Source organism: Ascaphus truei, chromosome 9, assembly GCF_040206685.1.
Source record: "Ascaphus truei isolate aAscTru1 chromosome 9, aAscTru1.hap1, whole genome shotgun sequence".
Taxonomy (NCBI): Eukaryota; Metazoa; Chordata; class Amphibia; order Anura; family Ascaphidae; genus Ascaphus; species Ascaphus truei.
Window position 1 is genome coordinate 14,214,935 of NC_134491.1, and position 144,179 is coordinate 14,359,113.

Genomic DNA, 144,179 nt, shown 5'->3' on the forward strand with positions numbered 1-144,179 from the left:
TTCAGGAATTGATCGGTGCGGTGAGAGCCAAACCATGCAGAAGTGAGAGCTGCCGATACCTGCTGCATGCAGAGCCGAGCGATCCCTGCAGAATCATGCTCCGACATGCATGCTCCTATTATAACGGACAATGCACCAAACCTGCAGCTCATGCAAAAACAGCCATGAGCAGCTCCGCTTAGGGCAGAGGTCGGCACCCTGCGGCACTTTCAGCACCTACATGCGGCTCTCCTCCTGTCCTGTGTTGTCGCTCCCCAGATGCAGCTTCTCTCCCTCACTGGGTTGCCGGTAGCTGCAGGAGGGCTATCTATCTATTTCTATCTCTATCTATTTCTATCTCTATCTATTTCTATCTCTATCTATTTCTCTGTCTATCTATTTCTCTATCTCTCTTTCTCTATCTCTCTTTCTCTATCTCTATCTATGTATCTCTATGTATCTCTCTCGCTATCTGTCTCGCTATCTCTATCTCTCTCTTTATCTCTCTCTCTAATCTCCGAGAAGCGGCACTCGAGTTTGGCGGTGGGCTTGTAATCCAACATCTCGTGCTGCTTCTTCTCCACGGCTCTCAGCTCCGGCAGATCATTACTAATGGCATGCGCTCCTGCTGGCGTCTTCCGCGTAAGGACCTCCAGTATGCCTGCAGAGACGCACACTTAAAGGTGGCAAAGCAGCCCGTTGCCATCTCGCTATCGCTCTCTCTCTCGCTATCTCCCTCGCTATCTCTCTCTTCAGTGGTGGCCTCCAGATCCGACTGCTGCTTCTCCTCCTCCACGGCTCTCAGCTCAATGCCGTCAGGGCTTTTACTCTGCAAGGGGGGCAAAGCAGGGCATTGAAAGGATATACAGGTGCTCGCTATCTGTCGCTTCATTATCCGTCACGTCATAATGCATTCCGCAGAACGCATTATGCAATGTCGGAACGGATAATTCGACCCCCGCGGATTAACATTGGATTCGCAAGCCGACGTTTTGCGGAACGGTTTCCGACGGATAACAGAGGACCCTGTGTCAAGACGGCCTGTAGCCGAGGTCAGGGAACAGTCCACACGTGTAGTTTCAGGATAATGAAAAATGTTCAATGGCTTTATTTCTCCACAGTAACATAACATGCGGTTACACTGTCCCTTTAACAAAATAAATCATGCTCCATAATGGGAGAAAAACTGACTAACACAGCAGACCTATCTAGCAGGCTGGCTGGCTAAACCATAACCAAACCTTCAGAGTCTTTTAAGCAGTTATGAAAACAAATGAAACAAATCTTACTTTGGCTGCAGTAAGTAGTGTGTTGTATCCTTCTGGCTAGCAGCACATCTATCCATGTGCTCTTGTCTGAGAGAGCCAGCTACTGCTGGTAACAAGATCCTTTTCTACCTTTCTGGCTCTCAGGTGTCAGCTTACTTCCTGACTACCTAAGTTCCACCTGAGTTAACCCTTATGAGTGCTGGATGAAGCACTCAGACATATGTCTCCCAGGCGTAACTGATAGGAGTTGACTTCACTCTGTCACATACCTCCCCTGTTTGTGTGTGGCTAGTGTCCCACACGGCTGAAGCCCGACCCTCCACTCCTTCCCTTGACAAAAAATCAGCATTTCCATGGTCCTTTCCAGGTCTATGCTGAATATCAAACGAGAAGGGTTGGAGGGCAATATACCACCTGGTCAACCTTGGATTTGTGTCCTTCATGGTGTTTAACCACTTCAAGGGCGCATGGTCAGTGAGCAGGGTGAAGTGTACTCCGGCGACATAATGTCTCAAGGCCTCAATTGCCCATTTTACAGCGAGGCACTCCTTCTCAATAACGGAATACCTCACTTCCCTTGGGAACAGCTTCCGGCTGATGAACAGTATGGGGTGTTCAAAACCATCAAATTGCTGAGACAGCACTGCTCCCAGTCCTACCTCTGAGGCATCCGTCTGGATGATGAAGGGCTCTTTAAAATCTGGGCTCCGAAGAGCGGGGCCCTCTGACAGGCACTTTTTTAGCATGTCAAAGGCGTCTTGGCACTCCCAAGACCATTTAACTTGGGTTGGGGCACTCTTTTTTGTCAGATCTGTTAGGGGTGCAGAAATTTCCGAAAAATTGGGGATAAACCGCCGGTAATACCCTGCTATCCCCAAAAGGGAGCGGACCTGTGTCTTTGTCTGTGGGGTGGGGACTTCCTTTATGGCGGCCACCTTGCTAGCTAGTGGCCTTACTATCCCTCCCCCAACGGCATAGCCCAAGTACTTTGTAGTGGATTTACCCAGGGCACATTTTTTTGGATTTGCAGTGAGCCCTGCTTCTCTTAAGGACATTAGGACTGCCCTTAACCTTTTTATATGAGACTGCCAGTGTTTGCTATAGATGACAATGTCATCCAAGTAGGCCGCGGCATATGCCCTATGGGGTCGAAGTACCTTGTCCATTAACCTTTGGAACGTGGCTGGAGCCCCATGTAACCCAAATGGCATAGTGACGAATTGGTATAAACCGAGAGGGGTGGCGAAGGCAGTTTTGCATTTGGATTCTTCCGCTAGAGGTATCTGCCAATATCCTTTCGTGAGATCTAGGGTGGAGATATACTCTGCTTTACCAAGCGAATCAAGCAATTCATCCACCCTAGGCATTGGATATGCATCAAATCTGGATACAGCATTTACCTTTCGCAGATCTACGCAAAACCTCACCTTCCCATCTGGTTTAGGGACCAACACGATAGGGCTACACCATTCGCTGTGGGACTCCTCAATCACGCCCAATTCCAACATGTCTATTATCTCCCTCTCTACCAGGTCTTTTCGGCCCTCTGGCAATCTATAGGGACGGGACCGTACTTTTACGCCAGGTTCTGTCTCAATCCTATGGGACACTAAATCAGTCTGCCCTGGCAGCTCAGAAAAAACATCTGAGAACTGGTTACATACATCAAGTAGGTCTGACCTTTGTTCCGTTTTTAACTGCTCTCCCATGGGAACCTGATGGTCAGTGTACGTACTACCCTTTGGAAGCTTTGGACCCAAATCCATCTCTCCTTCCCGAGGGTGAATGAACAGCGATCTCATCGTTTTCCAGGGTTTCAGGAGGTTCACGTGGTAGATTTGTTTACCCTTCCTGGACCCTGATTGAGAGATCTCATAGTTCACCTCCCCGGTGCGGCGGAGAACTTGGAAAGGACCCTGCCACTTCGCAAGGAGTTTACTCTCTGATGTCGGTAGTAGTAGCATCACTTGGTCCCCAGGTTGGAAGACCCTCAAGCGAGCATTTTGGTTGTACTGCCTCTCTTGACGTTCTTGAGCAGATTTGAGGTTTTCTTTTGCAAACCGACCTATCATGTCTAGGCGGTTTCTAAGGTCTATGACATACTGAAGGGTATTCTTGGAGGGGGAGGGCTCCTCCTCCCAGGATTCCTTCAGTAGGTCGAGAATACCCCGAGGTTGGCGTCCATATAGGAGCTCAAACGGGGAGAAGCCTGTGGATGATTTGGGAACTTCTCGTACCGCAAACAACAGGAAAGGGAGAAGTTCATGCCAAGCTCGCTTTTCAGTGTCCACAAACTTCCTAAGCATAGATTTTAAAGTACGGTTAAACCTCTCTAACAATCCATCAGTCTGAGGATGGTAGACCGAGGTCCGGACGGATTTTACCTCCAATAACTTCAGGACATCCTGCATTAACTTTGCCATGAAATTTGTTCCCTGGTCAGTTAACATTACTTGGGGAAGTCCTACCCTAGAAAACAGTTCTAACAGCCTGTGCGCAACCTGTTTAGCAGTGGCTGATCTCAGAGGGAAGGCCTCAGGATATCTGGTGGCATAATCTACAACAACGAGTATAAATTTATGTCCCTTCGCAGAGGGTTCTAAAGGTCCGACCAGATCTACCCCAATTCTCTCGAATGGGACGGCTACCAAGGGCAGAGGAACCAAGGGAACCGGCTTCTGTCCTTTTTGGCTAGTTAACTGGCATTCAGGACATGTCTCACATAGTTTCATGATGTCACCATGTATGCCTGGCCAGTAAAACCGGGACGAGATGCGGTCCGTGGTCTTATCTCTGCCCAAATGACCACCCCATGGGAGAGTATGGGCTAGGGTGAACACTGTTTTAATCAACCCTTTAGGGACTAGCATCTGTCGAATGACCTCCCCTGTTTGTGTAACCTTATTCACACGATATAGTATGTCATTCAACAGTTCAAAATGTGGATACACTTTTACACCTTGTTCATCTATTATCTTGTTGTTGACCTGTACCACCTTCTCATATTGTCTAGCCAGAGCTGGGTCCTCCCTCTGCCTCTGACGGAAGTCAGGAAGATCCAGGGCTGGCAACACTCCCGTATCTATCTGTTCCCCACCCTGGTCATCCCCGGCCATGACCTGCAGTCCTTTGGGCTGACTAATGTTATCAAAAGTCCCAGCCTTTCTTAACCAGTCCTCTTTTTCCACACGTCTCTGTTTACGTGTCTTTGGGACATGGTGTCTACGGGGGAAAATCTCTGGGGAAAAAGGGAACAATTCTCCGGGCTTCTCCGATACCAGAGAAGTAGGCTCTGTAGGAGTAGGGGCCAACAATGTTTCGAGGTAGGGCCAGTTTCGGCCAAGTAGAATAGGAGCAGATAGCCAGGGAGCAACTCCCACTAGTAGGCTAGCCTCTTTATCCTGGATACGTAGTAGAACGTTTGCCGTCGGGTATCTCTTTGTATCCCCATGGATACACTCGATATTCCAAGGAGAGTCATAAGATAGTCTATTGCTTGGAATTAGGCCCTCTAGGATCAGGGTTTTTCCAGAGCCCGAGTCCAGCATGGCGTTTACTTTTGTCCCCTCCAGAGATGCTGGGACTAACCACGGATTGTGGTCCCCTCGGAGACAAGCTGTGGCAGTGGTTCTGCCATATGAACAGTCCATCTCCTCATCTCCTGAGTCCGCAAACTCGGCCGTCCGCGGAAGCTCTCAACGGGGCTCGGTGTTTGGACCTCTCCGCTGTTGGATGGGGTCCTCCCTTCTGGTTGGTGGGGTTATCCTCTCCACCGGGTGGGTGACAGGAGTCCAGGTTCTCGGGGAATACTGTGGGTGGCGGCCTCCCTTGAGTGATCCAGTGGCCTCGGACCCAGGATGGGCGTCTCTGCGGGAGTTTGTACCAGGAACCCTCCGAGATGGGAAAGGGTCTTCCGATCGGGTTGACTGGATCTTCCGATCGGGTTGACTGGATCTCCCGAGCTGGCGGGTTGTAGACCCCTCGATTGTCTGCTCTCCTGCCTCTAGCATCACCGGAAGCAACTGGTGTTTGCACCGGCCGTTCCCAGCTATCCTGTTGGGTGTCGTCGCCCAGGAAGTTTTCCACCAAGCGGACCGCTGAATCCAGTTTTTCCGGTTGTATCCACCTGGTAAATAAGTCTACTAAGCGGTGGGCTACGACCCGGGGTCTGTCTCTGTTTGTATATTTGACTGTCCGGAACCGCTGTCGGTAGGTCTCTGGAGTGAGGCCTAGGCGATCCAGAATAGCAGCCTTTAGTTGCTGATAGTCCATGGCCTCGTCTGCTGGAAGAGCCTGGTAGGCTGCCTGAGCTTCCCCTATGAGGAGTGGAGCCAGAGTCGTTACCCAGCGATCAACTGTCCAGCCGTGGGCCGTGGCTACCCTTTCAAAAGTGAGGAGAAATGCCTCTGGGTCTTCGTTTGGCTTCATTTTAGGCAGCATCACCAGTGGGTTATTTGGAATCCCTGGTCTGCCTGGGGTTGGGCCTTCGACCAGCAGTTGGAGTAGATTTTCCTCTCGCCGGGCCTGTTGCTCATCTTGCTGGGCTTGTCGCTCAGCTTGCTGGGCTTGTCGCTCAGCTTTCTGGGCTTGGTGTTCTGCTTGCTTGGCCCGCCATTGTATTTGCTGGGCCTGTTGCTCAGCTTGTTTCTCTGCTAGCTGGAGCTGTTGCTCAAGGAACTGAGAAAAAAATGTCTCCATTTTTTTTTTCTTCTGTGTGGCCCTTCAGATACAGGGGCCGTCCGACTTCTGAAACCACTTGTGGCAGGACGGCCTGTAGCCGAGGTCAGGGAACAGTCCACACGTGTAGTTTCAGGATAATGAAAAATGTTCAATGGCTTTATTTCTCCACAGTAACATAACATGCGGGTACACTGTCCCTTTAACAAAATAAATTCTGCTCCAGTAAGTAGTGTGTTGTATCCTTCTGGCTAGCAGCACATCTATCCATGTGCTCTTGTCTGAGAGAGCCAGCTACTGCTGGTAACAAGATCCTTTTCTACCTTTCTGGCTCTCAGGTGTCAGCTTACTTCCTGACTACCTAAGTTCCACCTGAGTTAACCCTTATGCGTGCTGGATGAAGCACTCAGACATATGTCTCCCAGGCGTAACTGATAGGAGTTGACTTCACTCTGTCACAGACCCCCTGTACATATCTCTCTCTCTCTCTATGAACAGCGGGTTTAAAAATCATGCTTCTATCCGCTATGAATCCCATACAAAAGCAACTCCTGCAATCCCTGCACCATTGTTCTACATTCTCCCCGAACAATGTTCCCTCGGGCAAAGCGTGACAATGAAAGATGGAGATGACGCTGAAAAATGATTTCAGGAATTGATCGGTGCGGTGAGAGCCAAACCATGCAGAAGTGAGAGCTGCCGATACCTGCTGCATGCAGAGCCGAGCGATCCCTGCAGAATCATGCTGCGACATGCATGCTCCTATTATAACGGACAATGCACCAAACCTGCAGCTCATGCAAAAACAGCCATGAGCAGCACATCTTAGGGCAGGGGTCGGCAACCTGCGGCACTTCAGCACCTACATGCGGCTCTCCTCCTGTCCTGTGTTGTCGCTCCCCAGGTGCAGCTTCTCTCCCTCACTGGGTTGCCGGTAGCTGCAGGAGGGCTATCTATCTCTATCAATCTCTATCTCTATTTATATATCTATCTGTAGCTCTATCTATCTCTCTCTCTCTATCTATCGCTCAAATAATAATGTAACAGTAAGGTCAATCAAGTGTGGAGCTCTCCCTCGTTTCCTTACACAATCCCCCTGATGGCTGAACGAGAAGCACGTTTGGTCCTCAATGGTCCTTTTCTCTGGGCTGATCTCAGAGGTTCAGGTCCTCTACTCCTGTCCTGGGTTGTCACTCCCCAGCTGCAGGTAGGGGGAATAAGTGGGATAGGGGAGGTGTGGGTAGGGAGGGAATAGAAGCGGGTGGAGGGGATAGGGGAAGGGGGGATAGGGCAGATAGGGGAGGCCGACCTTAACGTTCACACCTATTCTAGGATGATGTTTTGATCATACTGCACCAGCCGTGCAGATGAGAGATCTTCTTGGTTTCGCTAAATAGCCAGATTCTATGAATCTATGTTTCTGGTCCCAGTTCTGTCCGCGTTGGTCTAACCTCATCAAAGGAGAACGCACTTATATCTATCAGAGCCAAATTGTGGCCCTCTCTACCCCGGGGATATCTGTCTGTGCCAACCAGGGCGACTAGATCTTTAGAAAATTTGCGCCAGTGTCATTAACTAAACTCGTCAATTTTTCCATCTGGCATATATACCAAATCTTATGCCGAATTTTTGTGATTGAGGGAATTGTGCTCTGTTTCCATATTGCTGCGATCTCCCCTCTCACCGCTATAGCAAAGTGCACTATAAGTTTGTTCGTGCTTTTGGACAGACCCTCCACTGGTCTATTCAGTAAGAATAGCCAGGGGTCTAGCGGAATTTGGATGCCAAGGATCCGTATAAGCTAATCTCATATATCGTTCCAAATCCGGGCTACGTGGGGGCAGGACCACAGCATATGTAACAAATCTGCCTGCTCTCCGCATTGCTTGGGGCACAATGGGGAGTAACCTGGCAGGAATTTAGATAGTTTTAGCGGGGTGAGGTACCACCTCTTTAGAACCTTATATGCGTTCTCCTTTAATGTCGTACATATGGAACTCTTTGCCGTGGCTCCCACTATTTTTGACCAGGTCTCTATGTCTAGATTCTCTCCTAGACCCGTTTCCCACTGCAACATGTAGTGTAATTTTTCCGTAACTTCGGGGCCAGATCCGATCACTTCTCTGTACATCTGCGATGTAAGGGCCTTAGTGTTTGTCCCATTCTGACATAGCTTTTCAAAATTGGTCAAATTAGATTTTGGGTTTAACTTCTGATAAAATGCTCTGATCTGGAGATACTCATAAAAGTCAGTTTGGGGTACAGTTTGGTCGGCTCTAATTTGTTCAAATGTTTGGATGCCACTACGACCCTCCAGATCTTTGAGTCTGCCAATTCCTTTCTGTTTCCAGTTAGCAAAGTCAGCGCTATTTAAACCTGGAGCAAACAACAGGTTGCCCCAAAGTGGGGTCATCAGCGAATTCTTGGATGTCAATGAGCACCTGAATTTTGTTGCATCCCAGATAGAGAAGGAGTTCGTCACTGAGGAGAGCGGCAACGTGGCATTCTTTCTTGCCATTTTGGGTAGCCAGATTAGGTTGCTTAATTTCAATGGGGAGCAAGCTTCTTTTTTTCTTGACAACTTTAAGGAGCAGGTCCGCTTAGGGCAGGGGTCGTCACCCTGCTGCTCTTTCGGCACCTACATGCGTCTCTACTCCTGTCCTGGGTTGTCGCTCCCCAGCTGCAGCTTCTCTCCCTCACTGGGTTGCCGGTAGCTGCAGGAGGGCTATCTATCTCTATCTATTTCTATCTCTATCTATTTCTATCTCTATCTTTCTTTCTCTATCTCTCTCTATCCCTTTTTATCTCTCTATCTATGTATCTCTATCTATCTCTCTATCGCTATCTCTGTCGCTATCTCTCTCGCTATCTCTATCTCTCTTTATCTCTCTCTAATATCCGAGAAGCGGCACTCGAGTTTGGCGGTGGGCTTGTCATCCAGCATCTCCTGCTGCTTCTTCTCCACGGCTCTCAGCTCCGGCAGATCATTACTAATGGCCTGCACTCATGTGGCGTCTTCCATGTAAGGACCTCCAGCATGCCTGCAGAGACGCACACTTAAAGGTGGCAAAGCAGCCCGTCGCCATCTCGCTATCGCTCTCTCTCTCGCTATCTCCCTCGCTATCTCTCTCGCTATCTCTCTCTTCAGTGGTGGCCTCCAGATCCGACTGCTGCTTCTCCTCCTCCACGGCTCTCAGCTCAGTGCCGTCAGGGCTTTTACTCTGCAAGGGGGGCAAAGCAGGGCATTAAAAGGATATACAGGTGCTCGCTATCTGTCGCTTCATTATCCGTCACGCCATAATGCATTCCGCAGAACGCATTATGCAATGTCGGAACGGATTATTCGACCCCCGCAAATTAACATTGGATTCGCAAGCCGCCGTTTTGCGGAACGGTTTCCGACGGATAACAGAGGACCCCCTGTACATATCTCTCACTCTCTCTCTATGAACATCGGGTTTAACAATCATGCTTCTATCCGCTATGAATCCCATACAAAAGCAACTCCTGCAATCCCTGCACCATTGTTCTACATTCTTCCCGAACAATGTTCCCTCGGGCAAAGCGTGACAATGAAAGATGGTGATGACGCTGAAAAATGATTTCAGGAATTGATCGGTGCGGTGAGAGCCAAACCATGCAGAAGTGAGAGCTGCCGATACCTGCTGCATGCAGAGCCGAGCGATCCCTGCAGAATCATGCTGCGACATGCATGCTCCTATTATAACTGACAATGCACCAAACCTGCAGCTTATGCAAAAACAGCCATGAGCAGCTCCGCTTAGGGCAGGGGTCGGCAACCTGCGGCTCTTTCAGGAACCTACATGCGGCTCTCCTCCTGTCCGGTGTTGTCGCTCCCCAGGTGCAGCTTCTCTCCCTCACTGGGTTGCCGGTAGCTGCAGGAGGGCTATCTATCTCTATCTCTATCAATCTCTATCTCTATTTATATATCTATTTGTAGCTCTATCTATCTCTCTCTATCTATCTCTCAAATAATAATGTAACTGTAAGGTCAATCAAGTGTGGAGCTCTCCCTCGTTTCCTTACACAATCCCCCTGATGGCTGAACGAGAAGCACGTTTGGTCCTCAATGGTTCTTTTCTCTGGGCTGAGCTCAGAGGTTCAGGTCCTCTACTCCTGTCCTGGGTTGTCACTCTCCAGCTGCAGGTAGGGGGAATAAGTGGGATAGGGTAGGTGTGGGTAGGGAGGGAATAGAAGCGGGTGGGGGGGATAGGGGAGGGGGGGATAGGGTAGGTAGGGGAGGCCGCCTTAAAGTCCACACCTATTCTAGGATGATGTTTTGATCATACTGCACCAGCCGTGCAGATGAGAGATCTTCTTGGTTTCGCTGCATAGCCAGATTCTATGAATCTATGTTTCTGGTCCCAGTTCTGTCCGCGTTGGTCTAACCTCATCAAAGGAGAACGCACTTATGTCTATCAGAGCCAAATTGTGGCCCTCTCTACCCCGGGGATATCTGTCTGTGCCAACCAGGGCGACCAGATCTTTAGAAAATTTGCGCCAGTGTCATTAACTAAACTCGTCAATTTTTCCATCTGGCATATATACCAAATCTTATGCCGAATTTTTGTGATTGAGGGAATTGTGCTCTGTTTCCATATTGCTGCGATCTCCCCTCTCACCGCTATAGCAAAGTGCGCTATAAGTTTGTTCGTGCTTTTGGACAGACCCTCCACTGGTCTATTCAGTAAGAATAGCCAGGGGTCTAGCGGAATTTGGATGCCAAGGATCCGTATAAACCAATCTCGTATATCGTTCCAAATCCGGGCTACGTGGGGGCAGGACCACAGCATATGTAACAAATCTGCCTGCTCTCCGCATTGCTTGGGGCACAATGGGGAGTAACCTGGCAGGAATTTAGATAGTTTTAGCGGGGTGAGGTACCACCTCTTTAGAACCTTATATGCGTTCTCCTTTAATGTCGTACATATGGAACTCTTTGCCGTGGCTCCCACTATTTTTGACCAGGTCTCTATGTCTAGATTCTCTCCTAGACCCGTTTCCCACTGCAACATGTAGTGTAATTTTTCCGTAACTTCGGGGCCAGATCCGATCACTTCTCTGTACATCTGCGATGTAAGTGCCTTAGTGTTTGTCCCATTCTGACAGAGCTTTTCAAAATTGGTCAAATTAGATTTTGGGTTTAACTTCTGATAAAATGCTCTGATCTGGAGATACTCATAAAAGTCAGTTTGGGGTACAGTTTGGTCGGCTCTAATTTGTTCAAATGTTTGGATGCCACTACGACCCTCCAGATCTTTGAGTCTGCCAATTCCTTTCTGTTTCCAGTTAGCAAAGTCAGCGCTATTTAAACCTGGAGCAAACAACAGGTTGCCCCAAAGTGGGGTCATCAGCGAATTCTTGGATGTCAATGAGCACCTGAATTTTGTTGCATCCCAGATAGAGAAGGAGTTCGTCACTGAGGAGAGCGGCAACGTGGCATTCTTTCTTGCCATTTTGGGTAGCCAGATTAGGTTGTTTAATTCCAATGGGGAGCAAGCTTCTTTTTTTCTTGACAACTTTGAGGAGCAGCTCCGCTTAGGGCAGGGGTCGTCACCCTGCTGCTTTTTCGGCACCTACATGCGGCTCTACTCCTGTCCTGGGTTGTCGCTCCCCAGCTGCAGCTTCTCTCCCTCACTGGGTTGCCGGTAGCTGCAGGAGGGCTATCTATCTCTATCTCTATCTATTTCTATCTCTATCGATCTCTATCTATCTCTATCTATTTCTATCTCTATCTTTCTATCTCTCTATCTCTCTCTTTCTCTATCTCTCTCTATCTCTTTTTATCTCTCTATCTATGTATCTCTATCTATCTCTCTATCTCTATCGCTATCTCTCTCGCTATCTCTATCTCTCTTTATCGCTCTCTCTAATCTCCGAGAAGTGGCACCCGAGTTTGGCGGTGGGCTTGTCATCCAGCATCTCCTGCTGCTTCTTCTCCACGGCTCTCAGCTCCGGCAGATCATTACTAATGGCCTGCGCTCCTGCTGGCGTCTTCCACGTCCTCCAGTATGCCTGCAAAGACGCACACTTAAAGGTGGCAAAGCAGCCCGTCGCCATCTCGCTATCGCTCTCTCTCTCGCTATCTCCCTCGCTTTTTCTCTCGCTATCTCTCTCTTCAGTGGTGGACTCCAGATCCGACTGCTGCTTCTCCTCCTCCACGGCTCTCAGCTCAATGCCATCAGGGCTTTTACTCTGCAAGGGGGGCAAAGCAGGGCATTAAAAGGATATACAGGTGCTCGCTATCCGTCGCTTCATTATCCGTCGCGTCACAATGCATTCCGCAGAACGCATTATGCAATGTCGGAACGGATTATTCGACCCCCGCGGATTAACATTGGATTCGCAAGCCGACGTTTTGCGGAACGGTTTCCGACGGATAACAGAGGACCCCCTGTACATATCTCTCTCTCTATGAACATCGGGTTTAACAATCATGCTTCTATCCGCTATGAATCCCATACAAAAGCAACTCCTGCAATCCCTGCACCATTGTTCTACATTCTCCCCGAACAATGTTCCCTCGGGCAAAGCGTGACAATGAAAGATGGAGATGACGCTGAAAAATGATTTCAGGAATTGATCGGTGCGGTGAGAGCCAAACCATGCAGAAGTGAGAGCTGCCGATACCTGATGCATGCAGAGCCGAGCGATCCCTGCAGAATCATGCTCCGACATGCATGCTCCTATTATAACGGACAATGCACCAAACCTGCAGCTCATGCAAAAACAGCCATGAGCAGCTCCGCTTAGGGCAGAGGTCGGCACCCTGCGGCACTTTCAGCACCTACATGCGGCTCTCCTCCTGTCCTGTGTTGTCGCTCCCCAGATGCAGCTTCTCTCCCTCACTGGGTTGCCGGTAGCTGCAGGAGGGCTATCTATCTATTTCTATCTCTATCTATTTCTATCTCTATCTATTTCTCTGTCTATCTATTTCTCTATCTCTCTTTCTCTATCTCTCTTTCTCTATCTCTTTTTATCTCTATCTCTATCTATGTATCTCTATGTATCTCTCTCGCTATCTGTCTCGCTATCTCTATCTCTCTCTTTATCTCTCTCTCTAATCTCCGAGAAGCGGCACTCGAGTTTGGCGGTGGGCTTGTAATCCAACATCTCGTGCTGCTTCTTCTCCACGGCTCTCAGCTCCGGCAGATCATTACTAATGGCATGCGCTCCTGCTGGCGTCTTCCGCGTAAGGACCTCCAGTATGCCTGCAGAGACGCACACTTAAAGGTGGCAAAGCAGCCCGTTGCCATCTCGCTATCGCTCTCTCTCTCGCTATCTCCCTCGCTATCTCTCTCTTCAGTGGTGGCCTCCAGATCCGACTGCTGCTTCTCCTCCTCCACGGCTCTCAGCTCAATGCCGTCAGGGCTTTTACTCTGCAAGGGGGGCAAAGCAGGGCATTGAAAGGATATACAGGTGCTCGCTATCTGTCGCTTCATTATCCGTCACGTCATAATGCATTCCGCAGAACGCATTATGCAATGTCGGAACGGATAATTCGACCCCCGCGGATTAACATTGGATTCGCAAGCCGACGTTTTGCAGAACGGTTTCCGACGGATAACAGAGGACCCTGTGTCAAGACGGCCTGTAGCCGAGGTCAGGGAACAGTCCACACGTGTAGTTTCAGGATAATGAAAAATGTTCAATGGCTTTATTTCTCCACAGTAACATAACATGCGGTTACACTGTCCCTTTAACAAAATAAATCATGCTCCATGATGGGAGAAAAACTGACTAACACAGCAGACCTATCTAGCAGGCTGGCTGGCTAAACCATAACCAAACCTTCAGAGTCTTTTAAGCAGTTATGAAAACAAATGAAACAAATCTTACTTTGGCTGCAGTAAGTAGTGTGTTGTATCCTTCTGGCTAGCAGCACATCTATCCATGTGCTCATGTCAAAGGCATCTTGGCACTCCCAAGACCATTTAACTTGGGTTGGGGCACTCTTTTTTGTCAGATCTGTTAGGGGTGCAGAAATTTCCGAAAAATTGGGGATAAACCGCCGGTAATACCCTGCTATCCCCAAAAGGGAGCGGACCTGTGTCTTTGTCTGTGGGGTGGGGACTTCCTTTATGGCGGCCACCTTGCTAGCTAGTGGCCTTACTATCCCTCCCCCAACGGCATAGCCCAAGTACTTTGTAGTGGATTTACCCAGGGCACATTTTTTTGGATTTGCAGTGAGCCCTGCTTCTCTTAAGGACATTAGGACTGCCCTTAACCTTTTTATATGAGACTGCCAGTGTTTGCTATAGATGACAATGTCATCCAAGTAGGCCGCGGCATATGCCCTATGGGGTCGTAGTACCTTGTCCATTAACCTTTGGAACGTGGCTGGAGCCCCATGTAACCCAAATGGCATAGTGACGAATTGGTATAAACCGAGAGGGGTGGCGAAGGCAGTTTTGCATTTGGATTCTTCCGCTAGAGGTATCTGCCAATATCCTTTCGTGAGATCTAGGGTGGAGATATACTCTGCTTTACCAAGCGAATCAAGCAATTCATCCACCCATGGCATTGGATATGCATCAAATCTGGATACAGCATTTACCTTTCGCAGATCTACGCAAAACCTCACCTTCCCATCTGGTTTAGGGACCAACAAGATAGGGCTACACCATTCGCTGTGGGACTCCTCAATCACGCCCAATTCCAACATGTCTATTATCTCCCTCTCTACCAGGTCTTTTCGGCCCTCTGGCAATCTATAGGGACGGGACCGTACTTTTACGCCAGGTTCTGTCTCAATCCTATGGGACACTAAATCAGTCTGCCCTGGCAGCTCAGAAAAAACATCTGAGAACTGGTTACATACATCAAGTAGGTCTGACCTTTGTTCCGTTTTTAACTGCTCTCCCATGGGAACCTGATGGTCAGTGTACGTACTACCCTTTGGAAGCTTTGGACCCAAATCCATCTCTCCTTCCCGAGGGTGAATGAACAGCGATCTCATCGTTTTCCAGGGTTTCAGGAGGTTCACGTGGTAGATTTGTTTACCCTTCCTGGACCCTGATTGAGAGATCTCATAGTTCACCTCCCCGGTGCGGCGGAGAACTTGGAAAGGACCCTGCCACTTCGCAAGGAGTTTACTCTCTGATGTCGTTAGTAGTAGCATCACTTGGTCCCCAGGTTGGAAGACCCTCAAGCGAGCATTTTGGTTGTACTGCCTCTCTTGACGTTCTTGAGCAGATTTGAGGTTTTCTTTTGCAAACCGACCTATCATGTCTAGGCGGTTTCTAAGGTCTATGACATACTGAAGGGTATTCTTGGAGGGGGAGGGCTCCTCCTCCCAGGATTCCTTCAGTAGGTCGAGAATACCCCGAGGTTGGCGTCCATATAGGAGCTCAAACGGGGAGAAGCCTGTGGATGATTTGGGAACTTCTCGTACCGCAAACAACAGGAAAGGGAGAAGTTCATGCCAAGCTCGCTTTTCAGTGTCCACAAACTTCCTAAGCATAGATTTTAAAGTACGGTTAAACCTCTCTAACAATCCATCAGTCTGAGGATGGTAGACCGAGGTCCGGACGGATTTTACCTCCAATAACTTCAGGACATCCTGCATTAACTTTGCCATGAAATTTGTTCCCTGGTCAGTTAACATTACTTGGGGAAGTCCTACCCTAGAAAACAGTTCTAACAGCCTGTGCGCAACCTGTTTAGCAGTGGCTGATCTCAGAGGGAAGGCCTCAGGATATCTGGTGGCATAATCTACAACAACGAGTATAAATTTATGTCCCTTCGCAGAGGGTTCTAAAGGTCCGACCAGATCTACCCCAATTCTCTCGAATGGGACGGCTACCAAGGGCAGAGGAACCAAGGGAACCGGCTTCTGTCCTTTTTGGCTAGTTAACTGGCATTCAGGACATGTCTCACATAGTTTCATGATGTCACCATGTATGCCTGGCCAGTAAAACCGGGACGAGATGCGGTCCGTGGTCTTATCTCTGCCCAAATGACCACCCCATGGGAGAGTATGGGCTAGGGTGAACACTGTTTTAATCAACCCTTTAGGGACTAGCATCTGTCGAATGACCTCCCCTGTTTGTGTAACCTTATTCACACGATATAGTATGTCATTCAACAGTTCAAAATGTGGATACACTTTTACACCTTGTTCATCTATTATCTTGTTGTTGACCTGTACCACCTTCTCATATTGTCTAGCCAGAGCTGGGTCCTCCCTCTGCCTCTGACGGAAGTCAGGAAGATCCAGGGCTGGCAACACTCCCGTATCTATCTGTTCCCCACCCTGGTCATCCCCGGCCATGACCTGCAGTCCTTTGGGCTGACTAATGTTATCAAAAGTCCCAGCCTTTCTTAACCAGTCCTCTTTTTCCACACGTCTCTGTTTACGTGTCTTTGGGACATGGTGTCTACGGGGGAAAATCTCTGGGGAAAAAGGGAACAATTCTCCGGGCTTCTCCGATACCAGAGAAGTAGGCTCTGTAGGAGTAGGGGCCAACAATGTTTCGAGGTAGGGCCAGTTTCGGCCAAGTAGAATAGGAGCAGATAGCCAGGGAGCAACTCCCACTAGTAGGCTAGCCTCTTTATCCTGGATACGTAGTAGAACGTTTGCCGTCGGGTATCTCTATGTATCCCCATGGATACACTCGATATTCCAAGGAGAGTCATAAGATAGTCTATTGCTTGGAATTAGGCCCTCTAGGATCAGGGTTTTTCCAGAGCCCGAGTCCAGCATGGCGTTTACTTTTGTCCCCTCCAGAGATGCTGGGACTAACCACGGATTGTGGTCCCCTCGGAGACAAGCTGTGGCAGTGGTTCTGCCATATGAACAGTCCATCTCCTCATCTCCTGAGTCCGCAAACTCGGCCGTCCGCGGAAGCTCTCAACGGGGCTCGGTGTTTGGACCTCTCCGCTGTTGGATGGGGTCCTCCCTTCTGGTTGGTGGGGTTATCCTCTCCACCGGGTGGGTGACAGGAGTCCAGGTTCTCGGGGAATACTGTGGGTGGCGGCCTCCCTTGAGTGATCCAGTGGCCTCGGACCCAGGATGGGCGTCTCTGCGGGAGTTTGTACCAGGAACCCTCCGAGATGGGAAAGGGTCTTCCGATCGGGTTGACTGGATCTTCCGATCGGGTTGACTGGATCTCCCGAGCTGGCGGGTTGTAGACCCCTCGATTGTCTGCTCTCCTGCCTCTAGCATCACCGGAAGCAACTGGTGTTTGCACCGGCCGTTCCCAGCTATCCTGTTGGGTGTCGTCGCCCAGGAAGTTTTCCACCAAGCGGACCGCTGAATCCAGTTTTTCCGGTTGTATCCACCTGGTACATAAGTCTACTAAGCGGTGGGCTACGACCCGGGGTCTGTCTCTGTTTGTATATTTGACTGTCCGGAACCGCTGTCGGTAGGTCTCTGGAGTGAGGCCTAGGCGATCCAGAATAGCAGCCTTTAGTTGCTGATAGTCCATGGCCTCGTCTGCTGGAAGAGCCTGGTAGGCTGCCTGAGCTTCCCCTATGAGGAGTGGAGCCAGAGTCGTTACCCAGCGATCAACTGTCCAGCCGTGGACCGTGGCTACCCTTTCAAAAGTGAGGAGAAATGCCTCTGGGTCTTCGTTTGGCTTCATTTTAGGCAGCATCACCAGTGGGTTATTTGGAATCCCTGGTCTGCCTGGGGTTGGGCCTTCGACCAGCAGTTGGAGTAGATTTTCCTCTCGCCGGGCCTGTTGCTCATCTTGCTGGGCTTGTCGCTCAGCTTGCTGGGCTTGTCGCTCAGCTTTCTGGGCTTGGTGTTCTGCTTGCTTGGCCCGCCATTGTATTTGCTGGGCCTGTTGCTCAGCTTGTTTCTCTGCTAGCTGGAGCTGTTGCTCAAGGAACTGAGAAAAAAATGTCTCCATTTTTTTTTTCTTCTGTGTGGCCCTTCAGATACAGGGGCCGTCCGACTTCTGAAACCACTTGTGGCAGGACGGCCTGTAGCCGAGGTCAGGGAACAGTCCACACGTGTAGTTTCAGGATAATGAAAAATGTTCAATGGCTTTATTTCTCCACAGTAACATAACATGCGGGTACACTGTCCCTTTAACAAAATAAATTCTGCTCCAGTAAGTAGTGTGTTGTATCCTTCTGGCTAGCAGCACATCTATCCATGTGCTCTTGTCTGAGAGAGCCAGCTACTGCTGGTAACAAGATCCTTTTCTACCTTTCTGGCTCTCAGGTGTCAGCTTACTTCCTGACTACCTAAGTTCCACCTGAGTTAACCCTTATGAGTGCTGGATGAAGCACTCAGACATATGTCTCCCAGGCGTAACTGATAGGAGTTGACTTCACTCTGTCACAGACCCCCTGTACATATCTCTCTCTCTCTCTATGAACAGCGGGTTTAAAAATCATGCTTCTATCCGCTATGAATCCCATACAAAAGCAACTCCTGCAATCCCTGCACCATTGTTCTACATTCTCCCCGAACAATGTTCCCTCGGGCAAAGCATGACAATGAAAGATGGAGATGACGCTGAAAAATGATTTCAGGAATTGATCGGTGCGGTGAGAGCCAAACCATGCAGAAGTGAGAGCTGCCGATACCTGCTGCATGCAGAGCCGAGCGATCCCTGCAGAATCATGCTGCGACATGCATGCTCCTATTATAACGGACAATGCACCAAACCTGCAGCTCATGCAAAAACAGCCATGAGCAGCACATCTTAGGGCAGGGGTCGGCAACCTGCGGCACTTCAGCACCTACATGCGGCTCTCCTCCTGTCCTGTGTTGTCGCTCCCCAGGTGCAGCTTCTCTCCCTCACTGGGTTGCCGGTAGCTGCAGGAGGGCTATCTATCTCTATCAATCTCTATCTCTATTTATATATCTATCTGTAGCTCTATCTATCTCTCTCTCTCTATCTATCGCTCAAATAATAATGTAACAGTAAGGTCAATCAAGTGTGGAGCTCTCCCTCGTTTCCTTACACAATCCCCCTGATGGCTGAACGAGAAGCACGTTTGGTCCTCAATGGTCCTTTTCTCTGGGCTGATCTCAGAGGTTCAGGTCCTCTACTCCTGTCCTGGGTTGTCACTCCCCAGCTGCAGGTAGGGGGAATAAGTGGGATAGGGGAGGTGTGGGTAGGGAGGGAATAGAAGCGGGTGGAGGGGATAGGGGAAGGGGGGATAGGGCAGATAGGGGAGGCCGACCTTAACGTTCACACCTATTCTAGGATGATGTTTTGATCATACTGCACCAGCCGTGCAGATGAGAGATCTTCTTGGTTTCGCTAAATAGCCAGATTCTATGAATCTATGTTTCTGGTCCCAGTTCTGTCCGCGTTGGTCTAACCTCATCAAAGGAGAACGCACTTATATCTATCAGAGCCAAATTGTGGCCCTCTCTACCCCGGGGATATCTGTCTGTGCCAACCAGGGCGACTAGATCTTTAGAAAATTTGTGCCAGTGTCATTAACTAAACTCGTCAATTTTTCCATCTGGCATATATACCAAATCTTATGCCGAATTTTTGTGATTGAGGGAATTGTGCTCTGTTTCCATATTGCTGCGATCTCCCCTCTCACCGCTATAGCAAAGTGCGCTATAAGTTTGTTCGTGCTTTTGGACAGACCCTCCACTGGTCTATTCAGTAAGAATAGCCAGGGGTCTAGCGGAATTTGGATGCCAAGGATCCGTATAAACCAATCTCGTATATCGTTCCAAATCCGGGCTACGTGGGGGCAGGACCACAGCATATGTAACAAATCTGCCTGCTCTCCGCATTGCTTGGGGCACAATGGGGAGTAACCTGGCAGGAATTTAGATAGTTTTAGCGTGGTGAGGTACCACCTCTTTAGAACCTTATATGCGTTCTCCTTTAATGTCGTACATATGGAACTCTTTGCCGTGGCTCCCACTATTTTTGACCAGGTCTCTATGTCTAGATTCTCTCCTAGACCCGTTTCCCACTGCAACATGTAGTGTAATTTTTCCGTAACTTCGGGGCCAGATCCGATCACTTCTCTGTACATCTGCGATGTAAGTGCCTTAGTGTTTGTCCCATTCTGACATAGCTTTTCAAAATTGGTCAAATTAGATTTTGGGTTTAACTTCTGATAAAATGCTCTGATCTGGAGATACTCATAAAAGTCAGTTTTGGGGTACAGTTTGGTCGGCTCTAATTTGTTCAAATGTTTGGATGCCACTACGACCCTCCAGATCTTTGAGTCTGCCAATTCCTTTCTGTTTCCAGTTAGCAAAGTCAGCGCTATTTAAACCTGGAGCAAACAACAGGTTGCCCCAAAGTGGGGTCATCAGCGAATTCTTGGATGTCAATGAGCACCTGAATTTTGTTGCATCCCAGATAGAGAAGGAGTTCGTCACTGAGGAGAGCGGCAACGTGGCATTCTTTCTTGCCATTTTGGGTAGCCAGATTAGGTTGCTTAATTTCAATGGGGAGCAAGCTTCTTTTTTTCTTGACAACTTTAAGGAGCAGGTCCGCTTAGGGCAGGGGTCGTCACCCTGCTGCTCTTTCGGCACCTACATGCGTCTCTACTCCTGTCCTGGGTTGTCGCTCCCCAGCTGCAGCTTCTCTCCCTCACTGGGTTGCCGGTAGCTGCAGGAGGGCTATCTATCTCTATCTATTTCTATCTCTATCTTTCTTTCTCTATCTCTCTCTATCCCTTTTTATCTCTCTATCTATGTATCTCTATCTATCTCTCTATCGCTATCTCTGTCGCTATCTCTCTCGCTATCTCTATCTCTCTTTATCTCTCTCTAATATCCGAGAAGTGGCACTCGAGTTTGGCGGTGGGCTTGTCATCCAGCATCTCCTGCTGCTTCTTCTCCACGGCTCTCAGCTCCGGCAGATCATTACTAATGGCCTGCACTCATGTGGCGTCTTCCATGTAAGGACCTCCAGCATGCCTGCAGAGACGCACACTTAAAGGTGGCAAAGCAGCCCGTCGCCATCTCGCTATCGCTCTCTCACTCGCTATCTCCCTCGCTATCTCTCTCGCAATCTCTCTCTTCAGTGGTGGCCTCCAGATCCGACTGCTGCTTCTCCTCCTCCACGGCTCTCAGCTCAGTGCCGTCAGGGCTTTTACTCTGCAAGGGGGGCAAAGCAGGGCATTAAAAGGATATACAGGTGCTTGCTATCTGTCGCTTCATTATCCGTCACGCCATAATGCATTCCGCAGAACGCATTATGCAATGTCGGAACGGATTATTCGACCCCCGCAAATTAACATTGGATTCGCAAGCCGCCGTTTTGCGGAACGGTTTCCGACGGATAACAGAGGACCCCCTGTACATATCTCTCACTCTCTCTCTATGAACATCGGGTTTAACAATCATGCTTCTATCCGCTATGAATCCCATACAAAAGCAACTCCTGCAATCCCTGCACCATTGTTCTACATTCTCCCCGAACAATGTTCCCTCGGGCAAAGCGTGACAATGAAAGATGGAGATGACGCTGAAAAATGATTTCAGGAATTGATCGGTGCGGTGAGAGCCAAACCATGCAGAAGTGAGAGCTGCCGATACCTGCTGCATGCAGAGCCGAGCGATCCCTGCAGAATCATGCTGCGACATGCATGCTCCTATTATAACTGACAATGCACCAAACCTGCAGCTCATGCAAAAACAGCCATGAGCAGCTCCGCTTAGGGCAGGGGTCGGCAACCTGCGGCTCTTTCAGGAACCTACATGCGGCTCTCCTCCTGTCCGGTGTTGTCGCTCCCCAGGTGCAGCTTCTCTCCCTCACTGGGTTGCCGGTAGCTGCAGGAGGGCTATCTATCTCTATCTCTATCAATCTCTATCTCTATTTATATATCTATCTGTAGCTCTATCTATCTACAGTATCTCTATCTATCTCTCAAATAATAATGTAACTGTAAGGTCAATCAAGTGTGGAGCTCTCCCTCGTTTCCTTACACAATCCCCCTGATGGCTGAACGAGAAGCACGTTTGGTCCTCAATGGTGCTTTTCTCTGGGCTGAGCTCAGAGGTTCAGGTCCTCTACTCCTGTCCTGGGTTGTCACTCTCCAGCTGCAGGTAGGGGGAATAAGTGGGATAGGGTAGGTGTGGGTAGGGAGGGAATAGAAGCGGGTGGGGGGGATAGGGGAGGGGGGGATAGGGTAGGTAGGGGAGGCCGCCTTAAAGTCCACACCTATTCTAGGATGATGTTTTGATCATACTGCACCAGCCGTGCAGATGAGAGATCTTCTTGGTTTCGCTGCATAGCCAGATTCTATGAATCTATGTTTCTGGTCCCAGTTCTGTCCGCGTTGGTCTAACCTCATCAAAGGAGAACGCACTTATGTCTATCAGAGCCAAATTGTGGCCCTCTCTACCCCGGGGATATCTGTCTGTGCCAACCAGGGCGACCAGATCTTTAGAAAATTTGCGCCAGTGTCATTAACTAAACTCGTCAATTTTTCCATCTGGCATATATACCAAATCTTATGCCGAATTTTTGTGATTGAGGGAATTGTGCTCTGTTTCCATATTGCTGCGATCGCTTAGGGCAGGGGTCGGCACCCTGCTGCTCTTTCGGCACCTACATGCGGCTCTACTCCTGTCCTGGGTTGTCGCTCCCCAGCTGCAGCTTCTCTCCCTCACTGGGTTGCCGGTAGCTGCAGGAAGGCTTTCTATCTCTATCTATCTCTATCTATTTCTATATCTATTTCTCTATCTATCTCTCTTTCTCTATCTCTCTCTCTCTATCTCTCTCTATCTCTTTTTATCTCTCTATCTCTATCTATGTATCTCTATCTCTCTATCTCTCTCGCTATCTCTATCAGCGGCACTCGAGTTTGGCGGTGGGCTTGTAATCCAGCATCTCCTGCTGCTTCTTCTCCACGGCTCTCAGCTCCGGCAGATCATTACTAATGGTCTGCGCTCCTGCTGGCGTCTTCCGCGTAAGGACCTCCAGCATGCCTGCAGAGACGCACACTTAAAGGTGGCAAAGCAGCCCGTCGCCATCTCGCTATCGCTCTCTCTCTCGCTATCTCCCTCGCTATCTCTCTCTTCAGTGGTGGCCTCCAGATCCGACTGCTGCTTCTCCTCCTCCACGGCTCTCAGCTCAATGCCGTCAGGGCTTTTACTCTGCAAGGGGGGCAAAGCAGGGCATTAAAAGGATATACAGGTGCTCGCTATCTGTCGCTTCATTATCCGTCACGCCATAATGCATTCCGCAGAACGCATTATGCAATGTCGGAACGGATTATTCGACCCCCGCGGATTAACATTGGATTCGCAAGCCGCCGTTTTGCGGAACGGTTTCTGACGGATAACAGAGGACCCCCTGTACATATCTCTCTCTCTATGAACATCGGGTTTAACAATCATGCTTCTATCCGCTATGAATCCCATACAAAAGCAACTCCTGCAATCCCTGCACCATTGTTCTACATTCTCCCCGAACAATGTTCCCTCGGGCAAAGCATGACAATGAAAGATGGAGATGATGCTGAAAAATGATTTCAGGAATTGATCGGTGCGGTGAGAGCCAAACCATGCAGAAGTGAGAGCTGCCGATACCTGCTGCATGCAGAGCCGAGCGATCCCTGCAGAATTATGCTGCGACATGCATGCTCCTATTATAACGGACAATGCACCAAACCTGCAGCTCATGCAAAAACAGCCTAGTTTCTAGAACAGCGAATGCGTCTGTGACAGGGTGAATGAACGCCACCAGTCATATACTTGGCAAACCTATGTTTAGGCTTGCAGTGCAGCAGTGACAAGGTTAAGTTTCAGTTGAGAAGGGCTGCTTAATTAGTCTGACCCCAGCTGCATAATCAAGGTGTTTTAAAACCCCCAGGCTGTACACACATGCAAGCTAGCTGGTCAGGAGACAGGACTGAAATACTGAAGAGATTACTGCTATAAGGTCTGTTTTTCAAAGTACATGTGTGATGAGCTGTCTGTGTCATGCATGCTGAAGAGAAGCTGCCTTGTTTTCTATGCTGAAGAGAAGCTCATTTGTTTTTGTCTGCTGAAGAGTAGCTATTTTGTTTTTGTATGCTGAAGAGAAGCCATTTTGTTTTTGTGTGCTGTATATTTTTAAGGCTCAATAAAGAAGCCTTATCAAGAGAACCCACGTGTGTGGTTGCATGTACCCTGCACCCTTTTTTCTTGACAACTTTAAAGGAGCAACTCCGCTTAGGGCAGGGGTTGACACCCTGCGGCTCTTTCGGCAATTACATGCGGCTCTCCTCCTGTCCTTGGTTGTCGCTCCCCAGATGCAGTTTCTCTCCCTCACTGGGTTGCCGGTAGCTGCAGGAGGGCTATCTGTCTTTATCTCCTTACACAATCCCCCTGACGGCTGAACGAGAAGCATGTTTGGTCCTCAATGGTCCTTTTCGCTGATCTCAGAGGTTCAGGTCCTCTACTCCTGTCCTGGGTTGTCACTCCCCAGCTGCAGCTTCTCTCCCTCACTGAGTTGCTGGTAGCTGAAGGAGGGCCCGGTCGTCTCTGTTCGGGCCTCTTGTTGCCTCCGGTCATCTCCCCAGCTGCTGGCATGATCCTTGCACTGTCCCACGCCGGGCCTCTCTGACTCCGGCGTGCACCGGAAGTGTGCGCAGCAACTTCCGGCACGCTGACGTCACAGAGCGGCCCGGAGAGAGGCGGGCCCAATGTAAGTAAGTAAGCATCTGTCTTATACTGTATGTATATCTGTGTATACTGTGTGCTCATTTGCATGTCATTTCCCAGAATCCCTTGCTGCAGGTGAAGCACTGTATGCTGGGCGATAATGCTGAAAAGCAGGGTTGCAGACCTGTCTCAGACGTGAATGAGCACACACTAATATTTTCATTTGCTATATGCTTTACTGTGGAGGGTTTTTTGTCACTTTTTTTACCCACCATGACCTAACTAAGTGTGGTGGATACTTATCCAAGCTTCAAATTGCAAAGCCAGTATAACCAGCCTCACATTGATGAGACCCAAAAGGTCGAATCAGCTGTCTGTGGGTAGGTTTACTGGCTCTGCATCTTAACCCAAGCTGTGTTGAAAAGCTGTGCAATGCAGCATAAGTTTATAGGGGTCCATATCAAAATGGATTTGAAGCAAAAGGTGGCACTGGGTGCTCATTTGCATGCCACTGCAGCGAAGGATTCTAGGAAATGACATACAAATGAGCACACCATGTCACCTTTTGCCTGAAGTCCATTTTTCATGGAACCCTTATAAGCTAATGCTCGCTGTTAACACAGCTAGTCTGTGAGTGGTTTCTCTGGCTTTCCATCTGATTCCCATGCTGTGCTTAAAAGCTGTGTTAACGTCTCTGTATTTCCTGCCCAGGGGTTTCCTCATCGCCAACCGTCTTTTCAACACTTGTCAGCACTACCGCTCTCTCCCTCCTTCCTTTCCGCGCTTCTTTCTTCATCTGCGTTGGATACCTGGGTAGCCACCTGCGCGCTGTTCTCCTGTTCCAGGGCTTCCTCTCCTCCTCCATCTCCCTGTACCTGGTAAGACAGATATTATTTTAACATTACTGTCCAACCATTATTATATTGGGGATTAAAAATGAACTAGGTAGATAGCACCCCCTTTGAACCCCCCAAAGTTGAGACTCCTCGTGGCTGTATAGTGCAGCAGCAGGGAACCGCAGCTGATCGCCGTGCGAATACAGTGGGAGCGATGAGTGAGTAAGCTCTGCGCATGCACGTCTGTCAGTGGTGCCCAGGGGGTACTATCTACCAAGTTATAGTGTGGCATTAGTGACCCATTCATAAATATGGTCTGCCACTGTTAATACCTCACCGATTTATTTATGGTACAAGTATACTTTACAGTACAGTGTGTACTAGCAGCACCTACCTTAAGTCACCTGGGAATTATTCTAACAACGTTCCCTCCTGGCTATTACCTGATCTGTGAACACTACCTGTTCAGGCAGTACCACGCTGCCAGATTTAACTCACAAGGTACGAGCTCACACTTTTGCTCTCACCGCGTCAGTGCCTGATGCCAGATTCTACACGGACTATCCCAAAAGACCTTACATTGTTTTTGCTCGTGCCTTTCTCTGTCATGATACTTGCACTACTCAGTCATTAGGATACGGACTCCTTACTGATTATAGTTTTCCGTCCACACAAGCTATTTTACACACACGATTAATACCCCAGGGCGGCGAGGGCCCCCGATGGTCCCGACGGGTGTCTCAGGCCCCACAGTGCACCCCAGGGGGTTCCCATGGGTGTCTGGGGGCCTCCGGGTGGTCCCCGCTAGGCTCTATTGGCCTCCAGGTGGTACCCGCGGCTGTCGGGGGGCTCCAATGGGGTCCACAGGTGGTCCCCACGGGTGTCTGGGGGCCCACGGGTGGTTCTCACGGTATTCTGCGGGTCAACGGGGCCCCCACAGCTGTGGAACTCCCGGTTCTTCCCCGCAGGTGTCCCCGTGGGTCCACAGGTGGTACCTGTGGGCATCCGGGGGTCCTCGGGTGGTACCCGTGGGCATCCGGGGGTCCTCAGGTGGTCTCCATGGGTCCCAGCTGCCCTGCGTCTACTACAGCCAATCAGAATGGGGATTTAGTTCCCACGATCTGATTGGCTCAAGTACCATGTGATGGCGGCCATCCTGCTTTTGATGACGTCATGTTAATGGGAAAGGAATCACAGCCATTCTGATATGCTGGCTTAATTTCCTTTACATGCCGTCACCAAAAAAAAGAAAGAAAAAAAAGAAAATCACATGGTTTTCACTGGCCAATCAGAGCCGTGGGAACCATTTGATGAAAATGTGACGTCATAGGCCTATAAAAGCCTATGTCGCCTCATTTTAGACCAAAAAGCCGAGGAGAACCTCCTCCTCCAATAGGACAAGGACGTGCCTGCCGAAGATACAGATAAAGAAGAAGATACAGATGAAGACCCAAGAAAGTGACAAATTGGATTACAAATTTACAGAAGAAGAAAAAGAAATAAAAAAAAAACTTGGTTTTTTTTTTTAACCTGGTTCCTGTTCGTGGATTGGTTTGTGGATTGGTTCGTGGGTATACGGTGTCCCCAGGATTCAGAGGGTGAATACATCTAAAAGGTAAGTAAAAAAATTGAATATATGTTATTTTTCTTTTACAGGTTTTTGTATATACATGCAGGGACAATCAATGGTTGTTTGTGCAAGTGCTTGTTTTTATGTATTTTAAATGTATTTTGCTTGTTTGTTTAGAAATGTTTGTGCAATTTAATTTTTATTTAGTAAGATGTATTTTTTAGTGGTGTTTTAAATAGTTTATTTCAGGGGGGGTGCTTGCTTTGTAATAGTGGCTTCTTTTTGGTAGTTAGATTTCGGCTGATGGTGGATACTTTGAGCTTTCATTTATTTCATAATGGTTTGGTTTCTGTGTTTTGAATTGTGAATTCAAAACACAATTCTGACTTATAGCATCTTATGCCTTCTATATCCCACCATCATTAGCTGGTTAACTGGGACATTACAATTATATATACTAGATGACATAGATGCTTGATATTTCTGATTTAATTTATTTTTAACTCACGTTACACCATTCTTTGGTAATATATGTTTTAAGTCAATTTATTAAAAGTTACTTTTTATACTTAGTGGTGTGCAGTTTAGTGAATTCTTTTAGGGGCACAATCACTTTGTGTTTCCCTTCCCCCCCTTTTCTGATTCACTTGTCAGTTCACAGTTTGCACCCACAATTCGATTACCTGATTTATTATTATACAACTACACAATTAGTATGGTTTTGTGATCACTCCCTATCCCTTTCCTGTTGTCTCTCATGCAACAGATTCAATGCATATGTTTTGAAGCGACGTCGCCGGCACTATAAGCGCAGCCTAACTCGGGAAGCAGGGGGTCCCCGGGCTGAAATCAAAGCGGTTCAGCTCAGGAGACCCTCTGGTCCCACACAAATCAAATCAAATCAAATCAGCTTTATTGGCATGACGAAAGAACATTTCAGTATTGCCAAAGCGTGAATAGTAAGGGGTGGGGGACAATAATTACACGAATACTAGGGGGTAGGGTATAATGATTGCAGGGTATATGGGTAACAGTTTCGCACAGGGGTGTGGGGGTTAGTGGACGTCTCTCAGCTTGTGGCAGGTGCTGATATAGTGTGCAGCCAGTTCTGCTGTGGTTTCATCTTCTCCCAGGAGGATCGCTATTTTTTGGTTCTCCTCTATATTATTAAAGTTCTGGATAACAGCAGTTAGTTTCTCTAGGTGGGCACTCCTCACTTCGGAGTATTGTGTGCAATGCAACAGGAAGTGCGTTTCATCTTCTGCCTCTCCTAGCTCACATCTTTGGCACAGTCTCATCTCCTGGGGCTTCCAGTTCTGTCTGTGTCTGCCTGTTTCTATTTCTAGGCTGTGGGCACTTATTCTGTACTGGCCCAGGGTCTGTCTCTGTTTTGGGTCTTTTACCTTCAGTAGGTAGGGTGCCAGAGTGTATTCTCTCTGCAGGCTGTGGTAGGTTTCCAGCTTCTTTGAGCGCTGGATATCATTTTCCCACCTTGTCACATACTGCTTCTTCATTTCGTTGGAGATTGAGTTGATTTCTTTTTTCGGCAGGTTGTTAATCTGTGTGGGGTTTTGTCCTGGGAGTGAGAGGACAAGTTGTTTGATGGCACAGGGTTTAGTGAGGAGGTCCTGGCTTTGCATTGCTCTGTAGCAGTAAGACTGTGGTTGGCTCCTGTTTAGGTGAGCCCAGAATGTCAGTGCTCTCTTCTGTACAGTGAGCAGTAGAGGAAAGCGGCCCAGCTCAGCCCGGCATGCATTGTTTGATGTACTCCTGTGTACTTGGAGAAGGTGTTTGCAGAATTCCAGATGCAGTATTTCTGTTGGACTGGTATCCCATTTTGTGGAGTCTGGGTATGTTACAGGGCCCCACACCTTGCTGCCATACAGAAGGATGGGTGTGATGATGCTGTTGAATATTTTCATCCAGATTCTTATTGGTGGTTTGAGGTGGTACATCAGTTTCCTTATTGCGTAGAATGCTCTGCGGGCCTTCTCCTTCAGTGTATTTATGGCCAGGTTGAATTTCCCTGATGAGCTGATTGTTAGACCAAGGTATGTGTAGCTCGTTGTCTGTTCCAGTGCATTATCGTCCAGTGTGAATTGAGATATGGTTGGATGTTTTTTAGATTTTTTCTGGAATACCATTATTCTGGTTTTTTCTAGGTTCACAGAGAGTGCCCAGGTCTGGCTGAATTTTTCTAGTATTGCCAGTTTCTGTTGGAGGCCTTGTTCTGTTGGAGACAGCAGACACTAATATCAACAATTACATTCAAGCAGCTTCATTACAGTAGCAGATAGCCGCTATTGTAATTCATTTTAACATTGTTTACATTTGCGTTTTATTCTTAGTGTAGATGTGCTGGGGGTCTCCGGAGCAGAAGCGATTTGGTTTTAGGTCCGGGGACCCCCTGCTTCCCGAGATACAGGCCCCGTTATGGGGTGCCAGTATCCCTCTGCTTTGTTTACATCCCATGGTCACGTGATCGGGACATCTCCATGCATAGGAGATACCGGCACCCCATAACTTGTTTATTTATTTTACCAGGAAGTAATACATTGAGAGTTACCTCTCGTTTTCAAGTATATCCTGGGCACAGAGTTAAGACAAATAATACATGGTTACAAATACAGTTACATAAATGAACAGGGTATACATTATATACAAGACATTGCGTGCACAGTTAAAGAAAATATATATTATGGGCGTATGAAACAGTTACAGACCAGGTTAAAATGTGAGACAGCCTTAGATTTGAAAGAACTTAAACTGGTGGACTGTATCTCAGGAAGCAGGTGCTCCGGAGACCCCCTGCACATCTACACTAAAGAATACAATTTAAATGTAAAAATATTTTTATTTCCGGCGAGATTTTCGCAGAGAGAGGCGGATCTCTCTGCAGCAGATAGATCTCGCCGGGGGAGCCCTTTTCGGAGGGCACATCGTCTCGCTGCCGGCATCTCGCCATGTTTGGAAATGTTGCTCTCACTGGTATTCGGGCCTTTTTGCATACCGTGAGAGCAACTCGGCAAAAACATGGCGAGTTCAAAACCCTACCGATAATTTTTTCCGGCGCTCACTGCATGAGGCCCTAAATTGTGTAAGGTAGTAGAATTAGAGCAGGATGTCATTTCTCTACAGAAGGACTTGGAAAGACTGGAAACGTGGGCAGGTAAACGGCAGGTGAGGTTTAATACAGATAGATGTAAGGTTATGCATTTGGGAAACAAGAATGAAGAGGGGATTTACATATTAAATGGGGATAAATTAGGGGAATCCTTGATGGAGAAGGATTTAGGAGTGCTTGTAGACAGCAGGCTTAGCAATAGTGCCCAAAGTCATGCAGTAGCTGCAAAGGCAAACAAGATCTTATCTTGCAATAAACGGGCAATGCATGGAAGGGAAGTAAACATAATTAAGCCCCTTTATAAATCATTAGTAAGACCACACCTTGAATGTGGAGTACAATTTTATGCGCCAGTCCTTCAAAATTCTATTTGTTTACATTAAAAAAACAGGCATCTAAGGCCGCGCTTATAGTGCCGGTGACGGCGACGTTGCCCGAAAACAAATACAAAAACAGGGAGAAGGAGTGGCTCAGTGAGTAAAGACATTGATTGACACTGAGATTGTTGCAGGGGAGCCTGGTTCAATTCCCGGTGTCGGCTCTTTGTGACCTTGGGCAAGTCACTTTATCTCCCTGTGCCTCAGGCACCAACAAATAGATTGTAAGCTCCACGCGACCTGTGCCTGCAAAATGTCTCTGTAAAGCGCTGCGTATAACTAGCAGCGCTATACAAGATCATGCTATTATTATTACATTGCCGCCGCCAAGTGCACGCGACGGCGACAAGCAACGGAGCGACGTCGCCATCGCGAAAACCTGAAGCCGGCAAAATTTGATTTTTCTAGGGCCGTTGCGTCACGTGACGGCCCTTGAACAAATCATATTGCCGGAATCCCGTGACCCGGCCGCCCGGCGAAACATAAATTTCGCCGGTGGCGACGGGAGACGTCACCCGCCGTGTCGCCATCGCCAACGACGGCACTATAGGCATGGAGTACAAATGTAGGCGCCAGTCCATCGAAATTCGATTTGTTTACATTAAAAAAAACAGGCATCTAAGAGACATGTTAAAAAAAAGGAACAGTACAAGGAGCTTTCAAAAGACCTATTCATCCCACGGGCAGTACAAAAAACACAGGGTCATCCCTTAAGGTTGTAGGAAAGGAGATTTAACCAGCAACAAAGGAAAGGGTTCTTTACAGTAAGGGCAGTTACAATGTGGAATTCATTATCCATGGAGACTGTGATGGCAGATACAATAGATATGTTAAAAAAAAAAGTTGGACATCTTTTTAGAAAGGAAAGGTATACAGGGATATACCAAATAAGTAAACATGGGAAGGATGTTGATCCAGGAAGTAATCAGCCCTAATTTGTCGCTATGCATCATCCCGACTCTTGCCTTCTGCTCAAGGATGTCTTCTCTCTATCCACTTTGTATCTGAAGCCCTCTTCTGCCTTAAACCTTTCTCACTGACTGCCCCACACCTCTGGAATACCCTTCCCTTCAATACCTGACTAGCCCCCTCTCTATCCACCTTTAAGACCCATCTTAAAACACACTTGCTTAAAGAAGCACGAGAATAGCTCCGTGGCTAATTCTATACACCTGATACATAAAGCTTGGCCCCTTGCAGACGCACTGACCAGAATGCCCTCCTGCTGTCTGTACATGTTTCCTACCTAACATTTAGATTGTAAGCTCTTCGGAGCAGGGATTCCTCTTCCTAAATGTACATCTTTATGTCTGAAGCACCTATTCCCATGATCTGTTATTTGTATTTGTTATTTATATGATTGTCACGTGTATTACCACTGTGAAGCGCTATGTATATTACTGGTGCTATATAAATAAAGACATACATACATATATACAAACATACATACATTAACGCAATGGGACTCAGCCTGCGCTCCTGCTGGCGTCTTACGCGTAAGGACCTCCAGCATGCCTGCAGACACGCACACTTCAAGATGGCAAAGCAGCGCGTCGCCATTTCCAGACACTGAGCGATGGCTTTGTGCGCGCTAACCCACGCAGTGCCAAAGTGGTGTTAAAGCAATTTTGTGTAGCCCCCTTTCCCCCCTTGTCTAGGGTGACCACGTGTGATGCTATTACCTGAGTGGCAAACAGGAGGCCTGATCCTCCTCCATTGGCAGCCTGGGGTGTGTGTAATGAATATACTAACAGCGCCTCCACCTGGGAAGGATCCTCACACAGTGGGATAGCCCCTCCCAAGACAATACAGTCAGTAATTGCAAACACAAGGATATATGTAACAGTATTTACTGAACAGTAACTTATAACAACAACTATGCAACATAACATAACCCTACATCACAGTATAATGAGCACCCCACCCAGTACCACCAGTGAGTGTCCCAAATTTACTTTGGGTGCTAGGCACCAACACCCTGCTGTCCCTTTCCCAGTGTCCAGCCCACCCAAAAGTGTAAGGAGTAGCACTCTCCCGTGAACTGTTGGTGCACTTGTTGAGGTACCTGCCGAGTACTCCAGTACTCGGTGCGGCCGACTTAGAAATGAGGATCCATCTGATCCAGCGACGTGGCCCTCAGCGATGGTGTCCGCCTCTGTGTTTGGTGGACTCCGGTAGGAGGGTCTCACCTTTAAGAGTCTTTGTTAACACCGCAGTGGTCTGGGCCGAGACCACAGACCGCGATCACCACACGGCGTCTTCCTTGTGTCCCTGACACTATAGTAAAATGGGTAAGCTTCCCTACCTAAGGTGCCTTCCCTGCAGCATTCACCCGCTTCACGTGATTGGGACCTATATTGGACCTAAGGGGAGTTTCTAGCCTAGACTGAGTGCCACTGACACTCAGACCGTCCCTTCCCCTTGTCTGCCCTGACTCCAACTCAATAACTGTCTCCTCACTAACTAACTCCTGACTAACTGCCTCACTCACTGCCTTAACTGTCAGAATCTCTCAGCTCTATTGGTTGCCTGGCAACATGTGGACTGCAGCCCCTGAGGCTGTTGGAACTTGCAGTTCCCTTGCTGCTATACTCCTATGGAAAGGTTAGGGGACCAGGGGGACCCAGGCTATACTCTCCCCCTGGTGAAAACCCTAACGACCCTGCTTGGGAACATTGTAACATATAACGAAACACACAAGATATATAATAAAAATGCATTGCACTCTGTACATTCTTACTACACACTATACTGTATACACAATCAACTCTACATGAGGTTATACATCTGAGTAAACATCACAATAATAGAGTGTATCTTAGCCCCAGACCATTGCTGAGCTTCATAGTGGGGTGCTCCAATTGTGTCATAGATTACCCGAGTTGGAGGGTACCTAATTCTTTGGCTTCGGCGAAGCTCTTGTTCCACTCCATCTGGGGAGTCATGTATATAGTCCTGAGGCTCAGCCTCTCCCATTGAGGGTATAAATGTCCCTGAATGTCCTCTCTGGGGCACCAAACATGGGCTTCTAGGATCCAGAGGTTGACTCTAGTAGGCTTTGTTCGTTGGGGCCCTTTACCCGTAGCTCATCTGGAAGGTGCTCCGTAACTTTGGGGTCCCCTTTGAGAGGGTCCCTCCATAGGATCGTCAACTGTTTGGGTGGCAGTTTCTTCACTGTCTGTTGGATATTTGGGGGTCTCAGAGATAGTTTAGTTTATAGTCTCTTGGATAACTTCCAGTGGTGTAGCCGGTATTTCGGGCTCATCGTCTCCCACTTGTGGGATAGGAAGAAGATGGTTACGGTGCCAGACCTTTACCCGGCCATCCGTGTCTTTTATTCGATAGACCGGGAGGCCCGTCATCTGTGATTCGACCTCATAGACACCTTCATGCCAACGATCAGTGAGTTTATGCTTTCTGGGAATAACTAGGTTGCGGAGAAGCACTGCAGCTCCAGGACGGATTTCCCGGTGTCTGACCTTGTGGTCATATCGCCTTTTATTATTGTCATTGAGCCGAGCAGAGGACTTCTCGGCCAGCTGGTAAACTTGTTTTAGGTTTTCCTTTAACCTCTGCACATATCGTAAGTGCGTCATGTTGGGTACCCCATCGGTCGATACCCTCAGACGTACATCCACCGGGAGCCTAGCCTCCCTTCCAAACATAAGGAAGTACGGGGAGAATCCAGTTGACTCATGGCGAGTACAGTTGTACGCATGTACTAAGGATTCCACGTGTCGGCTCCATTCTGTCTTCTGAGTGCCTTTCATAGTTCCTAGCATGTCCAACAGTGTCCTGTTGAACCACTCTGGCAAGGTGTCTCCTTCAGGATGATATGGAGTCGTCCGAGATTGGTGATATTCAGCATTTTGAACAATTCCCGAATCAAAGTGCTCTCAAAATCCCGGCCCTGATCTGAGTGAAGACGGTTTGGAAGGCCATAGTGCACAAAGTACCTTTCCCGTAGGATTTTTGCTACTGTGATGGCTTTCTGGTCTTTAGTGGGAAAGGCCTGGGCATACCGAATGTAATGGTCTGTGATGACCAACACGTTGCATATTCCTTGGGTATTGGGCTCAATGCACAGGAAGTCCATGCACACTAAGTCCATAGGGCCTGAACTCTTCAGATGAGCCATGGGCGCTGCTCGGGTCAGGAGAGTCTTGCACTGGATTCAACTGGAACATCGACGCCAATGCTATTCCACCGCTTCTCGCATCTTCGGCCAGAAGAATCGGTCTCGGACCAACCCAAAGGTCATATCCACACCGAGATGTCCATGCTCGTCATGTAAGGACTTCAGCACCATATGCTGCAGGTTCCGCGGTAGGACCAATTGTCTTCTATCCGGGTGGTTGTGATTTTGTACCACCTGATAGAGTAAACAGTTGTCTATTTCGAACTTGTTCGCCTCCCGCATCAGTAAAGCAACCATGTCACGAGGAGCACGTTTCAGGAGTTCAGGTTTCTTCCTTTGGACGGCTTGACGGACGATGCTAGTTACTGGGTCCCTTAGTTGGTATTCTACCACAGCGGTGCGCAAACTGTGGGGCGCGACCCCCAGGGGGGGCGCAAGACTACCGACGGGGGGCGTGGGGTTTACAGAGGCCCCGCGCGCTTCCCGAAGGCACTTAAATTAAGTGCCGGGGGAGCTGCAGGGCCTCTGCAAACCTAACTTACCGTGGCTCCGGCGGCTTCCTCCTGCGTCACCATGGCAACGCGTCGTCAAAATGACGCTGCGAGGTCATGTGACGTCACGTTGCTATGGCAACGTGACATCATTACGCCGGAGCGCGGGTAAGTTGGGGTTGGGGGGGGGCGCGGGAGTGAGGTGACAGCCGGCAGGGGGGCGCAGGGAAAAAAGTTTGCGCCCCCCTGTTCTACCAGATCCTTCCACCGTATAATTTTATCGTGGGTTATATTCATCCCCTTTGGATCTCAGTTAGCGGCGGGAATAGCCTGCAACTGGCATCATAAAGAATCCACTACCCGTATTTCTGAAAAGGCCACTCGGTCATTGATAATGGCAGCCGTACTGCACACAGCTCGCATCCCTGGTCCCGGGATCTCTTCCCATTGATCGTCATCTGGGGTGGCACCTAGCCCTGGCCTTCGAGAGCGGGCGTCAGCTCCAATGTTCAGGGGACCAGGTTTATACTTCAGGGTGAAGTTGTAATTTGATAATGCTGCCAGCCATCGGTGACCGGAAGCATCCAGCTTGGCAGATGTCAAGATGTAAGTGAGTGGATTATTATCCGTCCTTACTTCGAAAGTGACTCCGTAGAGGTAATCATGGAGTTTGTCCACGATTGCCCATTTGAGAGCAAAAACCTCTAACTTGTGCACGGGATAGTTTTGTTCACTGGGAGTCGGACTACGGCTGACATAGGCCACTGGCCGGAGTCCCTCTGGGTGTTTCTGATGTAGGACTGCACCTAGTCCATTGAGACTGGCGTCCACATGCAGAACGTAGGGCTATTCTGGGTTAGCATAGGCAAGAACCAGTGCTTCTGTCAGGCTTTTCTTCAGGCCCAAGAAGGCTCGTTCACATTCAGTCGTCCACCTTTTACCGAACGGCTAACGGGCCGAGGTGGTCTTCCGCCCTGTATCTTTGGGTTATATCTTCAGGAGATTGACAAGGGAAATATATAAAATGTCCAGAGCAGCTAAACTGCAGACCGCCGGCACCCTCGCAGTGACAAAGCTCCCCTCCCGTGTCCGGTGGGAACAAACTGCAGGTCAAAACCGGGTGCTACGGAAGCCTCTCTGGGACACTCTTCCTCACGGTTAAGAGCAACGCGTTTTGCCGACTTCGTCAGGCTCAATAGAAATAAGACCAGGCTCCCCCCTAATATATATAACTGTACTAATCAATCCAATTCCTGTGTATAAACACCATTGGTAGATTAAGCTCGATCTTCAAACAGGCTAATACCAATAAGTCACTGTGATTGGCTAAGTCCGAAAATTACATCACTGCTGTATGTAAAAATAGACTCCCCTGTCTACTAAGCAGTGATATAACATTTTGATAGACATTAAATGTATATCTACTATATATTTCTGAAAGTGTCCTATGTGTCCGGGTCTGTATGTGTCTCCCTGTGCCCCTCCCCGTGTCCCTAGCGGCAATCTCATTGGACCTTGGGCCAGGCCAATGAGATTGCTCCCTTGGGCCGCCCGCCCCCGCACACCTCTCATTGGCCTGAGGCGGAGTGAAGGGCACACACACACACACACACACACACACACACACACACACACACACACATCACTATACACACACATCACTATACACACACATCACTATACACACACACATCACTATACACACACACACACATCACTATACACACACACACATCACTATACACACACACACATCACTATACACACACACACACACACACACACATCACTATACACACACACACACATCACTATACACACACACACACACACACACACACCACTATACACACACACACACACACACACACACATCACTATACACACACACACATCACTATACATACACACACACATCACTATACACACACACACACACACACACACACACATCACTATACACACACACATCACTATACACACACACACACACACATCACTATACACACACACACACACACACACACACCACTATACACACACACACACACACACACACACCACTATACACACACACACACACACACACACACACACACACACACACACACACATCACTATACACACACACACACACATCACTATACACACACACACACACATCACTATACACACACACACACACATCACTATACACACACAACCCCCCCCCCCCCCACACACACACACACGGTGTTACATACATCAGCGGGGCTCACAGTGTTAGCAGCACATCTCCCGCTCTCTTCCCCACCGGTCCCGGAGGCTCCGCCTCTCCCTGTTTCCCGCGCTTTCACCCCCCCCTCCACGTGGGAGCTGCCGGATGGGTGAGGGAGCTGCCGGACGGGTGAGGGAGCGGCCGGACGGGTGAGGGAGCGGCCTTCACCTCCCCTCACCTTCCCTCACTCATTTCCCCTCCACCCCCCCCCCCCCGGCGCCGCTACAGTCAGCGGGGGAGCGGAGTGAGCGAGCGCGCGCCAGGGACACAGCGGGGGAGCGGCCACAACACGCTGCCTCCCGCCTCAGATCCACGTGGGACCTGCCGGACGGGTGAGGGAACGGCCGGACGGGTGAGTGAGCGGCCTTCACCTCCCCTCACCCACCCCTCACTTCACTTCCCCTCCCTTCCACATCCCCTCCACCTCCCCTCCACCTCCCCTCCTCTCCCCTTCCCCCCTACCTCCCCCTCCCCCCCACACCTCCCCTCCCCACACCTCCCCTCCCCCCCACACCTCCCCTCCACCTCCCTTCACCTCCCCTCCACTTCACCTCCCCTCCAACCCCCCCTTAACCTCCCCTCCACCCCCCCTTAACCTCCCCTCCACCCCCCCTTCACCTCCCCTTCACCTCCCCTCCACCCCCCCCTTCACCTCCGCTCCACCCCTCCCCTTCATCTCCCCTTCACCTCCCCTCCACCCCCCCCCTTCACCTCCCCTCCACCCCCCCCTTCACCTCCCCTCCACCCCCCCCTTCACCTCCCCTCCACCCCCCCCCTTCACCTCCCCTCCACCCCCCCCTTCACCTCCCCTCCACCCCCCCCTTCACCTCCCCTCCACCCCCCCTTCACCTCCCCTCCACCCCCCCTTCACCTCCCCTCCACCCCCCCCTCAACCTCCCCTCCACCCCCCCCTTAACCTCCCCTCCACCCCCCCCCTTAACCTCCCCTCCACCCCCCCCTTAACCTCCCCTCCACCCCCCCTTAACCTCCCCTCCACCCCCCCCTTAACCTCCCCTCCACCCCCCCCCCTTAACCTCCCCTCCACCCCCCTCCCCTCCACCCCCCCCTTCACCTCCCCTCCACCCCCGCCCCTTCACCTCCCCTCCACCTCCCCTCCAGCCCCCCCCCTTCACCTCCCCTCCACCCCCCTCCTTCACCTCCCCTCCACCCCCCTCCTTCACCTCCCCTCCACCCCCCCTTCACCTCCCCTCCACCCCCCCTTCACCTCCCCTCCACCCCCCCTTCACCTCCCCTCCACCCCCCCCCCTTCACCTCCCCTCCACCCCACCCCCCTTCACCTCCCCTCCACCCCCCCCCTTCACCTCCCCTCCACCCCCCCCTTACCTCCCCTCCACCCCCCCCCTTCACCTCACCTCCACCCCCCCTTCACCTCCCCTCCACCCCCGCTTCACCTCCCCTCCACCCCCGCTTCACCTCCCCTCCACCCCTACCTTCACCTCCCCTCCACCCCCACCTTCACCCCCACCTTCACCCCCCCCCACCTTCACCCCACCCTCCACCCCCACATTCACCGCACCCTTCACCCCCACCTTCACCTTCCCTTCACTCCCCCCTTACAACCTCCCACCTTCCCACATCCCCACCACCTCCCCCCCTTCCCACCTTCCTACCACCTCCCCCCCTTGCCACCACCTCCCCCCCCTTCCCACCACCTCCCCCCTTCCCACCTTCCCACCACCTCCCCCCTTCCCACCTTCCCACCACCTCCCCCCTTCCCACCTTCCCACCACCCCCCCCTTTCCACCACCTCCCCCCCTTACCACCACCTCCCCTCCACCCCCCCTTCATCTACCCTCACCCCCCTTCACCTCCCCCCCCACCTCCACCCTTCCCACCTACCCTCTCCGCCCCCCCTCCGCCCCCCCTTCACCTCCCCTCCGCCTCGCCTTCACCTCCCCTCCGCCCCCCCCTTCACCTCCCCTACGCCCCCCCCTTCACCTCCCCTCCGCCCCCCCTTCACCTCCCCTCCGCCCCACCTTCACCTCCCCTCCACCCCCCCTTCACCTCCCCTCCGCCCCCCTTTCACCTCCCCTCCGCCTCCCCTTCACCTCCCCTCACCATCCCCCACCACCCCCCCTCACCCCCCCTCACCACCCATCCTCCTCACCTCCCCTCTGACCTCCCCTCCGCCCCCCTTCACCTCCCCTCACCACCCCTCCGACCTCACCTCCCCTCCTTCAATGCCTTTCGTCCGCCCTCCTGCCTCTGCCTTTCGCCCACCCGCACTTCTGCCTTTCACCCGCCCACCGCTCACACCCCTGCGCCACACAGCCGCCGCACGCACTCAACAGACACCCGCCACTCGACACACACCCGCCGCCTCTCACCCACCCCACACACTCGACACACACCTGCCGCATCCTGCCCCTACGCAACAATATCACTGACCAGCTGTCACCCGCACTCGCCACACACCCGCCGCCTCACACCCTAGCAGGACCCCGACCCACAGCCAGCACTCACTACCCACCCGCCGCCCGTACTGAACACCCACCTGCCGCCTCACACACGCTCACACCCTAGCAGGACCCCCACTCACAGACAGCACTCACAACCCACGCGCCACCCGCCGCCTCACACCCTAGCAGGACACACGCCTCACATTTTCACATCACTTATGTCACCAAAATATACATTGTACTGTGGTGTGTTTACAATAAACCATTTTTATACAACATCGTATTACATTTTATTCCATCTTTTCAACATTATTATCCAACCTTTACAACAAATACTCACCTATTGTTCCACGATTTATAAATAATACTACCTATTACGCATTTACATCCCGGGCAACGCCGGGTCTCTCAGCTAGTACAGTATATTCGCTAATCCCTTGCATAGGGAAGGTGTACAGTGGATAAATATCCACCTGATAATCAGCAGACAAGAGGGACTTGCATATAGAACATCAGTAAAATCATTCACAAAACATGGCTGTAAATACTTCCAATTAAGGCAGGTACACATAGCAACTTCATTCATAATCACCATAAAGTGTACATATTAAAACCTATGCACTTAGAAATAATGAGTGTGGTTCACATACTATAAAAATCCATGCATTTTTATAAATAAGAAAAAACTTATTAGTTCTCAGAATGTTATACTTTTTGTACTAACTTTTGGAGTCTTCTGTCAGTATGGTGTCTATATTATAAAATTAAAATTTATTTTAATAAAATATGGTTTAAAAATACATAATAATACCTTTAAAAAAATAACAACATAGGAATATGCCCAGCCTGGTGGGGTATAAGAGGGGCAGACAAGGTATAACATATATTTAGCTGAAAGCACGAATATCTATGTCGACATTAAGTCCTTTTGGTGCCAGCGTTTTAAGCTGTACTTACACATGGCCGTATAAGTAATACTTTTCTTATATTTTATACTACATCCTCCACCCTTCTTTGATAGGTCATTATGTGACCGAGATGTGATTTTATCCACCAAGCGCTTTATTTGCTGTTGATTTGTCCCTTTGCTCCCCTTTTTCCTGTTTTCACGGTCTGCATATCAAGGATCATTGGTAGATCCTTCTAGGGGTAGAGCATTTGGCTAATCAGTTCCAGATACCATCATACTTTGGGGAACCATTGTGCCTCCACCGATACGGTAATATACTACATCTTCACCTTTCTGCCCATTTAACATAGAGTTAGCGCCTGAGTCTTTTTTGACCGTGTAGAGGGAGAGGGGGGTTGGCCCGGTATTAAAGGGGTTGCACCCCATATGGCCACCCCCTGACCTCACCAGGGAGGCAAGGGGTTAACTGGACTGCGGTCCAGGAATGTGGCTTACACCTTGTCATGTCAGGAAACTGTATGTTCCCCTGTTCCCATGTTTCACTATAATGTCAGTGTCTGCACCAATGGGGATTTAGTGACAAACTGTGATTTATTTTACAGGGGAGAATTTTGTGTTAAAATATGAAACGGTTTAAGTGGTATTTGTGTATCTCCGGTTCTGAAGGTCGCAGCAGGCTGAAACTTTGATCATATGATGTCCCAGTTCAGGCATTAAGATCTGGAAAGTTTGGACCCGCTGGACCTAACGGAACCAGATATTTTAATATGTCTGTGTTTTAACTTTAATATTGTATTCCAAGGCGGGGATAAAAACCTGCGCAGATTCCTTCACACAAAGGAATGCAAATGGTCAGGGGGCGACCCAAAGTCTAGGAACCAAGTACTGATCAAAAGACTCTGCCACTCTAACTGTTTACCTGAGGGCGGAGAAGCATCAAACTGGAGTGGTTTGTAAGTGTTATATCTACACCAACAAACAATGAAGATCCTGCCAGATACTTCATCTGGTAGACTGGTCGTCGCCCCTGATTTAATTATGGGGCTACAGAAATAAGACCCTCAGAGTCCCAGTACGCATGGGCTAACTAGCTGGGGGGCATGGGTTAAACTGTGTTTCCACGTTAGGGATTGGATACAGATAATTGTTCACCAATAGTCTGTATTCAATGTTAAGAATAGGGTTACAAAGGTATATAAACTGTGTCAACCCTACAGTTTTTGTTGTTCTTCTGATTTCACTTGGAATGTCACCGGATTGCTGGAGAATTGCTAGCTGATACTTCTCCATTCCCCAACCCTAAGTAAGTGTTACCTTCTTGCCTGTTAATTGTACTATATTGCTGTGTTCACCTTTTTACGGAATAAATATATTTTATTATATCTAAGCCTTGTTCAGTTCAACCCAGATATTTGGTGTTTATTATATCTTGTCATAAATTACCGTGACAGACCGGTCCAGTACTTTAAGCAGCCGTTCTTCATGTTCCTCCAAGGTATTACCAAAGACAATAATATCGTCCAGGTAAACAAAGCACTCCCGAGGATTCATGTCGCCAATAGTTTTCTCCATTAGGTGCTGAAAGGTTGCATGGGCTCCACAGATGCCTTGGGGCATGCGCGTAAATTGATAAAATCCCAGGGGGCAGACGAAGGCGGTCTTCTCCTGGTCCTCTTCACTCATGGGCACCTGGTAGTACCCAGATGGTAAGTCCATGACACTGAACCCTTTGGCTCCCGGTTAGAGCATTGAGAATCACTTCGATGCGAGGAATAGTGTACTGGTCGGGTACAGTGCGGTTGTTCAGGGTCCGGTAATTGACACACAGTCTCACCGACCCATTCTTCTTCCTCACCACCACTATGGGCGAGGCGTAGAGACTCCGAGATTCGGTCACAATCCCTGCTGTCTCCATCTCTTGCAAGGTGTTCCTTACATCGTCCACATCCCTAGGGCCAATGCGACGATATTGTTCACGGAAGGGAGTGGCATCCCTAAGCCGGATAATGTGTTGGGAGCTTCGGCTGCAGCCCACATCTATTTCTCCTGTGGAGAATACCGCCCAGCGTTCTTCCAATCTGGACATCAGTCGGTCTTTCCATTCGGCCGATAGGGTTGAGTCCCCGAAGTTGAAAGATAGCTCTGCTGGATGTCTTGCGACTGCAGCTGTACTCACATGAGGCGTAGATTCCACGCGGGTGACAGGATATATTCTCCCCAATCTTCGCCCTTGGTCAAAAGCCATAGTGTACGGAGAGATATTGTAAACCCACACGTCAATTCGATTAGGAATCGTAGAAGGCCATTCCCGTACCTCTGGTATCAACTTATAACTTGTCATTGAATCTTCTTCTGGCGTGCTTTCCAGAGAGAAGAGGTGGTCGGCCTCATCTCGGTCGGCGTAGCAGCACCAGGCGGCCATGCGCTGCACTCCCCCTGGTGGAATCTCAGTTTATCCTGCTCAGTGATTGAAGAGGTCTCCATAGCGGTCTAAGGCAGATATCTTGTTGCACTCCTCCCGTAGGATAAGATGGAGGTTTAGAATGGACAGAGGCAGTTCATTGGTTTCTTGTAGGTAAGCCCTGATTATTGCTTGCACTATGTCTGTGTTAGTTCCCAGGATAATCGGGTACTTGGACTGCTCTTGAGGTTCGGGGCATACTATTGCTTCCACATCCATGGGGGTGCGACTTGCCTTTGTTCAACTGAAGAATCTCCAGTCGAACCATCACGACCATCAATGGGGTAATCCTCGTTGCTTAACCCCCTCACCTTCATGTGCTCCGCAGACTGCAAGGGGCGGTGTTTGAGGTGTTGATCATAGAACTGTCGGTATATGATATGATGGTCACCTGCAATCCAGTGTACAATAAGGCGGAAGAGTAGACACCATCCAAAACAACACGTATGATTGCGGAAGGACCTACCCGACTGTAAGCTTCCAATGGTGAGGTTCGATCGTTGGGGCTTGACTCTGGTTGGGTTTTGGATGGTGGAGACGCGGTTTCTGCTGTCTGTACCTTGCAGATCATGGATTGCGAATAGTTCGTCCTAATTGGAGTCTTTGTTTAATCAATCTCTTGGCATTCCTTGGAGAAGTGGCCCTTTTTGCCACAGCCGTAGCTAATGACATCACTGAGATCAGTGCAAGCTTTGTACGCAGGGGACGTTCTCCCTGACGGTTTGGACTTAAAGGAGGGTGGCTTGAATTTAGGGTCCTCCTCCGTATTATAGGGTTGCTTAACCTTCAGAGCGGAGGCTCTTTGGGTTCACCGTTGATGGGCTCTTTAGTCTTTTTAGGGGCATGGAAGTGTAACTGAACTTCATGCTTTCGAACATGCCGCATTAAATCCATGTAACTGGGAGGTACTGTTGTGACCGAAGTAGCCCGCATCACCAGGGCTATTGGGTTAGAAGGCCGCAATCCCTTCAGCAGTTGCTTGAACCGGTCTACTTCTGCAGCCGAAATAACTTTCTTAGCGAGAAGGGTCTCCAAGGATATTTGGAGCCTGCGGATGAAAGCGGACAGTTCCTCTTCCTCCCTCTGGTGGAGAGCCTTGAACTGGGCCAGGAGCTCATCCTCGTCATCTTCGCTTGTGTAAGACTGGGTCAGCAGCTCCACCAACTCGAGAGCAGGAACTTCTCTCTCTGTTTCCCGATGTGTTTGTACCAGTTGGGCGGCCGGGGGTCGGAAACACTCAACCAACCTCTGTCGTTTCACGGCTTCTGAGCATGTCCACTCGTCTAGTACTTGGAGAGCATGTTCCCTCCAACTTTCAAACCCTTCTTCTTCTAAGGATGTTGGCACTATCCTGGAGAAGGCCTTGAGCTTTCTGTAATTCTGCGACTGTGAAGACATAGTTAAGGCCTCCACTAGTTGCGGTAGGGTCACTTCTATGTGAATAATTATCTTTTCATTGACACGTCAAGTCTAATACAGACAGATATTCATGGAATGCTTTTCTCAGGGCTGACAGCGACCACCCCAAATTATTGATTAAGGGGATCCCTAAGGCACAACTTCTGAGGTTGAAGTTGAATTGTTACGATGTTGAATCGTTTCTCAAACAGTCAAGAGACTGTTAGATCCAGATTCATTGAGAGAGGCTTTAAGTCTGCAGACATTGAAGAGGCTTTTGAGTATGCACAGTCAACTGATAGATCGGAATTGCTTATTCCAAAATAAACCCCATACAAAACGGAATAGGCACGATTTACAGATTAGGGCGACACCATTGTTCATAACCCAATATAGCCGACAGGCACATCAAATCAGATCTATCATTCATAAGAATTGGGGGCTACTCAGCCTTGATAGAACTCTTAAACCCTTTACTCAGCCTTGATAGAACTCTTAAACCCTTTACTCAGCCTTGATAGAACTCTTAAACCCTTTACTCAGCCTTGATAGAACTCTTACACCCTTTACTCAGCCTTGATAGAACTCTTAAACCCTTTCCCAGCCTTGATAGAACTCTTAACCCCTTTACTCAGCCTTGATAGAACTCTTAACCCCTTTACTCAGCCTTGATTTAACTCTGAAACCCTTTACTCAGCCTGGTCACAGGTCTGTTTTTAAGAAGGCAAGAACACTGGGTGCTTCCCTTTCTCCCAGGCTTCTTTTACTCCAAGATCAGGACTACCAATCAATTTACTATTCCAAGGGGGTTCTTTAAGTGTGGATCCTGCAGTGTTTGTAGATCCGATCAAGAAAAGGAAAAGCAACCGACTGAGATCTTCATATAATGTACAATCGTTTATCAACTGCAGCTCTAATCATGTTGTTTGTCGACTGAGTGGAGCTTCTGGAAATGCCTATATAGGAAGGACTATCAGACCTTTAAAAAATTGTATTAAGGAGCATTTACGGTCCATTAGAAAATAGGATCCTAAATATCCGGTCTCAAGACATTTCACATCATATCCTAAGGTTGGGGTTGTGAATTGTAGGTTTTCTGTATAAAAGTGATACCTATTCCAATCAGAGGCGACAGATCCCTACTATTGAACCAGAGGGACATGTATTGGATCTTCACATTAAATACACTTGATCCATTTGGTATAAATACAGATAGGAAACTCGCTCACTTTCTTCATTAAATGATCATGCTCAGTAACTCAGGGAGATTCATAGGATCTGTATTTCTTATTTCATATTTGGGTGTATTTGACTTCTAACTCCTCTGGTAGGCTGTATACTCTACATCAGGCCTGCACAACTCGTAAAGCGAGAAGGGCCGAACTGCTCCAAGGAAATAAAATTTGGGCCGCGCGGGTAAAATCATCATCATCATAATCATCTCTCCTCCAGCACCTCTCATCATCATCCTCATATCTCCCCCAGAACCCCTCACTATCAACCTTTGCAATACTCCCCATCTATCTCTCATACCCCCATCTCTCCCCCTCACCCACACACATAATACTCCCTCTCCACATAAAACACACAATTCCCCCCTGCACACCACACACATCCCACCCCCCCTGCACCTCATATCCTTCTCCCCCCTGCACCTCACATCATTCTCCCCCCCTGCACCTCACCTCATTCTCCCCCCCTGCACCTCACATCACTCTCCCCCCTCCACCTCACATCACTCTCCCCCCTGCACCTCACATCACTCTCCCCCCCTGCACCTCACATCACTCTCCCGCCTGCACCTCACATCATTCTCCCCCCTTACACCTCCAATGATCCCCCCTGCACCTCCAACCACCCCCCTGCACCTCCAACGACCCCCCCTGCACCTCCAATGACCCCCCCTGCACCTCCAATGACCCCCCCTGCACCTCCAATCACCCCCCCTGCACCTCCAATCACCCCCCCTGCACCTCCAATCACCCCCCCTGCACCTCCAATCACCCCCCCTGCACCTCCAGTGACCCCCCCCCTTCACCTCCAGTGACCCCCCCTGCACCTCCAATGACCCCTCCCCACACCTCCAATGACCCCCCCTTCACCTCCAATCACCCCCTATAACCCCCCTGCACCTCCAATCACCCCCCTGCACCTCCAATCACCCCCCCTGCACCTCCAATCACCCCCTATATCCCCCCTGCACCTCCAATCACCCCCCCTGCACCTCCAATCACCCCCCCCTGCACCTCCAATCACCCCCCCTGCACCTCCAATCACCCCCCTGAACCTCCAATCATCCCCCCCCTGCACCTCCAATCACCCCCCCCCTGCATCTCCAATTACCCCCCCCTGCACCTCCAATCACCCCCCCTGCACCTCCAATCACCCCCCCCTGCACCTCCAATCACCCCTGCACCTCACCACCTGCACCTCACATCACCCTTCCTGCACCTCACCTCCCCTGCACCTCACCTCAATGCACCTCACCTCAATGCACCTCACCTCAATGCACCTCACCTCAATGCACCTCACATCACCCCTGGGACCGCGGAGAATCGCCGCCATTTTTTTTTAAAAATCTCATCTCGGGCCGCATAGAGAGGCCGGGCGGGCCGCATGCGGCCCGCGGGCCATTTATTGTGCAGGCCTGCACTACATATTTATCAAATGTTTGGTTCACATATATTTGTACCATTTGTTTAATGGAAGGTATACTTTTGCATGCCTATATATTTACATCGTTAGTTGTGGGGTTATTTCTTTGGCATGTTTTCTCTAGATTTTTTATCAATATGATGGTTACGCTCAGACCATGTATTATACCATACGTATTCAATCTTGTCTGTTTTATCCACGTGTGTTTTACCAGAGTATTGTTTTTTTATATATCTATATAATTTTATGGGGGTCATGGAGTAAGCGGTTTAAATAGTATACATGTTTGTATGGAATTGTATATATTTTTTGGAATAGTTTATTGTTAACATTGATTGGCATAGTGTACATAATGCACAGATTTTTTGCATCGTGTATACACTGTAAATTCAATGTTTTGATTGGCATTTGTTAGATATTGATTGGAAGATGAAAATTATTTTATTTGGAAATAGTTTATTTTTTATAGTGGCTATATAATATTGTGATTTTCATATGCAAGGTGATGTATTGATTTGGAGAAGTGATATTTTTATTTGTGCATGTTTTTGTTAATCCTTAAACATTTCTTTGTATATTGGTTAATCATGTGTATATATATATATGTGTGTATATATATATATATATATATATATATATATATATATATAAATATATATGTATATATATATATATATATATATGTATGTATATATATATATATATATATATATATATATATATATTTGCATGATGAAGCCACTGTACAAATGAATGGGTGAAGGGTGGGTATCGGGCCAGGGTGGCTTAAACCCTTCATTACCCTTGCGATTATTAACCGATAAGGTGATTAAGGGGTTAATTGATATCAGAATGTCTTGGCAATGTATTGGCTATGTATTTTGTTGGCAACGGAGGACAGAGGGAATTTGCTGGCGAAGGGGCTTCATATTGATGAGGTTAGTAGAACTTTATTTATTTTATTATGCTAGTTTATGTGTTTAATAATGGACAAATAATCTATTATCCATATCTGGATAATAGTTATTTTGCCCATTACTGTACTGTATGTGGGGGGTGGGACGCTCATGGGTATCAGGCTGGCGGGTCCACGGGGGACACCTGCGGGGAAGAACCGGTGGCCCCACATGTGCTGTGGGGGCACCGCGGACCTGTAGGGACCACCCGAGTGCCCCCAGACTCCCGTGGGAACCACCCGAGGCCCCTCAGACACCTGTGGGTCTGACCCGGGGCCCCCCAGACACCCACGGGCCTACCTGTGGAGACCCCATTGTGGCCCGCGGAGACCACCTGGCGGACCACGGCGCCTGGCGGGGACCACCCGTAGGCCTCCAGACCCTGTTTCAAACCTTGTGCTGGGCTACTGTGAGGTTTACGGGCACCGTCAGGGCCACCGGGGACTCCCGTGGGCCTGGGGTATTAACCCTGTATGTAAAATAATAAATCATGTATTTATGGGGGGGCACGGGGTGGGTTATGTATTTAATAAATATAATGATGTTTATTGTGGGGCTGTGTATTGTTTTTATTGTGGGTACTGTAGGTGGGGGAAGAGGGTATTGACCCCAAGGGTATGTGGGTAGGCCTCCCTTGTGGGTAGTGGGTGAGGGTGGTTAGGCCTCACGGGGTGGGGGGTTAGTGGGGGAGGGTATGTAGGCCTCCCGAGTGGTGGGTGAGGGTGGGTTAACCCCTTAATGACTATAGCGGGGTAATGACTGCTATGGTGATTAAGGGGTATGGGGACATTACATTGGCTTTTGTTATTCTTGTTTATGTTTTGCAGCATCGGAGTGGGCATGGACGGTGATGAAGATGCGGGTGGCCTTCATCGTGGCAACCGGACATGGGTGAGTGCTATATGTATTTATTGTATTTATTGTGCTTTATGTATTTTAAATGGGCAAATATGTGGATAATAGTAATTTTGCACATTACTATACTGTATGTGTTAGGGTGGGGGTGTATTTATTGAAAAGTATTTGTGTTGTTTAATTTTTTTTGGGGGGCACAGAATTGGTACTGCAGGCCTGCGGGGAACACCCGAGGGCCACCGCCGGCCTATAGTATCATTGCTGTGCATCCCAAAAATGTAATATATGTACTGTGGGTATAGGGGTTGTTGGGGGCACAGGGGGTGTATGTTGATTATTGCAATGTTTATTGGGGACAATTGTCCCCAATAAACATGCTATTATGCCTTAACCCCTTCATTGCCCTAGCGGATATCCGCTATGGTAATGAAGTAGCATTAATGTATTTTAATAATATTGTGCGGGAGCAGGGGGTCTCCAGAGCTGAACCGCATTGATTTGTGGCTCAGGGACCCCCTGCTTCCCGAGTTACAGGCCCCGGTTTGGGGCATCGGTGCCAGTGTCGCCGCCATCTTTATAGCGGGCACGTTGCGTATGGGACGCTATAAAGATGGCGGCGTCACTGGCACCCGATGACCCATACCGGGGCCTGTAACTCGGGAAGCAGGGGGTCCCTGATTCACAAATCAATGCGGTTCAGCTCAGGGCCCCCCCTGCTCACAGTACACAATTATTAAAAATATATTCATGCTGCTTCGTTACCGTAGCAGATAGCTGCAAAGGTAAGGAATGATTGTTTATTGATATGGGTGTTTTATTCATAGTGTAGATGTGCAGAGGGTCTCCGGAGCTGAACCGCTTTGGTTTTAGGTCCGGGAACCCCCTGCTTCCAGAGATACAGTGCCGGTATCCCACTGCTTTGTTTACATTCCGCGGTCACGTGATCGGGACATTTAAATGCAGAGGGATACCGGCACCTCATAATGGGGCCTGTATCTCTGGAAGCAGGGGGTCTCCGGACCTGAAACCAATGTGGTTCAGCTCCGGAGACCCCCTGCACATGTACATTATGAATAAAAATGTATTTAAAAGATTTTTTAATGTTGCCGATGTTTGCGCCGAGAGAGTGGCGGATCTCTCTCTGCTGCAGACACATCTCGGCAGGGGGCAGCTTCTCGCCAGGCACACTGTCTCGCCACCGGCTACTCGGCATGTTTGGCAATGTTGCCCTCACTGTGATTCGCCAGGGATTCGGCCCTTCCTGCATACAGCGAGGGCATCACGCCAAAAACATCGCGAATTCAAACAGCGGATTGGATTGGTAAAATCCACCAGTAGATTGTATTGGTAAAATCCACCAGCGGATTGGATTGGTAAAATCCACCAGTAGATTGTATTGGTAAAATCCACCAGCGGATTCGATTGGTAAAATCCACCAGTAGATTGTATTGGACATATAGAAATATATGATTTCAGGATACAGGATAGAAATATAGCCCAAAACCTACCAGGGCTACAGTTATATAAAAGATGAGGTTGGAAAAAAAGACATATGTCCTTCAAGTTCAACCTACAGTACGCTAAATTTAGATGACAGATACTTTTCCTATATCCGTACTTACAGTATATTGATCTAGAGGAAGGCAAACAAAAAAAAACAGTAAAATATCATCCAATGATATCTCATAAGGGTAAAAATAAATTCCTTCCCAACTCTAAGAATTCGCAATCAGATTACTCCCTCGATCAACAAACTTCTCATGTTTGCTTATTTGCTATATCCCTGTATACCTTTCCTTTCTAAAAAAAATGTCCAACCTTTTTTTGAACAAATCTATTGTATCTGCCATCACAGTCTCCATGGGTAATGAATTCCACATTGTAACTGCCCTTACTGTAAAGAACCCTTTCATTTGTTGCTGGTGAAATTTCCTTTCCTCCAATCTTAAGGGATGGCCCTGTGTCGTCAACTGCATTACCCTGGTCTAAATTCCTACTTACCTTAAAATCCACCAGCGGATTGTATTGGTAAAATCCACCAGTAGATTGTATTGGTAAAATCCACCAGCGGATTGGATTGGTAAAATCCACCAGTAGATTGTATTGGTAAAATCCACCAGTAGATTGTATTGGTAAAATCCACCAGCGGATTGGATTGGTAAAATCCACCAGTAGATTGTATTGGTAAAATCCACCAGTAGATTGTATTGGTAAAATCCACCAGCGGATTGGATTGGTAAAATCCACCAGTAGATTGTATCCAGTGGCGGTTTTTTATTTATCTGCCCGGATTTAAACTGGAATAATCCACCAATGGATTTTACACCGCGGAACTGATTTTGAATGGAAAATTTATACCATAATTTGTTTGTTTTTGTTAAACTCAACCTTTTGCCCAGAACGGTTTAATCTTTTATTCCCTCATAATTATTGTTAACCTCTTAGAAATGTCGCTGTTTTTTTCAGCTCTGTTTACTAGAGTAGCTCCCTTTACATTTTCTTTATTTTATTACTCAAGAAACATTCTTACGTTAAAAAAAATAAGGGAGTTCTCAGCGAGTAATTCAGCCAACAATAAAAAAAAATGGATTCAATTAACTATGATATTTTAAGGTCAAACAGTTAAAATAAATATTTACTGTAAATCAGGACAAACTGTTGAGTGATCGCATGATAATTTGTGATCTAAATCTGAGTAAAAAAAAGCCCCTTGGTGCATAAAGATGACCAAGGAATTAATAAATATTGGCGTTATATAAATAAACCAGAATGCAGTGTAGCGTTCCCCGACACAGTTTTCTCTGCTGAGTTTTCATGTTGGGGCAAAAACCACACAAACTGTTTTCTACATCATTGGCATCTGTCCTAAAGCTACAAAATGTCAGTTTTTAGCATTAAGCTGCAGCTACATGAGTCAGTGTGAACATGGATCAAATGGTCTGTGTCTGGCAATCCTATTTATCCCTTTTTTCATAGTGTCACAAACTCAACAAAAAACATGCAAATATACTTAATATAATAATAATTAAGAGATCAACTCTCGCTGATTCTCTGTGAGCTACGCTGATTCTCTGTGAGCCACGCTGATTCTCTGTGAGTCACACTGATTCTCTGTGAGCCACGCTGAATCTCTGTGAGCCACGCTGATTCTTTGTGAGTCACACTGATTCTCTGTGAGCCACGCTGATTCTCTGTGAGCCACGCTGATTCTCTGTGAGCCACGCTGATTCTCTGTGAGCCACGCTGATTCTTTGTGAGTCACACTGATTCTCTGTGAGCCACGCTGATTTGGAATCAGCCTCACTGATTTTTAGCGTCTCATACATTTCAATAGATACTTATAAAAATATTCCATTATAATGCATTTTTTTCCTACAGAACTCCATGCATAATTATACACAAAAATAGGAGCGCATGGAAAGAAAACCAAAAGGCCGGGACTAGTACACAAAACTTTATCGCATAAGAAAGACACATAAAAAAATCACATAAAATGGATCACAAAAATGGTCAAATGGCACCACATAGATTACACGTAAATCTAAAAAATACCCTGATACACCCGCCAAGGATAAGGTGCTAACACCTATTAACTCGATTCAGAGGTTCTAGATAAGATGGAACAAAAAGCACAGGCTGCTAAGATGGTATCAAACAGACCTGGCAGTTACAGGGGAACCTCCTAACGGCATCCTCGCGGCGTATCAGGATAGCAGTTTGTAGGTCCGTCGTCACGGACGTAACGTCGCTGCGTATGACGTCACCACCTAGCTGAGGGAGAGCGTTAGGCCTGGGACATAGTGGACTTGAAGCTCGCTGAGCCTCGCTCCTGCTCTGCTTCGCCTGCTGAAAATTGTGCTTTTTCCTGTCCTTGCAGGCAAGGCAGTGAGCGCGCTCAGGGGGGCGGAGGCGTGTCAGGACGCGGGGCTAGTCCCCCGCTTTCATTGGATGGGAGCGGTCACGTGCGGCAAATTTCAAACCTGCCTGTCTGTTCCAAGTTTCTCAGCCTCCGCACGCATAAGCACGCATGCGGAGGGGGAAACTATAGCCGCGCTGATGACAGATGCAGGGGCTTTGTGCATCTGCTCAGCGCGGCTCAGCCCGCCTCAGCGACGCTTAAACTCACTATGTCCCAGGCCTTAGGAGGGACAGCGCGCTCAAAATCCCCTTCCCCATACTAGAACTCCATGCATCTCTCTGATTCCGAGACCTGGAATTTGGTAAAATATGCGCATATAACCAGCTAGTTCAATAGTCTACGGATTTTGCCATTGGATTTTTCCAAGAACTCAGACACCGTGGGGTTCATAAATTCACCATTTTTGTAAAAAAAAGATAACACCCCAATCATCCACATTTAGTAAACAATATTTTGAATCTGGCCACTGTTTATTAATTGTATCTGTTATGTATTTATATAGCGCGCTCTGTGTACTCAGCGCTTTACAAAAGAGACATACAGGGAATTATAATACAATAAGTGCAACAAACAAAATCAGACAATGGGAAAGGAAATCCCTGCCCCGGAGATCTTACAATCTAAGTGGTATGTTGGGAGAGTTACAGAGACAGCAGGTGAGGGAATAAGTGCGGTAGATGGCAGTGATTGGCCACCATGGTTGGTAGGAGCGACTGTGGGTGGGGGACAGTGGCCATGAATCGAGTCTATTGGGATGCTTCTTTTAAAGCTGCAGTTCAAGCTTTTTTTTTAGTTTTTTTTTTTTACTTCAATAGTTTCATGTGGGCAATCTCTACTTACCTTAAGAACTGTATAGCTGCCGGTCAATTTGTTCTCCGTGTATTGATCGGCGAAGTTTGACGACATCTTTAAATACCGGCATACCCCGCATAAACGTATGCGATGGGACCTGAGCATGTATGTAAAGCGAAAATGTACTTAAAGTGAAGCACTCCCTTTTCCCCACTTATCGATGCATGTATTGTACTGCAATCGTCGTATATGTGCATAACTGATGTAAATAACGCATGTGTAACAGGCTCTATAGTGTCCCCGCTTGCGCACAGCTTCGGTACAGGTAGGGAGCCGGTATTCCGGTTCAGGACGTGCTGTCAGGCGCATGCGTGAGCTGCCGTTTGCCTATATGGCGATATGTCCTTACTCGCGAGTGTACTTAAAGTGAGTGTCCTTAAACAGGATGTATGCCTGTATGGGGAATGTAAATGGTTGCTATAGGACCAAGCAGGCTTGTTAAAATAGAATACAAGAAAATTGGTCTTTCAAAGTTGTTGTTTTTTAAACAGAAAATGCTAAAATATTTTTTTCTTACTACAGAACTGATTTATTAAAAAAAACACACATGCAGGATATTGACTGAACTGCAGCTTTAAGAGGTGAGTTCTAAGGTTTGTCTTAAAGGTGGGAAGAGAAGGTGCATGGCATAGATTGAGTGAGGGAGTTCCACAGGTAAGATGCAGAGAGGGAGAATGGAAGGCAGGCGCAAGTGTATTAGTCACCCAAGGCGAACCTCCAGCCTTGCATCCCCCACAATTAACTTCTGAATATTAGTACATTAGTGCATTAGTATGAATACAAATTCTGCATTTATAATTACAGATTTATTTTGCATTAAAAAGGAGAATTTGGGGGCGCGCGCGCGTGAAGTCGGCACGGATGCACGTTTGCTAGGTGAGCTCCATGCATCCCGCCCACCATACTCCACTTTAACCCCTGATTGGCACCTCAAAGCTACCTGAGAGCTGCGGCAACGGGCATGGGAACACACGGGAATGCCCCACAAGAAGGACAAGAAGCTGGAGACCCTGGATCTCTCCGGATTCGGCCGCGGACTGCCATCAACGGCTGACAAAAAGAAGAACAAAGATGGCGCCAAGGCGCATGGCGGCGTCGGACCCTGACCGGGAGTGTGAGAGACAAGCTGCTGGACAGAGGGAGACATAGCATTGAGAGGCACAACAGCAGAAAGAGACATGGAGGTGAGAGCTACTGCTGAAAGGGAGAGAGACACTGCAGAGGGTGACACAGTGATTACTAAACAGGACCTTCAGAATTTGCTTAAAGAAATGCAAGCTGGTTTCCAGTCAGCTCTGGACAGAGCTGTAATAGAATTTATAGCAGAGGTTTCCTCTCTGGCTAAAAGAACTTTAGAGCTGGAAAACAAGATTGGTGTTGCCTTACAAAACCAGGTAAATACTGAGAATGAGGTCCTGCTACTCAGTGAAGAGATAAGAGCTATGAGAGATGAGATGGAGGACCTTGAGTACAGGGAACGAAGGCAGAATCTGCGAATCCGCCATATTCCTGAGAAGTGTCCGCGGAAGTCCTGCAGCCTTATCTTATAAGTCTCTTCCTCTCAATAGATCCCCAATTACAAGACAATGAACTTGTGATGGACAGAGCTCAGAGAGCGTTGGGACCTAGATTTGACGATCCTAAAAGAAGCAGAGATGTAGTTCTAAGGCTCCATCAATATACGACCAAGGAAAAGATTATAAAGGGATGCAGAAATAGCGGCTCAATTGATTTCGAAAACGACTCTATCCAGATCTTCCAGGATGTGTCCATATTGACAATAGATCGACGAAGAGGACTGCGCCCGGTAACAGCGATACTTCAGGAAAAAGGGATTCGATACCGATGGGCTTTCCCATTCCGCCTTGTATTCAATAACGAGGGCAAACAGATCTCACTCTGGTATCCTCAGGAATCTGCTTCTTTTCTATCGGCTTTAACGCTGGCCCCCAAAGAAAGATCAGACCGGCAACGAGGCGCTCAGGGTGAGAATATGGAGGATGATCGAGCGAGGGAGCGACAGCCCGGGGATGAAAGAGTTAAGTCTGGCTGTGTCTTGGAAGAGGCCCATTGGGTTTCTTTGAGTTTGACCCTGAAGCGGTTCTTTCTTCCGGAGATCTGGCAACATGTGACGACGCAAAAAAATCTATGTCGGAACTCCAGCTGTCGTCCTCCTTCCCCCCCCCCCCCCGCCATTACTCCCCCTTTGTTTGTTTTTTATATTTTATTATAGGGTTGGCTCTATTTGTGACCCGGGGCCTGCCGCTTGCGGCCCGAACCCTGATCTGTGCAGAAGATATATTGATGAAGGTGGAGAATGAGCGGATAAGGGACCCGGGTGAGTGGGCCTCGGCCCTAGGTTTATGATGCGACTGTGACTTTTGGTGGGCTGGACATCACACTTACAACCATGTTACAGACACAAAGAATCGCACGTTCCATGGAAGAACAAGAGCAAACTCTGCCTGAAATTAATTAGATTCTATAAATCTATAGTGGTATTATAGTAGGAAAAGCTACATAAGTTTGTGATGCGCAATAAGTGGGAATTGTTGTATTTATTCTGACCAAGTTACGGTGTAGATCCGATCGGGAGATCGAGAGTGATAGGGTGCGGGGAGTGGGAGGGAGACCTGCATGCCCGTCGCCAGGGCGCCCCCAGTAGGGCCATATGCCCGCCAGGCCAGACTAAATAGGGTCTGGCTGCAAAACTGGGATGAGTGGCTGGTTACACTCATCTTATCTTATCATTTTGTTTTCCCCACGTTCCCAAAGTGAGAAAGTACCCTCATTCCCCCCCCCCCCCCCATTTTGTACCCAACAACCATCAACCTGTTCCGAGCACAACTGTCACATGAGAGAGATATGACACCGGGAAGGGCTAGCCAAGTCCCTTTGAAATTAGTGTCTGTCCTGGAACAGGATTGTATCTTTTCTGTGTATTTTTTCTGCTCTCAGGCTGCCAGCTCTCACCCAGTGAAAGTTGCATGTTTCCCTGTTCTGAAGCAGCCAGTGCTGCTGTGTAGTTGCAACATTGTTGCTACAATATTGCCTTTCCACAAGCCACCTGCCAGTTGCCTAGGCAACCTCTCACTGCTCATAGCTTGAGTTGGTTTAGCCCTCTCCCCCTGCCTTTTTTTGTTATTAGTATGCCCCTTTGGCTTGTTCCTGTCTGGAAAGGAACGTGTGCTTTCTCTTATCAGCAGCAGGGCCGCCAACAGGGGGGGACAGCAGGAACTGGCGTCCCGTGCCCCTTGACAAATCCCGTCGCCCGGTCACCACTAGGCAACAGGAGTTTGCGCGCTGCCAAGCAGCGCATGCTCTCTACAAAAAAAACCCCTCCTGATTGGCTGCCCATGCAGGCGTGCTGCCAGGATTTCTTTTTTTGACCGCACCAAGCTCTATACAGCGAGGCCTGTCTTTTCCTGCACGGATCCTGCATGGAGCAAATAAGGTAAGTACTGCTCCATGCCTCCCCCTTACCTCCTATGCCTCCCCCTTACCTCCCATGCCCCCCCCTGCTCAGTTTGCGCCCGCTCCTTTTGCCCCCCTGCTCCGTTTGCTCCCCCTGCTCCATGTGCCCCCCTGCTCCGTTTGCCCCCCTTGCTCCATTTGCCCCCCCTTGCTCCTTTTCCCCCACTTGCTCCGATTGCCCCCCCTTGCTCCGTTGCCCCCCCGTGTCTCTGTGTCAGAGTGTGTGAGTATCAGAGTATGTGAGTATCAGTGTGTGAGTGTCAGAGTGTGTGAGTGTCAGAGTGTGTGAGTGTCAGTCTGTGAATGTGAGTGTCAGAGTCTGTGAGTGTCAGAGTCGGTGTCAGTCTGAGTCTGTGAGTGTCAGAGTCTGTGTGTGTGAGTGTGTGTCTGACTATCAGAGTTTGTGAGTCTGAGTGTCAGAGTCTGTGTCAGTCTGTGAGTGTCAGAGTCTGTGTGTGAATGAATACAGACACCAACCCACAGTCAGTCATAGTCACCCACCCACCCAAGTGTCAGTCACCCACCCACCCAAATGTCACCCACCCGAGTGTCAGTCAGTCACCCATCCACCCACCCAAGTGTCAGTCCCTCCCTCCCACCAACCCCCTCACCCCCACCCCCTTACCCCCACCCCACTCTCTCTCTCTCTCTCTCTCTCTGTCAAATCCTCCCACCCGGGCCCTAACAAAGTTGATTATCCAACTCCCCCCCCCCCACACTGTCTCGCCCCCCTCCTCCCCCCCTCAAAATGTTTAAAATGTAATTCAATCCATCCCCCCGACTCGCTCCCTCCCCCCCTGACTCGCTCCTCCCCTGCCCTTGCTAAAAAAAATTCAGCTAACAGTGAGGATCCATACATCCACCTACCAGCCTATATGACAACCATGTTCCCCTCTCTCCTTCCCCCCTCCCCCCATATTACAAACAGCTAGGAATATAGAAGGTAGCTCTGATATCAGGAAAGATCACCATACAACAGTCAATTAAGAAAGGATAAAGTCAAATAGCTATCAGAAAAGATCGCCACACTCACGCTAACATACAGTACACTAGGTTAAACATACCCCCTCCCCCCACCTCCCATAACCTCTTACCCCCCCCCCCCTTTCCTCTCCCCTCCTCTTTCCTCCCCCCTCCCCTCCCCTCCCTGTCAGGGCTGTAGCACATCTTTGATAGGGCTAAAAACAAAGAGGATCGCCATTCCTGCAAAATATATAAAAAACAGAAGAGGACATAAAGTGAGGGTCTCCTACCCCACGTTCTCTCTCGTACTCCAACCCCCCGGGACATGGGAGGTCTCCCGTGGGCAGGTTGCCCACCTTTCCAGGCGGTCTACCACCTGGTTTGATGTTTCAAGGTGTCTCTTATGCCCTACTCTCGTCTACCCCCAACTTGAGTTCCCCAAGCTGGAGCCTACAGGCTTCTGCTACCCTTTCACCCCTTCTCCCACTCCCTTAGTACTAGTACCCTCAAAAACAGATCGTCCTGTTATTACGCCCCTCCCAGACTTGCTCCGGCCCAAGTGACCCACCACTGGTCAAGGTTGTTTCGCTTAACGTGAAAGGCCTGCAATGTAACAGAAAGAGGAACTCCAGGAGTTCAAAAGGGGATATACTATTTCTCCAAGAAACCCACTTCAACACTCAAGACCCGCCCAACACATTAAAAAAAAGCTTCCCAACAGCCTACTTCTCATCATACAGCACCAAGACAAAAGGAGTGGCCATCCTTATAAAACAAAGTGTCCCATTTAAAACAGACAAGGTGATTTCAGAACCGATGGGCAGGTTCCTAGTGGTACACGGGTCCCTAGCGGGTTCAGCGCTAACGTTAATCAATGTCTATGCAGCAAACGACGGCCAGGCCGAATTTCTGAGAGAGGTTCTAGAGGCAATCGACCCCCAATACCTGCCCTCTCTAATTCTCGGGGGAGACTTGAACATGGTCATCTCCCCAGAGATTGACAGGTCTGCACAGAAGGGCAGAGCACACTCTATATTAATTGACAAAACCTCCAAAAAAACTCAGGGATTTGATGAGGGAGTTATTCCTGATAGATGCCTGGAGAGCAGACCACCAGGGCCAAAGAGACTACACCTTCTTCTCCAATCCGCATCAGACATACGCTAGACTGGACTATATCATGGTCACCAAAAACATCTTAAAAGCATCATCCCTATCTAACATCGGCCCAATCACATGTTCAGACCATGCCCCGATCGAGCTGACCCTTCTACCCCCCTTCTCCAGAAGCAATACCTCCCACTGGAGACTAAATGAATCACTGCTAAACCACGAGGACATCACAGATAAAATGAAGGCCCCGTTAGATGATTTCTTAAATATAAACAAAGGCTTTGTAGATGCACCATCGATGCTCTGGGAAGCCCATAAAGCAACAATCAGAGGAGTATTTATATCAGTGGCCACCCACAGGAAGAAGGTTAAACAAAAAATATACAAAGAAGGACTTGCTGGGCTGGAGCAACCACCAGATATCATGGTTCAGACGAATAGCATCAGTAAAAATGAACATACTTCCTAGACTACTATACTACTTCCAGACTCTCCCAATTCATGTCCCAAGAGTGGAATTAAGAAATCTGCAGAATAAAATATTCACGTTTATCTGGCAGGGGAAGAGGCCCAGGATAGCTAGATCCGTGCTACTATCTTCCAAATCAAGAGGAGGTCTGGGAGTCCCGGACATAAATAGATACTATCAGGCGGCCCAATTACGCCAAAGATTGGTATGGAACGCTGACCTGACAAAGTTTTGCTGGGTGGAAATGGAGTCAAACGACTCAAAGAACAGCCCGCTGCCCGACTCTCTGGCTGCCCAGAGAAAAAAAACAAGGCCAAAGAAGCCCATAATTAGGCCTAAAGAAATTCACCATAAGCATATGGGCCATGGTTAAGAGAAAATTTAAGCTCACAGCAAATGTTTCCCAGCTTTACCCCTCTTTAATAATACAGACTTCCCACCAGGTCACTTCAATCAGTTCAAGGAGAAAAACATTTGAATGATTTGGGACTTCTTTCACAAAGGGAAAATGCTAAGCATACAAGAGCTCAGGCTGAAATACCAAGCTCCAGATCTACCACTTTTCCAATACATGCAGATAAGGCACTCACTACTATCTACCCTAAAGGAGCCGGGTTTGCCAGCACCCTAAACGAGCCGGGGTTGCCAGCACTCTCCAAATTCGAATCTCTATGCAAAGATGCAGAATATAAGAAGGGTTTAATAACAAAGATCTACTCAGGGATCGAAGATGCAGGGAACACCCCAGATCATAGATATATGATTAAATGGGCAAATGATTTAGGGATCGAAATTGACAGAGAGGACTGGGAGGACATATGGGACAATGCGGCCAAAACTTCCATCTGCACGGTCACAAATGAAAATAGATACAAAATAATCTACCAATGGTACCTCACACTATCGAGACTGAAGCAGATCTTCCCAGAAACCTCTGATCAATGCTGGAGGGCCTGCGGACAGGTCTGCGATATGGATCACATATGGTGGAGCTGTCCGGCAATCCAAATATACTGGAGGATGATACAAGAAATTATCAGAGAAACAACCGGTCTATAAATCCCACTTGATCTCCTGATATACGTACTAGCCAAACCGATCGAGGAGGTTGACTCCCCGACCAAACGTCTGATCTCACATATTCTGACTGCCGCCAGGTGCGCAGTAGCAGCAGCCTGGAACAACCAGTCACCACACACGAGGTCAATGGTGACAAATAGAATTGGGGAAGTGATGCTGATGGAAAGACTCTCTGCCTTTCTCAGGCATTCAGCTGCCAAATTCTACAAGACCTGGGAGCCATGGCCATGGTTTAAACGCAAAGTCAAACTTGAATTTTGGTAAACCCAGATAGGCTATAGACTAGAGAGGAAACAGAGATCTAGGAACCACGAGAAGTCAGGACAGGATGGGAATGTAGTGAGAGGAGACAAGAGAAGTCTCTTGTTGAATTGAAGTCTCTTGTTGAATTGATATATAAGTTAGTATGTTTGAATGTAAAAAGTATTTTTTTTTTTTTTCCTCTTAACTCTGTGCTGTTAATTGAACAAATGGAACAAGGTGACTGATTGGGGAGGGGGAGGGTCATGTGACCTTTTTTTTGTGTATAATACTAACAGCTCAGCTGCATTGGGCAGGAACTGCATTAGGCAGTGAGGCATTTAAAGTGAGCTTTTTAAGTGATACAGTTAGACTACAGTTTGACTAGAGGTGACTGGGGACTGCTTTTTTCTGCAAACTCTTTAACTCAAGACAACAAATGGTAAGCTATTCAGATCACACTATGATCCCATGCTTGTTAGCCTGCATAGTTTAACCCCCCACCCCTTTACAACTTCTTTCACTGCAGCCTCTCCCAAAACTGACTGCACAAAACACTGAAACCCTGAATTGACCCTAGCATTGCAATGCAGCAAAACACATGACAAGGTACAGGTTCACCCCTGCTGTTTAGTCTGCACACACTCACTCTGCTCATAACAGCTCCATGCAACACTGCCTACCTCTGGCATCATGAACCTGCTATGTCTTCTAACTTTTTTCTTTCTCCTGGCCTCATGGAGATGTTACTCCCTCTATCCACTACAAACTCCTCCATCCTGGCCCGCACCCAACATCACCATACACCCTGGACTACTCAAAAGCCTTGCACTATCTACTGAATGTTGGTGGAGAACTCTAAAAACCAGCACACCAACCACCGCACACTCAAATGGAAAACACCACAAATTTACAACTTGCAAACAACTACCCAAATTTCTACTCATACTATTACTCTCTCTAGCAGGTGATATTGAAACTAACCCAGGTCCTCCCATTTCACCTCTGTCCCATGCCCCTGAGAATTCCACCTTTAAATTCCAAAAAGGGCTATCTGTCGCCCATATAAACATCAGGAGCCTGCTGCCCAAATTAGACGAACTAAGGGCATGGTGCCTTATGCATAAACCCAAAGCCATCGTTCTTACAGAAACATGGCTAACCCCTAAAACCCCTGATGCAAATATCGCCATTCAGGGATACTCCATTTTTAGGAGAGATAGGTCAAAGAGAGGAGGAGGGGTGTTATTTTATATTGCAGACACCTTACAATTTACACTGCTACATTGCCCACCAAGTCCACCCTCTTTTGAAACTCTAGTTGGCAAAATCTGCCTCCCCTTTTCTAAGCCCATCTTGCTTGCTGGCATCTACCGCCCCCCTAAAGCCCTTCTACAATCCTTGACTGATATCACCCAATTTCTTGCCTCCATTTCCTCTCTGAATGAGAAGAGTGAGCTGCTAGTTCTTGGGGATTTCAACTTCAATTGGCTTGACCCTAAAAACCACAAAATCCAGATACAACTCAAGTCACTTAACCTATCGCAACTCATTTCCCAACCCACACGAATAAACCTGAAGTCGCATAACCATTCCTTGCTAGACTGGATTCTCTCCTCAAACCCCAGCAGAATCCAATCCTCTGGCATCCTTCCTGACATTTTCAGTGACCATGCAATAGTATACTGTGTAAGGAAAATTAAACCGCCCCATTCAAGCCCCAAAGTTCTCCTCACTAGAACATTTAAAAACTTTAACCCACAACAGTTTCTGGATGACCTTACCAACTGCCCATGGCACAGAATCGATTTAATTCCCGACCCCGATTCTGCGCTCGACTATTTCCAATCCGAGTTCTTAAAACTCTGCGATACCCATGCTCCACTACGCAAAATAAGGGTACGGGGGGCCCACCTTCCATGGGTTACACCTGACCTTATAGCACTCTACCAGTTCAGGGATGCCTTGTGGAAAAGCTACAAAGTAACTGGCACTACCAAGGATCTCAATCACTACAGATGCATGCGGAACATGTGCACAAGGCAAACAAGGCATGCAAAAGCACAATATTACTCTGACAATCTCCTCCAGAATACATCAAACCCAGCTAACTTCTGGAAGGTTATCAACAATATATTCCAGCCTCCTAACCATCAACAACCAAGTAATATCACTAAGGGGGATATTACTCTGACAAACCCCACTGACATTGCAAATGCATTCAATGATTACTTTGTGGGGTGTGCCACTAACTTATTAGCGAAACGCAGCACAAACCCCAAACCTGAATCTCATCCTGGGAGTACCCCTATAGTCCCACCCCCTCCCAACACTGCCCACAATTTTCAATTTAGCCCAGTATCTGAAGAGGAGATTACACAAGCGCTCCTCAAACTAAAACTAAGCAGCCAATGTGGACCCGACTTACTACAATCTAGGTTCCTACGACTTGGTGCCCCAGCCATTGCCAAACCAATTGCGTCCATAGTCAACTCTATTCTGTCTGCAGGCCATATCCCTAAGACCTGGAAAACTGCCAGAGTTGTCCCAATCTTCAAAAGTGGGGACAAAAACACTGTCTCAAACTACAGGCCAATCTCACTTCTCCCAATTCTATCCAAAGTTATGGAAAAATGTGTCCACTCCCAATTAAGCGATTTCTACACCAAGACAAATTTCCCTAGCCAATTCCAGTCTGGGTTTCGTCCCAAACACTCCACCGTAACTACCCTGCTAAAAGTTTGCAATGAAATCCAGTGTGGAATGGAACGGGGACAACTCACTGGTGCAGTATTCCTAGATTTTGCAAAGGCTTTTGACACAGTTGATCATGCTATCCTGCTTAACAAACTCCAGAGCTCTGGAATAGGGAAACATGCTTTAAACTGGTTTCAGTCCTACCTATCAGGAAGATCCCAACATGTGTCCATCTCAGGCTCTAACTCCAACCCCCTGGATATCACCTGTGGTGTCCCGCAAGGCTCTGTTCTGGGGCCCCTACTCTTCTCAGTGTTCATTAATGATCTTCCCACAGCTTGTAAGGAAGCCTCAATACACATGTATGCAGATGACACAATCCTGTATGCACGCAGCCATAGCCTCTCTGACCTTCAACACATACTTCAGTCTGACTTTTTGAGACTCGAAAACTGGATTTCCCAAAACAAACTGTTTTTAAACACTGACAAGACTGTAACAATGGTATTTGGGACCAAGACTAAATTTATAAAGCTTCCAGTGACTGAGCTCCTGATTAGAACCAACGCTAAAACCACCCTAACACCTGTCACTAGTTTTAAATACCTGGGCTTATGGTTTGACTCCCACTTAACATTCGGGATGCACATTGATACCCTGACAACCAAGACCTATGCCAAACTAGGGGTACTTTACAGGAACAAATCCTCCCTAAGTCTCCTGGTCAGAAAGCGTATTGCACAGCAGATGCTAATGCCAATTATTGACTATGGAGACATAGTATATGGCTCGGCTCCTCAAACCCACCTTAGCAAACTTGACACCCTCTACAATTCAATTTGTCGTTTTGTTCTCCAATGCAACTACAACACACATCACTGCGAAATGCTCAAAGAACTAGATTGGTCATCACTAGAGTCTAGGCGCAAAGTTCACCTTTCCTGTCTCACCCTCAAATACTTTCTGGGCAAGCTACCCAGCTACCTGAACAAGCTCCTCACCCCTACCACATGCAGTACCTATCACCTGAGATCAGACTCCAAAAGACTATTCATGGTCCCAAGACTCAACAAAGTATCCGGACGTTCCTCCTTCTCCTTCCGTGCACCCCAAAACTGGAACAACCTACCAGAGACTCTCATATCCACCACCAGCTTAAGTTCTTTCAAATCTAAGGCTGTCTCACACTTTAATCTGGTCTGTAACTGTTTCATACGCTCATAATATATATTTTCTTTAACTGTGCATGCAATGTCTTGTATATAAATGTATACCTTGTTCATTTATGTAACTGTATTTGTAACCATGTATTATTTGTTTTACTCTGTGCCCAGGACATACTTGAAAACGAGAGGTAACTCTCAATGTATTACTTCCTGGTAAAATATTTTATAAATAAATAAATAAAATAAATAAGTAGACAAGCCACAAACCAGGAAACAGTAACTCAACCAACGATTAACAAAGAATAAATGACGATCGAAGGTACCAACCCACACCACCATATCCCACCCACATGAAAGGCATCTACAATTATGTATATTTTAATTTTCAATTTATAAGATCGGCTGAATATTCTGGACACCATGGTGCCCGTATACAAGGTTCTGTAAACATAAATGATGAAAATTCAATAAAAATTATTTGTACAAAAAAAAAAAAAGACTTCGAAGTTACGAGAGCTCAGAGATCTGCTGCAGGAATTGGAGTCTTCAAGAGCACATCAATCTCTATCAGGTCTCAACGTCTTAGACTCTGCTCGCGGGGTGAAACCCATCTTGGAAAAGCTACCTTACAACCTCCAAGAAATATGGTCTTCGCAAGGTTCAAAATACAAAAGGGAGAAGCAAGTCCCCCGTCCCCCCCCCCTTTTCATTCTTCTTGAGCTTTACTCGCGAAACAGCCAGAACAAAAAATTATCCTAGCTTCATCCTAGGTACCCCAACCCCACCCAGTGCAAGCAACTTAAAGAATGAAGGACCGGTGACAAGATATGGTAGCACCAGAACGCCTACCTCGTTCCACAGGACAGACTGTCTTCTAAAACATCTTCACGTCCCAATCATTCTACCGCTCCAAGCAGGGAGACAGGGGACCCAACAGGGAATGTCCCATTCAGAAGAAGCCACACCCACTTACCAGGTGTTTTGGGTTTAGGATGAAGCCCATAGAGGAATGCAAGAATCTACCCAGAGAATTTGGAGTTTGCTTCTGGTGCTGCGCTTCCATAACTCATCTATTCAAAGACTGTAAAGAAGCCATCAAATGTAGAGTGTGCAACAGTGACAAGCATGTAACATCTCTACATCCAGAGTCGCTTACACTTGACCAACTCAACAACCCTTCCTGCATGGCGGGGAGGAAGGAGAAGAGAAGTCCAAATCTGTCACATCCCAGTGCACCAAGGTTTGCGGAGAAGGACATAACCAAAGGTCCTGCTCCAAAATATGCCTTGTTGCAGTATACCCCAAGGGACAACCTGAAAGGGCTATTAGGATGTACGCAATCATCGATGATCAAAGCAACAGATCATTAGTCATGTCAGAGTTCTTTAGCTTGTTCACACACAAGACAATGCCTAACCCTACACACTCAAAACATGTGCAGGACTGACTGAGACAACAGGGAGGAGAGCAAATGGCTGTACCATACATTTCGTAGACGGCAGAGTAAAGATACCTCTCCCCACACTCATAGAGTGCAATCACATGGCATCAAACAAGAACGAGATTCCCACACCAGACGTGGCATGTCATCATCCAGACATTAGGGGAATAGCTGAACGCATCCCGCCGAAAGAACAAGATGCCAAGATTTTTCTACTGCTCGGCAGGGACATCCTGAGAGTGAACAAAATCCGCAAAGAGCGCAACGGACCCCACAATGCTCCATTTGCCCAAAGACTTGACCTAGGGTGGGTGATAGTGGGCAATGTATGCATTGGCAAAGGGCACAAACCAGACTATGTTGATGCCAGCAGAACAAATATAATGGAATGTGGACACACCTTCCTCTTCAAACCATGTCTTGGCAATATCCAAGTGACAGGAAGGCCTTGCAAGGAAGAGAAACAAGGTCATAGCCCTGAGAACCACAAAAACATTTTCATATCAGCGGAATGTGACAATGGCCCAGGATGTTCAGTAATCTAGACGACAAAAGACGATGACCCAATTTCACCAAAGGAAGAGAACGATCTCCTGAAGGTGATTGACAGAGATCTTCCAAGATAAGACAAACAATCTGACAACTCCGCTTCCATTCCATCCACCCAGTGGTCATCTCTTAACCAAAGGAAAGGGAGTTGAGAAATCCACACAGACAGATCTGTGGCACGATGGGTTAGCATCCACAGCTGTGACCAGAACCCTGCGGACCACTCTACGGGTTAGAGTCTACAGCTCACCCTCAGAGCACATCATTGCTTACAGAACCAGAGTCTCTGACACAGTCGGATAAGATCCCATCAGTTCCAGCAGATACAGGTCAACCAACAATCCCGGAAACAGCAACAGAAACCCACCTTTCAGTCTGTGCTGTGGTCACAAACGTGACACCTGAGGGTATGCTAGGACTTTATCTTTCCTCTAAATGGACAATGCTCCAGTGAGCATTCGCACAGTTCAGGCAGGCTACCACTGCTCTCAACCACACAACTGGTGGTAGAAAATACAGCTGTCGTGGTAAGCCTCCTTACAAAAGACTAAGTACTATCAGCACAGTGACAGAGACAAAGATGGTCGTCCCCAGTTGCGTCCAAAGGGGGACGCATACAGACAAGACCAACTGTGTCAATGGATAAGGGAACCATCCTAAAGGGAGTTCCTTCTGGGAGCAGAATCCTACGACCAACAAGGACGACTCCACAAGAACAGGTGGTCGCCTTACAAATCCCAAGTGTGCTTGGAACCCACGGTTGGAATCACCCAACCAACCAGTCTTCACAACCTGAAGGCAAGTCCAGCCCGACTTTCCCATGAGCCTTGACAACAGTCATGGACACGATTCCAGTCTTTGTCGGAGCCAGAACTTTTGCCAGGATTTTGTGGACTTGGGACACCACTACCTGGGTCGTCCCTACTATTATCATTCATGGGCCTCATCCGTTCTATGGTCTCCTAAAAAATATTGTGGAGCACCAAGCCACCCTGGACTGGTGCGCCCACTTGACATCCCTTGCCAAAGGGGATCTTGGAGCCAGTGGTACCAGCTGGCACCACGTTGTTATGTGAACATGGACTTTATACATTGTTGTTGTATTTTATATGTTCCACATTTATGTTAGATATAGTGATATCTACTGGTACCAGACGGGGGGTGTCCTGGAATAGGATTGTAAATTTTCTGTGTATTTTTTCTGCTTTCAGGCTGCCAGCTCTCCCCAGTGAAAGTTGCATGTTTCCCTGTTCTGAAGCAGCAAGTGCTGCTATGTACTGTAGTTGCAACATTGTTGCTACAATATAGCCTTGCCAGTGGCCTTGGTAACCTCTCACTGCACATAGCTTGAGTTGGTTTAGCCCTCTCCCCCTGCCTTTCTCTGTTATTAGTATGCCCCTTTGGTTTGTCCTGTCTGGAAGGAAAGGTGTGCTTTCTCTTATCATCAGCAGACACAGTGAGTAGATGCATCTTCCACTGCTCCCTTAGAAAGGGATTCCTTTTCACCCTCCCCTCACAAGAGCCACTTCCTACCACAAAAACTACAAGCAAGTGCTTTTATATTTCTGTTACCCCCACCCAATAAAGTAAAAGAAAATAGAAGGACTTTGTTTGCTTTTAAAGGGGATGAGTTTATGCTACATGAACCTACTCACATGCTACAGTGGGCTTGGGTCCAGAATAGTGTCCCTGAATGTTAAGGGCCTAAATAGTAATGGTAAACATAGATTGGCCCTAAAAGAATTCAGAAAACTGAAAGCAGATATTGTCTTTCTGCAAGAGACGCACTTCGATACCCAGGAACCCCCAAATACCTTTAGCGGGACATACCCTATTGCATTTTATTTGCCTTTTACCAGTAAGAAAAGGGGGGTTGTGATTTTGATAAAACAGGATATTCCGTTCCAGATACTGGAGGTCAAGAGAGACCAGGGAGGGAGGTCACTAGTGGTCCATGGTCTTCTCTCAGGCCAACCATATTACACTAGTGAATATATATGTGCCTAACGAGGGACAAATTGATTTTCTAAGGGAAACATTGGAGTCAATGGGGGATAATCAAGAACAGTTATATATTGTAGGAGGTGATTTTAATATGGTCCCAGACCCGGATGTGGACAAGTCCACACCTCCAGGGCATTCACACTCCGCAATGACATACTGTATGTACAGTGTAGCCAAGAAATTTAAATTGCTAATCAAAGAATTTGGTCTGCTGGACGTCTGGCATTGCTCTCGTAAAGGGCAGAGAGATTATTCCTTCTATGCGCCCCAACATGATTCGTATTCTAGAATCGATAATATTTTTGTAGCTTCAAATGTCCTAGAAGTATTGGTCCACTCAGATATTGGGCCTATGACATGGTCGGTCCGCGCCCCGTTGGCTATCCTGTTTTATCCACCATTCACTAAGATTCAGTCATTTAATTGGAGGATGAATGATTATTTACTAAATTATCCAGAGATTAGCGCACAAATTGGAGACTCACTTAAAAATGATTTTCGGTCTAACAATGGATCTGTAGAATCAACAGCGATTCTGTGGGAGGCACATAAGGCCACGATTAGAGGACAGCTTATTTCAATAGCTTCATACAGAAAGAGAATAAAAATGAAAAGACTAATTTTTCTGTTAAATATTTTTAAGTTGGAAAGCTCACATATAAAAAATCAGTTGAGAAAAGTATATAAAATTTTGAACCAGGCAAGTGGTTACAATTGGAGAATGTAGAGAGAGCCCTTAAGTGGACTAAGCAGACGTATTATGACAAGGGAGATAAGGCAGATCATCTATTAGCAAACAAACTTAGAGGGATCAAGGCGAGGGCCTTTGTCCATGCTATTAGGTTAAGCAGTGGGGGAGTGACTTACAACCCTTCAAGGATCGCATAGGAATTTGCTACATTTTATACGAAACTTTACGATCTAGATAATTCGACCCCGAATGCTAAAGTTCCGGGTTTGACCCGGATTGAGGATTATCTGAGAGATTGTTCCCTTCTGAAATTGACGGAGGAAGATCATAGGATTTTAAAATCAAAAATAACTCTGGTAGAATTGGGGAGAGCGGTCGGTTCCTTGAAACCATCGAAATCTCCGGACCCAGATGGTTTTTTTAATCTGTACTATAAAAATGTTATAGGAATTTTATGGCCTTTTCTGTGGGATCTATTTAATGACTTATGTTGTGGTAGCTACTGTACTCTCACTACTTAACACGGATTTGAAAATCTATATCAAAATTTTAGCCAACAGGTTGAATACAATACTCCCAAGATTAATTCACTACGATCAGGTGGGATTTGTGAGTGAACGCCAGCTGTCAGACAACACAAGAAAAATTATTGATGTCATTGACCAGATGCGCAGAAAGCGTTTGATAGGATAAGGTGGGATTTCCTAGATAAAACACTAGAGGCATTTGTATTTTCCGGAGTATTTTTTACAGGGAGTCCGTGCTCTCTATCAGTCGCCAACAGCCACCCTAAAGATTGCAGGTGTGGAGGGGAATCCAATAACAATGTGACTAGGCAGGGGTGCCCCCTTTCCCCCCTTCTTTTCGCTCTGACAATCGAGCCTCTAGCGGCCAACATCAGAGCCTCCCCAAATATACAAGGGATTAAAATAAAAGATGAGTGCTACAAAATATCGTTGTTTGCAGATTATGTTTTTCTTACTATATCTAACCCATTGACATCTCTTCCAAATCTGCAGTCCAACCTTCGGGGGTTTGGTGAGCTCACTGGGTATAAAGTAAATATGGGAAAATCAGAAGCCCTAAATTTGACGCTAACGGAAAAGGAGATATAGGTGCTTAACCGACACTTTGACTATAAATGGAAAAAGACACATTTGAAATATCTAGGAATTTATTTTACCGGAGATTATAATTTATTATATAAATATAATTACCCTGACCCACACTCAAATATAAAAGAAATTCAGAATTGAATTATGCAGTTTATTTGGAAACACAAACAACCGAGGATGGGTAGGTCAATTCTGTTGGATTCCAAGGAAGGAGGTGGTATGGCCGTTCCAAATATTCTAAAATATTATATAGCCTTCCACATGAAACAAATGGTGTACTGGCACTCCCCAAGAGGAGTGTATGCCCGGGTGGACCCCTCCCTCCCCCCCCCAAAGACTAAAGCAGATGTTCCCGGGAACCTTGGATAGATGTTGGAGGGGTTGTGGACAATTAGGAGATTTGGCACATATCCGGTGGTATTGCCCAGTAATGCAGATGTACTGTAGGACAGTTTTGAAACTGATAAAAGATGTGACTGATATCAAAATCCCGCTAGACCCAACTCTGATTATTCTGGCTAAACCCATGGAAGATGAGAATCATCATACACAAAGATTCATCCTGCATATTCTAACAGCAGCCAGATGCGCTGTAGCTGCGGTGTGGAAAAAGACACTCCCGCCCTCCAGAAGAGAGGTTATTAGAAGGATTAATGATGTTCAATTAATGAAGAAACTTACCTCATTTCTGAACCACCCCACTAGGAATATGATAGGGTCTGGGGGCCCTGGGATGCTGGATAGGGGTGCGCCCCTGGAGGGAGAGAGGATATGGGAGAGTTGAACGTAAAATATGGTGTTTACCAAATGTATGATATGTAATGTGACTTGTTGTTTGTAAGAAATTTGATACAAAATGGTTGTTCCCATCCTCCCTTTTTTATTTTTGTATCCTTCCCCTTCCCATTTATGTGTGAAAAAAATACAAATATAAAAGTTTTTTTAAAAAAAAAGGAGAATATTATACTTATTGTACATTCTCATTGTATTGGGGACGGGGGGAGGTAGTTATGTACCCGGGGGGAAGAGTTATATGCCTTGAGGTGGGGGAGTAGGTATGGGTTTGTGGGGCAGGAAGGTCTACATAGAGGGGGGGAGCAGAACTTGCCTGCAGTCTTGGAGACTGGAGAGGCCTTCTAAAGGCCTGCCGGAGGGGCCACGCACCACAGAGGAGCCTGTTAGAAGGTGTCTGCTGGAGGATCTCTGCGGAGGTATCTGTCAGAGGGTGTCTGAAAAGGGGCCTGTCAGAGTGGGTCTGCTGGAGGGAACTCACAGAGATGTCTGTCAGTGGGTGTCTGTGCAGGTGCCTGTCAGTACCACCACCCTCTAGCATGCCCCCTCTGAGAGGCAGCTCTGTGGATCCTGCACATATTTAGGTCACCAGCAGGTCCCCCTAATTCACGGGGCCGGGACTAGTCCCAGCTGTCCCCCTGCCCTATCCTGTTGGCGGTCCTGCTGTTACATGAAATCCCCCTTTTTTTTGGCGCACCCAAAATGTCACTACTATGCAACTGCATAGTTTGCCTAGTGGTTAAACCGGCCATGGGAAAAGGTTTGAGATGAGAGAGCGCAGTAGAGGTGAAAGGGGTGGAAAGGAGACATAGAGCTATTTTATCAAAGATTCACGTCATTGTCAGCAAATGTTCAATGTTTGCTTTGGACATAACGCTGATTTGAAGATCTTGTCCTCCAAAAAAGTCCCAACAGGGAATTTGTAACAATGTAAAACGTGAAGCATCGGATTACCCGGCACCTTCATAAGGTTGGAGTCGCTAACGGTCGATATGGCTATTTTAAAAATGTGCTGTTATTACAAAATGGGATTGCTGCGATATTTGTCGGAATTACAGCCCAGTATTAATTTCAGCAAAGGTACTTATCGGGAAAGATGCCACCGGCATGTATTTAAATCCCCAGCGGGATGCGGGCCAATAGAAAAGCCGTGATGGGTTGCGGCGCGGCTTCCTATTGGCCTACGTGACGCAGGAGATTTAGGAGTAAATTCTATATGGACTGAAGCTGCTGGTTTGGGGGTGGAAATCCCCATAGACTTCAATAACGACTTTTCATTCAAAAACGGCCCAGATTCTCGCCGGAAGCGCATGCGCATGCGCAACGGAACGGGGGCTGTGCAAGGTGTGTGCGGAGAGGAAGGCAGACGGAGGAAGACCCAGCTCGTGCTCGGGCGTATGGACACATTCCCTGCCGCTTGCTGAACTCCACGCACGAACTAGAAGACTCTGCCAGCTGGAAACCAGGCAACACATGACAACCCATCTCTGAAAGGGACGCTCTGTGGAGTCTGGAACTATCTCCTCCCTATGCCAATATTATTTGGCCGCTTGTGAGTTTTTAATTTCTATTCTTTTGTATGTTAATAAATTTAATTACACTATTTTTTCCCTTTTCCCTATTTTCTGAGGAATCATCAGGAGGCTTCCCCTCACCCTCAACCCATCCCCCCTCCAGAGGAGTAGCCATCTGACCAAGATTAGACACCTAATGTGAGTGTGTCTCCTCCCTTATTGAAGTGAAACTTCTTTAGTGGCACCTCTGATGGGATAAAACTGGATGGATGTGGGGCGAAATGTGAAACGGAAGTGACGTCACGTAATGGACGCCGCTCCGTTCACACAGCCCCTGTCACATGTTGCGGCGGCGGCAGCTCCCTCCCGCAGCCCGAGCCGAGAGGAGGGGGGGAGGAAGGGGAAAAGTAGCGTGTCCCGGGTTCTTTCGCTCAAGCCACGCCCTCCCGCTGACTGAGGGAGCGGGGCCTGATTAGCCTCACGGAGCAGAGCAGGAGGAAGCCGGCGTTCTGCTCTGCCGCCGTGATCTGATGTGCAGGGGTGAGGGGAGGTGATGTGAGGTGAGGTGGTGCAGGGGGGGGATTTAAGGTGCAGGGGGGTTGATGTAAGGTGCAGGGGGGGTGATGTAAGGTGCAGGGGGGGATATGTGATGTGCAGGGGGGGATGTGTGATGTGCAGGGGGGATGTGTGATGTGCAGGGGGGATGTGTGATGTGCAAGGGGATATATAAGGTGAAGGAGGGTGATGTGCAGGAGGGGTGATGTGCAGGAGGGGTGATGTGGTGGAGGGGTGATGTGGAGGAGGGGTGATGTGGAGGAGGGGTGATGTGCAGGGGGATATGCAAGGTGCAGGAGGGGTGATGTGCAAGGGGATATGTAAGGTCACACGCACAGTCGCACGCTCGGTCACACGCGCGCACACTCGGTCACACGCTCGCACACTCGGTCACACGCTCGCACACTCGGTCAAACGAGCGCACACTCGGTCACACGCGCGCACACTCGGTCACACGCGCGCACACTCGGTCACACGCGCGCACACTCGGTCACACGCGCGCACACTCGGTCACACGCGCGCACACTCGGTCAAACGCGCGCACACTCGGTCACACGCGCGCACACTCGGTCACACGCGCGCACACTCGGTCACACGCGCGCACACTCGGTCACACGCGCGCACTCTCGTTCACACGCGCGCACTCTCGTTCACACACGCGCACTCTCGTTCACACGCGCGCACTCTCGGTCACACGCGCGCACACTCGGTCACACGCGAACAATCAGTGCAAATAGCTAATACAGGGGATGTGTGCCGAGCACGCGCATTCTGTCAAATTTATTTGCATTTTGTCAATGAACTTGTATTTTGATTTTTAATTAAAACATCACCAACACAAATACAATTTCTGTGACAAAAGTCAAAGAAGTTTCACTTACTATGCGCGTGCACAGCACACACAGCTTTTTTTTTATATATTCATTATTTACCCCCCTTAACGAAGAAGCAAGGTATATATGTATGTTGAATTTTTCCTCATTGTGGTCCCCCTCTCTCTTCTATTTTCTACGTTCATATATGCCCTGGAGTCACAAGCAGAACAACGCGCCTGAGGATCCTTTCCCTCAAAAACAGCCCAGATGACTGCTTCGTGGTATAAAGAATTTATCCCTTAAAGCTCTATTTTGTTTCCCTAGAGGGGACCGTACAGACAGCACCTTCTCTGGTAGGTATCTCAGGAACCAGGAGGTCCCCGGAGCAGAGAATAGCAATATAATGAGTGCGTTGTGTTTCCCACAGGTGTGTTTCATTCTAATCTTACCTGGCATGTGCTCTTATCCTCCCTTATCTCTTTAAACTAATTATGCTGCCATCATTAGCCAAACCACACATCAACAATTGCCACACTCAGCTGCTAAAGGTCTCCCACTTCAGAGACCAGTCCGCGACAGGTGTATAATCGGTGCCCAAACATGTCAACTTCTGAGGTATTTTGATTGATTTCCGTCCTTTCTGTTCATGTGAAAATAGTTCCGTGGCTTAAAAAAGAACCACAAAACCACATGAGCGGATTGTGGCATTTTCCAAAACCTAAAAGCACCCCCCCCCACCCTCCCCAAAGTAATTTAAGGTAGTTCCGCAGAACATTGCAACTCACACCATGTGTAACAGGTGTGTGTGGGTGTGTAACCCTCGCGTTTCATGTCACTCGGGCACTGAAGGGATCTAGTCCTCATTTTTAAGTAACATGTGGGATGTCTTGGTGGACGTCCGTCCATTTGTTGGGGCAAGCATGAAGCATACTTGAGAATAGTCCTTTATCCTTCATTAATGCAGAAACTAAGTAGTGCAAATAAATGGAGCATTGCAGACCATTTTTGAAATAAGTTTTCTTTTTAGTTTCACTGATAATATAATACATGGATACACCTGAAGAAGAGACTTGGGAGGTTTGCAAAGCTCGGTACCCTATAATGATGAAAAGTTCTTATTTTTGTCCAGACAGCTTGTGACATATCAACAACCTCTTGGTCTAATATAAAGTATCATACCCCCTACTCCCTTTCCCTCCTTTGTTACTATCTTTGCCCATTAAAAGCCATCACAACCGTTGGCAAGCCTATCATTAAGATGAACTAAATACACAATTCCTATTTCACAAGGGTTTCAGAGAAGCAGGCCTAACACCAGCTTTAAAAAGGGGAAAGAGGATAAAACCAAACTACTATTGTGTTAGACGTGTGGACTTTGTAAAATACAGGAGGTACAAGCAACGTGGCTTATGTAGAGATAACCTCATTACACACGCTCAAAGGATTCAGGGCAATTCGATTATGCCAAACAATCCACATTTTAGAAAATAAAATGTGGATTAGATGAACAATGTAAATAATATGGTGTGTGTGTTTAAACTTTGATTTAACACAAGGTCATTTTGTTACCTCGTCATATCACAAGCTTGTTAATAAAGATAGGATAAAAACCGCGCTGAATGAACCCAGGGTGTAGGAGGATTGGTTAAATGATAATGGGTGTATAGGAACATGACTTAATTATATGGGGTTACCATGAGAGAAATACACATACAATACCACAAAATGTCACTTAGTCCAATAAATGGTTAAAAGTGTAGGTACCAGCTGGAAGCAAGATGAGAGCCAACGTCGTGCAATTATGCCTAGAAGATAAGAGCGCAACACGCTTCTATGGTGCAATAAAAGAGATTTATTCACATGGAATTAAAAAGAGTTAAGAAATGCCAACTCATAATCTTCTTCATTACGTTGCACTGAGCAGATGGGCACTGCCTGCAGGAGACATTTTTCCAGACTGACACTGGTAGAGGCTCTTTCATCGCCAGTACGTCTTTGCCAAAACTCTTCTTACACTTATTTATACATCCTAATTAAATTTGCTAATATTATTGTTTGCATTTTGAGGTTTCTGTACTTCGGGGTTTTTTTGTATCAGTGCTATCATAGCAGAGTTGTCACTGATTGAATAGGAATGAGTAGGTGCATAGGGGTTCTCTTTAGTGATATGCGCGGCTCCATGGCAGCGGAATAGCTACTTAAACAAGTGCACGATACACACAGCTATCAGACACTGAGGAAATGGTCGGAACGCTCATGAAATGCGTAGGATGCACTGCAGAGGAGCAAGTTTAAGTGTGAGTAGAGGGCGACGCGGCTATGATGTCACCACAGAGTGACTTCCAGGACCAGACCAAAGGTGATCCCCGACAATGAGGTTGCTAAGAGCTGACACTGCCTTCCGCGTTAGGAGTAACCGTCCCTCTGGCTTTCAGATCACATTGGAATTCGGCTGAATGGACCTTTCTATTTCTTTTACATGCTTCTTTGAAGGACGATTGCCACAAACTCTTCTTAGTAAGGGAGTGTATGTGGGTCTACGACCTTCACACTCTTAGCCCCAACGGCCTGAACTAAGGCTTTCTAGACTCATCATTTCTGTAGCATCAGTTACCAGCATGCTGTTATTCATTCACTTGGTTCTTCTTAGTATCTGCTTGTTCCTAAATTGAGTTCATAATCATTTACCAGTACACATGTCCCAGTGTCACTATCTGCTATCTACAGAATGCAGCTTTTACCATATTGATGCTAGTAACCATCATAGCACCTACACATGCTGCCTGTTGCATACTGTACTTGCCATATAGCAGTCTGTCAATTCATGTAACTGGGGCCTTTGCTGTCCTCTCCACATCTAGGAGATAGCTGTTCGACAGGGCCTCTCCCAGATTTGTTTTTCCCTAGTGCACCGACCCATTACAAAACAGTGTATAATTTAGGTCAAGCTGGTATCTCTTTTCTCCGTTCTCTGAACCTTATACACAGGTCTGAAATGTCTGGCTGAGAGCAAGCAAAATAGTTACTAACGTAAAATACTTATTATGGTGCAGAGTTAGCAAGTGGGGTCCAAAAGACATTAATTGCTAATTAATATGTACCTACAACTTAAACTGAGTATTTGTCCAAAGATGTAAATTTAAATTTTACCAGGTGCTGCTGTTGCAAGGCTCCAACACATTTTCTTATTTCATCCTCCCATTTTATCTTTGGTCTTTTGATATCCCTTGTAATCCAGTTGAGTACCATCTTTGTCCAACGATGGTCATATCTTCTTGTGATATGTCCGTCCAACCGCCATTTTAATTTCTTCACCCTTGTGAAGATGTTAGAGACTTTTGTTTGGTTTCAAACTCATTCATTCTTTTTCCTGTCTCTTTGGGTAATACCCAGCATGCATACATATATTATCTCTAACTGTCCATGAAATGTCTGTAGATTGAATGTATAACCTCTGTTCATTTAATCTAACCATGTATCCTTATTATAACTCTGTACCCAGGACATACTTGAAAATGAGAGGTAACTCTCAATCTATTACTTTTTGGTAAAACAATTTTATAAATAAATAAAATACATCTTTCCATACTTCTATACAGGCATGGCTAAAATGTGTCGCTTCTTTCTCCGTAACATTGCCAAGATCCACCAGTGCGTTCTACAGGCGTGCGCTGTGCGCACAAGCACTGCCTCCCAATCTATCCAGGTCAAGTACAAGCGTCGGCGCGCATTTAGCAGCCGCGCTGTACTGCAAGGTTTCTCATATACAAAAAGATTGTATGTGGAACTTGCGACGGAGGTGTGGCCACGCCCCCGCCGGCGGTTCAGCCAATGAGGGCGAACCAGCCGCGTGAGGTCATGACCACGCCCCCGCGAAACCCTCACCACGCCCCCTCCCATCGCAACCTTCCTCTCTCCCTGGAGATCGCGGTTAGCGCAGTGCACACGCCCTTGCCGCAGTGATGACTGGGACCGCAGCCTAACGCATGACCTTATCTTTTCCCATCTGGATTATTGTAACATACTGCTAAAAGGCCTCCCAACTTTCTCCTATGCAATCCATCCACAATTCTGCTTCTCTTCACTTTCTCCCAAAACAGTCTCTGCTCCTGTCCTCCTTAAATCCCTCTCCTGGGTCCAATCAAATTTTGGATTATCTACAAAGTTCTCCTACCTTCAAGGCTCTCCACTCATCTGCTCCTCCCTACACTTTCCCCTCACTGCCCCTTACCTGCGGAACTCCCTCACACTTACTATACGCCAAGCACCTCTCCCCACCTTTAAGTCAAACCTTAAAACTCACCTCCTAAAATAAGTATTTCAATAGCCTAGTGTCCCAGTGTTTCCCCAACGCCAGTCCTCAAGGACCAGTAACAGTGCAGGTTTTAAGGATACCCTGGCTTGAGCACAGGTGGCTCAGTCAAAATGATTAGGACACCTGTGCTAATGAGAGGATATCTTTAAGACCTGAACTGTTAGTGGTCCTTGAGGACTAGAGATGGGACACACTGCGCCGTTACTGTCCCACACCCCCAGTCGCTCCAACCAATGTGGCCAGACACTGCCATCTACTGCATACCACTTAGATTGTACGCTCTCCAGGGCAGGGATTTCCTGTCCTATTGTCTGATTGTGTTTGTTGAACTTATTGTATTATAATTCCCTGTACTGTCTCTTTTGTAATGAGTACACTGTGGACACTATAAAAATAAAGATATACATACATTTTCACATTTAGAGTCCAAGTTTGACATACATACATGAACACTGGCAGGATACACAGATCTAACACTTTCCGCTTAATGCACAGTGGAAGGTTATATATAAAGAATAAGACCTCGGACATGGTGCAGGGAGCGGCGCTGACCCGTGCTGAGGCGCTCATATGCTTACCAGTGAGCCCCTGCAGCCACAATGAGAGCGGCTTTAGCAGGGGCTCTTGCACGCTTGCGGAAGCGTGTGTCTTACCAAATGTTTAGTTTCGGCGCTCACGGGAGCGCAGGGCCGGTCACGCGAGCGGTTCGCCCAATGAGGGTGAACCAGCTCCGTGACGTCACTGGCCCGCCCCCCAAACACGCCCACGGACAGCGCGCGCTCTAAGGCCAGGGAAAGCACCGCTTTCCCTCAGCCTCCGCGCGCCTCCGCACGGCTTCAGTGTCTATGGACTAAGCCTTAGGCCCGGGCCACAGAGGGTTGATCAGAGCGGATGCGCGCTGACGCTGAGTCTCGCCTGCTGAAGTCAGCGCGATTCCATGGACTTGCAGGTGAGCCAGCGTGCGCGAAGGGAGCCATGGGGGAGGTGGTTGGAGGCGGGGCAGTGACGTCGCTGGGCCAATCGCCCGCGACGCACTGAAGTCAACGTCACAGCGCCAACGTCGCAGTGCCGTGACGTTGACGCTGCTACAGGCTGATTGGATGTTTTCAGCTGACAGCGCGCTGAAAAACAGCTTGGCTGTCGGCTGAAAATTCCAAAGCCTCAGCACGCCTGCGGACGCTCGCGTGAGCCCCCTCTCAAGGCATCCTTATTGAGGATGCAGGGGCTCAGCGCGGAGCGTCCGCACGGCTCAGCGCTGCTTGTCCTTCTATGGACACAGCCTAAGAATCACTTCAAGGACTGTGAAATCCACAGCTATTAATACATCAATGTAAAAAAGGTGAAACCAGGTGAGTAGTGCAGTAACCATGGCTCAAGAAAAGGGATCACGTTGACCCAAGTTCTCTGTTTAAGTGATGTACTCTGATGGGCAATATTGCGATCAACTCTCCTCTTAATGCGACCTGGTGAAGACTCGATAGTCAGATTTTTTTTGTGATGGGATGTTAAAATATCACACTGTTACACTGTCTATGGCAGGGGTGCTTATCTCCAGTCCTCAAGCCCCCCCCCCCCCCCCAACAGGTCAGGTGTTCAGGATATCCCAGCTTCAGCACAGATGGCTGGATCAGAGGCTCAGTCAAAGACTGAGCTGAAGCAGGGACTGATTGAGCCACCTGTGTTGAAGCCAAGATATCCTGAAAACCTGACCTGTTTGGGGGGATGGGGGCGGGCTTGAGGACGGGAGTTGAGCACCCCTGCTCTTTGGAGTAATCAGAAATTGTATCTCTGAAATGAGTGTCGCATCAAACGTGTAACTCTTTAGATACAAGCAGCCGATTGAGACATTGTAGCAGCGACGCTTTCCCCAGGTCATACATTATAGCAACAACCATCAGCAGCGATACTTTTATGCGTTTGTATATACACGTGTCAGTTTTGCCACAAGGCAAAAAACAGAAGAGTGGACACGTCACTTCAAGCATAGGGGCCTCTGCACTAAGGGTTCATATAAACATCGCCGGGCCATTTAAATCGCCGTTTTTGTGAGCGTTGCTATCACGGTATCAGAAAGCCTCGATTTACTTTTGGTAGCAAAATTCACAAAACGGGCGAGTAGCCGGCAGGTGTGAAGATCGACCCTCTGAAAAGGCCTTACCCGGCGAGTTCCTTCTGCTGCAGAGAGAGGGAGAGAGAGAGAGAGGGAGAGAGACGCCTCTCTCCCTGCGCAAATCTCGCCCGAAATTAATGTTTTTTTAATATACATTTTATTACTACTGTAGATGTGCAGTGGGTCTCCGGAGCAGAACCGCGTTGATTTCAGGTCCAGGGATCCCCTGCTTCCAGAAATACAGGCCCCATTATGGGGTGCAGGTATCTCCTATGCATTTGATTCCAACGGTCACGTAACGCGGGACATTTAAATGCATAGGAGATATTGGCACCCTATAACCGGGCCTGTATCTTGGGAAGCAGGGGGTTCTCGGACCTCAAATCAACGCAGTTCTGTTCCGGAGACCCCCTGCTACACTAGACTAGTAATAAAAACATAATAATTTTTTTAACAGATTCATTACTGTAGCGGCTATCTGCTACCGTAATGAAGCTCCTTTAATGTCATTTTTATTAATAGTGTGCGGGAGCAGGGGGTCTCCTCTGAGCTGAAGCACTTTGATTTCAGCCTCAGCCACCCCCTGCTTCCCGAGTTACAGGCCCTGGTATGGGGCATTGCGTGACAGTCTCGGTGCCATTTTTAAATCGTCCGCGTCACGTGACCGGAGGGATTTAAATCATGAATGAGATACCGGCACCCCATATCTGGGCCGGTAACTCGGGAAGCAGGGGGTCCCCGAGGCTGAAATCAATGCAGTTCAGCTCAGGAGACCTTGAGAAAGGGCTGCATAGCCTGAAACGCATGGGAGAATTTTTCCTGTCCTGTTTTAAGTGTTTTGTGTTTTTTTAACATGTAGTTTAATAAACATTTTTTATTTTTGTACTTACCTGGTGAGTTGATTGGTGCTTTCAACTGGAATTTGCTGTTTCAGCCAATCTTTTTCCTGCTTGTACCTCCCGACCAATTGGAGTGACGCACAGCTGCAGCGCAGGTCCACTACTCTGGATCCCTGCACAGCATCACGGGAGAACGCCAACAGACTACAAGCGCCTCCACGGGTGGCAGAGAGACCGGAGCAACCAACTGAGTGTTCCAGGACGGACTGAAGCTTCTTAGGTATTCTAATCGGCTTCGGCACTTGGGATCACTACAGCCCCTGAACAAAGAGCAAGGCATATTTTTCAAGGGCCTCCGGTAGCAACGGGACACGGAAACGCCGGACCGAGAACATCCCTGTGGATCAGGGATACAGAGGTAACTGTTTATTCTCTCTAACATATTCCCCTATCAGTTCTCTTCATAGTGTCCGTCCTCCCTCACCCTGCTATTTAATATCTCATTATCTACTGTGTGCGGATCCAGCGTTTCATGAGTTCTTTTACCTGCCACAATACTGCAACTGATTGATCCAGACATTATTATATACGGACATTATTATATACAGACATTATTATATACGGACATTATTATATACGGACATTATTATATACAGACATTATTATATACAGACATTATTATATACGGACGTTATTATATACGGACATAATTATATACGGACATTATTATATACGGACATTATTATATACGGACATTATTATATACGGACATTATTATATACGGACATTATTATATACGGACATTATTATATACGGACATTATTATATACGGACATTATTATATACGGACATTATTATATACGGACATTATTATATACGGACATTATTATATACGGACATTATTATGTACGGACATTATTATATACGGACATTATTATATACGGACATTATGCACGGGATTTTGTGAGGTTTTCCTTGCTCCCATATGTGCTATTTTTTGTAGCTATAAGTAGTCTCATCTTCTTACATCAGCTCAGGAAACCCCCTGCTCCCACACACTATTCATAACAATTACATTAAAGCAGCATTAAAGTAGCGGATAGCCACTAAGGCAATGAAGGGGTTAAGGCACAATACCTGCTTTATTGAAGGCAGAAGGTGTACTTTGCCCTTTATTCACCCCCTCTGCCCCCAATAAACATTACAATATGTTAGAATCACCAATACACAACCTACCCCCTTTGGCCACACAGGAAACCATTTATTTTTTTGAAAACAGGATTCGTACCAGAGGCCTGCGGGAGTCCCCGGTTTGTCCCCGTGGGTGTCCGGGGGCCCCATTAGTTCAAAAGGATGTGACGTCACTTTAAAGGATGATGTCACATCCTTTTGAACTCATGTAACCTATCACATGGTACAGTAACCAATGGGATTGTCTTCAATCCCATTGGCTATAATACCATGTGATATAGCAATGTGGTTTGAAGGATGTGACGTACCTCCCTTGGAGATTACGTCACATCCTTAAAAAAAAAAAAAAAAAAAGAGGCGGGCACATAATACAGCATCCAATCAGATGGGAGCTGTACCATCTAACCCAAAAATGTGACATCAAAGGCCATATTTAAGGCCTTGACGTCTTATTTGAGCTCAAGATGACGACGAGACAACATCGTGTTGAGGATTTACCATTGAGTTTTTTGGATTAACGGATGAAGAAAGAAGATGAAGAAAAGCAAGAAATAATTGCAGATCAAGAAAGAAGAAGGTGTTAGAAGATCAAAGAATGAAGAATTTGGTTACCTGGTCCGGATCTTCATGGTGGATGGCATCGGATTGAGTTGGATGACGTCGCGGTACGAGAGCTTCCTGATACCCCAGGATTCGGAGGGCCAACACTTCTAAAGTTAAGTTACATATTGAATGTATTGTATGTAAATTTATTTTTTTGCGGGTTTTTGGATGGGATCTTGTTTAATTTATGTTTTTCATTGCCCATTGACTGACAATGTATTAATCTGTCTCCTTTAGGGCACAGATAAATACAGTATTAGCCAATGTTTTTTTTGGGGGGGGGGGGGGGCAAATGCTTGCTTTATATTCTGTTTTTTTTCTATTTCAGTTTATTTTTCGGCTTTAATTTTTTGTCATTTTACTGGCTTTTTATATGTTTGGATCGGATTGATTACCGTTTTTAATTAATTATTTCTTGTGTTGGCTCCTGCTTTTAATTGATGTGTTGGCTAGTTGTTTTATTGATTAATTGATTTGTTGGTTACTACTTAAAATTCTTTCATTGTTTTGTTGGTTAGTGCTTTTATTAGTAGAATTTGTTGGCTAGTGTTTTTATTTATTGAATTGTGGTGTTTAGGTGCCTGTATTTTTTATTATTGTGTCTTTTGGGCATTCATGTATTTTTATTAGGGTGACTATTGAGTGGTATTGTGGCTTATGCCCATTTTATATGGGTATGATGTACCACTATGCCAATCAATGGGTACAGGGTGGGTATAGTGCGTCTGGGGGGAGGCTGCTTAGACCTCCCGGCTGGCGAGCGGGGGATGGGGTTAATCCCTTAATTACTGTAGTGGTTATTAACCGCTACGGTGATGAAGGGGTTAGGGGGCATTATATTGTTTTATTTCATGTATTCTTTCTGGCAACGGAGGACATGGCCCTGCAGTATGCTGATGAGGACTCCCTTCATAATGGCAAGGGTAAGTGGAAAGGTTTTTATTTACATTATTATTGCTGACTGGCTAATGTTTGTTTCACATGGTTGCTAAATGGTTAATTTTAACCGCTCATCCTTTTTTCCTTATATTTATTTACTTTAGATGAAATGACAAGGTGCATGGGGATAAGCAATGGAAACACAGAATATCAAAGAAGATAAAAAAGATTCCTCCTAATTGCACTCTATGTATTAACTATTTATTTTCAGATTTAGAACAAAATTTGTCCTAGCAAGACAAGTGTGCTAATATAGCCTTCTATTGGCCTATGGATCAGTAAACTCAGTTAAAACAAAACAATACAATGTTATCGATTCTGACGTTATAGGAGGCGACATCTCAGCTTCACGGAATACGGCCAGTATACAGTATTGGTGCTAAACTATCTTACCCCTCTGTTTTGTTCACGGAAATATTGTGACCATTACTGTCTACTAAGACAATACCATACAAATAGCAATTGGCTTTTGTTTTTGGTCCGCCGTGACCACCTAAGTGTATGTTGCTTCGTTACTCTGTTGACTTCTTGTATACCAAGGTCCGCCGAGACCACATGTGTTTGCTTAGATATATTGCCATTACCCCACATACTATTTCTAAATGGGTTACCGTCATAAGTAAACACATTATTTGGAATACGCTACCTTAAGACCTGCGCTTCCGCAAGCGCGCGGAAGCGCAGGTGAGCCCCTACTAAAGCCGCTCTAATTGCGGCTGTAGGGGCTCAGTGCTGAGCGGGAGCGCGCGTCAGCACGCTTCCGCAAGCACGCAGGGAACATGTCCGGGGCCTTAGGCAACACTGCTGATCGCATGTGCTATCCTTCACACACGGACACAACCTTAGAGTATATGACACATTACTGTCTCCCTATGCAAATCATGGTAAAGATATATCCAAGATACACTTTGTAACAGGGATATACTGCATATATTATCATAGTGTCAGCACATTGCGATTACTCCGTTATCTGTGAGAATACGATCTCTACCACTGGTTACTATTGGAAACAAAATTATTTGTGTGTTGAATGAGTTACTTATATACCATTTGGGTACTTTGTGATACAACATAAGTGAACAGAAGCAATGTTATGACCAATATGCTAATAGTTGTATCATACCAATGCAATAAAGGGAGAACAGAGAGAGTGTATATACACAGATATTGCAACCTGGGGTAATTCACCCATAGTAATCTGTGCCTAAATACCCTCTACTTACCTGTTTTACTAAAAACTACACGGAGATGTCGGAGTGGACCTAAAAAAGCACAGACATACACATTATTGTGATCACAAGTCTGTAAATTATAAATATAGAGTCTCCAGTCCACTCCACCCCTGTAAGGATTTTAAACAATTCACACTGTAAATAACTCACTGAGTCACAACATTTTTTTTGCTGTAATAAAATGTTATTGTTTTGTTTTAACTGAGTTTACTGATCCATAGTCCAATAGAAGGCTATACAGTAAGTCCTCGTTTTACGACGCTTCGCTTTACGACGAATGGCTTATCCGATGCTGTCCAATGCATCCCTATGGCCGGTTTTACGACGCCAAAATGGCTTATCCGACGCTCTTACGACGCTTTGCAAAGTTGCAGCATTATGTCAATCAGGGAGCTGCAGTCAGGGAAATCATCCAGATCAGTCTGTGTGAAGGTTTTGTGGTGTATTTATGCCTTTAAACATGTCTAACAGTTTTATTATACAGTTCTGGATTCAATAAATAGAATCTTTACATCATAATGTATCTGTGTGCAGCATAATCTTATTGTTTGAGTAAAATATTTTGTGTATTTTAGCATTAAAAATGCCTCCAGGAACGGAACGTTTCATTTAAACAGTGTTCCTATGTGAAAACGGGTTTCGCTTTACAACGTTTCGCTATCCGATGCCATTTTGAGTAACGCATTGCGTCGGATAACCGAGGACTGGCTGTATTAGCACACTTGTCTTGCTAGGGCAAATTTTGTTCTAAATCTGAAAATAAATAGTTAATACATAGAGTGCAATTAGGAGGAATCTTTTGTATCTTCTTTGATATTCTGTGTTTCGAATGTTTGTTTTAATAATGGCCAATGAGCTATTATCCTTATCTGGATAATAGTTATTTTGCACATTACTGTACTGTATGTGTTTGGGGGTGGGGGTGGGGGAGGTGTATTTATTAAAATGTAGGCCACATTTTTTTAACAACAGGATTGATATCGCAGGCCAGCGTGGACCCACGGGGACCACCCGAGGACCCCTAGACACCCGCGGGGACCACCTGGAGGCCCACGGTTGGGGCCCCCAGACTAAGATTGGATTGTCTAAGATTGGTTTTACAGTGTAAATAAGATGTTTTATTTTGTTTTACATTAGGACTCTTTTTTTTTTTAGCAAAGGTAAAAGTTATGTTTGAGAGTTGATAGCAATATTGCCCTTCAGAGTGCATCACTTAAATGGAGTACTGTACGTGGGTCAACGTGATCCCTTCTCTTGATTCACAGTGGAAGGTCACCTTGAAACGTTGTCTTGTTTCATCCTAATGCACTCCATCCCATCTCCATTCTCCTGTTGATTTCTTTCAAAAGCTTCCCATCCATTTATTCTTTGATGGCCAAAGTAGACACAGTTTTCCATTTCTTTTAATTCTATTCAATTTATTTAAATCTTTGTAGAGTTTACATATTTGAACATCACGTTGATCTTGGCTTCACCTTCGGAGAGTTCTATGATGATGTTGCTGGAGGTCTTATATCAGGGGGGGGGGGGGGAATTCTGCAGAGATTCCAAAGTCACAGTGAATTGTTCTTATTAACACATTATTAAGAATTCAGTTAATAATGCTGCTGTGTTAAGGAGGTAATGGGGAATTGACAAAAATTGAAACCAAACAATTCATATCGTAAATCTGTCAATTATTGTTTAATTAAGTGGTTTTAGCCACTAGGTGGGTCTAGAGATCTTTCAGGGTCATTACAGAAAGACAACAACAATTTTAATCTCTTGCAGTTTGGCTTGGGAACTGATAGGGCTTACAAAAATAACCCTTTAATGCCATGTGGTTCTTTTTGCAGGAAACAGATTGCTATTTACATTTAAAAAAAAATCATTATTGAAGATTTTTCATTTATAAAAAAAAGTTGATGTATATCGTCACAAACAACCAATATATTTAACATTTAATTAAAAAAATATTAGTTATGTAGAAGATGATTTTGCACCAAAACGTTATTTTATATGTTTTAATTCCCCAAAGAAATAGATAATGTAATAGTTTTTATTATTGCATTTGTTACCTGGATTTGCCACCTCTGGATTGGACTTGCTTATTTGGGTAAGAAGTATGCTCCATGCCTGGTGTTCTCCTGATTTGCTGATATCGGTATGTGGGTCACTTTGCACATTCTGACCCTTCTCTAACTCTCTAACAAAATTCCAGGAATATCGCCATTTCATTTCTCACGTAACCTTTTGTTCCATATTCCTGATGTGGGTCTCGGAACGCGGTCTCGGAAGGTGGTGAACCGTATGGATTGAAAATTTGATGTCTCTTGTCAGATCAATGATCGCTGACATCGGGTCGTGTTTCCACAGAATGTTGTTGTTTTGACATATCAAACGGGATACAGATTACTAGAAACAAACAATGACCCCCACTCATCTGAGCAAACAAAATATTGTCGGGATGTTTATCAACCTCAGAAAACAGCATTTTTACCGTTAATGTGATGACAACTAGTTTTACCTCTGTGGGCCTTATTTTATACTCCAGTCCTCAAGAGCTACCGACAGGTCAGGTTTTCAGGATGTCTTTGCTTCAGCACTGGTGGCTCAAGCAGGGATATCCTTAAAACTTGACCGGTTGGTGGCCATTGAGGACTGGAACTGGCTACCTCTGTTCTAAATTCTGTGCTAAACCAGAACTCAGTGGTATAAATATACTCTTACGAAACATCTCCATATTTCCTTTCCTGGGTAATTTGCACATGTACAACAGTCTACTAAGTGAATACATTTCCAGTCCATTTATTTTCAGCACTACGGTTTGCACAGACTAAAACCTCTGGGGCTCAGCTAGTCTTGGCATTTGTGATGTTTTTTTTTTATCATATTCCGCAAGCACCTGGTTCTACATTAATCTGCAAAAAGCCGAGACCGCATGGTCCTTCCCCTGGTGAGATGAAGCCATCTGCTGATGGATGTTACACAGAAAGATGGTTGTCTTCTCAAAATGAAGCCAATTCCACTAAACTGAATTAGGAAATAAATGTGTGAAGCTTGCTCCCTACCGGGCTGGCAGGGGCCCACTTTCTCCTCACAGATGATGAGGATTTAAATGCTCATCTGAGCAGATCATAAGTACTAGCTTTATTTGGCTGGCATGATTATCCCTGTTTATGCATATAACTGTCTTCCTCTTTCATGGGCCCAAAATCTGGGCCAGGTCTGAGGTGGCGGAAACCTCTCTCGCTAACGATCAAACTGAAGAACCTCAGAGGGATGTGCATGGAATGACATAGCTTGCTCCCTGGTGATGTACAAAATGTTTATTTTGCCTCGATCTGCACCGATGTCAGATGTGTAAGACTTGTTATATGAGTTTCTTCCACCTGACGCTAATCTCCAAGGCACAGAGGTAACCCCCCTTCAGATCTGTTGGATTTAACTGACACAAAGAGAGTGAAATGAAATGGGGGCAAACTGTGATAAATCCCATCGGAGCAGCACCTCCCCTAACTGCTCCTATAACATATAATTCTACCACTACCTGCTTGTGTAACAACTCCCTATAACTCCTCCCCTAACTGCTCCTATAACTCCTCCCCTAACTGCTCCTATAACATATAACTCTACCACTACCTGCTTGTGTAACAACTCCCTATAACTCCTCCCCTAACTGCTCCTATAACATATAACTCTACCACTACCTGCTTGTGTAACAACTCCCTAGAAATGCTCCTATAACTCCTCCCCTAACTGCTCCTATAACTCCTCCCCTAACTGCACCTATAACTGGTCCCATAAACGCTCCCTATAACTCCTCCTATATGCTCCCTATAACTCCTCCCCTAACTGCTCCTATAACATATAACTCTACCACTACCTGCTTGTGTAACAACTCCCTATAACTCCTCCCCTAATTGCTCCTATAACTCCTCCCCTAATTGCTCCTATAATCGCTCCCTATGATTCCTCCACCAACTCTTCGCCTATCTGCTCCTATAGGGTCTCCATAACCCCTCCCCTAACTGTTCCTATAATTGCTCCCTATAACTCCTCCCCTAACTGCTCCTATAACAGCTCCCTATTATTCCTCCACGAACTCTTCGCCTATCTGCTCCTATAGGGTCTCCATAACCCCTCCCCTAACTGTTCCTATAATCGCTCCCTATAACTCCTCCCCTAACTGCTCCTATAACCGCTCCCTATAACTCCTCCCCTAACTGCTCCTATAACCTCGAATCCTTACTGCTCCTATAACCATTACCATGGGGGCTGGAAGTAGGGGTTTGGGGAGGGTGTGCAGCGCCTGCACTCCTCCCCTAACTTCTCTTATAAATATAAAATCATATAATAAAAATGACCCCAAATGTCCCGTGTGATCTTTATATATTGGGGGGGATGGAGGGTGTACATAAATCTGGATTTATTTTTGCACTATAGCAGCTTTGATGCCCCTCTCAATATGTACTTTTCCTACAATGACATGATTCTATGGAATAAGCTCGTTTCGCAGCAGCCTGAGATTAAAGGAACATGACCCCTGGGCTTTGGGGAGTGACTGTTTTATTGTTTTTACAGTCATATGTGAGACACAGGTCAGTGCAATGACGTGAGGCATTTTATTAAAACATCCTCAACAGCGGATTTTATGGAATTTATCTCCACAACATCGTGAACCAAAACAGCCATGGAAAAACCGCAGGAGAGGGGGATCAGGAAGGTGCATTATATGGCTTTCATTGGGATCGTTTGTGCAGTGTGACACATTATTCTTACGGCTTTCAGAGTAATAGGCAGTCTGCTGTTTGGAACACAGAAACAGGCCTGTTTGTGATACTTTGTTGCCAAAGGGCAGAGCTAAAAAAAGGTGCGTGTCAGAGCCTCTTTCAAAAGTGGAAGTGGATATGATTTTCTAAATGGTTGCTGTAGCAACCAAAGGATAATCAGTACATTAAAAAAAAAATCATACAAAAATGGCATTAGGAGTTAAAAAAAAAAATGCAGACTGTTATCTAATACTACAGAAATTATTTTTTTTGTTTATTTTTTAAACCATATAGGATTTTTCACATTGTACTGCTTTCATATATTGCTCTCAATGGAATTGGCTTCATTGGATATATTTGGTGCATCTTTGGCCCCAGAAACGCACCAGTTTGCTACTTTGATAAATCCTGCTTTATGGGGGTGATATAATGAAGGCCTCAGATCAAGTCACAGATGGCAACAGATTGATCAAATCCCAAAACGCCAATTGTTTTTTCTTTGGTAAATCTAGGAGTGTGACCCGCGGTCCCTGTATGTTCTTACCAAAACAACATGTAATTGCATAGGGAGTTTTGTTATTATTATGTTTTATTTGTATGGTGCCAACATATTCTGCAGTGCAGTACAATGTGGGAGAGAGGACAATGTGATATGCAGTATAAGTTAGGGGTGGGCAACTCCAGTCCTCAAGAGCCAAAAACAGGTCAGGTTTTCAGGATATAACTGCTTCAGCACAGGGGGCTAAATCAGTCCCTGCTTCAGCACAGGTGGCTCAATCAATCCATGCTTCAACACAGATGGCTCAGTGGCTCAGTCTCACCTGTGCTGAAGCAGGGATATCCTCAAAACCTGACCTGTTGGTGGCCCTTGAGGACTGGAGTTGCCCGCCCCTGGTATAACTGAATGCCTCGTTTCTCGCTGGGCTAATCTCTTCCTACCAGCGCACAGCAGTAACACAATGTAAGCAATAAAAATCACGCCGCTGAGATGATGAGTGTGACGTTCCCATACAGTGTCATTCTCAGCATTACACCACAAATAACATCGCTATCGGGAAATCTTTTCCACGGCGTTTAAACGTGCTCACTTGTATACTTTAGCAGAGTAGGACAGTAATGCGGAAGTCGGTTTCAAAATGCAATGAAAATTCCCACCATAAAAACACAATATCTTATCAGCAGCTGAGTCACATTTTGGTGGACCTTATTATTTATTTATTTATTTTTATTTATAAAATATTTTACCAGGAAGTAATACATTGAGAGTTACCTCTCGTTTTCAAGTATGTCCTGGGCACAGAGTAAAACAAATAATACATGGTTACAAATACAGTTACATAAATGAACAAGGTATACATTTATATACAAGACATTGCATGCACAGTTAAAGAAAATATATATTATGAGCGTATGAAACAGTTACAGACCAGATTAAAGTGTGAGACAGCCTTAGATTTGAAAGAACTTAAGCTGGTGGTGGATATGAGAGTCTCTGGTAGGTTGTTCCAGTTTTGGGGTGCACGGAAGGAGAAGGAGGAACGTCCGGATACTATTGTGTGCGTGGCACGAGGCTTTAGCAGACTTGTCAAGGCAGTTTGGAAGGAATTATTCCAAGTGACATTAAAACACCAATCCTTCCCCCCACCCCCCCAAAAAAATTGATATTGATTTTTCAGCTTAGCAAAATCAGGGCGTTACTCATCGATCTTGGACGCAGTGACTCCTCAACAGCCAGCTCTCTCCACCGGCCGTCTCGCTCCAAAGGTGACCCTCTACCCTTACCCCAAAAGCTCCTGATGTTGAGTTCTTACCCTAAAACCTTAACCCCCCCATGCTAACGTTAATCTTCACCCTAAAAACCTTAACCCCTTACCCTGTAACCCATAATCAGAGCCCTTATCCGAAAACCCCTAACCTTAACTCCTTCCCCTAACCTTCCCCTACCAAGCTTAAGCCCTCACCCTCAAAACCCTACAGTTACAGATCGGTAACAGCGAGTAGACAGCAGCAAATTGTCCTATTCTGTTCCTTGAAGCGGATGTATGGTCCCCCAACCTCTGGGGAGACCCTGTGTCCCAGATATTTGGTGTTGTTTTTTTTGTTCTGGTTTTAACACAAAAAAATCTCTGAATATGGCTGTGTAACATCTGAAGTGTCACATAAAGAGTCTGTGGAGTTAATTTTGGAGTTATCATATCTGGATGTTTTCCAATATCTTTAAACATGGATGCACACTGAATACCTGAACTAACATTCTGATTTCCTTTCCTCACACAGGTATGTCTGTCTGATTTGAATCCTTCTATCAATTTAACCCCATCTGCAATTGATATCTAATTAACAACTCCTTGTTAGGTCTTTCTGATTTGAATAGGCAACCCCCTCCCTTAATTAGTCAAGTGAATGTGTTTAGAGTATTTAAGGGCGTTTATCTTGGCTGTGCAACACCTTCAGTGTCACATATCAAGTGTCTGTGGAGTTAATGTTAGAGATGAAGTGGAGGTGAAGACTACAAGAACTCCTGGACTCTGCACTTCAACAACAATAACAATTCTGCTGTTGTGTGACATTGGCTTTCTTAATGGTCTGAAAATGTGTAACCTTCCTATCATCCAATTCCTGGGAACTCTCTTCTCTACCTCTCTCCCTGCATCTCACAATGCCCTCCCTATTGTTTTTTCTGTTTGCTGTTTCCTCACCCCTTTGTAAACTTTTCTATTCTCTCCAACTTCCCCACTCCCTTCCTTTTATCCACAGTTCTTCATCTCTCCTCTTCTCCACCAATGCCTGTGCCCATACACTGCACCATGATTGATACACCTCTTTCCCAACAACTTTTTTATCCCTCAATAAAAAGCACCCCCATAAATCCTCTATTTACACCCTCTGTTCTGGCCTTCTAGTCCCTTGTAACTAAGGGGTAGGGTCAGGTAGGTTAGCTCACTCCCTTTAGATGCACACTGAGTTCTTCTTTCTGTTCTTTAATTGCAAAACAAACAATAACAACAAATGAGGGGAACTGTGGGTGAGTGGCAAATGTGGGGGAGAGGTAAATTAAGAATGCCTTGTGTGGGAGAGGCAGTAAGGTGTGTGTACTCATAGACTGCTGGATCCAAAAGGAAGTGAGTTCGTCTGTACACACAGGATATAGTCAGGACTAACTATACAACCAGGGTTTCTCGGAGAAACTAACAGGGGCCTGTGCTGTAGTTGCTAGGCAACAGTCAAACCAGGGAGGGAAGGGTACATTTGTTGCAATGTTACACTGAACAGTGACAGGAATCACAAAACAGAGAGAAATGCACAACTAGTTTCAGGGCAAATGTGCTGGCATCCAGAGAGTGGAGAAAAAAACATAATCCTGTTCCAGGACACCCTCTCTCTATCTACTCATTCCTGCTGTTTGGGATATCTCTCCTAATCCTGGACCCAGCCATATACACATAGGGTTGCCAGGTGTCCGATATTGAACCGGACAGCCCGGTATTTGATTACTCTGTCCGGTAAAAAATGAGCGATAATACTGGACAAGTATGTGCCCAGTATTACCACTCTGGAGTTAGTAACCTGCGGGCGGCTGGAATTGTGGGATTTCCCCTGAGAAGGGATAGAGCAGGGCTCCTGCTTCTATGGGGCTGGGCAGCTTCCTCCATCCTGATTGGCTGTATTACACAGCAGCAGCCAATCAGGAGGAAGTGGCAGGAGCTGAGGGGGTGGGGCAAAGGTTGGAGGAAAAGCCTGGAGTAGAGAGAAGTGAGGCTGTGTCCTTTGTCCTGCCTCCTGCCTGTGTCCTGTGTGTATTTGTTCTGTCTTGTCCTGGTGTGTGTGTGTGTGTGTGTGTGTGTGTGTGTGTGTGTGTGTGTGTGTGTGTGTGTGTGTGTGTGTGTGTGTGTGTGTGTGTGTGTGTGTGTGTATTTGTACATGTACTGGTACTGTTGTGTGTGTTATCTGGCTGTCCTGTGGGGGTGATAATGATAGGGGGTTAGAGGATGAAGGGAGGGGGGTGAAAGGATGAAGGGAGGGGGTGAGAGAGGATATAGGGGGTGAGAGGATGAAGGGAGGGGGAGTGAGAGGGTGGAGGGGGAATCAGAGAGGGTGAAGGGAGGGGGATGAAAGGATGGAGGGAGGGGGATGAGAGGATGAAGAGAGAGGGTGAAGGGAGAGGGAGTGAGAGGATGAAGGGAGGGGGTGTGAGAGAGGGTGAATGGAGGGGGGATGACAGAGGGTGAATGGAGGGGGGATGACAGAGGGTGAAGGGAGGGGGATGAGAGAGGTTGAAGGGATGGGGGGATGAGACAGGATGAAGGTGAGAGGATGAAGAGAGGTGGGATGAGAGAGGATGAGCGGAAGGGGGTGAGAGGACGAGGGGGGTGGGAGGGTGAGAGGATAAGGGGAGAGAGAGAGCATGAGGAGGGATGCAGTATTACTCGCAATGTACAGTATGACTGAAGATCAGTTATTTATAAATTATCTACCCATTACGTCATTTGTTCTAAATGTCACTCAAAGCATGCACCAATTTGCACCAATTTGCACTATTTCATATTCTATTTCCTAAAAAAATCCTGGGAAGGGCGCTCGCTCCTACTCCCTCCCAGGACTCCTCCCCAGATTTTTTACGAAACAGAATATAAATTGGTGCAAATTGGTGAATACTTGTAGTGAAATTTAGAAAAAATTTCGTAACAGTCAGGTCATTTATAAATAACATTCTTCCTCACAACGATTCTTGCGCGCGTCGCACCTTTCACCATTTTGTCCAGTTTTTTTGGATTAACCCCCTGGCAACCCTATATCCACACCTGCTCTCACCCACACCTCCCTGCCACCTCTTTCCATGCTAATTGTGTTAACTGATCTAATTTAATACTGACCAACCTTAAAACCTGCCACAAAAATCAAGCATCCCAATAGCCTGGTCTCATGGTTATTGTCCCACAGTCACTCCTACCAACCATGGTGGCCAATCACTGCCATCTACCGCACTTATTCCCTCACCTGCTGTCTCTGTAACTCTCCCATCGTATCACTTAGACTGTAAGCTCTTCGGGGCAGGCATTTCCTTTCCTATTGTCTGATTTTTCTGGGCTTATTGTATTATTATAATTACCTGTACTGTATTCTTTGTGAAGCGCTGAGTACACTTTTGACTTTTGTAGCAGGGCTACAGATAGAAAGTTCCAACCAACCTCATCTCCTGATTAGTGAGATTCAAATACTGCGCAGAATGTACCCTTTTATTTTACCAGCAGACCATTTTGCAGCCTGATCAGAGTTTGCAAGCGAGTTGCCAAGAGTTAAGGCACGGGTTTTCCACTCCTGTCCTCAAGAACCACCAACAGGTCAGGTTTTCAGGATATCCCTGCTTCAGCACAGGTGGCTCAATCAGTGGCTCAGTCAAAGACTGCACCACCTGTGCTGAAGCAGGGATATCCTGAAAACCTGACCTCTTGGTGGCTCTTGAGGCCCGGAGTTGCCCACCCCTGGACTATTGAGTCATTGACTGAGTCACTGATTGAGCCACAAGTGCTGAAGCAGGGATATCCTTATAAACAGACCTGTTGGAGGCCCTTGACGACTGGAGTTGCCCACCCCTGCGTTATATGATCAGTAGATTGCCTTTTAAAAATAATTTGAACATGTTCTATTGACTATACTCTCCTAAGGCACAAGGTATCAGCAAGAATTAGCATCTGATACCTGTTATTGTTTTTGATCTTATTATACAGTCTTTATCAAGTGATATATGGTCATATACCTATATTCACGGCATTGTGTGATCACTTTCTAGACTGCTTGTTTATAAATACACTTAGAAAAAGAATATGTTTTTATGACACTTTCTTTGCTGAGTCAGTGTATTGTTATTACAGATACTGTAGTTTCTATTGCACGAGTATGTAATCCCTGGGGTGTTCTGCTACAGCTGATGAGTTGTCCAATGGTCGTCCACAATGGCTTTGCTCCTTCTGCGTTTATCTCTAGGATTGAAATCATATCTTCCACAGACTTTATCAAAGTCCACGGGAGTCATAGACTGGATTTATAACAATATACTGCATCATTTTATTAACGGCACATTTACCAGCTCCATATAGATACGAACTGATTGCCAAGCTTTTTGACCAAAAGTCCAAACAGACAAATGTTTTCAGTGATGAATAAAAGTTAGAATTATGATGAACAGCTGTTTGTGGAAGTTTGAACAGCACAGACTCTTATATTTTTTAAATGCAGAGAATTGCATTTACTGGCACGTCTGTATTTTGTGACACTGTCAGCCTACTGTGACAAGTATATAAGTGACCAAGTGTGTGGCTTTATAAGATGCAGCTCCCTAATTTCCAAAACTTTTAGAGGAGTCATGTAGGAGGACATGTGCAGAGGTACACAATGGAGACTGTTTTAAGGTGAAATTAAAACAAGGCTGTATTGTGCCTGTCGTTTTAAACACAGCAAAAATCAACATAAGAGAATAAGCCAAACAAAAAAACCTATATCTGCTTTGGAGACTATCTACACGTAGCTCAGCCCTCTCTGACTGGGTTGGTTAGCTAAGCTATTTACCAGCCCCAAATCATGGAGACATTTATCAATACACATAGACATAGATAATAGTCTTATACGAAAAGTCTTTTCTGTTAGCTGGGCTGCTGTAGGGGAAGCTTCTCTGCTCTCTTGGAACCGCACCCTTGTGTGCACAGGAAATGTCAGGCTCCAGGTTAGAATCTTGTCCCCTTTGTCTTGTGGTCAGCTTGTCGCTCAAGACATCTGTCCTTCCTTGGTTCAGCCCAGTTGTGGACTAAGGAATCTCTGCTCTGTCTCCTATTTCAGCTCAGGTGTGAGCTAAGGAGTCTCACTTCCTGTCTCAAAGGCAGGCTTTTTCTACCACCTGCAATCAGCCAGGTGGTGTTAGTTAATTGCCTACCAGCAGTTAACCACCACACTGCTGGATTAGAGGCACATTTGTGAACAGGGATAAGTCCCCTGTTACAAGTCCTTTAATGCATCAAATGCTGTTTGAGTTTCTCACATATGACTCAAATAACTGCTTGCTTTAACTCCCTTACTAACTGCTCCTATAACTCCTCCCCTAACTGTTCCTACAACCGCTCCCTATAACTCCTCCACTAACTGCTCCTACAACCGCTCCCTATAACTCCTCCACTAACTGCTCCTACAACAGTCCCTATAACTCCTTCGCAAACTGCTCCTATAACTCCTCCCCTAACTGCTCCTATAACCGCTCTCCTAACTGCTCCTATAACCGGTCCCTATAACTCCTCCCCTAACTGCTCCTATAACCTCTTCATATAACCCCTACCCTAACTTCTCCTATAACTGCTCCTTACAATTCATCCCCAAACTGCTTCCTATCTTATCCTCGCTAAGTGCTCCTATAATTGCTTCCTATAACTCCCTGGAGCTGAATTGCACGTCACGTCCTGGGGAAACAAAATGGCTGTTTAAATCTCCTGTGTCACGGGCCCAATAGCAAGCTATAGAAGCGTTCAAACCCAGTAAATCAAACTGTAATTATCTCTGGAGCCGGGGTGATCCCTGGAGCTGAAAATAATGCCGCACAGCTCTGGCGACGTGGTTCATATCCTGTAAAGAAGTGAAAAAAGGGGAGTCCGATATTTTTGGATCGCTACTTTAAATGCTCCTTCTAACAGTCCCATTATAATATGTGGGTCATGTAACTCCTATTAACGCTCCTCAAATCATATGCACACAGGGACAAACGTGGCACCAAGTACCTTGATGCTTAGATAAAAATTACACTTTGTCAGTGGTGTTCAAACTCGTTCTTCAAGGGTTTCCAACAGGCCAGGGTTTGAGGGTGTCCCTGCTTCAGCACAGGTGCCCAATCAAAATGACTGAGCCACTTATTGAGCCACCTGTGCTAAAGCCGGGATATCCTTAATCCGGTGCTGAGCTTGAGCACCACTGCTTTTGTCAAATAAAAATTCCACTTGTGAGCACATTCACATGTCTCAGACAGGTCTGCACCCCGGCCTTTCCCCATTATCTCTTAGCATACTGTGCTTCCACTGCAGCCAGGGATTCTGGGACATGACATGCAGATGAGCACAGTGAGTCACTCTTTATTTATCTATTTTAACATGGACCCCTATACGCTTATGCCTGCCTTATTACACAGCTTTTCAGCAATGCCTGGGTTAAAGAAGCGCAGAGCCAGTAACCCTCCTCACAGACAGCTTTTCAAACTTTTGGGTCTCATCAGTGCGAGACTGGTTACTGGCCCCTCGATGAGAGAGCCCAGAACTTGTAAGGAATGGGCGGCATGACATGAGGCCAAGGGGCCCCTCCCCTTAAGGTGCTGTGATGTCAGACCAGGGGGAGGGGTTAAGGAAGGGGTACTTAAGGCAAGGGGGAGGGATCCTAGCATCCTCTTTCTTCTAGGATCTACTAGATCGAAGTACCACCCACCCACCCTGTTTTTTCGTCATGAGGGATGTCGGCATTGGAAGAAAGATCAGGATTTTGCTTTGTTTTGTCGCATCTTGGGGTATATGTTGGCGGGAGTAATGTTACTCTGGGGAGGGGGACTCAGTCAGTATTGGCTCCGGGAGGGAGGTCTCAGACCTCGGAAGTATATTAGTTGGGGAAGGCAGTACCATTCCAGGCTGCTGCAGACAGAATGGGGGTGACCTCCCAGGTAGAATTCCATACTAGGCTCGGTTGGTGTGGTGGTGACCTTCCGATGGGGGCTCTGTGCATTCAGACTACGGTACTGGATGGCTAGAAGAGCACGAGCTGAGGGTATCCCTCGAGCTCTGGTAGATATGGACGGAGCAATCTGGCTGGGACCCTAGTTGGGAATAAATATGGAATATGTATCTTAATATATAAAATCGAAAGGTTGGTACTAGCTGCGGTGAATCTGATTGGTCCTCAGCCTCTGGCCAATCATATTGGTGGCTCTATGACGTCAGCCGGCTGTATGACGTCACCCAACTCTCTCTCTCTCCCTCTCTCTCTCTCTCTCTCCCTCTCCCTCTCCCTCCCCCCACCGGCTCCCGGATGGAGGGGAAGCGCGGTGCGGCCCTCCTGCCCCAGCCGCCAACGCTCACTTCCCTCCCTCCCCGGCGGGGGGACAGGAAGTGGGCAGGCAGCCTCCGGAAGGACCCCCTTCCTCCTGCAGCTGCCCCCGGTAAGATGGCGGCGCACAGCGGACAGGCGGGGGGTGGTATTCAGTCAGGAGAGAGGGGGGGAGTTAGTCAGGAGAGAGGGGGGGAGTTAGTCGGGAGAGAGGGAGTCAGGAGAGGGGGGGAGAGGGAGTCAGGAGAGATGGGGGGAGAGAGGGAGTCAGGAGAGATGGGGGGGAGAGGGAGTCAGGAGAGAGAGGGGGGAGGGAGTCAGGAGAGAAGGGGGGGAAGCCTGAACAGCTGTGAAGAGGGGGGGAAGAGAGTTGAGAGGGAGGATGGGGGAGGCAGAACATTACATCACGGGCAACGCCGGGTATATCAGCTAGTCTATTATAAATGAAAGCTGTGGCCGTTCATTTCTCCCAAAAAGTTGTACTGTATGTTGTGTTTATTGGAAATGGGGTAGGGGTCCAGCTTGATGCATGGGTATGTCTGGGAGTGGCTCTTTATGTCAAACTGGCTTGAGTTACATTCCTGGCAGTGTTGCTTGTTTCTCTGGCTGTGAAGGTGGACTTTACCACATGCTACCTTTGACCTTTAAGCAAGAATAAATAGCAGCTTGCTACAGTACTTATTGTGTTTACATCTTCAATTCCTTCCCCACCTATTACTTGAAAACACAAATCTGAAGACGGGTTTAGAAATTGAAACTAAAAACTGGCAACAGCTAAAATTTATCACAGTACTGTACATTGATTACTTTTTACAGAAATATGTAACAGAGATGAAGTCGTACATAAAAGATTCCACTCAAGTAATTAACACATTTGGAGTGGCACAAAGATTACCCTTTAGTAACGTGAGGAAAAAGGGGTTCCAAATGCACACAATCTCATCAGAGTATATAGAAAAAGGGGGAAAAAAACACACAATAGTGTAATACTGTATAATACAGTTTGATCAAAGGAGGTAATGCACTCACATTTTATGCAGTCAAGCGGGCATTTCGGTCATTGAGTTTAACCACACTGATGTTACAGGTTCTCTGTGGACAGGATACCTCCGGCAGTGCAGATCGTCTCCAACGATAGGGTCTGCAGTGTTGTACAGGGTCACCGTTGGCAGGATACTCTCAATAGAATAGATATAATATGGTGGTAAAGCAGAGTGTGCACTCACATTTTATATGAAGATATACTTTGCCGGCCACCTTTAATCTAACACTTACCCGCAATTATTCGGGGCTTTTTTTTTCAGCCGCCGAACTTGGCCGCAATACAATGTATTGTAGCCCGCATGGACAAGTTAGCATATATATGATGTGTGTACAGTTAAAAACTGTAAAAGTACACACATCATATATATGCTAACTTGTCCATGCGGGCTACAATACACTGGAAGAACTACCCGCCCACTCCGAACTAGGATTCTCGAACACCTACGTAACATTAATTAAGGGATGGAAAATCACAGTGTCCCCCTACATTTAAAAAATACCATAACTCCAATTATACAGGTTTAAGATATATGGGCATTGAACATGTACAGACACACTGGAGGGGGGGAGACACAGTAAAACAACTATCACAAAGAGAATCCTTCTGGATCTTTGAACTAAAAACCCCATACCCTAAAGGTTTAAATGCTGACTTTGATTTCAATGCATTTTTAACATAAATGTGGTATTTTATTGTGACTCTTTTAGAATTATATGCTTTTACTTTTTATCGAGATATTATTTGTGCTAATATATGTAATTTAATACTTCACTATTTAAAACCCTTAGATAACTTATTTATCATCTATATATATTTATCTATTCATTATGTCACTTATGTATAGTTAACTTAATTATAGGACAACTATTATGTCCTTTTAGCTGTTATTCACTTCCACATACCCCTTATTACCTTTTTACTAATGTCACTTTAATACTACTGTTGGGGCTGCCAACCTTTAGGTAGCATATTATGGTACACATTTTATCACTCACTGTGTGACTCATTTACTGACTAGTTCAGTATGAGATCGCTCATATCACTTTATTTTCGTCATAATTCACTCCTTATGTGCTGCGTGCTGATCGCAGACACTTTCTATATCTGTCAACATGTCACGGATGATATTCACATTACATACATTTGCTACACCGATTTTTGTTATTATACCATTTCTTTATGATGAGGTAGAGTTTTGGGCTATATTATGTGTCCTTCTTAACTCCGTTACTCCTCTATCACTTACCACAACTTTATGCCGTCCGTGTGTGGGGTGTAGGCACCTCACACACAATCCACGTTGCATGATGACGTCACAAACGCGACATTGCGCTACAGTTTGGAACACACAGACTAATGGAACGCAGTGCGCCACCAATGGAAGCCGGATAAACGAAAAAAAGGCGCCAATTTCAAAAGTACTTATAGGGAAAAGGACAGCAGGACTTTTAGAAACCCCCTGGAAGAAGTCTGCTAAGACGAAACGCGTTGGGACATCTTTCACTTACCTTACAGATTGCAAAGGACCTTTGGGAGTTTATTTGGAGCATTGTTACCTCCTCCTAGCTATATCCCCTGGTGTATGGCCATCGCTGGGGTTTATTGGGAGTTGGGATCCAGTTGCTTTATTTAGCTCCCTCAGGATATCTTATTGCTTTACTGTTTTTACTCTATAAAGATTTTTTCATTTTTTCATGCGTCCTTTCCCTTTTTTTCTTTTTGGAATCAACCTCTTTATTCCAGAACCACCTGTATAAATTGGTCACTTTAAACAACCACAAGCCTATATATCTTCACATAAAATGTGAGTGCACACTTTGCTTTACCACCCTACTGATACCTACCTATACAGTATCACACTATTTTTGGTTTATATCTGTTCTATTGAGAGTATCCTGTCAATGGTGACCCTGTACAACACTGCGGACCCTATCGTTGGAGACGATCTGCACTGCCGGAGGTATCCTGTCCACAGAAAACCTGTAACATCAGTGTGGTTAAACTCAGTGACCGAAATGCCCGCTTGACTGCATAAAATGTGAGTGCATTACCTCCTTTGATCAAACTGTATTATACAATATTACACTATTGTGTTTTTTTCCCCCTTTTTCTATATACTCTGATGAGATTGTGCGCATTTGGAACCCCTTTTTCCTCAACGACTCAAGTGGCTTAGAACGGACCCATTTGCTTTCCGGTGCGGCACCCATCAAAGAGATCCTCATTCCTGAACTATATCGTATCCTTTTAATTTCACAGTTTTTGCACTTATTTCTTTCTCTTTTTTACACTTTAGTAACATGATGTTACTTCCTTATACACATGCATCTCCCGTACAGATGGATGTGAAGTAGTAAAAAGGATTTTAGAAAAAGACTGTAGTATCTCACAAATACAGTACAATATGATTTTATTGTTGATACTATTACGTTTGTCCTAACACACAATACATTTTGGTTCAACAATAAATACTTTCGTCAAAGATGCGGTACAGCCATGGGGACCAGGTTCACACCAAATTATGCCAATTTATTTATGGGCATATTTATGGGCATGTGGGAGACTGACACCATCTGGTCAGACCACAAATTCGGTGCGAGCCTGGTCCTCTGGAAGAGATTTATCGACGATATTTTGTTTGTCTGGAAAAGGGACAGTGAAGAACTAATGGCATTCCTAGAAAATCTAAACAATAATTCACTAAATTTCAAATGAGTAATGTTGAAATTGACTTTTTGGTTTTAACCATAAATATTAAAAATGATAGGATAAACACAAAAACTTTTTTTCCAAAAAGTTGATTGTAATAACTTTATCCTTCAGAAAAGCTGCCACCATCCAAGGTGGATTAACAATATACCATTTGGTCAAATGAGACGTATTAGGAGAAATTGCGAAAACACAACTATTAGATAGAAATGTCACACTAGCCCAGAAAAATAAAAACAATCCAGACAAGGAGTATAACACGGCTTTTATAACACAATATAACAGAGTCAGGAAGAATTACAAATATAATTAAAAAACACTGGCATTTGGTCAGAAAAGATCCGGTTCTAGGTACAACCATTCCAGAACATCTCAAAATTATTTTCAAAAAAGCTCAAAATTTAAAGGGAAAATTGGCGCACAGTGTTTTTTATACAGATAAGGAGAGTCCTAAGAACTGGCTCACGAAAGCAGTAGGTTTCTTTCGTAGTATAATGTGTAAAGCATGCAAATATGGCTCCTTAGAGAAACTACAGTTTACGTCACACACCACAGGAGAAGGGAGAAGTCTTCCATGTCAAACAGTATCTCAACTGTAAGAGGTCCTTCATTGTATATCTGCTCCAATGCCCATGTGGACTCCAGTATGTGGGACGCACCTCACGACCTCTGAGGGTCCGCATACTGGAGCACATGGGCAATATACATAAGAGGTTATTAACCCATAATGTTTCTAGGCATTTTGCTTATTGCCTGTTTCTTGCCAGCGGGCGCGATCGGAGGCGGGGGGAGACTGTGGGAGGCGGGGCAGTGACGTCGCTGGGCCAATCGCCCGCGACGCACTGACGTTGACGCAGCTCCGCGCTGATTGGATGTTTTCAGCCGACAGTGCGCTGAAAAACAGCTTGGCGCTCGGCTGAAAACTCCAGCGCCTCAGCACGCCTGCGGACGCTCGCGTGAGCCCCCTCTAAAGGCATCCTCATTGAGGATGCAGGGGCTCAGCGCGGAGCATCCGCACGGCTCAGCGCTGCCTGTCCTTCTATGGACTCGGCCTTAGAAACCACCCGAGTCTCTATCTATTCACTTGGGTTTACACTGATCTTTCCCACTATCTTTTTGACAATTTTGTATATTTTGAATGCATCATTGACTGTATATTTTTGTCATTTTCAGACATCATTTCCAGGATTGTCATATGTTCCCCACATTGCCATTCTATCATGTCCATTTTGTAAAACATTTTTTAATATTAGTTAAATATGTGTTTTTATCATGTTCTCTTATATAGCTGTTGCTTGTCTATGTACGTTGCATAGACTATCTAACCTCACGGGTGTATACCGAGGTTAAGAGAGTTTCAGTTACATATATTAGGAGTGACTAATGTCTTTTATTGTTTAATGGTGTGTACAAGTTTATTCTCTCTGGTGGACTATTTTAAAAACCATAGATAGTTTTATTTATATAAAATATCACAGTCTATTGGGGCTATATATATGGCCACAAATTATTATTCAATAAATCTATGTTACGCTTAGTTAGTTGTACAATAATCCGTATATTGGTCATTTGAATTACAGCTCCCTCCTATATTGTACATAAATTTGTCAGTCTCTAACAATTAAGACACTGACAAAGTGTCAACCAGAGAAAGTATCCTTGGATTTTAAACATAAAGATTTTATTGTATGTTTTCTGAAGTAAATATAATAATAGCAGGATCATAAACATGTTTAATTACATATCATCTGTTTAATCATACAGAAGTCAATTGGCACACATGGTATATAGAATAATGAGATGCACAATCTCACCTTCACTTACCTGTATGATTGAACTCAATGCCAATTAACAAATAGAGTCAAGTAAGATGGGATTGACAAGGGTATAAATACCATCTGGTCACACATCTACAACATCACGGTTTCCTGACGAAGCAAATCCATCGCGGAACGCGTTGAAGTTAATCCGTGACCCTTTGGAGCCATCTGAGCCACCGAGGACGAACCTGGACCAATCAGGATCCCGTAGTGCACGCGGAAACGAAGGAACCGGGATACCAGGAGACTTGCGCTGTCCAGGCTGTGGACACACTCCAATTCAGGCCACCGATGCTATTTTATATATGTAAGTACAGAGTTCTGGACTGTTTTTTTATGTTAATAAATTGTTTTTTATATCAAATTTCTCTGTGCATGATAATTGAATACGAGGGGAAGACACTGTATCCCAAGAAGGGGTCCCAGTCTTGTTTCAACTCATGGATAGATGTCCCCTTTGTAAAAACACGAGTTCTGGAGTTGGAAGTGAACAGAAGAGGAATATTCCCACAAAGTTATCTTTATAGGTCTACATTCACTCCGGGCAATGTGAGTAGTGAGTAGTGGCATTGATCAACTCTGAATTTATGAACATTTAAACCATTTGCAATTTCAATACTGTACTATCTACATATTCTATCTTTTACATGATTCTGCGCTCCCCATACTCTACAATCAGCAGCTAAACAGGGCAATACAGGGTAATAAGAAACTGGTGCCCAATGTTACAAGAAACCGAAACAGCTGACACGTAGAGTTATTAACATTCCTGAGACGTGACCGCAACTGCACTCTGAACATTAAACTAGCATATTTTGTGGAATCCTGTCCATTAAAGTGACTCTGACGCATTACTTCAAAGCTATTTCTCTTTCACTGGAACTGTCTGTGTTTGATTCATTGTACTTCGTTTTGAGAAGAAAATTGCACTAAACTGTCCCTTTCTGGAAATATATATATATGAGAAAAAGAAGAGAGAGCGCACGCCCCATAGCGTAAAAAAGTAACTTTAATATTAAAAGGGGAAGGAGGGGGAGGAAAATCACTCACAAGGGTAAAGTAAAATCAGGCAATTGTGACATATATCACCACCAATCTGGTCAATGTGCGTCTGTGTTCCGTAATCCAATGTACCCTCAGGACTGTAGGAGTGGGGTGGCTGATGCCGAGATCCAGAGGTGCCTTAGAAGGATTAAAATCAGTCTATTTGGAGTCCCAGAGACTGTCTCCTGTATTAGATGGCCGCAATAGTATTTCGCGCTCGATGCGGCCTCCTCGTGCGCATGCGTGGCGTCGTAGTGACGTAATGACGCGTTTCGTCACAAAAAGCGACTTTCTCAATACACACACACACACACACGCACACACATTTTACAAACGTTTTAACATGTGCACACAAATATAATTAATAAACAATTACATCACACAGAACAGCCACCGTGTAATCCAGCTGGATAAAAAATACAGAGCCGCGCAAGTGAGTAGCAAGCGAAAAAGTGTGCTAGGAGTCCATAGAAAAAAACAACGTTTCTGTCCTACGTGATGGATTTCACGGTTGCTGTTCTGGGTAATGTACTATATATATATATGTAAATAGTTCCTTACCAAGCAGACCTCGAATCCCAGGACACCACAGCAAAGAAGAGACAGCACTCACGGTAATCCTGTGTCAGAAGTGTATTAGAGGAAACATGGCACAGTCACCCGACGTTCTCAAGGGAAAGTTCCTGTTCTTAGGACCGAAACGTCGGGTCATTTAATAGTGCTCTCTCAGAAGTATGAGGCGCCGAAGTTAAAAATCAGTAAGACTGACTCCAGATCCGTGACTCCAGATCCGTGAGACTCACAGAAAATCAGTTAGAGTCGCCATGACTGATACTGGCCAATTACACGTACTTTATTTCACAAACTATCTACTGACAAACACTTTTCATTTTAAGGACTCACCGCTGTTTAGGGTGAGTCTGTAGTTGCTATTTCCTCTCCCAAAACCCCTTAAATGCCCCATCCTCAATGCTTAATAGCTTCTCCATCCCACGTGGGGGCGGTGACATCATCAGACTGGGATTGACAGCTTCATCTGATGCTATCTGCCATATTGTTCTATCCCACAGGCAGCAGGGATTTTTTTTTTATAAAGGGACTTTCTACCTGCACCTTTATCGACGTTGACTATAAGGTTTCCCTGCTTAACCAAACAACTTCCCTGTCTCACTTTCCTGTAAACTGATTGTTATCATGCTAAGAAACGGACATGACAAACATATTTTCATTTTCCCCTTTTGCGCTCATTTTTCCTGTTCCTGCGCTCTACAGCACCTGCCCCTTTGACATATATTTGCTTTGTAGAAGACAAGTCTTTGTGTTGCCACAAATAGTCAAAAAGAAGAAAATCCAGGTCACACTGTCTGACTGTAATGGAGTCGCTGGTACTGCAATATCCTGGATTTCATTGTCTGGACTGCTGTTATTAATTACACTAAACTCATTCTTGTAATTTCCAGTAATGCCTTCAATGAAAACAGATGCCATGACAGTTTAGTATTTAAATATATATATTTGTGGGTGGGGGAGCCTGAAGATCATAGCACAGCAGATGCAGAGCAATGTTCTCCAAGCCATGTACTGGATTTATAAATCGGGATACACCTTTCAGTCCACCCCCTCCCCTTCCCTTCCCAACCCCCCCCCCCCCCCCCCAGATGTTGTACTTCCATTCTCTGGTCTCTTAGCAATGTTTCACTTACAGTTGTGTCTACTCATGGTTGCGCAAAATTGTTAATGATCATTAGCAATGCAATGTTAGTGATGGAAATTAACGAGGCATTATGGATTTGGCAGCTCAGCTAGAACACTGGCATTTAACAAGGGAAGTCACAGCTGTGACCTGCCTGATCTTCTTATATCATTCGGTAGAGAGGTTATAATTGACGTACAGGTGGGCCACGGCACAGGTGTTTGTTGAGCGCAAAGGTGGAGCAGATGTGCACTGGAGAAAGAGATAACGCGGAGGACGGAACGGTATCAAGAAACCTTGGGAGTGTTAAGAGGAGTCTGCCGGTATTTGGAACAAAACAGATGGAATCTATTGGACGTACAGTATTCGAGCGAGGGTAAAGTAAACATATGATTAGGGAGAGGTAGGGTTCAAAGCAGATGGGCAACGAGTGACAGATATGGGGGCATGAATGCAGCAGATGGCTGCCACAGGACTAGCAAAAAACAGACAGGTGTTATCAACAACTACAAATAGTAATTGTAGTACCAAGGGGTGTCCAGAACAAAAAGGTGCTTAACAGCACCCATTAAACTTAGGACTGTAGGGTTTATGATCAATGGATCACACCAACAGCAATAGAATGAAGACACACGTATGAAAGGGAAGGCGCGGGTTTAAGATACGTTTTTACATGTCCTATGTCTGGCGCCGATTCTTTGCCAGGGAAGTTTATGCCACCTCGCACCTTGGGAATTTTGATAAGAGTAATCGGTGTACTGATTTTTGCCTCGTTTTTTGCAACTGGGAGACTTTGAGATAAAAATATCAATTTTTGTACCCGTTTTGATACAAAATGTAACCCCACACTGAGTGTAAGGTGCTGAGGCTAAAATGGCTGTTAGAGTTTGTGTGGTTAAAACAAGCAAATATAACCACAAAGCCACACATTGTTCATCTCATGTGATCCAACTACAACAGGGGTGGCCAATTCCAGTCCTCAAGGGCCACCAACACGTCAAGAGTTAAGGATATCCCTACTTCAGCACAGGTGGCTCAATCAGTGGCTCAGTAGTTGAATGAGAAGCTGATTGAGCCACCTATGCTGAAGCAGGGATATCCTTAAAACCTGACCTGTTGGTGGCCCTTGAGGACTGGAGTTGGCCACACCTGTTCTAGAAGAACCGGTGACATTTATAGCAAAACAAGTAGAATTCCCCTTAAAGCCACCTGAAGGTAGAGATCAGCTAGATAAACCGTAACAAAGAGGGCAAAAACCACCTAAATACGCAGTTAAATATGTCACCTGCTTCACGGCAAATGGGGTTTTTTAAAAATCTCTTATTTCTGCCTTGTGTCGGGGATTTTGAGATTATCATTTAGTCAAATAACAACCAGGCTTAGAATCTCACAAGAAACCTGGTGTTGGAAAATGGGGGAAATTTTATGTGTCTGAAAATCTTTCATTGTGCTTTACAGTACGGGCAGTTACAGTGTGGGATTCATTACCCATGGAGACTGAGATGGCAGATACAATAGATATGTTAAAAAAAAAGTTGGAAATCTTTTTTTAGAAAGGAAATGTATACCGGGATGTACCTAATATGTAAACATGGGAAGGATGTTGATCCAGTGTTACGCCGATGCTCGCCACAAACCGGGACCGGACCGCGGGGCTGAGGTGGGGTTATATAATCACCGACCTTAGTCCACGCAGACTGATCCGGAGTGCGCAGTTCGTAGTCGTACATCGCAGGGTCAGGATTGGAGAAGGCAGCATCGTCGTTAATGAAGCAGGAGTTCGGCAACAGGAAATCAGGAGTGCCCCGCTTCAGCTTAGGAGCGTGAGCGCGGGGGTGGCTTCTGCGCGAGGAGCGGCCTCGGCCCACGACGCCGATCTCAGCAGGAGGAGACAGCAGGCTGGCCGAAGTTCACCGCAGGGCAGCGTCGGGAAGAACCAACGCTTCAGCGCAGAAGTCCAAGGCAGGCCACTGCAAGAGGATCGCAGCAGGCCGCAGGAAAGGAAGGGTAGCCACTGCTAGGAGGGAATGCAGCAGTTACCAGTGCTGGCATCAACGCTTCAGCACAGGCGTCCAGGGTAGGCCACTGCAGGAGAATAGCAGCAGGCCGCAGGACAGGAAGGGTAGCCACTGCTAGGAGGGAATGCAGCAGTTACCAGTGCTGGCATCAACGCTTCAGCACAGGCGTCCAGGATAGGCCACTGCAGGAGAATAGCAGCAGGCCGTAGGACAGGAAGGGTAGCCACTGCTAGGAGGGAATGCAGCAGTTACCAGTGCTGGCATCAACGCTTCAGCACAGGCGTCCAGGATAGGCCACTACAGGAGAATAGCGGCAGGCCACAGGACAGGAAGGGTAGCCACTGCTAGGAGAGAATGCAGCAGTTACCAGTGCTGGCATCAACGCTTCAGCACAGACGTCCATGGTAGGCCACTGCAAGGAGATAGCAGCAGGCCAGTGCTGGCAACAACGCTTCAGCACAGACGTCCAGGACCAGGCCTCTGGATACTCAGGAACTTGGAAGGTAAGAACGCTAGGAGAGAGGCCTGGGGTGGTTTGTTTCAGAGACAGTAACATAGAGGTAGTGCTCGGCCCTGGTTCAGAGCCAACGCCTAGAATATAAAGGGCGGAGATCCAATCACAGGAGGAGGGTGTGTGAGAATTCCTCCAATGAAAGAGCACAGGGCAGAAGCTGCAATGAGAGGCAGCACCTGTGCCATAGATTGCCAGAGGAAGCTTGCAACTGCACAGGTCTGCAAGGCTGCAGTCAAAGCCAGTAGTGGATTCCTTACATCCAGGGAGTTATCCAATTGCCATTATTTGGAGTCAGGAAGGAATACAGTACATTTTTTCCCCCTCATTGGATGATGTGTCACTGGGGGGTTTTGTTTGCCTTCCTCTGGATCAATATACTGTAAATATAAATAGAGGATACATTTAACATAGATTGAACTTGATGTACATATGTATTTTTTAAACCGTATCTAGTATGTAAAACCCAGGAACAATATATATGCTTAGTGGGTTTATATAAAATGTGTGAATGTCCACGGATCTGTGTGCCACGGACATTACCATTATAGGGCCATGTGATTTGTGTTTCTGACGTGGTCACATTGCGCAGACCCACTCACAGACATCAGTAATGGGAGATGAAGTCCTCCTGTACTGTAACGATGTGCTAATCCCAGTATATAACTGGTCCAACGACCAAGTGAAAAAGGAAATGCAGGCACACTATAAAGAAATACAAAGTTCTTAGCAGCCCATGCTACGTAGCAGAAGGGAACCCAGTAGTCCCAAAGGCAGCAGTGGAGGAAAGGAGTGATACAGGCACACGGACTTCAATAAAGTGGACATTTATTGTGCCAAATGAACCAACGTTTCGACTGTGACTCACAGGAGGGCTTTCACCTTGACAAAGGCCGAAACTTTGGTTTGTTTAGCACAATAAATGTCCACTTTATTGAAGTCCGTGTGCCTGTATCACTCCTTTCCTCCAACAACTAAGTGCCCTTCCCAAAACAACAACAAGGCACCCAAGGCACGGTTCTCACAACATCCAGAGGATGGGACCTGTGGATTACCATGTCTAGAATATTTGACGGCAGATAAGAAGCATTTGACCCTCCCCGTCTGCCCGTTTTCCTTCCTGCTGTAAAGCCTGGGACCTTATTTGAGCCTTGACTTTCTTTAATACTTAGGATGGCTTTATGCCTCTCCCATTCATTTTTTACTTCCTTTCCTGTATTAGCCGCTACCTCCCCTGCCGGTTAGCTATTCCATGAATCCACACCGTTTTTGTGAAGAACGTTCCTCAAATATTTTTTTTATCACATCTCTTTCTGGCAAATATACTTCCCTCCTGCACCTTATTAAAACCCCTTGATACATTTATGTAAGTTTCAATCACATCCTCCCTCTCCTTCCTCTGAATTACATATACCTGTAACCAGGGCTGTTTTAAGACCTGCGTAGGCCCTAGGCACTTTTATTTCTAGAGGCCTGTGTGTCCCATATTTTTATTCATTTTTATGCACATTTCATCGTTTGCTTGTTTCTTTCGATACTAGCGGTATTTGGCATCAATACTTTTGTTTCGATATTTAAAGGTATCGATACTTCGAAGGCATTTTAAATTAAAATTTGCTGTTTTCTCTTATTTTGTGATTTGTTTAGGTATTTTTTCAAGTGAAATATTGTAGGCCCTAAAAGGTTCGTAGGCCCCAGGCACTGTGCCTAGTCGGCCTAATGTATAAAGCGGTCCTGCCTGTAATAAGCTGCTGCCATTTTTGGCAGTGTAGACGTTAGGTCCACCCCAAATCTCATATTTTCTTCAAACTCTGTTTTTATCAGGCATATTGTGATATCTACAGGGACTTGTTCTATACAACATCTCCGCTGGGTGCATGTACTGATGCAGCGGCCGTTATTCGAACACTTCACGCGTCATGTACATCGGAAACCCGATTTGAAACCGCGGGATGAATTCCAGCCTTCCCGCACTAAGATGCGAGCGCGGCGAGTGCAGAAAAACGAATGTTGGTGTTCTGGGTATTAAAAACATGAAATTGACACAGTAGCACAGTAGCACAGTAACAGAGTGATACAGTGACACAGTAGCACAGTAGCACAGTACTGTACACATTACAATTCATCCATTGTATTGCACTCGAAAAAACAGAATCCATGAAATTCAAACAAAACATCCGGGATAAGCGCGGGTGCCTGGGATAAGCGCGGGTGCCTGGGATAAGCGTGGGTGCCTGGGATAAGCGCGGGTGCCTGGGATAAGCGCGGGTGCCTGGGATAAGCGCGGGTGCCTGGGGCGATTGGCCGCGTTCATGCTGCATGAGGAACAGCAGAGAACTCAAAATCGGCGCCGTGAGGTGTTTGAATAACGGCCGCTGCATCAGTAAAGTAATGATCAGTTTGTAAGGGAATGTGCCTCTGTCATCTGTGTTAATAAACAACTTAACATGCTGCCTGGTCCTTTGTGGGGTTTTCCTATGGACGGGAGCCAGAATTGGCCTATATTGTATCAGACAGAAAACACTTCTTTGCACTGAGTCATGGATTTGTACATGTTGGCTGTGCAAAGCTACAGTAAATGTTTGTCTTATTGAATTACATACCATATGCTGCAGCAGAATCGTTTCAAAATACTGTAACGCCTTCACTGAAAGTAACAGTAAGGGGCTGCAAGCAACTACTGTACATACCTAGGGGAGCCAGACCGCGGAGGGGGGGCGGGGGGTGGGGTAGGGTTGGGGGGCATTTTGTAGGTAGCAATGGGGTGAATGGTGCCCTCTGCCATTTAAAAGTGATGAACTCAAATAACTGAAGCTCTTTAATTACATTGCACAATCTTACTAGTGCACACTAATACACTCATACACACACAGAGACACACAGACACACTGATACACACATAGACACGCAGATACACACACAGACACGCAGATACACACACAGACACGCAGATACACACACAGATACACTGATACACACACAGACACACTGATACACACACAGGCACACAGATACACACACAGGCACACAGATACACACACAGACACACACACTGATATACATATACACATACAGACACGCAGATACACACACAGACACACTGATACACACACAGACACGCAGTTACATAAACTGATATATACACACACACACACACAGACACGCAGATATATACACACACACACTAACACACACAGACACGCAGATATACACACTGATATACACATACACATACAGACACGCAGATACACACACAGACACACACACTGATATACACACATACAGGGCCGCCAACAGAAATCATGGGGCCCGGGACAAATGAAAGGAGCAGGGCCCCCCCGAACCCATAGCACCCCCCCCCCCCCAAACCCATAGCGCACCTACCACGAAAAAATATCTTTTAGCGCGCAACTTTTACTTAACTGTTTTCTTATTGTGAATACAGAAAAAAACATTACAATGCAACCTGTTTATTTTTATATTTTCAACAAAAGACATGTGACTGCCTGCCTGGGTGAGTGGGTGGGTGAATGACAGTAGAATGACAGTTGGGTGAATGACGGTGGGTGGGTGAGTGATTGACGGTGGGTGGGTGGTTGATTGACGGTGACCTTGACACTGACTGGGTGGGTGGGAGACACTGACTGGGTGGGTGGGAGACACTGGGTGGGTGACAGTGACTGGGTGGGTGGGGGACACTGACTGGGTGGGTGGGAGACACTGGGTGGGTGGGAGACACTGACTGGGTGACAGTGACTGGGTGGGTGGGAGACTGACTGGGTGACAGTGACTGGGTGGGTGGGAGACACTGACTGGGTGACAGTGACTGAGTGGGTGGGAGACAGTGAGACAGTGACTGGGTGGGTGGGAGACAGTGAGACAGTGACTGGGTGGGTGACAGTGACTGGGTGGGTGGGAGTCTGACTGGGTGACAGTGACTGGGGGTGACAGTGACTGGGGGTGACAGTGACTGGGTGGGTGGGAGACACTGACTGGGTGACAGTGACTGAGTGGGTGGGAGACAGTGAGACAGTGACTGGGTGGGTGGGAGACAGTGAGACAGTGACTGGGTGGGTGACAGTGACTGGGTGGGTGGGAGTCTGACTGGGTGACAGTGACTGGGGGTGACAGTGACTGGGGGTGACAGTGACTGGGTGGGTGGGTGACAGTGACTTACCTTGACCGGGTGGGTGCAGCTTGCCGCCGGACTCTTTCCCCTCCTGCCCCCGATATCCCCACGGCAGCTGCCCGGGAGGGGAAGTGGGCTTGGGGGCGCGGGGGGTGGGCTCGATGCAGGGCGGTGGGGGGTACGGGAGGTGGGCTCGGGGGGGGCACGGGAGGTGGGCTCGGGGGGGCACGGGAAGTGGGCTCGGGGGGAGCGAGGGAATCTGGCCGCGGGGGGAGCGAGGGAATCTGGCCACGGGGGGAGCGCAGGAATCTGGCCGCGGGGGGGAGCGCGGGAATCTGGCCGCGGGGGGAGCGCGGGAATCTGGCCGCGGGGGGGAGTGCGGGAATCTGGCCCCGGGGGGAGCGCGGGAATCTGGCCGCGGGGGGAAGCAGGCCGCAGGAGGAGCTGGTACTTCCCCCTCCGTCCCACGTTGGGAGCTGGGGGGGGGGAGGGGCCGCCGCAGGAGGAGCAGGTACTTCCCCCTCTGTCCCACGTTGGGAGCGGGGGGGACCGCGGGGGAATCGCCGCCATTTTTTAAAAACCTTTTTTTTTAAATTTATCTACTTAACCGGCCTCCGGGCCCGCCGGACACACACACGGGGCCCGGGACGCCAGTATCCTTTCTCCCCCGCTGTTGGTGGCCCTGCACACATACACTCTGATACACACATAGTACACATTGATACACGCACAGGCACGCAGATACACAAACACTGATACACAGGCACACATTGATACACGCACAGGCACGCAGATACACAAACACTGATACACAGGCACACATTGATACACGCACAGGCATGCACATACACACACACTGATACACACACACACTGATACACACACAGGCACGCAGATACACAAACACTGATACACAGGCACACATTGATACACGCACAGGCATGCACATACACACACACACTGATACACACACAGGCACGCAGATACACAAACACTGATACACACACAGACACACTTATACAAACACAGGCACACAGATACACAGACACTGATACACACACACAGATCAAGTGATACACACACAGGCATGCAGATACACACACAGGCATGCAGATACACACACAGGCACGCAGATACACACACAGGCACGCAGATACACACACAGGCACGCAGATACACACACAGGCACGCAGATACACACACAGGCACGCAGATACACAGACACACTGATACAAATACAGACATACTGATACAGACACAGGCACACAGATACACAGACACTGATACACACACAGATCAAGTGATGTACACACAGGCATGCAGACACACACACAGGCACGCAGATACACACACAGGCACGCAGATACACACACAGGCACGCAGATACACACACAGGCACGCAGATACACACACAGGCACGCAGATACACAGACACACTGATACAAACACAGACATACTGATACAGACACAGGCACACAGATACACAGACACTGATACACACACAGATCAAGTGATGCACACACAGGCATGCAGATACACACACAGGCATGCAGATACACACACAGGCACGCAGATACACACACAGGCTTGCAGATACACAGACACACTGATACAAACACAGACATACTGATACAGACACAGGCACACAGATACACAGACACTGATACACACACAGATCAAGTGATGCACACACAGGCATTCAGACACACACACAGGCACGCAGATACACACACAGGCACGCAGATACACACACAGGCACGCAGATACACACACAGGCATGCAGATACACACACAGGCATGCATATACACACACAGGCATGCAGATACACACATAGGCATGCAGATACACACAAATAGTGATATACACACACACACACAGTAATACACAGAATTACAGTATACAATAACATACACAGATTTGTGCATGTGCACACACATTTACACATGGACCCACACATGGATACACACTCTTATATACGGCTGATACTGTGGGGCTTATGCAGAGAGGATAGAAATGGAATTCGCGCCATCTTCTGGCCAAAAGCTCGGCAGAAAACCTTTTCCTGCCGAGAACATGGCGCGATTTATAAAATCCGCCAGAACAGTTTTCGTAAGTTTAAAATTCGCCAAACACGTGGCGAGAACCTGTAACTCGCCATGTTGATATAGCGTGGAATTCCAGTAGCACCGAAGCGCTTGAACGCGTCATTATGTGGCATAGTATGGCGAGTTTCAGGTCTCCACCAAAAGCTGGCAAGTTGCTGCTTCTCGCGAGAGCCGCGCGGTACTGGGCACACGTCAGAACTGAAAAGACAAACATTGGCTATACAGCTCGCGCCACGGCATGGCGAGTTTAACGGTAATGGAAACTCGCCAACATTACCAACATGTCTGAAAGGAGGTAACGCAGGTTCCTGCATACGGCCATAATGTACGCCAATTCTGTGGCTATTTTATTGCCGTTTTCACAGTAACTCACGTTGCTCTCTGCATAAGCCCCTGTAAGTTAATTTTGTATTTGACAGCAAATGGGTGAACTAATTCCTGTTGTATCTATATTTACTCAACGTATCCACCATGGAGCAGCCTGTCCAAAACACTTTCCCACAGTACACCTAACTCCTTCTGTGCTGCACTATAAGATCTAGCTATCAGAGTGCAGCTACCACAGGGGAAAGTCACATTATATACATTGAAATGAAGTGCCCACAAGTTAAGTGTATTTTTTAATAATAACAACCTTCAAAAACCTCACATCTCCTCTGTAGTTCTTATCACAACAGACTTGTGGTGAAGTCCCGAAAGTTCATATAAAAGTTTCACCTATGAGGAGCGCCCAGCGTGGGCGATTAACGGTTAAACATTGCAACATAATCTAGTTCCTTGAAGGAAATGAAAACTCTGCGGTAAAATGAAAGTGAAAGTTTGTCAAAGGCCCCAAAAGCATCAGTAAGGTCAAGGTGTGGAGTATCACTCAGACAGCATGCAAAATACTAATAGGAACCGTCGTGCCTTGGAACAGGAGGGTGGTAGACTCAGGGGATATATACACAGATGTATATCTTTTTGTAGAAGTAGTAGATGCATGCAGCCGCCCACCAGTGAAGTGCTAAGGGGAAATATATAGTCAAAGAAGTCAAGAATTATCGGTGTAGACACAAATGAACTCTACAAAGATGCTAAACCTGTGGGGACCAGTCAGCAGCAAACATTACGTTAAAAGAGCGCCAGATGTATCAAAGGAAATAACTGCAGTGCTTTTAATGGATATTTTGTTCCGTTGATAGATAAGGTATGGATCACGGGCCTTCGTTCTGCAGAATTCCCAGCGAACATCTCATGCATCGATACTTTAATCTGTCATGAGATGCGATGATCTTAAAGCTGCAGACCTAGCAATATTCTACATGTGTGGTTTTTTTTAAATAAATCAGTTCTGTACTATGAGAAAATAATTAAAGCCTTTTTTTTAAACAACTCTGAATTACATTTTTATGTATTACTAGCTAAGAGACCCGGCGTTGCCCGTGAGTTAAATTTCCTGCTCCCTCCTCTCCCCCCTATTTGTGTGCTCCCCCTCTCCCAGCCCCCAGAGGGAAGCAGGGACAGTGGACAGGAGGGGGGGGGGACAGGAGGGAGGGGGGCAGTGGGCAGGAGGGGGGGGGGCAGTGGACAGGAGGGGGGGGACAGTGGACAGGAGGGGGGGGGACAGTGGACAGGAGGGGGGGACAGAAGACAGGAGGGGGGGACAGTGTGAGGTGAGGTGAGTGAGCGCTGGGGAGGGAGGTGAGGCCTTTTTTATAAGGGGGCTGGTAGCCATGAGTGTTTATTATAGACAGAGAGTGGCCCTCACCCCACACAAAGCATGCCCGCCCACTCTGTGTGACATTGACACACCGACTGGCTATGTCTGGATTCTGATTGACCCCGCAGCGCGGGTAAATCCTGTAGCCTCTCTGATAGAGGGAGCAACCGTCACGCGCCAAGGGGGGGAGGGGGGAGGGGGGCAGGGGGTGAGCGCCCGGACAGTGACGGGTCTTTGGGCGGGAAAACACGCACCTGACAGGAGCTGGGCGGGAAGAGACCGCCTCAGTATTGGCAACGCCGCCATCTTGTGTGACCTTACGCGAGTGCCCAGCAGAGGGGGTGAGGAGTAGTGAATAATTTAACAGTTGAGCAGAGCGCATAGAGATATGCCGGTGCGGAGATATGCCGGTGCGGAGATATGCCGGTGCGGAGATATGCCGGTGCGGAGATATGCTGTTGCGGAGCGCAGATAGAAAACGGGACATAAATAATTGGTAAGTGCGTAGGTAAAGCAAGAAATGCACAGCGTGGCTGGCGGTGATGATTTAATGAAAATTAATAATATACTTTACACAGGATGGGGAATAAATAGAAAACGGGATATATTGTGAAAGTGGCCATTGAATGTAGCGACACTTGTGCATGAGCGTATAGAGAAAGGGACATTTGAGAGGAGCGCATAGAGATATGCATGTGCGGAGCGCACATGTCAGTTGGTGTTGCGGCCATTTTAGAAAATCTTAATGAAACAGGACATATTAAAATGTTAAGTGTGTGTGTGTGTGTGTGTGTGTGTGTACACACAGGGGTGAGAGTGTGAGATGAACTTACCAAGGACTCTGCAGGGCTTCTTTGGGGGTATGCTGTCAGTGCAAGTGTGTGACAGTGAAGTAGGTGTGTGTCAGTGATGTCAGTGTAAGTTTTGGCCAATGACAGTCGTGTGGGCGGTGTGTGTCACAGTGGGGCGTACCTCTTGGGCAATGACAGTCGGGGTGGCCACGGACCAATCACATTCACCGCAGCTAGTACCAACCTTTGATTTTATATATTAAGATAATGTAACAAGTATTTTTTGTTTCTATAGCAACCATTTACAAAGTCACATCCCCTTCCTCTTCTGAAACTCCCCTTTTTGAGCCATGCCCTCTCTCTCTAGCAGTGCACCAATTGTATCTAGTGACTACCTGGTCACATAATGTTCCCCACAGAACTTTACATCTTTGGTCCTCTTCTGCTGCACTGACATCGATCATAGGAGAACGGATCGATCAGCAACTTAGCTAATTACTTGTCAGTGTGTGGATTGTATTGCTGCACATATTAAAGGGACACAAATTATATATTTAAAAAAAACGTCAGCTTGGACCGCTGCTTTAAACAGCAATAGGAGCCAAATCATTATATCAACAAGGCAATTCCATGAAATACAATGCTCCATCTTCACCAAGTCATCTTCCACACAGCATACTACAACAGACCCGCTTAGTACTAATATTAGGGTGATCAGATTTACAAAAGTAAAAACCGGGACACATTAAAAAAAAATTATAAAACAAATGACCTCCAACTGCGCCCCTCCCCTTTATGTCCCTAAGTCCCTCTGTCCCCCCTTCTCACACACCCCATTCTCTCTCTCCCCACATCCCTCCATTCTCTCTCCCCCCAAACCCTTCATTCTCTCTCCCTCCCAATCCCTCCATTCTCTCTCCCCCACAATCCCAATCCCTCCATTTGCGCTCCCCACCATCCCTTCATTCTTACCCCCCAATCCTTCCATTTTCTCTCGCCCCACCATCCATCCATCCATCCATCCATCCATCCATCCTCTCTCTCCAATTCTTTGTCTGTCTGTCTGTCTCTCTCTCTCCATTCTGTATATCTCTCTCTCCCCATTCTGTCTCTCTCTCCCCATTCTGTCTCCCTCTCCCCATTTTCTGTGGGTCTCACTCTCTCCTCTTGCTGTGTCTCTCCCTCCCCATGCTGTGTCTCTCTCCCTCCTATGCTGTGTCTCTCCCCCTATGCTGTGTCTCTCTCCCCCTATGCTGTGTATCTCTCCCCCTATGCTGTGTCTCTCCCCCTATGCTGTGTCTCTCCCTCCTATGCTGTCTCTCTCCCTATGCTGTGTCTCTCCCTCCCATGCTGTCTCTCTCCCCCTATGCTGTGTCTCTCTCCCCCTATGCTGTGTCTCTCTTTCTCCTATGCTGTGTCTCTCCCCCTATGCTGTGTCTCTCCCTCCTATGCTGTGTCTCTCTCCCTATGCTATGTCTCTCCCCTATGCTGTGTCTCTCCCTCCTATGCTGTGTCTCTCCCCCTATGCTGTGTCTCTCTCCCCCTATGCTGTGTCTCTCCCTCCTATGCTGTGTTTCTCTCCCTCCTATGCTGTGTCTCTCCCCCTATGCTGTGTCTCTCTCCCCCTATGCTGTGTATCTCTCCCCCTATGCTGTGTCTCTCCCCCTATGCTGTGTCTCTCCCTCCTATGCTGTCTCTCTCCCTATGCTGTGTCTCTCCCTCCCATGCTGTCTCTCTCCCCCTATGCTGTGTCTCTCTCCCCCTATGCTGTGTCTCTCTTTCTCCTATGCTGTGTCTCTCCCCCTATGCTGTGTCTCTCCCTCCTATGCTGTGTCTCTCTCCCTATGCTATGTCTCTCCCCTATGCTGTGTCTCTCCCTCCTATGCTGTGTCTCTCCCCCTATGCTGTGTCTCTCTCCCCCTATGCTGTGTCTCTCCCTCCTATGCTGTGTTTCTCTCCCTATGCTGTGTCTCTCTCCCTCCCATGCTGTGTCTCTCTCTCACCCCATGCTCTCTCTCTCCCATGCTGTCTCTCTCTCTCACCCCATGCTCTCTCTCACCCCATGCTGTCTCTCTCACCTCATGATTTCTCTCTCCCTTTTCTGTGTTTCTCTCCCCCCCATGCTATCTCTCTGTCTCTCTCTCCTCCATGATGTGTCTATCCCTCCCTATTTTGTGTCTCTCTCTCCCCCCCATGCTGTCTCTCCCTCCATATTCTGTGTCTGTCTCTCTCTCCTCCATTTTGGACAGTCAGCAAAAAACAGAACATTTTAAAAAATGTCGGGCAATCGGACAGACCTTAAAAAAACGGGACTGTCCGGCTAAACCGGGACATCTGGTCACCTTAACTAATATGCACATTGCTACCTTATTGGAAAAAAACACTCAGTATAATCTCTGCTAGATTTCCCTTGTTAATGAGGCAATCCAAGCACGCAATTTTTTAGTTTTGCAATTTTTTTAAACATAGGATTGTATCAAGGGGTCTCTGGGGATGTACCCCATTAATTTCAGCTCCGGGGAACCCCTGTTTCCAGAGATATAGCCCTCCTGCATGCGGTGCCGGTAGCCGCTTGGCTAGCATGGATCACGTAATGGCCACATTTCACAGCTCCCGAGCCCGGCGGGCCTGTCACGGTAGGCCAGGTCTTTTAACACCATTTATATTTAAGGGATCAGTCACAGGGCAAAACAAGGCAGTGAAATAAAATGAGGTTTATTTGGGACAAGACCTCGGAAACACACAGAAATACAAAATACAAAAATATACACACTTACGGGGGTCTGGGGAATGAGATCTGCCTTTCCTAGGTGCAGGGACCTACTTCAAATGGGTTTCCCCTGTCCGCTTCTCTGCTTCAGGATATCAGAGTGCTGAACACACAGCAGCCCCTCTGACATGTATCTCCAGCTGGTCACAGTCCAACTCCACACTCCTTCCCAGAGTGTCTCTCAGATGGTCTTCACACTCCTTCCCAGAGTGTCTCTCAGATGGGCTCCACTTTGCTTCCCAGGGGGTCTCTCAGCTGGACTCCACACTCCTTCCCAGAGTGTCTCTCAGATGGACTCAACTTTCCTTCCCAGAGTGTCTCTCAGCTGGACTCCACACTCCTTCCCAAAGTGTATCTCAGATAGTCCTCTGAGGGAATCTCCAAACTCCTTCCCAGAGTATCTCTCCCTCTGAGGGTATCTAATGCTCTGATCAGAAGCACCCCTTATATAGCTCTATGTGGCTATCCTTTACATGGGAGGGTGGCTACTGGCCAATCAGAGCATGGATTAGGTTGGTGCCACAAAAGCTAGAGGAGGGCGTGCTAAGGCACTCAAGACATCTCACTGGGTAGAAGCCTCAAAGTCTGGACAGTACAATGCTCTTACTCCCAGATCTGATCAGCAACAATTCACCTCCCCCCAGGAGTCCTGACTCCTAGCTGTCCCAACTCTGGTTTTAATCCTATTATTTCTATGGAGAGCTTCAACTAAGTGGATTGCTTAGTCTTTCTCCATAGATATGACAGGACAGTGGAATATCTAATTTACTTTCCTGCATGTTAATTCCATCACCAGGTATCTAATCTGGGAGGAATTGCTAACACCGGCATAAATACAGACATAAGGTAATTATGTAAAAGACAGAACTTAGAATTACACACAGCTAGCCCAAATCACATCATAAGACAATGCCGGCTTTCTAAACTGGGGGAAGGATTGTCACAGGGAATTAAGAATAAGTGCTTTGAAATACATTCTTACAGACATTGGTTACATTTACACATTCCCTGTTCTTCCCCAGATATTAAAGACATTTGTCGGGATGAAATATTACTAGGACAGCCAAGTTACACACTTTTTTAGGAGTAAATAGCTGGGATTTCTCTTTATTAGGTCCCCCAGCTACCCCTACCGTCACAGTGACGTCCTCCGGTGAGGCTTCCTATTGACCCGCGTGACCTTTGCCAAGATACTGACACCCCCTTCAGTAAGCAGGGTGTCCCCGGAGCTGAAATTAAGGGTGTACAGCTCCAGAGACCCCCTACTTCAACCCTAGGTTAAAAAATAATAACAACAAAAAAGCCCATGAATTTCTCCTTTAATACTTTTTAGGTTATTAGTTTCTTGTGCCACACCTGGGTGGATTTAAAACCACAACCCCGCTTCCAAAGAAAAGAGTGAAGTCATAGTAGTTATGCTTATCATGTTTCAGAAATGTGACTTTTTTGCTGTGTTTTAACTCTTTATTATTTCACTGCACTCCGCGGACACAATGGCAACCTCTGTTTTTTTTTGTTGTTGTTTTTTTACATGTGTTGATGGGATCGGCGGTTTTCATTTTCAGGGGCGGCCAACTCTAGTCCTCAAGGGCTATCAATGGGTAAGGTTTTAAGGATATCCCTGCTTCAGCTAAAGGTGGCTCAATCAGTGGTTTAGTCAAAGACTGTGCCACCTGTGCTGAAGCAGGGATATCCGGAAAACCTTTACCTGTAGGTGGCCCTTGAGGACTGAAGTTGTCCACCCCTGGTCTTTGATATCTCCAGAATGCAAACTATAGGATTTTAAGGATTGTGGCATTGCTAAATTCCGCAGAAGGACTTCACAGTAAAAAGGAAATTAAGCTTGTATTTTTCATTGGTAAACAGGATTGCTTTTGGAATTCCATTCCTGATACTTTGGGTTAAAGGAGCAATCCATGCAATATTCCATATATGGTTTCTTTTCTTTTTTAATAAATCAATTCTGTAGTATTAGATAATATTTACTATAATTTTTTTTTTAATTCAACTCAATGCTATTTTTTAATGAGTTATAATATACCTAGCATCCTTTTATTTCTACAGCAGGTTTAGCCCACCTCCCCAGCAGTGCAAGATCTTTGCAACATTTTCCTGTTTGTGGTAATTTGTTGTCAATATTCCCAGTATTTTGAGCTGCAAATTGTAACAATCGATAATGTTACCTTAGTAATATAAGAATACATTGTAGCTGCTGAGTTACACTGACTCCAAGGATTGATTGAAACTGGAAGGCCACCATTTAGTGAACCCTGGGAAGCAGGATCTTTGCTGATCAATCACAGGAGAACTAATCGATCGTCAGCTAAGGTAATTAGTTTTCAATAAAGGTAATCAAAGGCTGCGTATATTACTGTAAAACAACATTTTTTTTTAAAGTGTCGCTTGGATTACCTCTTTATTTAATAGGCTTTTAGCTTGTTGTACAATAATTATCGGCATGCATACAAGCAGCATGAATATACGGATTTGGTGTAGCATGACAAAGCCCCATTGAATGTTCCACATTCAGAGCATATACACCTGCCAGAACATTCTGTTCAACCCAAAGACAAACAGTAAACTTGAGAAAAAACCCGAAAACCCAAAGCACAGAGGTCACATCGGCCCTGGAGGCATTTGAAACAAGTTCTGTTTCAGCTTGTTTCCATGTGTCACAGACGTAAAACTCGTGTTTCATTTCATACAGACGCTGGTATCCTCTAGCTGTGAATTCTCTTAGCAATGGAGATAAACATTTAAATCCTCAATCGCCGCTACAAAACACAAATGTAGCCACACCAAGGTCTTGGAGCCTGTGAGGAAGCCCCCCGTGTCCCTCCCCATGTCCCTCCCCGTGTCCCTCCCCGTGTCCGAAATGCTGCGGCTCTATTTACACAAATAATAAACCCTGGTAAGTGCCAACCCTGCCAGCGTGATCCCCCGGCGGGTAAAGGCCGATGGCGCCCCAACCATGGCCTGTCAGACCCACCAAACAGGTGTCCCACTGGCTCGGACGTTCAGTGAGACGGGGGCCCCAGGGAATCACGCACAAAGGAGCCCTGCCCCCTCTCCACCCCCAGCGGCGGATTTTCACATTCGCTGCCCTGGGCGCTTACCTCTGTCTGTCGCCTCCTTGCTGCCGCTCTGCTTCTACTTTGGAATCCCAGCGTCAAAAGACCACGGTGATGTCGCACGGTGTCGCGTTGCCATGGAAATGGGCCATCATGACATGTGACGAAGCGATATCACGCTCCCAGAGCCGTCACGTTGGTCATGTTGCGCGGCTTCATTTGACGCTGGGATTCCATAGGAGACGCAGAGCGGCAGCATGGAGGCGACAGACAGAGCTAAGCGCCTTGCCATTAGGTCCGAGAGTTCGGCAAAAGCACATGGGGCGGAAATTTTTGCCGCCCCAAAATTTTGCCACCCTAGGCCTTGGCCTAACGGGCGTAAGGCTGCGGTCCCAGTCACCGCCACAGCGCACGGCTCGGCGTGCGCTGTGCTATCAAGCCCCGCCCCCCCAGTCCGGCCGGTCCCAGTCCCTACCTTGTCGCGCACCTTTCCCCAGCGGTGCGCGACAGGTTTTCAGGGAGGCGGGGGAATTTGTACGTGACATCTGCGACGGGGGCGTGGCCACGCCCCCGCCGGCGGTTCAGCCAATAAGGGCGAACCAGCTGTGGGACGTCATGGCCACGCCCCCGCAAACCCACAGCCACGCCCCCTCCCGTCGCAAACCTTCCCTCTCCCCTCAGACCGCAGATCGCGGTGTAGCGCTGTGCACGCGCCGCCCCCCCCCGCAGGGCGCGCGTGCCACAGTGAAGACTGGGGACTCAGCCTAATGGGAAATCTGACACTGCTGCCCCCTTCCCCCCGCAACAGCCACAGCAACGAAGGCAACACACACCTTGGAATGCCCACCCCAAACATGGCAGACATCTTTCCTTCCTTTTCTTATATATATATTTAAGGTGGCATCAAAATACAACACAACAATATAGCAATATAACCATACAACTGTCATGGTCTCACACAGAAACAAAGGGACGGGAGGGCGGGAAATTCTCGGCAGGCAGCGGACTGCTTTCCCGCCCCTGCCCTCCTTTGAATCCCTTAGTCCCACCCCCTCCCTCGCATCATATCGTGACGCGGTGAGGAAAGGGGGGGAACGCAGCGCACGGTCTGGCCGAGCCAAAGGTGAGGAGGAGGGGAGTGGAGAAGCAGCACACAGTCTGGGGCCAAAGGTGAGGAGAGGGGGGAAGGGGAGCCTAGCCTCGGCAGTCAGGTACCCCGTCACGGCGAGGCTCCCGGCTGCTTTCTTACTTTAAGGTGTTTTCGGCTCCGTTTTTTCACTGGTTCATTATTTCACTGGCATCATCTGTTACAATGGGAGCCCTGAACGCGAGTGGCAGCGGCCATTTTAACCTCCCAGAGAGGCAAATGTTCAGCAACTGATATAAACAGAATTTAAAAAGAGTGAGATTGCTAAAGTGTGCAACAAAAGGACTTTAAATGGTAAAAAATGAGACCATGTTGCTTTTTTTTAGGGAGTAGAGCAGATTGCTGTTAGCCGCTAAGGTAATGAAGCTGCCTGTAAATGTATTTTTGTTGCATAGGATGGAAGCCGGGGGTCTCCGGAGCGGGTATAATTGTGTATCAGCTCCGGAGACTCCCGGCATCAATCCCATGCAGGAAAAATACTTTTATTTTCTAAGTCCCGCTCTAAGATCCCATAACGCCACCCTTTTGGGAGGGGGGGAGGGGCGAGATGAGATCTGTGATAAACTCTCTATTTCAGAGCCCCGATGAGATTCCCGAGGTTACTAAAATAGCGTGACTTTGATTTTTGAAGCTCCCACTCAGTGAGTTTGGCCAGGAGCGAGAACTCTCGGAAAAGGCACTTCCCTTACGTGTTTGCCAAGGCTTTCTGAATAGCAACCCAAATTGTAAGAGAACTGCTCAAAAACCTCGATGAGTCGGTTACCGAAGCTACTCTACTGGAATAGGCCCCTGTATAGAGTCAAAATCCCAGGGGTGCAAAGGCAAACAAATAAGAAGGATTTAAGACAGGCTGTTTTTGTTTGGCTGGTTTGGGGCATGTTGGGGTCCTGCTGAAGCTTAAAGTCTTGCAGAAATGATTTGGACATACCAATACTCAAATGTAACCAAATAATTAGTGAATAAGGTTTATTGATTCAAACTCCCAGCTCCACACTTTACTTTAGATTGTAAGCTTTGTGGGGCAGGAACTCCTTCTTCCCAATGTTACATGTATATCTTGATGCACCTATCCCACCTGTATTATTATATTTCCTGTACTGTAACTGGAATATGGGAAGGTGCAGTGAGAAGAGTGCCAGTGAAGGAGGAGGCGAGGGCATGGCTGCTTCTGGTTGAACAATAGTATATAGGTTAATGGAAGAAATAAGAATGCGTTAGAGAAACAGGACTGGAACAGCGGCCCCACGTACAATAACTTCAGGTTTTAAATATAAATGTTACAAGAGCCCGTAATTTCTGCCACACATTTTCCTTGCTCGCTTAAGAATGTCTGGCCACACACATAACCGTTTCCTGCAAGCATTTCCACATCCTAAAATGTCGTTCCTTCCTCCCCTTCACACAGCGGATCCACACGGAGACAAAAGGAATGTTATGAATGAGAATTCACCAACACATCACATTGTGATCTCACGTCTCTAAGATTTACGTGTCCATTGTATAACGTGGGGTGTGTGTGGAACGTGCGTTCTGAAGGAATACAAGCACAAAAAGCAAGTGTGTATATATACAGTGTGTGTGTGTGTAACACGCTTGTATATATGCTTGTATATATATATATATAAACATAATTATGTATGTGTACATATATATATATATATATATATATATATATATATATATATATATATATATATATATATATATACACACACAAATGTAAATACAACTGTATGCTCATCTGCATGTCTTAGGCAGGTCTGCAACCCCGCCTTTCACCATTATCAATAATATATATACACATAAAATCATCTTCAGTGCTTGTCGCCCACTGCTGGATGACGCCTCTCCCAGTGATCTCCCAGGTATTGGGGTTACAACCTCTCTTCTCCATGCTGCTCCAGCACATTTTCTCATTTCCTCCTCCCACCTTTTACTTTTGGTCGTCATCTTTTCATATCCCTTGCAATCCAGGCGAGTACCATCTTTGTCCTCCGATGAGCATTTCTTTGCGCTGCGATATATCTGGCCTGCCGCCATTTTCATTTCTTCACCCATGTGATGATTTCACCGATAATAAAAATAAATAAATAAAGCCACGCCAGCCACGTTAAAGCCGATACATCTGGGTGATTGATGCTCTTTTTACACAAATCAGACTTTATTAAGCATTGCCAAATCATTTTTACAGTTAGTTTCTAAACCTGATGAGCTGAGAATAAGGAGGGAGACTTTTATAACCAGATATATAACAGATCATGTCCCTCTCTCTCTCACTCTGTAGCTAGAGTTAGCTACAGTACATAAGATCAACTGAAATTAGAGACCCAGCGGCTCCGATTTCACAGACTCCGATATTAATGATCACATGCTTGTTTAGCTGTGGTTTATTATTGTTTGACTAAATTATTAATGTATTGAAATACTGGACATACAACTGTAGGCATATCAGTCTTACAAACACTCCTATTATTCAACTTTCAGGGTACTCCGATGTTTGGAAGGCTTTCTTTCAATTATTCATACAGTCTAACATTAAGGATTTATAAACTTTCCTCGTGGGCTGTTTAGCATATTGGTTAATACACAGTCCCAGGATAATTTGGAGTGTTAAACTATTTCGATGGGGGTCTCAATGCACCAAATGTCATTTGCTTATTGTGTCAAATGCTTTAGTGATTCAGTTTGTGAATTGCAGAATAAATTGCTGCACTTGATGTTTTCGCAGAATTGCTCCAGTTTTGCTACAAAGACAGTTTGCTGTCTGTTTTGGTGCAAAAGTGTCACAAAAAAACAACCTTTTTTTTCTCTATCGCTGTCATTCCGCAGTTGGATTAAATCCAGGGGGAGAGCAAGGGAGAGAGAGTGCGGATTTTGTTTTACATACGGAATCTGAGTGTGGATTCTTAGAAATCCGCCTGGATTAATAATAATAATAATAATAGCATGTTCTTGTATAGCGCTGCTAGTTGTACGCAGCGCTTTACAGAGACTTTTTTCAGGCACAGGTCCCTGCCCCGTGGAGCTTACAATCTATGTTTTTAGAGCCTGATGCACAGGGAGATAAAGTGACTTGCCCAAGGTCACAAGGAGCCGACACCGGGAATTGAACCAGGTTCTCACGCTTCAAACTCAGTGCCAGTTAATATCTTTCCTCACTGAGCCACTCACTCTCCCATTATTTCCCATGGCGGATTCTGATTAATCCGCTCGGATTGTTTAGCACTCAATTCACAGGTGGATTTTGGTGGGGGTGACCGAATTTGTTCTAAAAGATCCGGTAAAGCAATTTGGACCTGTTTGGCCATCTCTACTTGTGAGCACATTCACACGTCTCAGACAGGTCTGCAGCCCTGCCTTTCCCCATTATCTCTAAGCAGCCAGGGATTCTGGGAAATGACATGCAAATGAGCACTCAGAGCCATTTTTTTTTTTTACAAAATTCTGACGAAAGATGCAACATTTCACGGTGATCTGGCAAAAATATTGCATTTAATTCTATTTTCGCGCATTTCCAAGAAATAGGAACTTTCACGAAAATGAAAAACGCAAAATGAAGAAGAAAATAGTAAAAATCTACGCTGAAAAAAGGGCCAGAGAATCATTTATCAAAGACTTTCAGCTGCAAACCAAGTGCAAAAAAAAAAAATACTACATCAGATTTTTCAAATAATAAAATCCTTCATTTCACTGCGAAATGCTCAAAGAACTAGATTGGTCAACACTAGAGTCTAGGCGCAAAGTTCCCCTTTCCTGTCTTGCCTTTAAATTCTTCATGGGCAAGCTACCCAGCTACCTGAACAAGCTCCTCACCCCTACCACCTGCAGCACTTATCACCTGAGATCAGACTCCAAAAGACTATTCATGGTCCCAAGGCTCAACAAAGTATCCGGACGTTCCTCCTTCTCCTTCCGTGCACCCCAAAACTGGAACAACCTACCAGAGACTCTCATATCCACCACCAGTTTAAGTTCTTTCAAATCTAAGGCTGTCTCACATTTTAACCTGGTCTGTAACTGTTACATACGCCCATAATATACATTTTCTTTAACTGTGCACGCAATGTCTTGTATATAATGTATACCCTGCTCATTTATGTAACTGTACTTGTAACCATGTATTATTTGTTTTACTCTGTGCCCAGGACACACTTGAAAACGAGAGGTAACTCTCAATGTATTACTTCCTGGTAAAATATTTTATAAATAAAAATAAATAAATAAATTTCAATGGGGATGTATTTCCTGGATACAATGTTCTTGGCCCAGTTTTTGCAGCTGGAACACTTTGATAAATGATCCGACGTGCCTGCCCCAAAGTTTCCTTATCACCACGTTTGCTTGGACCGCGTGGCCTCCTTTCCCGCTGCGCTGGCATTAATTGTTAAAAGGGTTAAAGTGAGAGGGGTCTGTTTTCAAATCGTGTTCTTCATTTCTGTTCTTACATTAATAATATAACAATAGACAAAGAGGCCCAGATGCCACATCCAATAAGACAACTATTTCGTTCAATACTATCTGTTCTTTCTCTGTTTGTTTTTCTCATAAGTATGGGTCATTTAGTTAGAATTATTTGGCCAAAGCATTTCAAGCTGCAATCATGTAATGGTAGCTACCCCACAATAGGTACCGACCCCACAATAGGTACCTACCCCACAATAGGTACCTACCCAACAGCCGGTCCTATATTACTGATTTCATAGTCTTATGTATTTCTTAAATTCCACTGCATAGAGATGTGATGTTCAAACTTTTTTACGTTAAGGAACCCTTAAATTATATTGTGAAGTTCTAGGGAACCTCAACCCTCTCTCCCCCCCCCCCCCTATCCCTGTCTCTCTCCCCCCTATCCCGTCTCTCTCCCCCCATCCCCGTTTCTCCCCCCCCTTAACCTTCCCCCTTCTCTTTCCTCCCCACCCCCTTACATTCCCCCTTCTCTCTCTTCCTCCCTTACATTCCCCCCTCTCTCTCTTCCCCCTCAAACTTCCCACTCACTATTCTGCCCCTAACACTTCCCCCTCACTCTCTTCCTCCCTTATACTCCTGCCCCCCCACTCCCTCTACCCCTTACATTTCCCTCTCACTTCTCCCCCATTACACTCCCTCTTTTCACTTTTCCCCCCTCTCTCTCCTACCCCCTTACACTCTCCCTAGGACCCTATCTCTTCCTCCCTTACACTCCCCCCTTCTCTCTCTTCCCCCTTACAGTCTCTCCTCTCTCTCCACCATACTTGGGGAGCCGTTGGGACATTTGTCCAAGCTCTTCCTCCCGCCCCTTTCCCTTTAAAATGTATTGATTTATAAAAATGTGTTACCAGGAAGTAATACATTGAGAGTTACCTCTCGTTTTCAGGTATGTCCTGGGCACAGAGTTATGATGATAATCCATGGATACATTGATTGAACAGAGGTTATCTTCGGCCGCGGAACCCTTGAGGGGTACCCATCGAACCCCAGTTGAAAATGACAGGCATAGGGAGAAGAGGAAACAACCCAACACTATATCCGGCAGCATGGAGCGTGTGACTTGCACGCGGTGTATAAATGGTTAAAACGAAGAAGTACTATATATGCTACGGTGCACTTAAAACCGGTTACGCATTAATAATATACCTAATATCTGTAATAAATAGGTTCAAAGTGTAAATAACCTATTTAAAAAATCAAGTGTGACATTCTATTTCGACAATAACATACATACTGCAATATTCTGTCTATCAGAGCTCAGTCCTGATAATCTACTTCTAATTAGAATCTAATGCAGGGGTGGGCAGCTCCAGCCCTCAAGGGACACCTACAGGTTTTAAGGATATCCCTGCTTGAGGGCAGGTAACTCAATCAGTCCCTACTTCAGCATAGGTAACTCAATCAGCCTCAGTCTTCGACTGACCCACTGATTGAGCCACCTGTCTTGATGCAGGGATGTCCCAAAAAGCTGGCCTGTTGGTGGCCCTTGAGGACTGGAGTTGCCCACCCCTGATCTAATCCTGGCTTCAGCACATGTGGCCCAATCAAAATGATTGAGCCATCTGTGCTGAAGCAGGGATATCTCAAAAATCTGACCTGTTGGTGGCCCTTGAGGACTGGAGTTGCCCACCCATGATCTAATCCCAGCTTCAGTCCAATCAAAATGACTGAGCCACTTGTGCTGAAGCCGGGATATACTTAATACCTGGCCTGTTGGGGGGCGGGGAGCCCCTGCTCTGTGACATTTATTTTCGTGATGATTGGGTGTCACTGGCTCCTCCATAGGGGACAGATCAGTTGTGTCTAAAAGCAGAAAGGAAATGAACACAGGGAAGTGTGTGCTGGGAACGTCTCGCAGGGAAGTGTGTGCTGGGAAAGTCTTGCAGGGATGTTCTCTGCTGGTTATCCATGGACACGGTGTAAGAGGGAATGGAAAGGCTGTGGCGGGTGGCGGGGGGCGGGGTGGGGGGGGGTATGGGGACACATCACTAATGTAAACAAGGAAGCCACCTGATGCGTCTGAGGTCAGATAAGACCCTCGTCACTTAATAAGCAGGTGCTTCCTGTACAGCATAATGAGTCTCCCTGCAAAACAAACTCGGCATAGCCTGTGTATAGAGAAGCTCAGGGACAGAACGGGGGGAGGGGGAAACACAGTGACAGTACGGGAGGGGGGCACAGTGACAGTACGGGGGCGCAGTGACAGTATGGGGGGCACAGTGACAGTATGGGGGCGCACAGTGACAGTACGGGGGGCACAGTGACAGTACGGGGGGCACAGTGACAGTACGGGGGGCACAGTGACAGTACGGGGGGGCACAGTGACAGTACGGGGGGGCACAGTGACACTACGGGGCGCAGTGACAGTACGGGGTGCGCAGTGACAGTACGGGGGGCGCAGTGACAGTACGGGGGCGCAGTGACAGTACGGTGGGCACAGTGACAGTACAGGGGGCACAGTGACAGTACGGGGGGGCGCAGTGACAGTACGGTGGGCACAGTGACAGTACGGGGGACACAGTGACAGTACGGGGGCGCAGTGACAGTACGGTTGGCGCAGTGACAGTACGAGGGGCGCAGTGACAGTACGGTGGGCACAGTGACAGTACAGGGGGCACAGTGACAGTACGGGGGCACAGTGACAGTACGGGGGGCGCAGTGACAGTACGAGAGGCACAGTGACAGCACGGGGGGCACAGTGACGGTACGGGGGGGGCACAGTAACAGTACAGGGGGCACAGTGACAGTACAGGGGGGCACAGTGACAGTACGGGGGGCACAGTGACAGTACGGGGGCACAGTGACAGTACAGGGGGCACAGTGACAGTACGGGGGCACAGTGACAGTACGGGGGGCGCAGTGACAGTACGAGAGGCACAGTGACAGCACGGGGGCACAGTGACAGTACGGGGGGGCACAGTAACAGTACAGGGGGCACAGTGACAGTACAGGGGGGCGCAGTGACAGTACGGTTGGCACAGTGACAGTACGAGAGGCACAGTGACAGCACGGGGGGCACAGTGACAGTACAGGAGGCACAGTGACAGTACAGGGGGCACAGTGACAGTACGGAGGGCGCAGTGACAGTACGAGAGGCACAGTGACAGCACAGGGGCACAGTGACAGCACGGGGCACAGTGACAGTACATGGGGCACAGTGACAGTACAGGGGGCACAGTGACAGTACAGGAGGCACAGTGACAGTACAGGGGGCACAGTGACAGTACGAGAGGCACAGTGACAGCACGGGGGGCACAGTGACAGCACGGGGGCACAGTGACAGTACAGGGGGCACAGTGACAGTACGAGAGGCACAGTGACAGCACGGGGGGCACAGTGACAGTACAGGGGGCACAGTGACAGTACGGGGGGCACAGTGACAGTACGGGGGCACAGTGACAGTACGGGGGGCACAGTGACAGTACGGGGGGCACAGTGACAGTACGGGGGGCACAGTGACAGTACAGGGGGCTCAGTGCAACTACTTTTGTAATATTTGCAGAGAAAAAACTTCCACCTCTTTTAATTCCTGCGTCAATATAAGAGGGGCCTTTCGGAAATGACTTATCGCTGCAGGACACTGTCAGCACTGAAAGAATATTAAGGAATACGATTTTATTTTAAATATAGAATGTCTTTCTATTCTTTCTTTCTCTACTCAAGGAGTTAAACACATTTTAAATTATATGTTTAAAAAACTATTTATAATATATTATTAATATACTGTACTATGTGTGTATATGTGTGTGTGTGTGTGTGTGTATATATATATATATATATATATATATATATATATATATATATATATATATATATATATATACAGTATATATATATATATATATATATATATATATATATATATATATATATATATAAATAAAATTGTGCTGTGATCACCTCATTTTCAAGACCTGTGAGTGCTTGTATTATGAAATACTATTGTTCATTATCTGTTTACTAAGCAGCCAGGCAAACGATCACTGTATTGGATGTGCTGAAGACTTCCTGGTTAATATATATATATATATATATATATATATATATATATATATATATATATATATATATATATATATATATATATATATTTATATATATATATATATATATATATATAAATATATATAATTATATATTTGGGTTTCAAAGATCTGATTGATGATCATACAGACAAAGAACAAAATTTAAAAAAATAAAAAAAAAAAGTCACAAAAAGGTCTATATATATATATATTAGGTCTAGGTAATATATATTAACCAGGAAGTCTTCAGCACATCCAATACAGTGATCGTTTGCCTGGCTGCTTAGTAAACAGATAATGAACAATAGTATTTCATAATACAAGCACTCACAGGTCTTGAAAATGAGGTGATCACAGCACTATTTTATATATATATATATATATACGTGTGTGTGTATATATATATACATACACACACATATACACACATAGTACAGTATATTAATAATATATTATAAATAGTATATATATACACACACACTTTCTCTCTATGCTGTTCTCCAATTTTAGCCAAATGTGGATTAATGTATCTATTTTTTAATTTATATTATGTCTATATAAATTAAACTAATGTATTGTATATTGTTTATATTAAAACAATGTTTACTGTAGTGGCATCTGCACCCTTTAATATGCTATTTCACTCTACTTGAAATCATTTCCCCAGAGTCCAGGATATATTTGATAGGCATTTAACATCTGTATAATACGTTAGATACATATTTGTTGTTCCCATCACCCATTTTGTCATCCCGACAAATATTTAATAACATACGACGGTAATTGTTCTCTTCTAACAATACAAAGTTGAAGACATACATAAGCCACCAAGCACAGAATGGCCGATTCCATGTTCTGTGAGGCATCGTTTTGTAGCAGAAATGGATGCTCTTTCGTTGTATTTTCATGTGAACGTAGCACGAGGGATGGTTCTGGGGCTGCCTTTTGTACACGGCAGGAGGGGACGCAGCCCATAAGAATAATATCCGCTGGGGATCTGGATGGGGACTTGTTAATGCAAGCCACGTTTCTATAGAAACAATACGAGGTTCCAGCGCCAGAGAAAGGAAAGAAATACAAGCATGGGTAACGCTGGACTCTTCATTAGGGTGATTAGGATGTAGATTGCTGCTTCTGAGCTCAGTCAATTAGCACAGGTTCTCTGCCTGAGCTCCGAAGGGACATTTAACCCTTGGTGTGTAGCCAACGGTCAACAAACAAATATGTATGTTGGAGATTTGGGCCATTTTTACTAAGCGCTACAATATAGCTTAGTAAATATGTTCTTTTATGGCCCATTCACATGCTGTAAGGGCTGTTCCAGCACAGACGTTGTTCAACCGACCATAGCATTTCAGTAAATAATTTTTATTTATTTGTATTTATTTCTAAAAATGTTTTACCAGGAAGTAATACATTGAGAGTTACCTCTCGTTTTCCAGTATGTCCTGGGCACAGAGGTATAACAATAAAGTACATGGTTACATTAAAAGAACAGGGTTATACAGTGAATTCACAGACATTTCATGCACAGATAGAGTTGGAAAATTGAGTGCAGGGGATAAAACGCTTGTGAGTTTCAGATTGAAATAGAGCAGCTTTAACATCAGCGAACGTCAGCAAACGGCTCACACCCTTTGGCTGCCCTTCGGCTGCGCCAAAGGCTGTCCGCCTTTGGGGCACCGCAGATGTACACTGGGGTTAGTAAATATGGCCTTAATCTGTTCCCATCTGGAGTTGTGTGAATTTTATGCTGGTGTTTGCAATTGCGGAGACATTTGCAGGGTTTTTCATGAAAGCCGCACACACAAACAAATGCACCAAGCCATTAAAATTCAAAGTTGCGTAGAAAGGGAGATTTGGGAGGAAATTTGGCAGGCAGCCTCAGGAACGTCCCTATGCACCGTTACAAAGGAGAATATCTATAAAATTCTCTACCACTGGTACCTCACCCCAGCGAGGTTGAACCAGATCTACCCCCTGGCGTCAGATTTATGTTGGAGAGGCTGCGGTCATAGAGGGGACATGGCCCACATCTGGTGGACCTGTCCGGAAATTGTTAAGTACTGGGCAAAGGTCCAAAATTTGATAAAAGAGTTCACAGACCTAGAATTACCTATAGAACCGCTGACCTTCCTACTTGCAAGGCCAATACCAGGTATTGTCCGGACAACTGGGAAATTAATCTCCCATATCTTAACTGCGGCTAGATGCGAGATAGCGGCCTCCTGGAAGAGACAAACCACACCATCCAAAATGTCCATTAAAAAAAGGGTCAATGGAGTGATGGTAATGGAGAAGTTGACGGCCATGCTAAGGCAAAAGCTTATCGCCTTCGATATGATATGGGAACCCTGGTGGCTCCTCAACAGATGAAGGCCCTGGTAGGTCGAAAATATGTACAGAAACAAACTAGTCTCCTCTGAACCCCAATGTCAGCCCACTAAGACCAAGGGCCACAGATTTAGGGCCCCCAGGATGTGAACTCCCAACCCTCCCTAACTCCCTCCTCCCTCCCCCCCGGCCCCTCTGTCCTCACTCTCAGAGGACCCCTCTTCTGGGACACCCAAGGTTGCCCCTTCTTTACCCCAGAAAAAGTTCAAATGTTTACGTATTAGGCAAAGTATTGAAACTGTAAATCACATGTTGTATCAGTGCCTAATAAAACAATTTGAAAAAAAAAAAAAATTCAAAGTTGCGAAATTGGTGACATTTTGAGCAATGCAGGAAATCGGGAGAAAATGTGGCCGCACAAATGTGGAAACATTCACACCTCTCTACTGGCAGTTTTATAAACGCCACCTGCAAACTCCATGTCCAGCTAAGCATCTTCATCCTGACATATACCAGATAAAAAAATGATCAGCTGCAAAACTGGGGCAGAACATGCACTTCATTTATCAAAGCAAAGCACCCCAATGTATCAAACGGGGACTTTCTTCTTTGATAAATCTGGTACAAATGCTTTGCTCTGATTTTGCCCCAGTATTGCAGTAGGGAGAATTGGATATATAACCACCATAGCGCACCAGATTATTTAAATATTCTGCCTACAGGCACACTTGTTCCTCAGCAGCGAGGAAGCCACTGGATGAGAAAACTGGTGCAATTATCATACACAAACAAGAACGCCAGGGAAACCCCCAAATTCAACTGCAACAGAAAACCCCAAAATAGCACCAGGCTTGCAAATACAAAAAAAATCAATTTCTTTCTTCTGTATTCTGCTTTTTGATCAATCCTGTGCTGTTCTTAATCCGCCTGTTGCCAGTGGCGGATTAAAAACGCTACCGCCCATAAGCACTTACCTTTTTGCCGCTCCCGGTCGCCTCATCGTGCAGCGTCGCCCTCCTCCTTCATCATCGCGGGGTCAAAATGACTCCACAACCTCACGTGACGATGCGTTTCCATGACAACGTGAAGCCCTGTGATGTCACATTGTCGCGCCAAAGGCGTCGCCATGTGACGTCACAGCGTAATTTGATACCGCGATGCTACAGAAGGAGGAGTGTGGCGTGAAGGAGAAAGTAAGAGACCTTTATGTGGGAATAAAAAAAGAGAAAAAACAGAAAATTTGCCGCCTAGAGCAATTTTACTGCCCCAGGCCCGGGCAAAACCGCTACTGGCTGTTGCTGTAATATTTTCCTCTCCATTTGTGTAATGACAGGACAGGATAAGAAACCTTGGACTTCTGAGGGGACAAGGTTGTTGGAGAAATTAGGAATTTGGTAACCATCATATTTCTCCAAGTGGTCCACACAAGGTAACCATCACACACACTCGTTATCAATATCAAAGCTTTTGATGTGACTCTGCTGGAAGTGGTGGCAATTAATCCAGAGAAGTGACCTTGGGGATTAAAAAGGTCAACTGACAGTGCCCTAAAACCAAGACAATTCTCAGTGGTTAAGGAAATGCTTCTGCCTATTAAAGTTCCTTGCTTCCCTGTCCCTCACACACCGCTCTATTCTCGGCATTTCCGGCAACAAGTACTACATTGACGTCAAAATTACTCAACGGTTGTTTTCAGGAAAAAGAGGATCCGCGTTTGAATAGAAAGAGTTTTTAATGTCTCCCAAACAAGGTGCGAAAGGGGGTGAGGCCTGGAAATATTCCCTAATCACTTAACCAGCGACCATTAAGGTTATTTTGTTTCACTGCCAAGGAACGGGATAACATTCTCAGTGTTGTGCATGTAACTATTTAAAAGACGAGCTGCTGTGCTGAGAATGTGAGCGTTGAAACGTAAAGTGCAGCTGCTGTTACAACCTTCCCAATTCAATTCTTTCCTCCCCAACGTACGCATCTCCCCAGCCCCCTCTCCCAGCTTCCTGCCCAGAAGGAACTCTACAAGCCAAATTCAACGGAGCCTATATATAACGCATCGCTGAAAGCAATTTTGTGATGTGACGCACAGAAGAGTGACAAATGAACGCGTCTTCGTGCATGTGCGTCAATGTGCAAACCCGATTTTTTTTTAAAATTTATTGTGCATGTTCGCCCACTTTTTATTCACGAAGAAAAGGCGGTGACGTTAGAGGCAGAGTTTGTATGTTGTTGCTGGCGTACGTACTGTATACCAGGGGTTCTCAACTCCAGTCCTCAAGGGCCACCAACAGGTCAGGTTTTCAGGATATCCCTGCTTCAGCACAGGTGGCTCAACCACTGATTGAGCCACCTGTGCTGACGCAGGGACTGATTGAGCCACCTGCGCTGAAGCAGGGATGTCCTGAAAACCTGACCGGTTGGGGGGGTCTTGAGGACTGGAGTTGAGATCCCCTGCTATTTCCAATTGATATGTTAAAAAATTGCACCAAAAAGGTGTCAAAATTGACCGGTAACGTTTTCTTGGTGTAAAAGACAAATACAAGTAGACACAAATGATTCTTAATGCATTTACATGTATGAACAGGACACGAAACCAGCAACAAATCAAAAAATACGACGGGAAATGTAAAAACATGAATATTCACGTGCTGGATTTTAGGTTGAGAAAATTATATTTTGACACCATGCACTCTTTCCATTTGTTTTAAAAAAAAAATAGATATAGATATATTCTTTAATCCTAGCCCAAAAATACCATGTTCTTATTTAATCTTCCAAGGCAAAACGATATGGGAAAAAATAAACCCAAACAAGCCTAGCTTTGCTGCCAAACAGGCCTGTCTCTCTACCCAATAAAAACATACGTTTTATACGTGTCCCCCTTGCTAGGGAACTGCCTCAAGGATGAGATAAGGTAAAAAAAATTAAAAAAACGACAATAAGGGAACTCAGATGTCTCAGTATGTTGTGATTCCCAATATTTTCAAGGCGACTTGCAAAAAGTAGAAGGGACGTTTATATTTTCGCAAAGTCGGCGAGATTTGGGCAGTAATTGCCACCCCGACTCTTGCATCTACTGATTGGCTGGACTGCAGCTTGCTGAAAGCGGCCATTTAAATGTTTCCCAAAACATCAGCAGTGAATGTCTACTTCATTTCACAGTCTCAACTTAAACCACATGTCAGTGTAATCGGCTTCCTTAGAAAGAATGAATTGCCCGTAAAGTAACCGATTGACTTATTTGTATCCTGCGAAAAATGGATGTGTTTTGCTGTTGTCTGTGACACTGAATTGAAGCATAACAGCTATTTAGCAGCTTATGTTTATCTATAAAATGTGCCAATCCTCTATTTAAACTATTAAACATGCCACTCTCCTCAATGTCTTTGTCCTGTAGTAAGACAGTAGCAGCGCAGCAAAAACAATACCATAATATTATGATAACACGGGTGGCCAACTCCAGTCCTCAAGGGCCACCAACAGGTCAGGTCAATGACTGAGCCACTGATTGAGCCACCTGCGCTGAAGCAGGGATATCCTTAAAACCTGACCTGTTGGTGGCCCTTGACGACTGGAGTTAGCCACCCCTGATCTAATATAACATGGCACAGTCCGGATTGCTGCTCTAACCTAGGGTTGCCACATTTAAGGGTTTATAATACGTGACACTATAATCCAGTATGAAAGTGTGTGACGTCATGATGAGGGATGAGCGATGGGCAAACGCTCCGCGCTGAGTGGTATCTCCCGCGTGACCGATCTATTCTTTAGTTTTTATCGTCGCTGCGCTTGGCGGGATGGGGAAAGTGCGCACTGACATAACACGTAGCGGTGGGGAAAAAAGTAACGCCTACAGGGGTGGGGGTCAGAGTATTACCAGGCAGTGTCCTACCTTTATTACTTTAATAATTTAGTACGGTGACACCGGAAAAGGGAATTATTACACTCGGGTAGAAATCTATTACGTTTATATGACTGATTTCCTTACAGTCATTTTACGTTCAGACATTTCACGGCAACGAGATAAAATGCGGGACAATTCTGCGTCTCGACAGACCTTTCCGGGACAATGGGGAAAGTCAATGAAATAAGGGAGAATCCCCTAAATAGACGGCTGGCATCCCTAACTTTAACCCCTTCACTGCCACAAGGGCTGACATTCCAATGATTAGCTGCAGGTGTATTTACCTGCCAGAGGAGTCAGCAACTTATTATGCAACAAAGGGGATAGCTTACTAAGCACCATATATTTTTTTCGATAGATGGGCGCATTTTTCACCCCAAGTTTATATTTGCTGTGAAAATAATATATTTTAGCATCGTTCAAAATCAGGAGATGGGGGGAAAAAAATGAATGTTAGTGAAAGTTCCCAAATTTGGAAATATAACTTTTGCTTGCAGGGTGAAACTTAGCAAATTAGCACAAAAAAAAGGGGGGAGGGGGGGAGAATTTGCACCATATTCGTCATTTTTTTCCCTATCTTTTCTCGCAGTTTGGAAAAAACAAACTGTGGATGGAATTTTGACCAATTTGCCCATCTTGACTTATTTTGCAGTGCAATATCCTTCCTGTCCTGCGAAGACCCCACACACGCATCGTTGCTTTGTCTACAAATGTTTGGCGACCTCTGCCCCACGTGAATCCTGAATCACAGGAATATTTACCGAAACCTGGAAATCCTACTGATCATTTTTAGCCCCAGAGATCTATTTTAAGGTATGGGTTTTTACAGCCTAACATACAGAAATGGGCTTTGATTTCCCTTCCTTTCATATGAAAGACAAAGCGATGACAGACCTGGTGCTGAGTCACTGTGTCTGTATCATCTTTCTGCACTAGGCATCTGGGCCTGGAAGTATATATATATATATACGAAAATCAACAAGGCTGCATAGGGACAGACACTCTGCTTAATTACGTGGCGATGCGACTAATGCCCCCCCAGTTAGTGCATTAATACTGGAGCGCATCGGACATCACAGATAATATGAATGTGGTCAATCTGATTGAGCCACCTGTGCTGAAGCTGTGACTGATTGAACCAACTGTGCTGAAGCAGGGATATCCTGAAAACCTGACCTGTTGGGGGGTGGGGGGCTTGCCCTCTGGTAGTGCTGTGTGTTGTGTGACTAATTGTATATTGTCATCTGGTCTTATTTCTAAGAATGTTGTACATGCATCAGTGTACATATAAATTGTGTTTGATAGTATATTGTCTCTGTGTTTTCTCTCATGCTCCCCCCTTTTTTGTTTTGTTTTATGTGGATTTTGCCCCGCTGATCACGGGAGATTGGGAGCTGCATGGAGGATCACATACTGTAGGCAGTGAGGAGAGGGGTAGCGGAGGACAGCGCACACTAATTCCACTTACAGCTCTATTCTGTACTTGGCATATAGATGTGCGAGCGGGTCCCCAGTTCTGATTTGCATTTCAATACCCAGAATCCTCTGCGATTTAACCACTGTATGATGTGATCACAGGGTGAAGGAAGCAGGGTTGAGGACATGCGGAAGACATGCAGATACACTCTTGGCTATTCTTTCTTTGTCATACGTTTTGTTTTAACTGCTGTATACTAGGGCTCTTCAACTAGCACAACGGGGCCAGTTCACAAAACATTTACACTTATTGCATTGTAATCTTAGATACGTTTTACAACTTAAAAATGACTATATTTCAACATTTTGGAAGTATTTAAGTATATAACATCCGTACCATATTTACATCACCTTAACTTACAAATGAGGGTCAGTGGGAAAACTACACTTAGATGCCTAAGCAGCTAGTATGAGCAGGAGCAGAGAGTCTAATTGTATTGTATGTCTTTATTTATATAGTGCCATAAATGTACATCGCGCTTCACAGTAGTAATACATATCATATAAATAACAAATAATATAAATAACAGGTCATGGAAATAAGTGCTTCAGACATAAAAGTAACATTAAGGAAGAGGAGTCCCTGCTCCGAGGAGCTTACAGTCTAATTGGTAGGTAAGGAGAACGTACAGAGACAGTAGGAGGGAGTTCTGGTAAGTGCGTCTGCAGGGGGCCAAGCTTTATGTATCATGTGTCCAGGATTTTCCACAGTGCTATTCATATGCTTCTTTAAGCAAGTGTGTCTTAAGTTGGGTCTTAAAGGTGGATATAGAGGGTGCTAGTCGGGTACGGAGGGGAAGGGCATTCCAGAGGTGCGGGGCAATCAGTGATAAAGGTTTAAGGCGGGAGAGGACTTTAGATACAAAGGGGGTAGAAAGAAGACATCCTTGAGAAGAACGCAAGAGTCGGGATGGTGCACAATGCCACATACAGGCCGCGGGATGGACGCCAGTGGAAAGTCCCTGCTATATATTCTGTGATATTTGTTATTATGCATTTCAAATTCTGTCAAACACATATTAAAATTACGAAACAACTGGAGAGGATTGTAATGATTCCCGATGTCCTCTAGCGAAGGGAATACTTGACGGGGAGCAGTTTTCTATTAAGTTAAGAACACAGCCCTGTTCAAATGCAGGAGACCTCATACTGCTAATGTAGTCATCATTGCCAGGCAGTGCCTGCGATTAACAGAGTCCTAATCAAATCAGAGCGGGCAACGGTAAATCTGGCATAATTTATACTGCAGAGGAGAGCTCAACATTTGCATTGCAAGTAATAGGATGCATTGGTTGGGTTCAGAAACAGACACGTTTACTAATTGTACCAGACCCTCTGTGTATTCCCCATCCATTTCAATATGATATTACTGATGGGCGGGATGGAGCTGATATAGTGGTAATTAATCATATTTGCTCCTTGTAATATGATGTGTGAGACAGCTGTAGCAGAGTGAGACACACATCTTTGCATTAGTAACAGTGGGTACCGTTTTCTTTTTAATGTAACTCTGTGCCCTGTTTTGCACATGTTTTCTGCAGACTTAGGGAGGGGGAGTGTAGGGGCGTAACTACCAACTGGGATGCCAGGGCACTTCTGGGGGCCCCAGATCCAGGTGGGGGGGGGGGGAGGCGAAGGGAGTCGGGACCCTCCCTCAGGACACACGAGAAAACCCCCCCAAGTGGTTACAGAGCAGTCCTACTTTATTGACGTCGCAGCATCATGTGGCACTACATCGTCATGGCAATGTGACGTCACATGACAGCGCGTTGCCATGACTATGGGCCGGCATGTGACGCCGTGGCATTGCCAGGGGGTCCCTTAAGGCGTAGTTACGCCAATGGGGCAGTAGATGTGTCTGTAGAGGCGGCAGTTGTGCACCCCTAAATATATTGCTGCCCCTCTATTTGTACATTGCATCCTGGCACTGTTGCCTCACTCAATGCATGTCCCTGCTGGGGACTGAACGCACCTGTTGGCAGAAGGAGCCAGCAACTCGCTGC